General features: G+C 43.0%; 2 protein-coding genes and 3 pseudogenes across 2 annotated transcripts; 1 reads left to right on the top strand and 4 right to left on the bottom strand.

Annotated features, from left to right (window-relative positions):
* The first annotated feature begins 62,688 nt into the window (after positions 1-62,688).
* On the top strand, positions 62,689-69,226 carry LOC109755090 (alcohol-forming fatty acyl-CoA reductase-like). Its single transcript, XM_073505274.1, has 8 exons — positions 62,689-63,631; positions 64,652-64,752; positions 64,883-65,084; positions 65,884-66,045; positions 66,182-66,263; positions 66,374-66,640; positions 66,746-66,873; positions 68,802-69,226. Exons 1-8 carry the CDS (start codon positions 63,417-63,419, stop codon positions 68,956-68,958), a joined length of 1,314 nt encoding a protein of 437 aa, XP_073361375.1. The 5' UTR covers positions 62,689-63,416; the 3' UTR covers positions 68,959-69,226.
* A 4,947-nt stretch (positions 69,227-74,173) lies between these two features.
* On the bottom strand, positions 74,174-98,607 carry LOC109755084 (U-box domain-containing protein 21-like; annotated as a pseudogene).
* Positions 98,608-102,186: 3,579 nt separating this feature from the next.
* Positions 102,187-103,561, bottom strand: LOC109755089 (probable indole-3-pyruvate monooxygenase YUCCA11; annotated as a pseudogene).
* Positions 103,562-112,425: 8,864 nt separating this feature from the next.
* On the bottom strand, positions 112,426-112,886 carry LOC109755088 (uncharacterized; annotated as a pseudogene).
* Positions 112,887-114,540: 1,654 nt separating this feature from the next.
* Positions 114,541-115,137, bottom strand: LOC109755087 (uncharacterized). The gene has a single exon (XM_020313969.2). It carries the CDS (start codon positions 115,057-115,059, stop codon positions 114,790-114,792), a length of 270 nt encoding a protein of 89 aa, XP_020169558.1. The 5' UTR covers positions 115,060-115,137; the 3' UTR covers positions 114,541-114,789.
* Between the last annotated feature and the right edge of the window lie 29,042 nt (positions 115,138-144,179).

The following is a 144,179-nucleotide window of genomic DNA, read 5'->3' as shown; positions in this document are numbered from 1 at the left end:
GCGGCGGTGGAGCGGGGGAGGGTGCGGGGGGTCGGCGGCGGCGCCCGGTGGAATGGGGTAGAGGGTGCAGGGGGTGCTCGGCGGCGAGGGGGACCGGATCTGGCGAGGTGGGATAGCGATCGAGATGGAAGGGGGATCGAGATCAAGTGTCCATGAAATATACACTAATGGCGCACGGGGAGCAGTGCGCCATTACTAGCTTAAACTAGTAATGGCGCACTGCACCAGGTGCGCCATTAGTAGTTTTGCAAAAAAGTAAAAAATAAAAAAATATTTTAGTGGCGCACTATGTTGCTGGTGCGCCATTACTAGTTACAACTAGTAATGGCGCACTATGTCCTGGTGCGCCATTAGTATGTCTGGCAAAATAAAAAAAATTGTTACTAATGGCGCACCGTTTGTCTGGTGCGCCATTGCTATAAAGCAATGGCGCACCACATTTCTGGTGCGCCATTAGTGGCCATTCCATCTATAGCCCTTTTCCTAGTAGTGCATGAAACCCAAACTTCGAAAGTTGGGATAGTTATATGATATTCATGGAACTGGAAATTATTTTCAGATACAAACAAAGCAATGTTTGTTTGCAAGTATTAGTAAAAGTGTTTACTATGCATTTGACTGTTGGGAAAGGGATCCAGAAGAACGCCTGTCATATAATGAAAGGTGAGTAAAACAACAACTTAAAGAGAAAGGAAGTGTCCAAAGGGTGTTAGTATGACTTACATGCCTAGGAAGTCCGGGGCTAATGCCACTCTTAAGTTGGGTGCTTCTTCTGAGAGTAGGAGAAATACTAGAAGTTAAACTGTTAGAAGTATAAAGGCAAAAGGAAAGAAGATTGGAATATCCAGCTCATGTATGAATGTCATACAAGTTTTTGATGTATAGAAGGCTGGTCAAAGATATAGTTCTTGCGAATTCACTAGTTAATCACTAATTCTTGGGTATTGTGAGTTCATCACAAAATGCCCGCTCGATTGCATTCTGTTGCAACTCGATGTAAGAACTACTATGGCCTGAAAGACTAGCAAGAAATAAGGTTAAGGTATACACAGGGAACATAGTAAATGTTACTATACCTTCCATCGGTGTATTGCCGTCTATATTTATTTTCATAATTCATTTAGAGTTTTACAAACTCTATCCCATTGCGTAAGGTATCTTGCAAGAAGGTTGTTCATAAGAGAACTTTTTATGTTCGATGTTATGAATAACACAAGGGCCATACTTTCATTATGAATGAGATGTATGTTATGAATATTGATAATAATACAATACCTCTGGGTTTACTTTCATAATTCATTTTAGAGTTTCATACACTCTACCCATTGCACAATGTTTGTTGCAAAAGAGTTGTTCATAAAAATAACAATTGTTGTTAAGTATTATGAATAACATACGGGCCATACTTCCATCATCGATGGGACGTATGTTATGAATATTGATGGTAATATGATACATCCATAACACTGACGCTAAATGTCGCAAGACTAAAAGAATACCACACAAGTGTGGCACTACATTTGGTCACATTGGAGAAACCCGCATGGAAAATTCCATTATGATGGATTTTGAAGTCTTTTTGATTTTGAATCATCTGACACTTGCAACTTTCCTCCGAAAAGTGAAGTGACTAAAATACCGTTCACAGGCCATAAGGAACGAGCAACAAACTTATTGGTGATCATACATTTTGATGTGTGTAGTTCAATAAATGTTGTTGCAAGTAGTGGATTTATATATCTTCATAAATGACTCAAGTAGATATATGGATATTTGCTTGATGAGACGTAAGTCTGGATCTTTTGAAATCATTCGAAAGGTTTTCAAAAATGAAGTAGAAGTTATTGTAACAAGAAAATTATGTTTCTGCAATTTGATTGCACAAAGGAATATTTGAGTTACATGTTTAGCAAATGTCTGATGAGTTGTGAAAGGGGTTTCATAACTTGCACCTCCCGGAACACCACTGCAAGTGAAAAATCCGTGGAGATGTAATCTAACCATATATGACATGGTAAGGTCAAAGATGACATAAATAAATTTGCCATTATCCTTTTTAAAGTGATGCTTTAGAGACTGCGGCTTTTACACTGAAAAGAGCTACATCGGGTCTGTTGAAATGAAGCCATGGTATGGTACGCCCAACCATGTTATATCTTTTCTTAACATTTGGAATATGGGGCTTGTATAAAAGGTTACAAACCTATTCCAAATCAGATAAGTGCTACTTTGTAGGTTATACCAAAATGTTGGGTATTCCTCCCTCACTATACCGAGGCAAATAGTTTTGCCACGAAACGGTGTGCTTTTAAAGAGAATGGTTCTTTCAAAAATGTGAGTGGGAGAATAGTGCAACTCGACGAGATAAACAGTATCTACGTCATCAGATCAAAGGAAAGAGACCTTGGAAGTAATTCCAGAGTTTCCTACTGCGACTGATACGGAAGTCTCTACAATAAAATGTATGAACTTCGGTCGAACTTGCAGCTGAACCACGTAGGCAAGGCTCGTGCAAACCTCTCAGGTGCGCAAAGGAGATATTGTTGTTAGACAACATTATACCTACGATACACAAGGAAGCGTTGATGGGCCCTGACTCCGGAATTGGCTAAATGCCAATACAACCCGAGTTAGTTTCCATATAAGTGATTCAAGATTTAAACCTTGATACACCTTTCGGAAGACTTAGAGTCTAACGAATATTTATGGAACTTAAAACTGATACGGATAAAAATGTTTTATCCATAAAGCTCGACTTGTTGAAATAACAAGTTCAAGAGTTGACTATGATGAGGTTGTTTTCATCGTAGCGATGCTTAAAGTCGGTTCGGGTTGAACTAGCAATTAATACATATTTCAATCATGAGATATGAAACATGGATGATAAAAGGATTACCATCTGATGGAAATGAAAGCTAGGACTTGTATATGATACAGTCCAAAGTAATTTGTCGATCCAGAGGAAGCTAGTAGGTATGCAAACTTCAGAGTTCCAACAATGGACAAAAGAGAGCAAAATGGAGTTGGAATCTTCGTGTTTTGATGAAATGGTCAAAGGGGTTTTGACTTCATCAATGGGTAACGAAGATGCTTGTAATTCAAGAAAGTAAGTGGGAGCATAATAATATTTCTAAAAACCTTATGTGCTTGGCACATTGGTAATTGGAAATAAATTTCTTGACACAAATTAGGACTTCATTTGAAAATAGTTTTTCGATGAAGTGCTTAGGCTAAATAGCCTCAATATTAGGCATGATGATCTATGGAGATAGATTTACCTAATGGGGCTAAGCAATGAATACATATTGACAAGATGCTCAAACCTTTTAGCATTTAAAACGCCAAGGAGTGATTCTTGCCAAAGTAACATGGAAAGAGTTTTTGCAAGACTCGGTGTCCGAAAACACTGATGAGTAAAATACATGATGCAGATTCGACACACTTTTGTGTTTGGATTAATCATCTATTCCATGGTATGTAAAACAACCAGATATGTCCGATACTCCCAAGGTGTTGCGTGTATGGATACCAAAGTGATCAAATTACTGATCATGGGACAACAGTGAAAGATGTCACAGAGTACTAGAGTAAGTACTGATGACATGGTTTTCTCGCAAGCAGAGATCATGAAGAGTTCGTTGTAAAATGTTACATCGATACAGTCTTCATCTTTTCTCCATGCGATTTTCGATTTAAATTAAGGGTTTTGTGTAACACACAATGTGGTGGCACAGTTAGTTGGAATTTGTTCAAACTAGTTACTGTGGCGAATTCTATAACAAGGGCTAAGTATGTTGACGCTTTAGAAGCGACAAAGAAGATGTTGAATCATATAGTTCATTCATGAACTTAGTATAGTTCCAAGATGGCTTTTGACAATGGGACACTACTGCAGGTAATTGCTCCATAACTCAGTCTGAGGAATCCAGGTTCGACCTGTGATTCACATACATACAAAGCCAAGTCCACACAAAATATGAATTTTGTGAAAACGTGAGGACATGCAAAGATACACATGGAACTGAAGTCGTCAGATCCGTTGGACATCAGGCTATACCACAAGCGAAGCATATTTACACCGGTGTGCCACAGGTGTGAAGTGCATTAGCATAAGCTAGATTATTGTCTCTAGTGCAAGTGGGAGTCTGTAGGAGATATGCCCTAGAGGCAATAATAAATGTTATTGATTATCTCCCTGTTCATAATTATGTTTATTTTCCATGCTATAACTGTTGTGGTTCCCGAGCCCGTATATCCATAAAGGCTCTGGGGAGAACCCATATGCACGTGTGGAATAATAAACGGTAAAATGTATTCCTAGTCGTGCCTCTAAGACTAGCTCAAGTGTTGCATGATGATTATGTTTTCCCAATCATGGGCATGTCTATGTCAAGCAACTTTGAGGGCACAATGTCAGGAAGGACATTTGTGTTGAATCGACCCGAATTGATGTTATGCTATGAGATACATTCGTCACAAGTTAATGGTTTATAACACAGAGATAGTTAATGTTTGCATAATTCCTTAGACCATGAGAGTATCGAGTTTCTTCATGCTTGCTTCATGAACTTTGGGGTTTGTTAAACGTCATCCGTAACTGGATGGCTATTATGGCGGCTTACGGGTTCATGGGAAAGTATGTTAAGTAACTTGATAGCTCGAGATTGGGATTTGCTCCTCCGACGATGGAGAGATATACTCGGGCCCACTCGGTGTTACGGTGTCCATCATCGTCTAGCCAGACACTTTGTGATTTGATCACGGGGATGCCGGAACACGAAACGAGAAAAGAGAACAAAACCGGTAACGAGGTAACTTGCATAGTGGACAAAGTGTTGGCCCACGGGGATGCAATAAATCTCACCTCGGGTGTTTGTGATATATCGTGAAGCAACAGGAATAGCTCACCTCAACTGGAGGTTCACTCGAATATTCATTCGTGTGGGTATAGGGGTCAATATGGGTGTCGACGGCTCCTATGTTGATCATTGATCGGAAGGGGTTCCAGGTCATGTCTATACTTCACCGAACCTATAGGGTCACACGCTTAAGGGTCATCTATCTGCTGAATACTAGACAGGGAGTCTGAGAGAAAATAAAGTTTCGGACACCGAAAAGTTTCGGACAGCGGAATCGTACCGCAGAGAGAGGTCACCGGATGAGTTTCGGTGAAACCGAAAAAGTTGTTTCGGGGTATGCCATTAAGTCAAAATGGTTTCGGCACATGCCTGATAATTCTTGGAGGGTGCCAGAATCATTCTGGAAACATTTTGGAATTTTCAGAAATAAAAACCGAAAATGTTTCGGAGCTGCCGGTACCGCTTTGGCTGTTTTTCACAGATGAAATTCACTAATCTGAAATTGTTTCAGAACGAATCCAAAATCATTTTAGTGGGAACTGGAATTATTCTAAGACCCACAGAAATATTTTCGGATTTAGTGGACGCGAAAAATTGTCGTCATGAATAGTGAAAATGCATTCTTGTTTGCTTTTCGCAGATGAAAATCACTAAACCGAAATTGTTTCGGAACGCGATGAATATTATTTTAGTGGGTACTGGAAATGTTCTGAGCCCACATAAATATTTTCAGTTCGAACGGACGCTGAAAAATGTCGTCATGAATAGTGAAAATGCTTTTTGCTTGGCTTCTTGGAGAAGCCACCTTGAGGGCCTTTTTGGTATTCCCCCCCTTGGCTTCATGGAGAAGCCACCCTTGGGCTTGGCCTATAAATAGGGGTGGAGGGGGTTGCCTAAAGGATCATCCCTTCTCACATACATGCCATTGCAATGATCTGGCTTCTTCTCTCCCTCCCAGCGAAATAGTTTCGTAGAGCCAAAAGGCTGTCTGGGTTCCGGCAGGAACTAGTTCTGGACGGCGAAGCCCTGCCGGATAGCTGACACCGTATGTGTGCAACTCTGTAGAGAGATTGTAGTTTCGGTCTTAGTTCGTGAGTGCCTCCCGAAGGGCTATCCGTGTGACCGTCGGAGTTTCGAAGGTCCTCCCGAAGGGCTGTCCGAGTGACTGTTCGAGTTTCGAAGGTCCTCCCGAAGGGCTGTCCGCGACACCGTCCTGGAGGGCTGTTCGACCGCCTCCCGGAGGGCTGTCTGAGGAGCAGATGAGGGTATACATCCTCGCGGTTAGGAGGTTGTAAATCCTAGCTGCGGGGATCTGCACCGCCGATCGTCATCGACTCTACTTCCCGCTGCGCTACGAGTCGGTAACGAAAAAGATCAAACCATGTATGCAGTCTCCATAGTGGTCCTGGGCTGGTGCGTAGGTCGGAAATTTTTTGTTTTCTGTCGCGTTCCCCTTCACGAAAGACATTGTCCAGTTTGTACACGAACTGCGTCTAGTTTTTGCCGTAACCCTCTCTACTCTTTTGCACATGCTATGTGGGTGAAATGATGATACCATGCCACGTTTCGACATTTTCAGAGTTCATTTTGTAGTGATTTTCAATTTCACGGTCATTTAGCTCTCTAAACAAATCGGTAAATAACTGAAAATTAGCAAATGATGTCAAAAAGTGTTGAAAATTGATGACGTCGCTTTGAATGGTGCGTACGGAACGCAAAAAAAGTCTTAATTAGTAGTTAGTTTAAAAAAATGAAGTGCCCAGTAACAGATGAGTTCTCGTCAGAAACCCTGATACTTCGAAAGAGATTGTCCAGTTTGTACACGAAGTGCGTCTAGTTTTTGCCGTAACCCTCTCTACTATTTTGCACATGCTATGTGGGTGAAATGATGATACCATGCCAAGTTTCGACATTTTCAGAGTTCATTTTGTAGTGATTTTCAATTTCACGGTCATCTAGCTCTCTAAACAAATCGGTAAATGACTGAAAAATAGCAAATGATGTCAGAAAGTGTTGAAAATTGATGACGTCGCTTTGAATGGTGTGTACGGAACGCAAAAAAGCCTGGAGTTGTAATTAGTTTAAAAACATGAAGTGCCCATGTAACAGATGAGTTCTCGTCAGAAACCCTGATACTTCGAAAGAGATTGTCCAGTTTGTACACGAAGTGCGTCCAGTTTTTGCCGTAACCCTCTCTACCATTTTGCACATGCTATGTGGGTGAAATGATGATACCATGCCAAGTTTCGACATTTTCAGAGTTCATTTTGTAGTGATTTTCAATTTCACGGTCATTTAGCTCTCTAAACAAATCGGTAAATGACTGAAAAATAGCAAATGATGTCAGAAAGTGTTGAAAATTGATGACGTCGCTTTGAAGGGTGTGTACGGAATGCAAAAAAGTCTGGAGTTGTAATAAGTTTTAAAAAATGAAGTGCCAGTGTAACAGATGAGTTCTCGTCCGAAACCCTGATACTCCGAAAGAGATTGTCCAGTTTGTACACGAAGTGCGTCTAGTTTTTGCCGTAACCCTCTCTACTATTTTGCACATGCTATGTGGGTGAAATGATGATACCATGCCAAGTTTCGACATTTTCAGAGTTCATTTTGTAGTGATTTTCAATTTCACGGTCATTTAGCTCTCTAAACAAATCGGTAAATGACTGAAAAATAGCAAATGATGTCAGAAAGTGTTGAAAATTGATGACGTCGCTTTGAATGGTGCGTACGGAACGCAAAAAAAGTCTGGAGTTGTAATAAGATAAAAAAATGAAGTGCCAGTGTAACAGATGAGTTCTCATCCGAAACCCTGATACTCCGAAAGAGATTGTCCAGTTTGTACACGAAGTGCGTCCAGTTTTTGCCGTAACCCTCTCTACTCTGTTGCCATACTATGTGGGTGAAATGATGATACCATGCCAAGTTTCGACATTTTCAGAGTTCATTTTGTAGTGATTTTCAATTTCACGGTCATTTAGCTCTCTAAACAAATCGGTAAATGACTGAAAAATAGCAAATGATGTCAGAAAGTGTTGAAAATTGATGACGTCGCTTTGAATGGTGCGTACGGAACGCAAAAAAAGTCTGGAGTTGTAATAAGTTAAAAAAAATGAAGTGCCAGTGTAACAGATGAGTTCTCGTCTGAAACCCTGATACTCCGAAAGAGATTGTCCAGTTTGTACACGAAGTGCGTCCAATTTTTGCCGTAACCCTCTCTACTCTGTTGCCATACTATGTGGGTGAAATGATGATACCATGCCAAGTTTCGACATTTTCAGAGTTCATTTTGTAGTGATTTTCAATTTCACGGTCATTTAGCTCTCTAAACAAATCGGTAAATGACTGAAAAATAGCAAATGATGTCAGAAAGTGTTGAAAATTGATGACGTCGCTTTGAATGGTGCGTACGGAACGCAAAAAAAGTCTGGAGTTGTAATAAGTTAAAAAAATGAAGTGCCAGTGTAACAGATGAGTTCTCGTCCGAAACCCTGATACTCCGAAAGAGATTGTCCAGTTTGTACACGAAGTGCGCCCAGTTTTTGCCGTAACCCTCTCTACTATTTTGCACATGCAATGTGGGTGAAATGATGATACCATGCCAAGTTTCGACATTTTCAGAGTTAATTTTGTAGTAATTTTCAATTTCACGGTCATTTAGCTCTCTAAACAAATCGGTAAATGACTAAAAAATAGCAAATGATGTTAGAAAGTTTTGAAAATTGATGACGTCGCTTTCAATGGTGTGTACGGAACGTAAAAAAGCCTGGAGTTGTAATTAGTTTAAAAAAATGAAGTGCCCCTGTAACAGATGAGTTCTCGTCAGAAACCCTGATACTTCGAAAGAGATTGTCCAGTTTGTACACGAACTGCGTCTAGTTTTTGCCGTAACCCTATCCACTATTTTGCACATGCTATGTGGGTGAAATGATGATACCATGCCAAGTTTCGACATTTTCAGATTTGATTTTGTAGTGATTTTCAATTTCACGGTCATTTAGCTCTCTAAACAAATCGGTAAATGACTGAAAAATAGCAAATGATGTCAGAAAGTTTTGAAAATTGATGACGTCGCTTTGAATGGTGTGTACGGAACGCGAAAAAGTCTGGAGTTGTAATAAGTTTTAAAAAATGAAGTGCCAGTGTAACAGATGAGTTCTCGTCCGAAACCCTGATACTCCGAAAGAGATTGTCCAGTTTGTACACGAAGTGCGTCCAGTTTTTGCCGTAACCCTATCTACTCTGTTGCCATACTATGTGGGTGAAATGATGATACCAGGCCAAGTTTCGACATTTTCAGAGTTCATTTTGTAGTGATTTTCAATTTCACGGTCATTTAGCTCTCTAAACAAATCGGTAAATGATTAAAAAATAGCAAATGATGTCAGAAAGTTTTAAAAATTGATGACGTCGCTTTGAATGGTGTGTACGGAACGCAAAAAAGCCTGGAGTTGTAATTAGTTTAAAAACATGAAGTGCCCATGTAACAGATGAGTTCTCGTCAGAAACCCTGATACTTCGAAAGAGATTGTCCAGTTTGTACACGAAGTGCGTCTAGTTTTTGTCGTAACCCTCTCTACCATTTTGCACATGCTATGTGGGTGAAATGATGATACCATGCCAAGTTTCGACATTTTCAGAGTTCATTTTGTAGTGATTTTCAATTTCACGGTCATTTAGCTCTCTAAACAAATCGGTAAATGACTGAAAAATAGCAAATGATGTCAGAAAGTGTTGAAAATTGATGACGTCGCTTTGAATGGTGTGTACGGAATGCAAAAAAGTCTGGAGTTGTAATAAGTTTTAAAAAATGAAGTGCCAGTGTAACAGATGAGTTCTCGTCCGAAACCCTGATACTCCGAAAGAGATTGTCCAGTTTGTACACGAAGTGCGTCTACTTTTTGCCGTAACCCTCTCTACTATTTTGCACATGCTATGTGGGTGAAATGATGATACCATGCCAAGTTTCGACATTTTCAGAGTTCATTTTGTAGTGATTTTCAATTTCACGGTCATTTAGCTCTCTAAACAAATCGGTAAATGACTGAAAAATAGCAAATGATGTCAGAAAGTGTTGAAAATTGATGACGTCGCTTTGAATGGTGCGTACGGAACGCAAAAAAAGTCTGGAGTTGTAATAAGATAAAAAAAATGAAGTGCCAGTGTAACAGATGAGTTCTCATTCGAAACCCTGATACTCCGAAAGAGATTGTCCAGTTTGTACACGAAGTGCGTCCAGTTTTTGCCGTAACCCTCTCTACTCTGTTGCCATACTATGTGGGTGAAATGATGATACCATGCCAAGTTTTGACATTTTTAGAGTTCATTTTGTAGTGATTTTCAATTTCACGGTCATTTAGCTCTCTAAACAAATCGGTAAATGACTGAAAAATAGCAAATGATGTCAGAAAGTGTTGAAAATTGATGACGTCGCTTTGAATGGTGCGTACGGAACGCAAAAAAAGTCTGGAGTTGTAATAAGTTAAAAAAAATGAAGTGCCAGTGTAACAGATGAGTTCTCGTCCGAAACCCTGATACTCCGAAAGAGATTGTCCAGTTTGTACACGAAGTGCGTCCAATTTTTGCCGTAACCCTCTCTACTCTGTTGCCATACTATGTGGGTGAAATGATGATACCATGCCAAGTTTCGACATTTTCAGAGTTCATTTTGTAGTGATTTTCAATTTCACGGTCATTTAGCTCTCTAAACAAATCGGTAAATGACTGAAAAATAACAAATGATGTCAGAAAGTGTTGAAAATTGATGACGTCGCTTTGAATGGTGCGTACGGAACGCAAAAAAAGTCTGGAGTTGTAATAAGTTAAAAAAAATGAAGTGCCAGTGTAACAGATGAGTTCTCGTCCGAAACCCTGATACTCCGAAAGAGATTGTCCAGTTTGTACACGAAGTGCGTCCAGTTTTTGCCGTAACCCTCTCTACTATTTTGCACATGCTATGTGGGTGAAATAATGATACCATGCCAAGTTTCGACATTTTCAGAGTTCATTTTGTAGTGATTTTCAATTTCACGGTCATTTAGCTCTCTAAACAAATCGGTAAATGACTTAAAAAATAGCAAATGATGTCAGAAAGTTTTGAAAATTGATGACATCGCTTTCAATGGTGTGTACGGAACGTAAAAAAGCCTGGAGTTGTAATTAGTTTGAAAAAATGAAGTGCCCCTGTAACAGATGAGTTCTCGTCAGAAACCCTGATACTTCGAAAGAGATTGTCCAGTTTGTACACGAACTGCGTCTAGTTTTTGCCGTAACCCTATCCACTATTTTGCACATGCTATGTGGGTGAAATGATGATACCATGCCAAGTTTCGACATTTTCAGATTTGATTTTGTAGTGATTTTCAATTTCACGGTCATTTAGCTCTCTAAACAAATCGGTAAATGACTGAAAAATAGCAAATGATGTCAGAAAGTGTTGAAAATTGATGACGTCGCTTTGAATGGTGTGTACGGAATGCGAAAAAGTCTGGAGTTGTAATAAGTTTTAAAAAATGAAGTGCCAGTGTAACAGATGAGTTCTCGTCCGAAACCCTGATACTCCGAAAGAGATTGTCCAGTTTGTACACGAAGTGCGTCTAGTTTTTGCCGTAACCCTCTCTACTATTTTGCACATGCTATGTGGGTGAAATGATGATACCATGCCAAGTTTCGACATTTTCAGAGTTCATTTTGTAGTGATTTTCAACTTCACGGTCATTTAGCTCTCTAAACAAATCGGTAAATGACTGAAAAATAGCAAATGATGTCAGAAAGTTTTGAAAATTGATGACGTCGCTTTGAATGGTGTGTACGGAACGCAAAAAAGTCTGGAGTTATAATAAGTTTAAAAACAATGAAGTGCCCATGTAACAAATGAGTTCCCGTCAGAAACCTTGATACTTCGAAAGAGATTGTCCAGTTTGTACACGAAATGCATCCAGTTTTTGCCGTAACCCTCTCTACTATTTTGCACATGCTATGTGGGTGAAATGATGATACCATGCCAAGTTTCGACATTTTCAGAGTTCATTTTGTAGTGATTTTCAATTTCACGGTCATTTAGCTCTCTAAACAAATCGGTAAGTGACTAAAAAATAGCAAATGATGTCAGAAAGTTTTGAAAATTGATGACGTCGCTTTGAATGGTGTGTACGGAACGCAAAAAAGCCTGGAGTAGTAATTAGGTTAAAAAAATGAAGTGCCCATGTAACAGATGAGTTCTCGTCAGAAACCCTGATACTTCGAAAGAGATTGTCCAGTTTGTACACGAAGTGCATCCAGTTTTTGCCGTAACCCTCTCTACTATTTTGCACATGCTATGTGGGTGAAATGATGATACCATGCCAAGTTTCGACATTTTCAGAGTTCATTTTGTAGTGATTTTCAATTTCACGGTCATTTAGCTCTCTAAACAAATCGGTAAATGACTAAAAAATAGCAAATGATATCAGAAAGTTTTGAAAATTGATGACGTCGCTTTGAATGGTGTGTACGGAACGCAAAAAAGTCTGGAGTTGTAATAAGTTTTAAAAAATGAAGTGCCCATGTAACAGATGAGTTCTCGTCCGAAACCTTGATACTTCGAAAGAGATTGTCCAGTTTGTACACGAAGTGCATCCAGTTTTTGCCGTAACCCTCTCTACTATTTTGCACATGCTATGTGGGTGAAATGATGATACCATGCCAAGTTTCGACATTTTCAGAGTTCATTTTGTAGTGATTTTCAATTTCACGGTCATTTAGCTCTCTAAACAAATCGGTAAGTGACTAAAAAATAGCAAATGATGTCAGAAAGTTTTGAAAATTGATGACGTCGCTTTGAATGGTGTGTACGGAACGCAAAAAAGCCTGGAGTAGTAATTAGGTTAAAAAAATGAAGTGCCCATGTAACAGATGAGTTCTCGTCAGAAACCCTGATACTTCGAAAGAGATTGTCCAGTTTGTACACGAAGTGCATCCAGTTTTTGCCGTAACCCTCTCTACTATTTTGCACATGCTATGTGGGTGAAATGATGATACCATGACAAGTTTCGACATTTTCAGAGTTCATTTTGTAGTGATTTTCAATTTCACGGTCATTTAGCTCTCTAAACAAATCGGTAAATGACTGAAAAATAGCAAATGATGTCAGAAAGTGTTGAAAATTGATGACGTCGCTTTGAATGGTGCGTACGGAACGCAAAAAAGTCTGGAGTTGTAATAAGTTTTAAAAAATGAAGTGCCAGTGTAACATATGAGTTCTCGTCCGAAACCCTGATACTCCTTAAGAGATTGTCCAGTTTGTACACGAAGTGCGTCCAGTTTTTGCCGTAACCCTCTCTACTCTTTTGCACATGCTATGTGAGTGAAATGATGATACCATGCCAAGTTTCTACATTTTTAGAGTTCATTTTGTAGTGATTTTCAATTTCACGGTCATTTAGCTCTCTAAACAAATCGGTAAATGACTAAAAAATAGCAAATGATGTCAGAAAGTTTTGAAAATTGATGACGTCGCTTTGAATGGTGTGTACGGAACGCATAAAAGCCTGGAGTTGTAATTAGTTTAAAAAAATGAAGTGCCCATGTAACAGATGAGTTCTCGTCAGAAACCCTGATACTTCGAAAGAGATTGTCCAGTTTGTACACGAAGTGCGTCTAGTTTTTGCCGTAACCCTCTGTACTATTTTGCACATGCTATGTGGGTGAACTGATGATACCATGCCATGTTTAGACATTTTCAGAGTTAATTTTGTAGTGATTTTCAATTTCACGGTCATTTAGCTCTCTAAACAAATCAGTAAATGACTGAAAATAGCAAATGATGTCAGAAAGTGTTGAAAATTGATGACGTCGCTTTGAATGGTGTGTACGGAACGCGAAAAAGTCTGGAGTTGTAATAAGTTTTAAAAAATGAAGTGCCAGTGTAACCGATGAGTTCTCGTCCGAAACCCTGATACTCCGAAAGAGATTGTCCAGTTTGTACACGAAGTGCGTCTAGTTTTTGCCGTAACCCTCTCTACTATTTTGCACATGCTATCTGGGTGAACTGATGATACCATGCCATGTTTCGACATTTTCAGAGTTCATTTTGTAGTGATTTTCAATTTCACGGTCATTTAGCTCTCTAAACAAATCAGTAAATAACTGAAAATAGCAAATGATGTCAGAAAGTGTTGAAAATTGATGACGTCGCTTTGAATGGTGTGTACGGAACGCAAAAAAGTCTGGAGTTGTAATAAGTTTAAAAAAATGAAGTGCCAGTGTAACAGATGAGTTCTCGTACGAAACCCTGATACTCCGAAAGAGATTGTCCAGTTTGTACACGAAGTGCGTCCAGTTTTTGCCGTAACCCTCTCTACTCTTTTGCACATGCTATGTGGGTGAAATGATGATACCATGCCAAGTTTCGACATTTTCAGAGTTCATTTTGTAGTGATTTTCAATTTCACGGTCATTTAGCTCTCTAAACAAATCGGTAAATGACTAAAAAATAGCAAATGATGTCAGAAAGTTTTGAAAATTGATGACGTCGCTTTGAATGGTGTGTACGGAACGCAAAAAAGCCTGGAGTTGTAATTAGTTTAAAAAAATGAAGTGCCCATGTAACAGATGAGTTCTCGTCAGAAACCCTGATACTTCGAAAGAGATTGTCCAGTTTGTACACGAAGTGCGTCCAGTTTTTGCCTAACCCTCTCTACTATTTTGCACACGCTATGTGGGTGAAATGATGATACCATGAGAAGTTTCGACATTTTCAGAGTTCATTTTGTAGTGATTTTCAATTTCACGGTTATTTAGCTCTCTAAACAAATCGGTAAATGACTGAAAAATAGCAAATGATGTCAGAAAGTGTTGAAAATTGATGACGTCACATTGAATGGTGCGTACGGAACGCAAAAAAAGTCTGGAGTTGTAATTAGTTTTAAAAAATGAAGTGCCCATGTAACAGATGAGTTCTCGTCAGAAACCCTGATACTTCGAAAGAGATTGTCCAGTTTGTACACGAAGTGCGTCTAGTTTTTGCCGTAACCCTCTGTACTATTTTGCACATGCTATGTGGGTGAAATGATGATACCATGCCAAGTTTCGACATTTTCAGAGTTCATTTTGTAGTGATTTTCAATTTCACGGTCATTTAGCTCTCTAAACAAATCGGTAAATGACCAAAAAATAGAAAATGATGTCAGAAAGTTTTGAAATTTGATGACGTCGCTTTGAATGGTGTGGACGGAACGGAAAAAAGTCTGGAGTTGTAATAAGTTAAAAAAAATGAAGTGCCCATGTAACAGATGAGTTCTCGTCAGAAACCTTCATACTTCGAAAGAGATTGTCCAGTTTGTACACGAAATGCGTCCAGTTTTTGCCGTAACCCTCTCTACTCTTTTGCACATGCTATGTGGGTGAAATGATGATACGATGCCAAGTTTCGACATTTTCAGAGTTCATTTTGTAGTGATTTTCAATTTCATGGTCATTAGCTCTCTAAACAAATCGGTAAATGAATGAAAAATAGCAAATGATGTCAGATAGTGTTCAAAATTGACGACATCGCTTTGAATGGTGCGTACAGAACGCAAAAAAAGTCTGGAGTTGAAATAAGTTTAAAAAATGAAGTGCCAGTGTAACAGAAGAGTTCTCGTCCGAAACCCTGATACTCCGAAAGAGATTGTCCAGTTTGTACACTAAATGCATCCAGTTTTTGCCGTAACCTTCTCTACTCTTTTGCACATGGTATGTGCGTGAAATGATGATACCATGCCAAGTTTCGACATTGTCAGAGTTCATTTTGTAGTGATTTTCAATTTCACGGTCATTTAGCTCTCTAAACAAATTGGTAAATGACTAAAAAATAGCAAACGATGTCAGAAAGTTTTGAAAATTGATGACGTCGCTTTGAATGGTGTGTACGGAACGCAAAAAAGTCTGGAGTTGTAATAAGTTTTAAAAAATAAAGTGCCCATGTAACAGATGAGTTCTCGTTTGAAACCCTGATACTTCGAAAGAGATTGTCCAGTTTGTACACGAAGTGCGTCCAGTTTTTGCCGTAACCCTCTCAACTCTTTTGCACATGCTATGTGGGTGAAATGATGATACTATGCCAAGTTTCGACATTTTCAGAGTTCATTTTGTAGTGATTTTCAATTTCACGGTCATTTAGCTCTCTAAACAAATCGGTAAATGACCAAAAATAGAAAATGATGTCAGAAAGTTTTGAAATTTGATGACGTCGCTTTGAATGGTGTGGACGGAACGCAAAAAAGTCTGGAGTTGTAATAAGTTAAAAAAAATGAAGTGCCCATGTAACAGATGAGTTCTCGTCAGAAACCTTGATACTTCGAAAGAGATTGTCCAGTTTGTACACGAAATGCGTCCAGTTTTTGCCGTAACCCTCTCTACTCTTTTGCACATGCTATGTGGGTGAAATGATGATACGATGCCAAGTTTCGACATTTTCAGAGTTCATTTTGTAGTGATTTTCAATTTCATGGTCATTAGCTCTCTAGGTAAATGAATGAAAAATAGCAAATGATGTCAGATAGTGTTGAAAATTGATGACGTCGCTTTGAATGGTGCGTACGGAACGCAAAAAAAGTCTGGAGTTGTAATAAGTTTAAAAAATGAAGTGCCAGTGTAACAGATGAGTTCTCGTCCGAAACCCTGATACTCCGAAAGAGATTGTCCAGTTTGTACACTAAGTGCATCCAGTTTTTGCCGTAACCTTCTCTACTCTTTTGCACATGATATGTGGGTGAAATGATGATACCATGCCAAGTTTCGACATTGTCAGAGTTCATTTTGTAGTGATTTTCAATTTGACGGTCATTTAGCTCTCTAAACAAATTGGTAAATGACTAAAAAATAGCAAACGATGTCAGAAAGTTTTGAAAATTGATGACGTCGCTTTGAATGGTGTGTACGGAACGCAAAAAAGTCTGGAGTTATAATAAGTTTAAAAACAATGAAGTGCCCATGTAACAAATGAGTTCCCGTCAGAAACCTTGATACTTCGAAAGAGATTGTCCAGTTTGTACACGAAATGCATCCAGTTTTTGCCGTAACCCTCTCTACTATTTTGCACATGCTATGTGGGTGAAATGATGATACCATGCCAAGTTTCGACATTTTCAGAGTTCATTTTGTAGTGATTTTCAATTTCACGGTCATTTAGCTCTCTAAACAAATCGGTAAGTGACTAAAAAATAGCAAATGATGTCAGAAAGTTTTGAAAATTGATGACGTCGCTTTGAATGGTGTGTACGGAACGCAAAAAAGCCTGGAGTAGTAATTAGGTTAAAAAAATGAAGTGCCCATGTAACAGATGAGTTCTCGTCAGAAACCCTGATACTTCGAAAGAGATTGTCCAGTTTGTACACGAAGTGCATCCAGTTTTTGCCGTAACCCTCTCTACTATTTTGCACATGCTATGTGGGTGAAATGATGATACCATGCCAAGTTTCGACATTTTCAGAGTTCATTTTGTAGTGATTTTCAATTTCACGGTCATTTAGCTCTCTAAACAAATCGGTAAATGACTAAAAAATAGCAAATGATATCAGAAAGTTTTGAAAATTGATGACGTCGCTTTGAATGGTGTGTACGGAACGCAAAAAAGTCTGGAGTTGTAATAAGTTTTAAAAAATGAAGTGCCCATGTAACAGATGAGTTCTCGTCCGAAACCTTGATACTTCGAAAGAGATTGTCCAGTTTGTACACGAAGTGCATCCAGTTTTTGCCGTAACCCTCTCTACTATTTTGCACATGCTATGTGGGTGAAATGATGATACCATGCCAAGTTTCGACATTTTCAGAGTTCATTTTGTAGTGATTTTCAATTTCACGGTCATTTAGCTCTCTAAACAAATCGGTAAGTGACTAAAAAATAGCAAATGATGTCAGAAAGTTTTGAAAATTGATGACGTCGCTTTGAATGGTGTGTACGGAACGCAAAAAAGCCTGGAGTAGTAATTAGGTTAAAAAAATGAAGTGCCCATGTAACAGATGAGTTCTCGTCAGAAACCCTGATACTTCGAAAGAGATTGTCCAGTTTGTACACGAAGTGCATCCAGTTTTTGCCGTAACCCTCTCTACTATTTTGCACATGCTATGTGGGTGAAATGATGATACCATGACAAGTTTCGACATTTTCAGAGTTCATTTTGTAGTGATTTTCAATTTCACGGTCATTTAGCTCTCTAAACAAATCGGTAAATGACTGAAAAATAGCAAATGATGTCAGAAAGTGTTGAAAATTGATGACGTCGCTTTGAATGGTGCGTACGGAACGCAAAAAAGTCTGGAGTTGTAATAAGTTTTAAAAAATGAAGTGCCAGTGTAACATATGAGTTCTCGTCCGAAACCCTGATACTCCTTAAGAGATTGTCCAGTTTGTACACGAAGTGCGTCCAGTTTTTGCCGTAACCCTCTCTACTCTTTTGCACATGCTATGTGAGTGAAATGATGATACCATGCCAAGTTTCTACATTTTTAGAGTTCATTTTGTAGTGATTTTCAATTTCACGGTCATTTAGCTCTCTAAACAAATCGGTAAATGACTAAAAAATAGCAAATGATGTCAGAAAGTTTTGAAAATTGATGACGTCGCTTTGAATGGTGTGTACGGAACGCATAAAAGCCTGGAGTTGTAATTAGTTTAAAAAAATGAAGTGCCCATGTAACAGATGAGGTCTCGTCAGAAACCCTGATACTTCGAAAGAGATTGTCCAGTTTGTACACGAAGTGCGTCTAGTTTTTGCCGTAACCCTCTGTACTATTTTGCACATGCTATGTGGGTGAACTGATGATACCATGCCATGTTTAGACATTTTCAGAGTTAATTTTGTAGTGATTTTCAATTTCACGGTCATTTAGCTCTCTAAACAAATCAGTAAATGACTGAAAATAGCAAATGATGTCAGAAAGTGTTGAAAATTGATGACGTCGCTTTGAATGGTGTGTACGGAACGCGAAAAAGTCTGGAGTTGTAATAAGTTTTAAAAAATGAAGTGCCAGTGTAACCGATGAGTTCTCGTCCGAAACCCTGATACTCCGAAAGAGATTGTCCAGTTTGTACACGAAGTGCGTCTAGTTTTTGCCGTAACCCTCTCTACTATTTTGCACATGCTATCTGGGTGAACTGATGATACCATGCCATGTTTCGACATTTTCAGAGTTCATTTTGTAGTGATTTTCAATTTCACGGTCATTTAGCTCTCTAAACAAATCAGTAAATAACTGAAAATAGCAAATGATGTCAGAAAGTGTTGAAAATTGATGACGTCGCTTTGAATGGTGTGTACGGAACGCAAAAAAGTCTGGAGTTGTAATAAGTTTAAAAAAATGAAGTGCCAGTGTAACAGATGAGTTCTCGTACGAAACCCTGATACTCCGAAAGAGATTGTCCAGTTTGTACACGAAGTGCGTCCAGTTTTTGCCGTAACCCTCTCTACTCTTTTGCACATGCTATGTGGGTGAAATGATGATACCATGCCAAGTTTCGACATTTTCAGAGTTCATTTTGTAGTGATTTTCAATTTCACGGTCATTTAGCTCTCTAAACAAATCGGTAAATGACTAAAAAATAGCAAATGATGTCAGAAAGTTTTGAAAATTGATGACGTCGCTTTGAATGGTGTGTACGGAACGCAAAAAAGCCTGGAGTTGTAATTAGTTTAAAAAAATGAAGTGCCCATGTAACAGATGAGTTCTCGTCAGAAACCCTGATACTTCGAAAGAGATTGTCCAGTTTGTACACGAAGTGCGTCCAGTTTTTGCCTAACCCTCTCTACTATTTTGCACACGCTATGTGGGTGAAATGATGATACCATGAGAAGTTTCGACATTTTCAGAGTTCATTTTGTAGTGATTTTCAATTTCACGGTTATTTAGCTCTCTAAACAAATCGGTAAATGACTGAAAAATAGCAAATGATGTCAGAAAGTGTTGAAAATTGATGACGTCACATTGAATGGTGCGTACGGAACGCAAAAAAAGTCTGGAGTTGTAATTAGTTTTAAAAAATGAAGTGCCCATGTAACAGATGAGTTCTCGTCAGAAACCCTGATACTTCGAAAGAGATTGTCCAGTTTGTACACGAAGTGCGTCTAGTTTTTGCCGTAACCCTCTGTACTATTTTGCACATGCTATGTGGGTGAAATGATGATACCATGCCAAGTTTCGACATTTTCAGAGTTCATTTTGTAGTGATTTTCAATTTCACGGTCATTTAGCTCTCTAAACAAATCGGTAAATGACCAAAAAATAGAAAATGATGTCAGAAAGTTTTGAAATTTGATGACGTCGCTTTGAATGGTGTGGACGGAACGGAAAAAAGTCTGGAGTTGTAATAAGTTAAAAAAAATGAAGTGCCCATGTAACAGATGAGTTCTCGTCAGAAACCTTCATACTTCGAAAGAGATTGTCCAGTTTGTACACGAAATGCGTCCAGTTTTTGCCGTAACCCTCTCTACTCTTTTGCACATGCTATGTGGGTGAAATGATGATACGATGCCAAGTTTCGACATTTTCAGAGTTCATTTTGTAGTGATTTTCAATTTCATGGTCATTAGCTCTCTAAACAAATCGGTAAATGAATGAAAAATAGCAAATGATGTCAGATAGTGTTCAAAATTGACGACATCGCTTTGAATGGTGCGTACAGAACGCAAAAAAAGTCTGGAGTTGAAATAAGTTTAAAAAATGAAGTGCCAGTGTAACAGAAGAGTTCTCGTCCGAAACCCTGATACTCCGAAAGAGATTGTCCAGTTTGTACACTAAATGCATCCAGTTTTTGCCGTAACCTTCTCTACTCTTTTGCACATGGTATGTGCGTGAAATGATGATACCATGCCAAGTTTCGACATTGTCAGAGTTCATTTTGTAGTGATTTTCAATTTCACGGTCATTTAGCTCTCTAAACAAATTGGTAAATGACTAAAAAATAGCAAACGATGTCAGAAAGTTTTGAAAATTGATGACGTCGCTTTGAATGGTGTGTACGGAACGCAAAAAAGTCTGGAGTTGTAATAAGTTTTAAAAAATAAAGTGCCCATGTAACAGATGAGTTCTCGTTTGAAACCCTGATACTTCGAAAGAGATTGTCCAGTTTGTACACGAAGTGCGTCCAGTTTTTGCCGTAACCCTCTCAACTCTTTTGCACATGCTATGTGGGTGAAATGATGATACTATGCCAAGTTTCGACATTTTCAGAGTTCATTTTGTAGTGATTTTCAATTTCACGGTCATTTAGCTCTCTAAACAAATCGGTAAATGACCAAAAATAGAAAATGATGTCAGAAAGTTTTGAAATTTGATGACGTCGCTTTGAATGGTGTGGACGGAACGCAAAAAAGTCTGGAGTTGTAATAAGTTAAAAAAAATGAAGTGCCCATGTAACAGATGAGTTCTCGTCAGAAACCTTGATACTTCGAAAGAGATTGTCCAGTTTGTACACGAAATGCGTCCAGTTTTTGCCGTAACCCTCTCTACTCTTTTGCACATGCTATGTGGGTGAAATGATGATACGATGCCAAGTTTCGACATTTTCAGAGTTCATTTTGTAGTGATTTTCAATTTCATGGTCATTAGCTCTCTAGGTAAATGAATGAAAAATAGCAAATGATGTCAGATAGTGTTGAAAATTGATGACGTCGCTTTGAATGGTGCGTACGGAACGCAAAAAAAGTCTGGAGTTGTAATAAGTTTAAAAAATGAAGTGCCAGTGTAACAGATGAGTTCTCGTCCGAAACCCTGATACTCCGAAAGAGATTGTCCAGTTTGTACACTAAGTGCATCCAGTTTTTGCCGTAACCTTCTCTACTCTTTTGCACATGATATGTGGGTGAAATGATGATACCATGCCAAGTTTCGACATTGTCAGAGTTCATTTTGTAGTGATTTTCAATTTGACGGTCATTTAGCTCTCTAAACAAATTGGTAAATGACTAAAAAATAGCAAACGATGTCAGAAAGTTTTGAAAATTGATGACGTCGCTTTGAATGGTGTGTACGGAACGCAAAAAAGTCTGGAGTTGTAATAAGTTTAAAAAATAAAGTGCCCATGTAACAGATGAGTTCTCGTCAGAAACCCTGATACTTCGAAACAGATTGTCCAGTTTGTACACGAAGTGCGTCCAGTTTTTGCCGTAACCCTCTCAACTCTTTTGCACATGCTATGTGGGTGAAATGATGATACCATGCCAAGTTTCGACATTTTCAGAGTTCATTTTGTAGTGATTTTCAATTTCACGGTCATTTAGCTCTCTAAACAAATCGGTAAATGACTGAAAAATAGCAAATGATGTCAGAAAGTGTTGAAAATTGATGACGTCGGTTTGAATGGTGCGTACGGAACGCAAAAAAAGTCTGGAGTTGTAATAAGTTTAAAAAAATGAAGTGCCAGTGTAACAGATGAGTTCTCGTCCGAAACCCTGATACTCCGAAAGAGATTGTCCAGTTTGTACACGAAGTGCGTCCAGTTTTTGCCATAACCCTCTCTACTATTTTCCACATGCTATGTGGGTGAAATGATGATACCATGCCAAGTTTCGACATTTTCAGAGTTCATTTTGTAGTGATTTTCAATTTCACGGTCATTTAGCTCTCTAAACAAATCGGTAAATGACTGAAAATTAGCAAATGATGTCAGAAAATGTTGAAAATTGATGACGTCGCTTTGAATGGTGCGTACGGAACGCAAAAAAGTCTGGAGTTGTAATAAGTTTAAAAAAATGAAGTGCCAGTGTAACAGATGAGTTCTCGTCCGAAACCCTGATACTCCGAAAGAGATTGTCCAGTTTGTACACGAAGTGCGTCCAGTTTTTGCCGTAACCCTCTCTACTCTGTTGCACATGCTATGTGGGTGAAATGATGATACCATGCCAAGTTTCTACATTTTTAGAGTTCATTTTGTAGTGATTTTCAATTTCACAGTCATTTAGCTCTCTAAACAAATCGGTAAATGACTAAAAAATAGCAATGATGTCAGAAAGTTTTTAAAATTGATGACGTCGCTTTGAATGGTGTGTACGGAACGCAAAAAGCCTGGAGTTGTAATTAGTTTAAAAAAATGAAGTGCCCATGTAACAGATGAGTTCTCGTCAGAGATCCTGATACTTCGAAAGAGATTGTCCAGTTTGTACACGAAGTGCGTCCAGTTTTTGCCGTAACCCTCTCTACTATTTTGCACATGCTATGTGGGTGAAATGATGATACCATGACAAGTTTCGACATTTTCAGAGTTCATTTTGTAGTGATTTTCAATTTCACGGTCATTTAGCTCTCTAAACAAATCGGTAAATGACTGAAAAATAGCAAATGATGTCAGAAAGTGTTGAAAATTGATGACGTCACTTTGAATGGTTCGTATGGAACGCAAAAAAAGTCTGGAGCTGTAATTAGTTTAAAAAGATGAAGTGCCCATGTAACAGATGAGTTCTCGTCAGAAACCCTGATACTTCGAAAGAGATTGTCCACTTTGTACACGAAGTGCGTCTAGTTTTTGCCGTAACCCTCTCTACTATTTTGCACATGCTATGTGGGTGAAATGATGATACCATGCCATGTTTCGACATTTTCAGAGTTCATTTTGTAGTGATTTTCAATTTCACGGTCATTTAGCTCTCTAAACAAATCGGTAAATGACTGAAAATAGCAAATGATGTCAGAAAGTGTTGAAAATTGATGACGTCGCTTTGAATGGTGTGTATGGAACGCAAAAAAGTCTGGAGTTGTAATAAGTTTAAAAAAATGAAGTGCCAGTGTAACAGATGAGTTCTCGTACGAAACCCTGATACTCCGAAAGAGATTGTCCAGTTTGTACACGAAGTGGGTCCAGTTTTTGCCGTAACCCTCTCTACTCTTTTGCACATGCTATGTGGGTGAAATGAGGATACCATGCCAAGTTTCGACATTTTCAGAGTTCATTTTGTAGTGATTTTCAGTTTCACGGTCATTTAGCTCTCTAAACAAATCGGTAAATGACCAAAAAATAGAAAATGATGTCAGAAAGTTTTGAAATTTGATGACGTCGCTTTGATTGGTGTGGACGGAACGCAAAAAAGTCTGGAGTTGTAATAAGTTAAAAAAAATGAAGTGCCCATGTAACAGATGAGTTCTCGTCAGAAACCTTGATACTTCGAAAGAGATTGTCCAGTTTGTACACGAAATGCGTCCAGTTTTTGCCGTAACCCTCTCTACTCTTTTGCACATGCTATGTGGGTGAAATGATGATACGATGCCAAGTTTCGACATTTTCAGAGTTCATTTTGTAGTGATTTTCAATTTCATGGTCATTTAGCTCTCTAAACAAATCGGTAAATGACTGAAAAATAGCAAATGATGTCAGATAGTGTTGAAAATTGATGACGTCGCTTTGAATGGTGCGTACGGAACGCAAAAAAAGTCTGGAGTTGTAATAAGTTTAAAAAATGAAGTGCCAGTGTAACAGATGAGTTCTCGTCCGAAACCCTGATACTCCGAAAGAGATTGTTCCAGTTTGTACACTAAGTGCATCCAGTTTTTGCCGTAACCTTCTCTACTCTTTTGCACATGGTATGTAGGTGAAATGATGATACCATGCCAAGTTTCGACATTGTGAGAGTTCATTTTGTAGTGATTTTCAATTTCACGGTCATTTAGCTCTCTAAACAAATCGGTAAATGACTAAAAAATAGCAAATGATGTCAGAAAGTTTTGAAAATTGATGACGTCGCTTTCAATGGTGTGTACGGAACGCAAAAAAGCCTGGAGTTGTAATTAGTTTAAAAAAATGAAGTGCCCATGTAACAGATGAGTTCTCGTCAGAAACCCTGATACTTCGAAAGAGATTGTCCAGTTTGTACACGAAGTGCGTCTAGTTTTTGCCGTAACCCTCTCTACTATTTTGCACATGCTATGTGGGTGAAATGATGATACCATGACAAGTTTCGACATTTTCAGAGTTCATTTTGTAGTGATTTTCAATTTCACGGTCATTTAGCTCTCTAAACAAATCGGTAAATGACTGAAAAATAGCAAATGATGTCAGAAAGTGTTGAAAATTGATGACGTCGCTTTGAATGGTGCGTACGGAACACAAAAAAGTCTCGAGTTGTAATAAGTTTAAAAAAATGAAGTGCCAGTGTAACAGATGAGTTCTCGTCCGGAACCCTGATACTCCGAAAGACATTGTCAAGTTTGTACACGAAGTGCGTCCAGTTTTTGCCGTAACCCTCTCTACTCTTTTGCACATGCTATGTGGGTGAAATTATGATACCATGCCAAGTTTCGACATTTTTAGAGTTCATTTTGTAGTGATTTTCAATTTCACGGTCATTTAGCTCTCTAAACAAATCGGTAAATGACTAAAAAATAGCAAATGATGTCAGAAAGTTTTGAAAATTCATGACGTCGCTTTGAATGGTGTGTATGGAACGCAAAAAAGTCTGGAGTTGTAATAAGTAAAAAAATAAAGTGCCCATGTAACAGATAAGTTCTCGTCAGAACACTACTTGGAAAAGGGCTATAGATGGAATGGCCACTAATGGCCACTAGTGGCGCCCCATGTGCTGGTGCGCCATTAGTGTGAAAGACACTAATGGCGCACCAGACACACAGTGCGCCACTAGTAACAATTTTTTTATTTTTATTTTTTCCAAACATACTAATGGCGCACCGGCCTCATAGTGCGCCACTACTATATTTTGTTAATTTTTTTTGCAAAACTACTAGTGGCGCACCAGTGTATAGTGCGCCATTACTAGTGTAAACTAGTAATGGCGCACTGTTCCATGGTGCGCCATTAGTGTATATTTCATGGACACTTGATCTCGATCCCCCTCCATCTCGATCGCTATCCCACCTCGCCAGATCCGGTCCCCCTCGCCGCCGAGCACCCCCCGCACCCTCTACCCCGCTCCACCGGCCGCCGCCGCCGACCCCCCCGCACCCTCCCCCGCTCCACCGCAGCCGACGACCCACCTCACCCTCCTCCGCTCCACCACCGCCGACGACCCACCGCACCCTCGCTCCCCTGCTCCACCGCCGCCGACGACCCACCGCACCCTCGCTCCCCTGCTCCACCGCCGCCGACGACCCACCGCACCCTCCCCGGCCCGCTCCACCGTCACAAATGAATGCAACTAAAATTGCAAAAAAAGCAAATTTGATTATATTTTCAAATAACAAATTTGATGATATTTTCAAATAATAAATTTGATGATATTTTTTCATATTCATAAATATTTTCAAATAACAAATTTGGTGATATTTTTAAAAAAATTATTACTGTTTTTGTAAAAAATTATTACTGTTTCATATTCATATTCATTCCTAAAAAATTATTAGATGCAGCAAAAAATAATAATAATAAATTACTTATGGCGCACCTCTGGCTGGTGCGCCATTGCTATATAATAAAATTCTAATGGCGCACCCATCGTGGGTGCGCCATTGCTATGTAAAAAAACATTCTAATGGCGCACCGCTTCGGGGTGCGCCATTAGTAAGTTTCCCCCTTAGCTAATTCCTCCCTCTCCCTCGCCAGTCCACCCGCGCTCACCGGCCTGACCCACGACGCCGCCGCCCCTACCCCCGCCGCCCCCGCGCCCCCCACCACTACAGCTCCCCCGCGCTGCCGCCCCCGCGCCCCCTACCACTGCAGCTCCCCCGCGCTGCCGCCCCCGCGCCCCCCACCACTGCAGCTCCCCCGCGCCGCCGCCCCCGCGTCTACCCACCGCCCCACCTCGTCTTCCACGCGCCAAATCGAGCGGCGGCCAGGTAAATCCCTCCTGACCCGCCGGCGTCCACCTCGACCTCCCTCCTCCCCTTCATTCCCTCATGACTCCTCCACCATCCCTTCTCTCGGCAGGATCAGCCGAACTACATCAGCGAGCAGAACCGGGGCGAGCTCCAGCCCTACCCACCTGCGTCCAGCGCAGGTATGCTCATCCCCTTCCCGCCCCTCCGGCTGCCGGCGTCCGCCCTCCCTCTCCCCTGTCCCCCATCTCTGATTGGCTGTGGTTATGTTGATGAATATAAGTGGTGGTTATTTCAGTGTTTATTTCAGTGAATATAAGTGGTTATGTTGCAAAACCTTCTACTTTGTAATAAAGCTCAAGTGTTTCCAACACATATTTTATATGAGGTTGCATCTGTGTTAACTGTCAAGTTCAGCACTTTCATATGGTATCTCCAGTTCTGAAAAGTAGATTCATATTGTATCTCAAGCAAGTCTCATTTCTCATTATCATAAGGAGTATAGGCAATATTTACTGTCCGAATCAGAACCTATAATGCCCACATCAATTTTCTAGTTTATGTTCCAGCTTGACAGATTGTTTGTTGAAAACAGTGATGTTGTTAGTTTAAAGGGAGCAAGCTTTGCTGCCCATGAAATCTGTTACTCTTTAGGTCCTGGCCATGTTTGGCATGAATAACCTCTAGATAATTAATTATTGTACGAGTAATAATAAAAAGTAGAAGTGTGATTTAGAGACGAAACCTTCGAGGAGTGACATACCTTCGAGGTCCCTGCCAAGACCTGCCAAGACATTCAGCAACATAGCATTTAACACCAGACAAAACCTTCGAGGAGTGACAAACATGGCTTGCACTGTTGCACAAGGTGGCAAACACCACTTACTAAACATATATCAAGCAGAAAATAGTACATAGTAAAATTCATGTAGTTCCATTCAAACAAGACCCTCACTCAAAAAAGTTTCAAATGCAGCCTCTCAGATTTGCTGCATTTGTGGCATCGGTTTGGGACACTTCATGGAGTGTGCTGCACAATTAACTTCATGGAGAACATTAGAATTTGTGTTTAGTGAAGTAGTTAGTGTACTGTACTTGCAATAGTTTGCTTGGTCTTTCTTTGAGTTAAGTTATTGTCAGATTTTCCTCTCCATTGCTCTGAGTGGTGCTTGTGTTTCTACTTGCAAAAATGTACCATGAGTGGTACAATCTAATTTACTACTGCTGCTATCTACATCAATGCTTTACTACTAGCCCATGAGTGGTGCTTGTGTTTCTACTTGCAGAAATGTACTACTTGGGAATTTTGTCAACTTGTGATGCTGCTGCTGTACCCCGAGAGGCCCTTGAGTTTGCCGAAATGTCGATTAACTTCCGTTCCGGCAAATTCGGGTACTCCATATGTCCTATTTTCAGCAAAGGTCATGCTGAAATTTTCCATGAATTTTAGCATGACTTTGCTAAAAATAGGACATATGGGGCACTTGCGACTAATGCATGGGCCTGGGTATCTTAGTACTTAATTAAGTAGGATCAACTACCCCTTTATTCTTCCTGCATTAAACCATAGGTGGCAATAGAGCCAAGTGATTAGGCCCAACTTGGAATTCTCCTTCCCTTTTCTTGATAGGGTATATTATTAGAAGATACCCATATATATCAGTCAACCTAGGGTCCCTCGGCATCGATAAACCCTAAATGATGAAAACTTAACTTAGCATTTAGGGTGCCTCAGCGTCGACAAACCCTAAATGATAAAACCTTGGCTGTTAGGGTGCCTCGGTGTCGATAAAAACCTAAATGATGAAAGCTTAGGCTTTTAGGGTGCCTCGGCGTCGACAAACCCCAACATATTCTATTTGGATGGCCCTGCTAACCCTTGACCATAAATACTTGAGATGGATGTGGCAGGCTTAAAGAAAGAAATGTTTTTAGGCCAACTCCACTGGGCCTGGCTGAAAATGCACAAGTGTGCATGACTAACAATATTCTATTGTAAAGCTAAACAGGAAAGAGGAACCACTCATCCTAACCATTAGCTCTCAAAATTACCACATCACTTCTTACTACTGAAAATCTTAGACCATCTCCATTCACCAATTGCTCAAACCAGTTCGAAGGGCGTGTTTTCACCACACTGTGGATTATCTTATTGGACCCAACAGAGATGATGTAGTTTTGAATTATGAACATAGGAAATGTCGTCATCGGACGACGAAAGTCTCCCGGGGGAGTGCGACTGGTGCCACGACGGTCGAGGTCTGTGCGACAGGCCTCACCTGGACGATGGTCGGTGCTTCAGCATTAAGCTCGAGGAGACCTTCGAAGTTGAAACGGTACGCAACGACGACAAGTGTTTTTTCATAATTAAGCATGACTTCAACTATTTCAACGTGTAATTTCATCTTTTACAATTCGAGTATAGTTTATCCCATGCCATGCAAGACGCTATGTCTTGGAGAGGATGGATTTTGAAGATCATGAAAATTTTGAAACGAAGAAAATTCACCTAAGGACACATCATGATGTGGATTTTGAAGTAAATCTGTATAATGCTGAGAGCGTAACCCATTTTGGTTGCAAAAATTGGGAAGCATTTTGCAAGATGTATGGTTTTGATGAGGGTATGCTTGTCACCATGGATCTTGGTGATCCTGACATCGACCAAGACAATATGGACATTTGGGTCCTTGTTGATACGCCTCCAGTTCTACCGCTATGTGAGTTTCTCAAACATAGTTAATTATTAACTAATTTATATTGTTTATTTCAAAATAGTTGACAACTTATTTCCATTGACAGCTTATTTTGATTGTTCAAAAAATGTGCGGAACATGGTAGACAAAACCCACTACACCGATGGCTCCGAGTTAACTTATCAGGAGAAAAATCATCTGGTCGGATTTTGTACTGATCTTGAGAATTACAATATCTACAATCAAACTCCTCAACATTATGGTCAATACGTGCCAGTAGTGCACGTGTTGAACTACGGTGACTACCATGGAGATACCCTGGTAAGATTTTTTACTATTACGACATCCGTGCATCTTTTGCATACTTCGAAAACTAGTACATCATTGCTAACTATGAAGTCAATACTATGTTTTTCAACAGAGAATCCCAGAGGATTGTGTGCCTCATTTGATGTATCAGAATGGCAGCCTTCATGTTTTGAACTTATATCCAGGTCATCCTACGAATCTCAACTATCCATACCGGATTTCTAGAAGAAGTGGAGACATGCTAATCAGAGAATGGAAAAAATGTATGGACAGTTGTAAGGAGGTTCTTGGAAGCAAAAGGAAGCGCCGCACAAGAATTGGAGACAGGATGATCTCCATTCTCCATAATAGAGAGTCAGGGTCTATATTGTTTTATGCTATTTTACCTTAAATAGGGTATTTAGGTCCTGCCTAATACTGATGATCATGTGCTAAGAACAATTAAGTAGGGTTGGTTCGATGACTATCAGGATGATGATCGTATGACTTGCTATTAATAACGAGTAGAAGTTGTATGATGATGATTAGTAGGACTTGTTAGGATTAGTATTACTTTCGACAAACTCGCTACTCGCGGTCTCGAGACTTGTAATGTTCTATCTTTGTTCGGTCTTTTGAATTCGGAGACTAATATGATGAATTGTATTCGGAGACTAATCTTCTATTGTATTCGCTGAATCTGCTGTTGCTGTGTGGTGCTGTTTATATTCTGTCCAATAATATATTTTGTAATCTATGCAAATATCAGAAAAGAAAAAAAATCCCTAATATACATGCGCATCACCCCAACGTGCGCCATTAGTATGCCAAAGGATACTAATGGCGCATCACCCAGTAGTGCGCCATTAGTATGGCAAAGCACATGGGTAAATATGGCCCCCTGGGAGGCATACTAATGGCGCACCGTGGCCTATTCTAATGGCGCACTGCCTGGTGCGCCATTAATATACCAGATACTAATGGCGCACTGCCTGGTGCGCCATTAGTAAAAAATACTAGTGGCGTGGTACTAGTGGCGCACCAGTAGTGCGCCATTAGTAGGCAAAACCGGTGCGCCACTAGTAGGCCTTTTCCTAGTAGTTGAAACCCTGATACTTCGAAAGAGATTGTCCAGTTTGTACATGAAGTGCGTCCAGTTTTTGCCGTAACCCTCTCTACTCTTTTGCACATGCTATGTGGGTGAAATGATGATACCATGCCAAGTTTCGACATTTTCAGAGTTCATTTTGTAGTGATTTTCAATTTCATGGTCATTTAGCTCTCTAAACAAATCGGTAAATGACTGAAAAATAGCAAATCATGTCAGAAAGTGTTGAAAATTGATGAAGTCGCTTTGAATGGTGCGTACAGAACACAAAAAAATTCTGGAGTTGTAATAAGTTAAAAAAATGAAGTGCCAGTGTAACAGATGAGTTCTCGACCGAAACCCTGATATTCCGAAAGAGATTGTCCAGTTTGTACACGAAGTGCGTCCAGTTTTTGCCGTAACCCTCTCTACTCTTTTGCACATGCTATGTGGGTGAAATGATGATACCATGCCAAGTTTCGACATTTTCAGAGTTCATTTTGTAGTGATTTTCAATTTCATGGTCATTTAGCTCTCTAAACAAATCAGTAAATGACTAAAAAATAGCAAATGATGTCAGAAAGTTTTGAAAATTGATGACATCTCTTTGAATAGTGTGTACGGAACGCAAAAAAGTCTAGAGTTGTAATAAGTTTAAAAAATTGAAGTGCCCATGTAACAGATGAGTTCTTGTCAGAATCCCTGATACTTCGAAAGAGATTGTCTAGTTTGTACACGAAGTGCGTCCAGTTTTTGCCGTAACCCTCTCTACTCTTTTGCACATGCTATGTGGGTGAAATGATGATGCCATGCCAAGTTTCGACATTTTCAGAGTTCATTTTGTAGTGATTTTCAATTTCACGGTCATTTAGCTCTCTAAACAAATCGGTAAATGACTAAAAATAAGCAAATGATGTCAGAAAGTTTTGAAAATTGATGAAGTCGCTTTGAATGGTGTGTACGGGACGCAAAAAAGTCTGGAGTTGTAATAAGTTTAAAAAATTGAAGTGCCCATGTAACAAATGAGTTATCGTCAGAAACCTTGATACTTCGAAAGAGATTGTCCAGTTTGTACACGAAGTGCGTGCAGTTTTTGCCGTAACACAAGAAGTCCGGAGTTGTAATAAGTTATTAAAGATAAAAAAGAGGCACAATGCTCATTAATTAGCTTCAAGCCTTTCGGAATAGTGCAAACTGCACTGCACATAGCTCCGTGCAGTCTACACTATTCCTCAAGGCTTAAAGCTAAGCCACGTGCAAATGAGCATTGAGCCTCTCCTTCATCGTCTCTGTACTCAGGGCTTATAAACCGCTCCTAGTGCCTCTCTCTTCGCGAGGTTGGACTAAAAAACAGCTTACTAAGAAACTATAGTACCGGTTCATGGCACAAACCAGTACTAAAGGTGCCCGTTATATCTAGGGGGAGGTCAAGGAAGAAGAAGAAGGAGGAGGGCTCTCATAGCAACTTTATATCGTTTTTTGGGACTAACCTATTGACATAGTGCCTAGTGCATTTTGCTGTTTTTTGCTTCTATTTTACTTTGCAGAAAATCAATACCAAACGGAGTCCAAACGCAGCGAAACTTTTAGGTGATTTTTCTGGACCAGAAGACACCTGTTGGGCCAAATAAGTACCAAAGGGGGGCTCCGAGGGGATCACAACCCACCTGGGCGCGCCTGGGGGCCAGGCGCGCCCTGGTAGGTTGTCCCACCTCGGCCGCCTCCCGCACCGTCTCTTCACTCTATAAATACCCCAATATTCCAGAAACCCTAGGGGAGTCGACGAATAACAATTCCAGCCGCCGCAAGTTCTAGACAACACAGATCCAATCTGGACACCATCACGGAGGGGTTCCTCACCCTCATTGGTCCTCTCCGATGATGCGTGAGTAGTTCATTGTACACCTACGGGTCCGTAGTTAGTAGCTAGATGGCTTCCTCTCTCTCTTTCTCTCTCTTTTGATTCTCAATACAATGGTCTCTTGGAGATATATTTGATATAACTCTTTTTGCGGTGTGTTTGTTGTGATCCGATGAACTTTGAGTTTATGATCAGATCTATGTTTTTATCCATGAAAGTTATTTGAGTCTTTTGATCTCTTATATTCATGATTACTTATAGCCTCGTACTTCTTCTTCGAATCTATGGTTTAGTTAGGCCGACTAAATCGATTTTTTGACATGGGAAGATGTGCTTTGTGATGGGTTCGATCTTACGGTGCTCAATCCCAGTGACAGAAGGGGAAATGACACATATGTATCATTGCTATTAAGGATAACAAGATGGGTTCTATTACTACATAAATAGATCTTGTCAACATCGTGTCATCGTTCTTATTGCATTACTCCGTTTCTCCATGAACTTAATACACTAAATGCATGCAAGATAGCGGTCGATGTGTGGAGTAATTGTAGTAGATGTAGGCAGGAGTCATCTACTAATCTTGGACGTGATGCCTATATAACGATCATTGCCCGGATATCGTCATAATTATTTAAAGTTCTATCAATTGCCCAACAGTAATTTGTTTACCCACCGTATGCTATTTTTCTCGAGAGAAGCCACTAGTGAAATCTACAGCCCCCGGGTCTATTTTCTCATCATATATTTTCATATCTAGTTTGCTATTTCCCTTTTTATTTATTTGCAACTTCTATTTTCAGATCTATATTATCTAAAACCCAAAAATACCTCACTGAATTGTAGTTGCTTTTATTTGCATCTATCAATCTACTAAAACTTTATCTCGTCAACTTGACAATTTCTGGCACCGTTACCTGAAAGGGATTGACAACCCATTTAACACGTCGGGTTGCAAGTATTTGTTCTTTGTATGCAGGTACCGTTTACGTAGTGTTGCGTGGTTCTCCTACTGGTTCAATAAACTTGGCCTCATCACTTAGGGAAATACCCACCATTGCTGTGTTGCATCATCCATTCCTCTTTGGGGAAATACCGACGTAGTTCAAGCCGCATAAAAAGGAATTTCTGGCACCGTTGCCGGGTAGACATCATCAACATCTACCAGGTTCCTAATCACAAATCTCATCTCCTTGCAATTTACATTAGTTTCCATTTGCCTCTCGTTTTCCTCTCCCCAACTTCACAAAAGTTTGCCGTTTTATTCGCCCTCTTTGTCGTTCGCCGTTTTCTCATCAGATCTGTTTTGAGTGCAATCTTGTTGCGTAGTCACAATGACTCAAGAGAACACCAAGTTGTGTGATTTCTCCAATACCAACAACAACATGTTCATATCCAATGATATGAACATGTTGCGCAATCTTGGGAAAGTATGAAATTGATGCTAAGAAATTGCCCTACTCATGGTTTGAATCTTTGGATGGTCATACAAAATCCGTATGCGGGATTGAATTTTGTTTCTAAAAATCTTTCAGATTCCACCGGGGGTGGTACTTTTATGGAAATTACTTTGGGTGAAGCTACTAAATTGATTGATAATATTATGGCAAATTATTCACAATGGCATACCGAAAGAGCTCCTACTAGTAAAAAAATTAATTCGCTTGAAGAAATTTCTTCTTTGAGTGAAAAAGTTGATGCTCTTATGAAATTGCTTGCTAATAAAAGTGCTCCTATTGATTTAATGATGTGCCTTTGTCTACTTTGATTGAGCAAAATAGTGATGCCGTAGATGTGAATTTTATCTCGCGAAACAATTTCAATAACAATGCTTATAGAGGTAATTTTAATCCTAGGCCTTTCCCTAGTCATAATTATTTGAAGTTCTATCAATTGCCCAAAAGTAACTTGTTTACGCACTATCACTACTGGAATCAGCTAATTTGCCATCTGCCAGCTCTTTGCCGTCTGCTAGCTGACGGCAAAGAAGCTCTTTGCCATCTGCGGGCTCTTTGCCGTCCGCCAGCGGACGGCAAAGATTCTTTGCCGTCAGCTGGCGAACGGCAAAGAGAGAGGTGGCCCCCACCCCCCGCCCGTTTGGGGAAAACTTAACGCCCCACCTCTTTGCCGTCTGCCAGTGGACGGCAAAGAGGCAAAAGGGCGGACGGCAAATAGTGGCGGACGGCAAAGAGGAGACTACCTAACGGCCCGTACCCCCCCGCCCGTTACTCTCTGTTCTCTCCCTCTCCCTCCTCGCCGACGCGCACTACATCCCACCACACATCCCACCCCACATCCCACCCCACCGCCGCCGCCCGCCGCGCGCCGCCGCCCCCAGCACTCGCCGCCGCCCGGCGCCCCGGCCCCACCGCCCCGGGTCCCCGCCGCCCCGTCGCCCTCCTCCACCGCCCCGGCCCCCCGCCGCCCCGTCGCCCTGGCCCCCACCGGTCACCTCCTCCACCGCCCCGCCCCCCTCCTCCACCAGCGACCTCCTCCACCGGCCCTGCCTCAGGTGAGCTCTACCCCTTTTTTCCTTTTTTTCTGTTTTTTTAGTTTTAGGTTTAGTTTTAGTTTAGTTTTAGGGCCGCAAACAACACACTAAAAAAAGTTCGTACATAAAATAGTTCGTACATAATAAATAGTAAAAAAACTACTCGGCGTCGCTATCTAGGTCAATCACGGCCGGGCCGTTGCCGCCGTCATCGTCGCTGCTGGAGCGGTTCGCGACGTCGTCCCAGTCCACCGGGACGTCGTCCGAATCCTCTTCCTCCTCCGCCGCCGGCGCCTGCTGCCACTGCTGCAGCCACTCCGGCGGCGCCATCGCCGCCTGCTGCGCCGCCATCGCCGCCTGCAGCGCCGCCTCCTCCTGGGCCTCCAGCGCCGCCTGCTGTGCCGCCTCCTCCTGGGCCTCCAGCGCCGCCGCCGCGGCGGCCTCCTCCGCTGACTGCGCCAGGATCGCGAGGAGCCCGGGCGTGTCCTCCGGGTCGCCGTCCTGCTGGAGCGCCGCCTGCTCCGGCGGGATCACAACCTCGGCCGGGGCTAGTGGGGCGGGGCCAGGAGGCGGGTCGCGCCCGCGCCCGCGCAGGCCGGAGGGCCCGGCTTCGCCTGTGATGTCGCCGACGGGGAGCCCACGGGCGGCGCGCTTGAAGGCGCCGATGACGTCATCGAACCGCTTGCCCTTCCAAAAAATGGCGGCGGCCCTTCCGGTTGTAGCGTCCCCAGGGGTGCGCGCGAAGCTCTGCCGGCGTCGCCGGTGCACCCTGCGTGGGGAATCCGTCCGCGGAGATCCTCCGCGGCCGCGGCAGCTTCGCCGCCGGCGGCACGTAGAGGCCGAACCGAGCGAGGTCCTCCGTCTGCCCCAACGTGAGGCTCGACGGCCAGTGGCCGCCCGGTGCCGCGCCGTCGGAGTCCGAGTCGCTGGACGCCATCCCGCGAAGAGAACGCCGGTGTGAAGAGGGAGAGGAGGGGGGCGGGGCGGTGGAGGAGGTGGCCGGTGTGACCAAACGCGCCGCGCAGGGCGGGTTTTATAGCGCCGGGCGGATTTAATGCGGCACGGAGGCGCCGGGCCACGAAAGACGAGAGGGCGGCGGGCGGAAGACGAGAGGGCGGCGGGCGGAAGACGAGATGGCCGCGCGGAAGACGAGACGGCGGCGCGCGGAAGACGAGAGGGCGGCGTTGACCGCGAGGCATCGGGGCACGCGGGGCAGGCGAGGCGGCTGCCGGCAGCGCGGCAGGCGTGCAGCGCGGCAACGGGAAGCGGGGGGCAGGAGGCGTCGGGGCACGCGTGGCAGGCGAGGCGGCAGCGGGCAGGGGGGGCAGGCGGCAGCGCCTCAGCGGGGGCGGCCGACGCGACGCGACGCGGCGGCCGAGGCGGAAGTGGCGCCGCAGGCCGAGGCGGAAACGGGGGCGGCCGATGCGGCGGGCGAGGCGGAAGCGAGCGAGGCGGAAGCGGACGGCAAAGGCACTAGAAAGTTTGCCGTCAGCGGCGGACGGCAAAGGCCTACAGTTAGCCACTTAACGGACTGACAGCACAATTATTGCCGTCCGCTCTCTTTGCCGTCAGCCGCCAGGAAGCAGACGGCAAAGCAGCTGTTTACCGTAGCCTTCTTTGCCGGAGCCTTTTGCCGTCCGCGGCTGACGGCAAAGGTCTTTGCTGTCCGCCGTTCGAGCCTTTGCCGTCCGCCGTGGCAGACGGCAAAATAGTTGTTTCCTGTAGTGAAATCTATGGCCCCCGGGTCTATTTTCTCATCATATATTTTCGGATCTATTCTGCTATTTGCCTTTTTATTTATTTGAAACTTTTATTTTCAGATCTATATTGTCAAAAACCCAATACCTCGCTGGATTTTATTTTCTTTTTTTGCATCTATCAATCTACTACAATTTTATCTCGTCAACTTGACAATTTCTGGCACTGTTGCCCGAAAGGGATTGACAACCCCTTTAACACGTCGGGTTGCAGGTATTTGTTTTTTGTGTGCAGGTACTGTTTACGTAGTGTTGCATGGCTCTCCTACTGGTTTGATAACCTTGGTCTCATCACTGAGGGAAATACGTACCGTTGCTGTGCTGCATCACCCCTTCCTCTTTGAGGAAATACCGACGTAGTTCAAGCCGCGTCACTAGCACTACTGCAGGATGGTCCAAACGCGACACTACGATCAGAGACCCTTCGACGAAACTGTGTGCTATGCCATAATCGCAAACGGTAGTGTAAAAAAAACGTCAAAAATGGTGCAAAACGTTTGCGATGACAGATGCATCAAACACTGTTCAGAATTTAGTTGTGTGTGCGATGCAGGGCATACTGTTCAGCTCAATTAACTGTTTGGGATGAGGAGGAACAAAAGAAACGGGCAGCCTGATGAAGGCGTGTGCGATATACAGCATACGGTTCACTGGGATGAACTGTGTGTGATTAGGCAACACAATGGAAACGGTTCAACTAAACAAGATGTTTGTGATACGCGGCAAACAGGTCCGTAATCAGAAATGTGTGCGAAGACCAATAATAACACAGATGATTGCTGCTAATAAGCCGTGAATTGCTCTGTCTACAGTAGAATAACACGTATATATATCACTAAAATAAACGTCCAATTACATAAGTGACTTACAGATCATTCGCACACACCTCAATAAACAATTGCATGCATTCTAAAGTAGGAGAAACGATCGTCTACTAATCTACTTCTTGTGACGCTCCAGCCACTGCTATGTGGCTCGATCCCTCGTCTAGGTCAGGAAGAAGACAGTTCCTCATGTCAACGATCTGCCTGTACATCTCGTAGCTTGTGTATGCGTCCATGGCCGCATACTTGACATGTTGTTCATCCAATCTCTCATGCCACACACTATGCCATGCGTTCTTGTCCTTATTGCTCTCTTCCTTCATATTCGCGTAGTAGGGGTCGATGATGGCCAAGGTGAGGTCAACCAGGGAGTTCAATTTGTTTTTGTCGCTGCCCCGGACCTTGTACTTGTGCTAGATGTTGACAAGATTCACGTATTTCAAGTCCGAAACCTTGAGCGCTTTTATATCGTTGGTGGTGTCCACCGTAGCGAAACTCTAGTCCGAGCTATTTATAAACCTGGACAAACGCTCGCAAGGCCTTGTGGCAAGGTGGTAGTGGTAGACGAGGACGTCATGTCACACGCACAACTGGGCGATGGTAACCTTCTGATCGTGCCCAGCACAACCGACGGTGTACTCGAGGTCGAAGCCGACCACTTGGTACTTGTCCTCGGCAAGGAACTGCTCAATAGTTTGGATGGAGCTCTGAACCGAGACCAGATCGTTCGTGTACACCACCGAGAGGGCCTCCCCCCTTACGTCGGTGTCCACTACGTGATGCGTGGTGAACTGCCCCGCCGATGTCGTCGTCGGCCGCTGGGAGCGCCATTGGAGCCACGGGGAGCGCCATTCGAACCGCAGGATGTCCACTCTGTATGTGTCCTCGTGGGCGTGCTTCTTGTGTTGTGTGAGACGAGAGATGAAGGTAAATGGCCGCAGGAATAAAAGGGGGTCGGGCGGCCTGGATTCTCGGCGCGTCCGCATGGCAATTTTTGCAGCGAGCAACTGCATCGTCGCGCCGCGCCCGGCGCAACCGCTCGCACACGACCGTGCGTGATCGTGGCCGGCCCCAAACACTGGCAGCGCGCGTGGAGGGACGAGGGCAGAGCACCCGGAGGGACGCGAAAGCAGAGTGCGCCGCGGCCGCCTGAACCGCAAGCATCCACACGCATAGAGCAGTTGAACACGCAGGAAATGGTCGCCTACAAGCCGGCCGATAGTTCCTTTATATTCTGTGCCATACTTTGCCCTCGAATTTAACCAACAAAATGTTAATGCATGTTTTAAAAATTATATAATTGGAAACTATGTCCAAATACAAATCCAACTATATAATCTTTGGCGACATGCATACGTATTTTATTAGTTAAATCATACTTATAAAGTAGGACGGTGGTATAGTAGGTAATTAAATCGCAAACGTTTTTTTATTAACCGTATGTGTACGTGGCCTTTCGTCCTCCTCTCGCATGTCTTGTCACCCAGCTGCGGCAGACGGCTTACAACGCAAGCTTGCGCAACGCGCGGGGGCGTTCTTTAGGCCAAACGGTGGCGCCAATGAATCGTCGGTGAGCCCGTTCCCGCACAACCTCGCAGGTTCCCGCGCAAGCTCGCAGAGTCCTGCGTCGCATTTTCCCCTCCCTCTCTGTAGCTTATCTCGCCTGCTTCTCCCACAATCGCCAATGGCACCAGTCCGTCGCCGTCGCTCAGCCACTCCACCGTCATCAGAGGACAGCTCCAGCTGGGAGGCTACACCGCGGCGGCGGCGCAGTCCCCGGCGTAGTGTATTGCGCGTGGTGTCCTAGTTGGGTGTGCGCGGAACACCCACCACACGCTCCGCCGCAGGTGCCCGTCGGCAGCTGTTGCCGGCCGCCGTTGCCGCTACACCATCGTCGAAAGCCAGGGCCATCGCATGTTCCGCCGCCACGGCCCGAACGTGGGAGGCGGCCGTCGTGGCTGCCACCCCACTGCGAGCCAATGTGGCCGTCACCCGCTCCGCCACCGCGGACCGAAGGCGGAAGGTGGTGGTCGTGGCCGCCACCCCGTCGTTGGCCGCTGTGGCCGCCAGCCCACTGTCGACCGCCGGGGTCATCACCCGCTCCGCCACCGTCGCCTGAAGGCGGGAGGCGGAGGTGGATGCCCGCACGTGCGTCAGCGACCTTGCGCGCTACACCGAATTCCTACAGGAGGAGGAGGAGCGCCTCGTCGAGCACGCAAACAGCCTTACCGCCGCCGTGGCCGCCGCACACGCTGCCTCAGAGGCGAGGAATCAGGAGATCTACGAGGAGAACCACCGCTTCGAGAGGGGTCGTCTGGAGCGGCAGAGGGCGTTCGAGGTGAGCGTCGCTGAAGCTGCAACAGCGGCAGGCACCGTATTGCGGTTGCCTAGCTCGTCGGTTGGCTCCTCCTCCTCGGCCTCTTACTGAGCGCGCTCGGCAGAGGAGAGGCAGCCGGAAGTAGTACAAAGCCCCTCCGCAGTAGTAGTAGTAAGAGTAGTATTTAGGGGCTATTTTGTTCAGTTCATCTGACTATAGATGTGGTGGAACTGTACAACGTACTTAAAATTAGCTAGTATATATAGTTGAACTAGCTCTTTCAGTACGTGGTTGGCAACAATTGGGGAAAAGTTTGGTCGGTTCAGCTATCGAGTTGAACTGTTTGTATAAATTAAGAATGACTGCTTAATCTATGAATGAAATCTATGCTTAATTATTGAATTTTAGTTGCAAAAATTAGATACTGCTAGTGATTTTTAGCTTCATATTTTGACAAATCGCAGTGTTACAAGGATTGACAAATCTTACCAAATTGTTTGTACGTGGTTGCACACGGGTCATCCAAAACAACAGTTTGAGTTGAAGGGATGCACAAATCCTGCGCTGCTCTCACTTTGCATACGGGTGTTCTATCTAAAACGTTTGCGATCAAGAGCTGTAGAAATCCTGCTCGGCACATTTTCTCTTGGCTTCCTGGGGAAGCTGTCGGTTTGCATACGGGTGTTCTAACTAAAACGTTAGCGATGAGTGTTTTATATTTAAAACGCGAATTAAACTGCGGCTTGGGTGCCATTAATGAAGAGGATGCAAGCAAGGCGGGCGGCCATGGAAGTCAAAGGTCTCGCTTCCCAGTGAGCCTGCGCACCGTACAGCTCGCACGATTCCCGGCGAGCCTACGCATTCGAGGACAGCTTGCACGCCTCTCGGTCAGCCTGCGCACAGGATGGCGCTCGCATGCCTACCGTTCAGTCAAGGTCAAGAAGCTATCCGTACGACACCTCCTACAGCCATTAAAATCAAGACAAGTGGCATCACGTGAATGGTTAACAGAACGCACACGGTTTGAATTCTACAAACGTTTGAGATATTAAAGTGGCAACTATTTTTCCAAAATGCCTTTGTTGGCTGTCATTATTCAAGTGCGCCTTCTCTCGAAATGGACACGAAAAATACCACAGCATGTCGGGTGCCATTCCAGGATAGAACGCGAAGTTTCATGAATTTCAGAAGAGTTTTGATTTACTAGAATTTAAAAACCAGGCATCTCAATATTTTGCCGGCAATCAACGGTGTCCTGGTGTTTGAAATTCATTCTCATTTCTTGCATGCGACCTAATAATGCACCCAAGGACACAAATTTGATTTTTCAACCATTTTATATGCACTGGACCATGTGCATGTAGTTCAAATTTCAATTATGCACATAAATGCATTGAAAACTCAGTTAATGCATAAAAATGTCCAAACGAACCCCGATAAATCACAAAAAATCACACAACACTCCTGTTGTTCTATGTTGACACGAGAAAAAATTTGAAAGCAATAAGAGGCAATGGGTATCGTTTCGTCCCCAAAGGTGGGACGTTTCCTACCGAAACAATCATTCTTGTTGTGAGAAGCTCTGGTTTGTGAGAAGCATATACCCAAACCTGACCCAAATGGGACAAAAATATTACCATGGCATGCTGATGCCGCTCCATGATAGCATGCCAAGTTTCATGAATTTCAGACGAGTTTTGGATTTACTAGAATTTAAAAACCAGGCATCTCAAAGTTTTGTCGGCAATCAACGGCGCCCTGGTGTTTGAAATTCAATCCCATTTCTTGCATGGGACCTAAGCATGCACCCAAGGACACAGCTTTATGCACTCGAGCATGTGCATGTAGTTCAAATTTGAATTGTGCACATAAATGAATTGAAAACTCAGCTAATGCATAAAAATGTCCAAATGAACACCGAAAAATCACAAAAATTCACACAACACGCCTGTTGTTCTATTTTGACACGAGACAAAATTTGAAGCAATAAGAGCCAATGGATATCGTTCATCCCCAAAGGTGGGATGTTCCCTACCGAAAACCATCATGCTTGTTGTGAGAAGCATATACCCAAACCTGCCCCAAATGGGACAAAAAATTTACCACGGCATGTTGATGCCGATCCATGATTGCATGCCAAGTTTCATGAATTTCAGACGAGTTTTGGATTTACTAGAATTTAAAAACCAGGCATCTCAATGTTTTGCCGGCAATCAACGGTGCCCTGGTGTTTGAAATTCATTCCCATTTCTTGCATGGGACCTAAGCATGAACCCAAGGAAATAGATTTGATTTTTCAACCAATTTGTATGCACTGGAGCATGTGCATGTAGTTCAAATTTGAATTGTGCACATAAATGCATTGAAAACTCAGTTAATGGATAAAAATGTCCAAACGAACCCCGAAAAATCACAAAAATTCACACAACACTCCTGTTGTTCTATGTTGACATGAGAAAAAATTTGAAAGCAATAAGAGGCAATGGATATCGTTTCGTCCCCAAAGGTGGGACGTTCCCTACCGAAACCATCATGCTTGTTGTGAGGAGCTCCGGTTTGTGAGAAGCATATACCCAAACCTTCCCCAAATGGGACAAAAAATTTACCACGGCATGTTGATGCCGCTCATGATAGCATGCCAAGTTTCATGAATTTTAGACGAGTTTTGGATTTACTAGAATTTAAAAACTAGGCATCTCAATGTTTTACCCGCAATCAACGGTGCCCTGGTGTTTGAAATTCTTTCCCATTTCTTGCATGGGACCTAAGCATGCACCCAAGGACACAGATTTGATTTTTCAACCAATTTATATGCACTGGACCATGTGCATGTAGTTCAAATTTGAATTGTGCACCTGAAATGGCTAGAAAACCAATTTAATGTATAAAATGTTCAACCGAACCCTGAATAATTCCATTTCTTTTACGACACACATATAGTTGCATGTTCACTCCAGATAAAAGGTCTAGCAATTCAAACACCGTCCATTGCCGCTGTGACCCCATTATGTAATTCAAATCAAGATGAAAAATCAAGTAGATCGCACACAGTTTATTATCAGCAACCGTGTGAGATGCAGCACAACATATCCTAGAGCACCGTCGGTGTATAGTACGCCTATGGCTTACACGAGAAGGTGCGTCGGCTACAGTCCACAGACGGCGTCTCAAGCACACTAGCTCGCTCCCCAAATATCATTTCACTGTTCAATCATCGCCGGTGAAAGATGGGCACGTGGACCCGCGTCGTGAGGGCAACTTCGGTGGCCCACTCCAGCGTGCATGAGCGCGGCTGCAATCTGCGACCGGGCGGCAAAGGCAGCCAAACGGCCATTGTTGCTTCTCAGGTGGCGGCAGCAACATCTGCCTCGGGGATAGCAACTGGCGAGAGCGGCACAGCAGCTGTCCGTTCCATAGCGACGGCCTTAGCCCTGATGGAGGCCGCCCACGCCTAGCTCTTGGCGGTCACCGCACAAATCGAACGAAGCTTCTCCGACAACGGTCGGCAACCCACGGCCGAAGAGCTGGCAATCGCCGAGAGCGTTCGAGCAGCCGTCCATTCCTCCACCGCATACCTTGCGACGACGGAGCCCGTCCAAGCCCAGATCGCATCCGCCCACACCCAGCTCGTGGCGGCCTTTTCCAAAGAGATAGCGGACGCGGATGGCAAGATGCTTGCCGAGTATGGTGCGATGGATGCCATGGAGCCCCTTCCCCAGGAGACCGTCGGGCGTGAGCTGGACATGGAGACGGCAGCGGAGATCGGCGAGCACTAGCCATAGTAGTACTCTTTGTTTTGTTTAATTAAGAGCGCTGGTCTTTAATTTGTTAGACTAATGTTTAGGTCAGCTAGCTCTGTTTAATTGTTGAACTTGCTCGATTAAGAAGTGTGGGTGTACTGTAGTCTCCATTCTGTACCCATATTATGCAATACCGTACACAGTTCTGAACAAGGGACTGTGTCTGATGACACTTTATGCGCCAGTTTTTTGGCTGAAGCGATTCCAAATTTGCGGCTTCCGCAGAAATATCTACCTCCCCGCCCCCTCTCCCTTACCAAAAGCCACATTACCCCCTCTTTCCGCCTTCCTTTCCAAGTTGAAACCTTCACTCCTTGCTTGCAGCGCCGTCTCCTCGTCGGCGACCCTCCTTCACGCTGCTCGGCCTCGTCTATCCAGGCAGGTAATCCACACTCGACCCCCATCATCCTCCTCCTTCCACATCCCACATGCCCCGACCACCGGCGCGAGCGCGACACCTTCCACCCAAATCACCGACCCCTCCACCAAATAAGCGTCGGCCTAAGCCATGGTGCACGCAGTATAGCCAGGATATCAAGGAGCATTTGACAGCGGAGAAGCAAATCACGACCGCACGCGCGGATGAGGTCGTGATGGCTGCCATTTGTGCCAACCCCCAGATCTTGGAGGAGCACCTTGCCATTTGCTAGCTACGCTGGTTAAGCATGCTCGGTTTACCCGTTGCGTGTGCTGCTCCTGCCTCCCCTTCACAAATTCTAGTGAATTGTGCTATCTAATTTTACCATGCAATCTGTTGCTCTAGTGTGTATGTTCTATATGTCGTGCAGTGTGGTGCTCACTTATTAATTGTTTTGTTAATTAGTTGTCGTCTTAAGTTAACTGTTTGGTTCAATTCTGCAAATGTGATGTTCAATTCTTCAGGCTGCAATTTTGTATTGTCTTCCATGTGAGAAATAAATCGAATTTATCTTTACAAAATACATGAGAAACGAATACATTTGCTATATTTCCAAGTTGTCAAGCATGCTTGGTTTGGTTATACATTGTGCAATGTGGTGCTCAGTTAACGTGTTGTTCATTTGTGTTGTGGTGTTTAGTTAACTGTTTGGTTCAATTCTGCAATGCGATGTTCAATAGTTGTGGGTGCATTCTGTTATTGTATACCATGTGAGGAATAAATCAAATTTGGCTGCACTTAATACATGAGAAACATATACAAGTGCTATATTTCCTAGTTCTCAATCATGCTTGGTTTCGGTAAATGGGTTTTCCGTGTGGCCTGAATTAATCTGATGAATCTGCAATGTGCTTATTTTCCATCAACATATTTTACTGATAGCATGCGAACCCTAACTTAACATGATGACTAACTACCTTATATGTGTTGCAGGGAAACAATGGGAAGCACTGAGGTTTACAATCGAGGTTAGCACGTGCATGGTTCGTTCTCTAATAGCACATTATTGTGCAATTGCAGGAACCATTCTAATATTTTGGTTTTTAACAATTTTCTCTTGCATATGTAGGTCCTGGTGTCAGAGGTTTTGACCCACTGTTCGACCCTTTTTGCGTATGGGGAAATGAGTTGTCCATGAATATCAATCAAATCAAGAAACTCGGAAAGATTGTTAGGATAAAGAAATTAGCGACAAAAAACAACAAGATCTTTGTCTGCACAATGAAGAAGACATCATTTCACTACAAGATGGTACTAACTATTATACCTTGCCTTTTTTTATTCTTTTGCCCCATTTCCAATATAGAGAAGATATTGATGCATATCCTTGTTTTCAGGCCTTTCCAAAGCAGTTCACTAATGATTACCTCTCAAACCAACTCTATGGCCAGGAGGCGAGGAAGGTTTTCATACAACACCCACGGTTCAATATTGAAGTGTTCCTGAAGAGGACGACGAACGGACGGTCAATCATCCACAGGCACTGGCCTAAATTTGCAAAGACCTTCAACATGAATGAAGGCTCAATATTCGCCTTCCTCTTCAGCAGTTTTCCAGATAAGATGCATTTGTCTATATAGCGTCTATGATGCTAATTTCGAAAGGTTCTACATGTTGCATGTGGAACTTGCTGCTGGTGCAGTTGTGTAATGGGGTAGCTGAGTGCTGAAGCTATATCATGTTCTACTCTAATGTATTTCAGTTATGAAATTCTGCTTCCTTAATATGGAAATGAAATATATTGTGTGCCTAATATGAATGTCCATTAGATTAATAAATGGATTATGAATAATCAGATAATTAGCCTGCTAATTGGGTTTTGCTATTGCAAACGGTTATTGAAAAAATACCATGGGCGATGACCTCAGGCAACGCACACAGTTTCTAGGAATAAACCGTGTTGGATCAATGAACAATCACGCACGACTTTCTCTTGAAAACTGTTTTCGTTAGGCCACCTTGCGTAAATGTTTACCACATAAAAACTATGTGTCATGGACAGCCTTTGCCACACAGTTTCTTCTACGGACCGTGTGTTATACATTCAATAACGCAAAGGATTTAACGGGAAAAATTGTGTGTGATCTACCTGTGAAGGGAAACGTTTTCTTTAGAGCGACTGTGTGGGATATACATACAAACGGAAACGTTTAGCAGGGACTGACTGTGTGGGATGTACATGCGACCGAAAACAATTTCGCCGTAAAATTGTATTTTTTTAGCTCTACTGTATGTATTTCCGTATCTGAGCGCTCGCCGGTCGCACACGACCTCATTTTGCCGAGCGTGTGTGCCTGAAGGGCATATCCCCGACGGTTTCTAGGTCGTGTGCGAAGGACCCCCCTATCACCCACACTCACTTGGTGATGGTTCCAAATGCCGTCGTGAAAGGGGTTAAAAACCATTTGTTTAGGACCGACGCGCACTAGTGTAGCCTATTATGTTTGAGTAGATTTGTTTTGTCCTATGATGTTCATGATTCGCTTATGGTGGGTGGCGTGAGTGAAAGAAGCACAGACCCGAGTAAGTGGGTTGTTGCGTATGGGAGTAAAGAGGACTTGATATTTAATGCTATGGTTGGGTTTTACCTTAACGATCTTTAGTAGTTGCGGATTCTTGCGAGTTCCATTCATAAGTGCATATGATCCAAGTAGGGAAAGCATGTTACCTTATGCCTCTCCCTCATATAAAATTGCAATAATGATTACCAGTATAGTTCTTGATTGCCTAGGGACAAATAACTTTCTTGTGATAAAAAGCTCTCTACTAAAACTAACTTAATTGTTTCTTTATCTAAACAACCCCTAGCTTTTATTTACGTGTTCTTTATTATCTCGCAAAACTATCCCTTTACACCTACAAAGTACTTCTAGTTTCATACTTGTTCTAGGTAAAGCGAACAACAAGCGTGCATAGAGTTGTATCGGTGGTCGATAGAACTTGAAGGGAATATAAATTCTACCTGTATCTCCTCGTTGGGTTCGACACTCTTACCTATCGGAAGAGGCAACAATTGATCCCTATACTTGTGGGTTATCAGTCTATTGCCGTTAGTCGCCTGCCCATCCGTAGCCCTCTGTCGCGCGCCCTCCGTCGCCCTTTGCCGCGCGTCCTTTGTCGCCGGCCCGTCCGTCGCCCTCCTCCACCCGCACCCGCCCTCTGTCCCCCCCCCTTAAGCCCCTACCCCTCCTTCTCTCTCCTCTCCTCTCTGTTTGCCCTAGGATTAAGTATGAAACCTAGGATTTAGTATGAACCCTAGGATTTATTATGAACCCTAGGAAGCTAGGATTTAGTATGAACCCTAGGTAGCTAGATTGATTGGTATTTAGCTAGGTTTAAAATTAGTACAGCAATTTTAGGAACCCTAAGTGTATAGAAATTTAATTTTGGAAATTAGCTAGGTATTAAATTAGGACAGAAATTTTATTCTAGGAATTTTCATTGGTATTTGTTAGGTATCAAATTAGGACAAAAAATTTGTTCTAGGAATTTTGCTTCTAGGAACCCTAAGTGTATAGAAATTTTCTTCTAGGACCCCTAAGTGTAAAGAAATTTATTCTAGGAATTTAGCTAGGTATCAAATTAGGACCGAAATTTTATTCTACTAATTGGGCTACGAACCAAATTAGGACAGAATTTTATTCCAGGAATTTTGATTGGTATCAAATTTTCTCTCTTTTATGTTATTCTATTTTGTAAATCCGGTGCCATTGGAATCATGTGTGTATGTCAAACCAAGTGGTTTGATGCGTATGTGGTGATACAGATGTATCTTTCTAGTATATCTTTGCAGGGAAAATGATTCGAGTGGCCTATGTTTTGGCGGAATGTTGATTCATTTTCGTTCAGGCGAACTTCAGGCGCTCGATATGTCCACTTTTTAGCAAAGGTCATGCCAAATTTCCCGTGAATTTCGGCATGACTTGTGCTAGAAAGTAGGTATATTGAGTGCTTGGGATTTGCTAGGACGAAAATGAAACGACATTCCGACAAACCATAGGCCTTTTTTCATGTCATTACTCATTTTATTATAGTTTAAGAATTAAACAAGCAAACTTGGTAGTAGGAAACATGTCAAACAACGACCAAACTGGGGCTTCTGATCATGATGCCGATGGCATACAGTATGACCGTGAACATGATTACCTCAACTTTTTGTCTAGTCAGCAAACACAAGGTTTGCAGGGCACCCTGGTCATAGCGGACGATGGTACTGCCGCCGACATCGATAGGGATGGCGGCGCCAAGACCGGCGCGGAAGGTACCGGCACTGAAGCTGCTAACGAAATGAACTAGCAGAAGAGGAGGACACAACGCCCTAAAAATCTCGACATCGGAAGACTGCTGGTCACAAAGATGCACCCAGACAAATTTGAGCCAATAATACCGGCTGAAGCTCACAAGTGCTACGGCAAGAAAGTCGAATGCATCCTACGAGAAATCGCAAGCATCAACGACTGTGACTTAAGGATTAAACGAAATATGGAGCACTTGCTCCTAACGGAGCGGCCCAACAGATTCCATTTCCCCAGCCAGGATGGCCGCAAACAATTTCCATGGGAATATGATAGCATGGATAAGAAAAACAACCCGCCATGGGCATGTTCAGCAACTTATTGGCTGCTTGGAAAGTGAGGATGAAACGAGCGATTGATGCTAAAGAACCCCTGTCCCAGATTTTGGTGCAAAATCCGACATTTACGGAAGAGGAGTTCAAAAAATTCAAGGACACTTGCGCTACCGAGGAAGCCAAGCTTAAGTCTGAGCTATTCAAGGGGCTTCAGAAAAGGTACAGGGGAACCATCGCCTCGAAGGCCGTGGTTACCTTGGAAAGATGCCCAAATGGGATAAGGATGACGCAGTACATGAAGCCGCGGGGCTCCCAGACCCCTTCGCGGAGTTCACCGACCCGTTGGAGTGTGACTTCATCAGGGCCCGGTACAAGTGGGACAAGGAAAATAAGATTTGATACACGGAACCGATCATGAGGAAATTGATTAGAATACTGGTATTTATTATTTTACCACCTTATATTTAGCTTCTGATCAAATCTAATACACATTGTAGTAATATTTGTAAACGGTTCACATTCATTTTGCAGAAGGAGCAACACAGGCTTGCGGCCGGTAGGGACTCGTCATCTCAGTCATCAACGAGGCCCAAGTGGGACACCCCTCTCAACCGGGCCTTGAACATACTGAAGGGACTCCCTTTGGACCAGCAGCTGCAATATGGACATGTGCACGGCGTCGGAGACGGCGCCAGACGGAAGTACTACTACGATGAGGGCCCGGAGGCCAAAAGGCAGAAAAAGAAGGCCATTTAGGTGAAAATCAACTAGGAGGTGAAGCTTGCGGTCGAGAAAAATGCAGTTGAGGCCGAGAAAAAAAAAGCAGATGAGGCCGTAGAAGCGACCAAAAAAGAGGTGGTCCAGCAGGCAGTCGATGCAACTTTAGCTGCCTGCAGAAATGATTTTGTAGCTTCGGTTAAAACTTGATTCGAGCTGTTATCGACTAGACGAAAGCAAAATCCAGACAAAATGATAAAGGATTTTCCCATTCCTTGCTTCATCGGGAGCAACTCGGTGGACATCGCCCCATCACCTGCTCTCTCAAGTGCACCTGCTCCCACACCTGCAGCCGCTCTTAGCAGCCCGTCCTCTAACTCTGGCATGCTAGGCAGGCCTTCAATTATTGCTAACCTTGACGCCCTCACGTTAATTACATGTCACACCAACATATCAATAATCTTCCATTTTTGTTTCCCTTCGGATATCTTACACTGCAGACATGTATTCGCAGGCCGACGAAACCTCGTGCACCATACTGTACATGATCAATGGCCAGAAGGTGGACGTGGGAAAGGCAATTATAATGAAGCCCTTGGAATGCACGTTCCATGGCCAGGCGATCCCCGTTGGCACCTTCAGGGTTACCTTGTCGAGTGTAGAAACAGGCCACGAGGATCTGGCTCCTCCAGTACTGCTCAGGGGATAGGAGGACGAGACCCCGATGCGGCTTGGAGAATGCAAGTGTTGGATGCTGTTGCGGCCGAAGAATCTTCTTCGTGTGGAGGCGGCCGAGAGCACACCAATGAACCCCACCGCGCCTACGCAATTACCAGCGCCTAATCTTGTGCCAGGTGAGAGCAGCGGACTACGTGAGGAAGGGGGTCCAATAGTGCATGATGTAGTCGCCCAGTGGAACAAGGAGTGGATGATGAGATGGAGGAGGAGGACCCTCTTTGGTTCCTCAATACCGGTGCCTATAACGATGGACAAATGATGTGTCAGCCATATGATCGGGCTATGAGCATGCGGATGACAAGATGGATGATGTGCCCAGGTAGGAATGTCCTTGGTTTGATTGAAAGAAGTCTCTCTTCATGCAATCCTCACAGGACACGCATCCAGATGCCGCCTCAACACAGGGTCAACTAGCCCAGGGTCATACAGTGCTTAGCCCGACAACACTGGTGGCTGGGTTAAGGAAGGGTCTGGAAGGTTAACCCAAGTAAAAGCAGAGGAAGAGACCTCCAAAGAGAGGCTCTGTTGCCGCCAAAGCTGCCAAAGCTTCTAGCAGCCAGTCGGCTCCGTCGACTGATTTTACAGACCATGCACCGGTCAAAGGTGCGGTGAGGTACCATGTCACGGGCGAGCCAATTCTACCGCCAAAACCGATAGAGGGCATAACGGGAGATCTCAGGAGACTACACAACCATGTGATGTCAACAGAGAAAGCCTTCTCGCCTCGAAAGCTCCAGGATACCATCTTTATGTGGTTGGTGTGCCTGAGGCCAAGTGCTATGTCGACACACTCCCCGCGGATGTGTTCTTCCTGCGGTTTGATCACATCGTCCGCCTTTTTGCACCACATATGAACTTCGTCATTGGGAGAGACCAAATCTCGGTTGATGATCCATACTACATGCATGAGTCCTTCTTGAGTCTCGGCAACTTTGAACGTCAAGCTCCTAGGAACTACATCGATAACTTCAAGATAATGAATAAGGACAAGGAAACGGTTCAACTGCCTTATCATCCAATGTAAGTCATTGCCGGAAAACCCTTTCGCATATTTCAATCGTTCCTTCGCTCATATGGAGGCTAATTTTAGGTGTCCTTATTTTCTGCAGCAACAGACGCGTCGTCCTTATCATTCTTTTCGCGCGAGTTTCCTACTCTGTGTATTTTGACTCGTCCAGAAACTTCGAGAAGAAAGACTACATCCACATAATGAATATTCTGGATAGCTCTGTCAATGGCTTCAGCATGATGGGTGGCCACATCGAGATCAGGAAACAAAGGAAGGGCCGCCAGGTTTCTCGCATAAAACTAACTTCATTTCGGTACGTCAACTGGTAGCAAACAACAACGATGGATTCTACATCCTCCATCTCATGATGTAGTTCAGAAGGGATCGGCAACATCTTCGCATGACAACTAGAAACGATGAACATATCCGCAAATGGGCAGAATCCTTAGGAACCGAACCGGATTATAAACTCAGAGGTGACTTCTTTCTCCTCCAAAAGGACATTGCAATGATCATCATGAAAGACGTCCTCAAAGAGAAGGGAATGTTCCACGACGGCCCTATATCGCGAGATGACATCTGAACTCACATAGGCCTACAATGTTTGGACCTGACGTTGTTCATGAAGCTAGGGTGCATCCTCCCGAATATGGATGGATGAAACTTGCAGTGATTGACGATCCAGATGATGATGTGTGGGTTGAACTTGTACTTTCTGTAGCGATGAAACTTTGTGATGTCAACGGTCCTGCTTAACTTGCGTAACGCTAGTTTGTTAGTTTGGGTACTATAACCTACGTACATCTAATTAATTAGTTTGGGTACAATGAACATGCATTGATTAATTATGTTTACTATATGTTGCATCTATTTGCTAACTCTTTCCTCTCATGTTGCTCAAATATATTATGTTGAATTCGCTTGATGAAGATACATCCCTAACAGGTACATAGGTCCTTGATGGCTAAGAAGTTCTATGCCATGTACATAGGGAGGGTTATGTGCGTGTACGGCGAGTGGCCAGAGTGTCAGGCCCAAGTGTCACGATTCTCGGGCGGCAGCCATAAAGGGTTCGATAGTGGACAAGAAGCAGAAGTTAGTTACTTGAGGTTCACGCTAGCGCGAGAGAGGAATCAGAACTACACGTCATGTACTGCATAATTCCATGCTTGCTCATAGTGATAACTCTTCTCTTCTATACCATGGTATAGATGGATGATGTAACATGTGTATAGGATGACGATGTAGTTGCATGTATTCGAGACATATCATAACTTTTATCGCTATTTCGAGATCGATGATGATGAGAGACATCACTTGTGTTGGATGATGATGACATGATTTGATGAGACTATTTATATGCGTGTGGTATGATGAGACTATCGTGTGTATGATATGATAGAGACTATTGTGTAAAACCTATTAAAAAACAGAGTAAATAAGTTGCCGAAAAGATACAGAAAATAATAACTGTAATGTGGGGTATGTGTGTAGCTGCAGCGCTCCCTTAGCAGTAGCGCCTGGTTAACAGGCTTGCTGCAGTTTTTTTCAGTAGCGAGGTTCTTCAAACGCGCTACTGGTAAACTCGAATAGCTGTAGCGATGGGTGAAACGAGCTACTGCTAAACGTTAGCTGTAGCGCCGTAGCTGTAGCGCGGGCCCCTGCGCTACTGCTAGGCGTTAAACCCGCACTACTGCTAGGGATGATTAGATAAAAAATATCAAGGAAAACTTTGACACATTGTGAGGTATTGCCTGGCAATTCACAATTCTGGAATTGTTGAATGAGTGTCAAGGATAATGTTTATACTTGCTGTGAAAGGGTTGTAAAATCAACTATTTGGGACGATGCTTGGTTGAGTGACAAGCCGTTCTCTCAACTATTACCTAGCTTATACAATTGAACTTCTTGTCAGAATGTTACTATTGCAAACGTATTCCAGCAGGATTTTAATTGCAATAGATTTTCGAGATGTCTATATGGGAACACTCTCCATCTGCGGAATAAATTGTTAGATATGTGTAGTCAGGTCACATTGACTGTGGAACCTGTCAAAGTTATGAAGGTTATCTATAGATGTATCATGACTCTTCATTTATGGTCATCTCTGCTAAGAGTGGAGAATCAAGACATGTTAACAAAGGTGTGTACACGATTGAAGGCTACCGCGAGGGATACTTTTATCCAACATGGGTGGGAGCATGATCTTTAGATTGGCCCCCATATGGTGTAGGCGTTCTACAAACTTTACATGGTTCTTTGTATTTTGGCGTTTTTATATTTCGTTTTGCTGTGTGGACCTTGTTTGGCTGTGTTCATCCTACTTATGCAAAGGCCAGGTGTAATGTTTAAATCTTTTAAATAATGAAGCGTGCCTTTTCGAAAAACTAAATCAGGGCTTTCTCTGTTAAATTTTTATACCGGTTTATTTTTACTACAATTGCTGTTTTCGCTTTAAGTTCTAATTGAAGGAGTTAGACGCCACTGAAACTCAAAGCTTTTGTGTGGCTAATGATCCAAATCAAGGATAATCTCTTGTTTTGGGCGGAGGAGAGTACTAGTCATCTCATGTTTACATGCTCTTTTGTTACGTTTTTCTGGAATGTGGCTTGTGGGGTGCTGGGTAACCCCAAAACGCCCAAATCTTTTTTTGATTTGTCTAAAAATTGGTGGCCAGCTTATACCGGTAGAACTATAGACGTAGTATCTATTGGTTCTGCTGCTTTATTATTTACTGTTTGCAAACAAGGAATGTTTTCAACGTGTGCTTCCAGTAAAGCCAAAAAATACGATAGTTATGTTGTGTGCATTCCTAGACCACAAACGTGTGGCCACAATTGGTTGTACTACACCGAGTTCTCATAAAACCGACAAAAAACTTATCAAAGATGATCCAGAAAATATGAATTTTTGTGACATCAAACATGATCAAACCTTTTAGAGACTTGCAGAATATCAGCCACTAATAACATTCGAGATGCTCTCACCAGAAAAAGATAACTAGTGAATGTTTTCTGCATTTTTTAGTACAAAGCTCTCTTAGGTGGAGCAGGATATCTTCAAAATAGCCCATGGTAGGGGATCTAACATTCGAAGATTGTGCAAATGTGGTTCAGATGCCTACGACTATAAGGTTTTTTACCTGTCTTGTAGTGTTATGTTACGCTGTGTTTGTGACTCCATTTTCTCAATGAAAATGGGGCTGTGTGGCCCCTCTGATAAAATAAATCAACTCGGAAGTTTGCATGTCTTTTATTTCACTGTCAGACCATTAATTAAGAATATCTACTGTTTTTCGTCATGCACCATCAGGAAACTGTAATTTTAATTAGGAATATGATATGTACATCGCGGGCATCCTCATAGATGCTGAAGTTGCCGTCCTTGATGCCGTTGCCAATGGCGAGGCTAGACACCACGTAAGCCAGCACATGGATGGTGATGTAGACCAAACTGAGAGTTGTAAATTTCCATTGAAAAGTTTTGATCTATAATTAGGATGTGGGCACAATAAAGATGGTTGATTAACCGATCTTGAATTTATTGGACTAAAGTGGCGGGTGCGGGATGTATTCAGTTGGAGAACAAGAAGAAATAAATGCAGGGAGAGGAAAAGAGAGAAAAATATATGATAAATCTGTATGCAAGATTCAAGTAAATGAGAGAAAGCTTGCCACGAAGACAAGAATGGAACAATATTCATTTGGTGAAGATGCCACCATATTCACTTGGTGAAGATGGCGTTGAATAGTAGCACCAGTAATTTTCTTTTAATCTAACCCTCTGTTCTTAAATATATGTATTTTAGACATTTGAATATGGACTACATACGGATGAATATAGGTGTATTTTAGAGGGTAGATTCACTCATTTCACGCCGTATGTAGTCCATATTAGAATCTTCAAAAAGACATATATTTAGAAACGGAAGGGGTACATAGATAGATGATGGGCAAAGCTTATTCTAGGAAAATAAATAGTAAGGAAACCAAAATAATGAAAGCATTAAGAAAAATAAATATAATATGTTTGTTGAGTGCTTTAAAACAGTCGGCAAAGCTAAAGTAATGACCCAGACTGCTCAAAATATTATTACCTCCATCCTGGTTTATTGGTTTTCTTAGTATTTCGTGCCAAATTTTGACCAGGAATTTAGTTAACAAAATATTAATGCCTATCTAAAAAACAGTATCGTTTGAAACTATGCTGAAATACGAATCAATGATATAATTTTTTGATGACATGCATTAACAGTTTGTGAGTTAAATCTGTGGTCAAATTTTGGTACAAAATACTAAGAGGACCAATAAACCAGGACAGAGGTAGTACATTCTAATGGGTTGGACCAGAATGTGTGGATCGATGATTGTGGCCCTCCTTTTCTCTGTCCCACACGCCTATCATTTCTTTTAAAAAGGATAATATATTAATAGCAAGTACTCCCTCCGTTCCTAAATATATGTCTTTTTAGATATTTCAATAAGAGACTACATAAGAAGCAAAATGAATGAATCTACACTCTAAAATATGTAGTCTCTTATTTAGATATATGTCTTTTTAGATATTTTGACGTGTACTTTGTATTGAAATATCTAAAAATATTTGTATTTAGAAACGGAGGGAGTACATACCAATTACACCTTGTCTCTGCACCAAAAAGATGCCGAAGAACATTCAGGACGCACACAGCCAAAAAATGAAAAGAGGAAAAAAGCAAATAAAAAAACCTGCCACGGTGATCAATCATCCGTAGTAGCTGCAGTCTAACCACCATCAAAGACAACACTCGGACTAGAAACAAGATTCTCTAAAAACAACTCCCCCTGAAAGGAAACAATGCAAAATGTCGTAGCTATTCATCCTCGAGAAAGACTGCATTCCAAAAAACAATGCTTTCAACAAGGCCACTACCAGACACAACCAATAAAGGTTAGACCTTAGATTTTCATCCTGGAAATCATGACTCATACTCGAACGAGAACCACCAACAAAGATGGCATCCAATGCTTCCGCCCCACTTGCGGAGGCTACTACTACAAGTCACATACTCCCTCCATTCCTCAATACTCTGCGCATTAGGCATCCCTGGCTAGACTTTCCATCTATGCACCTAGCCTTCCGGTTAAGTCCATTTATTAGCGCCTTGCTTCCTGTACCTCATCGTCTCTTCCCGAGTACAACGGCCAATCAAGACGCTGCAGTTATGACTGTGCCAGAAATTCGCCCATGCAGAGCACGCTTGTTGCGTGGTTAAAAAGTCCATCTTTTTGCATGGCTAGCTCTCCTTGGTATGCGAGCTTTGAGTTATGCAAAGAGAAAAGAACTGGGAGTACCACCAGGCTCAAAGAAACTCTCGTCTGGTCTGGACGTGAATATATTCCGAAAGCCAAGTCTAAACAAGTGCCTGTGAAGCAAATTCTTCATGGCATCCAAGACCCCGCCTTCGCCACTTGCAGGTCCTCTAATCACACCATGGCATTCTCTGCATGTGTTGATCCCTTGAAAATCCTGGTGCAGACATCATGTCCCAAGGTGTCAATAAAAAAAAGAGCTTTGCGATGGCCTGGTGAAGCTGGTTATGCTGATGTGGTGGGTGCACACGATCGGCCCCTGTCCAATCATGTGTCCAAAAAGCGCCATATACACCATTCCTTGTTTTCTTTCGAAGGAGAAGTCCGGAACTCACATGTCCAATCAAAGAGGATTGATCACAGGGGACAGTGACTTCACACGAAGACTACTAGGGACACAGCCTAGCTGATTATTTTGCGAGACATGAGATCCCAAGATAAACCATGTCTCGATGCCCACCTACGGCGAAAGGAGGAGGCCACCGCCGTCATGTCCGGGGCCGTCTCCTGGCAACAAAGGGATGCGGGCAGACCCGCAGACCGTCGATGCCATAGACAGAAAGCAACGGGTTGTGAGATTGGGGCCCACCAGGCCCATGCCGGAGTATCGAGCCCGCCAGTCGCCGATGCCAGCCACCTGCCGCCGTCGCGCCTCTGGCCACCACCATTACGCATGACTGCAGTACAAGGAGTGGGAGCGGGCGCCGACGCTGCCACGCCCGGTCACGGCCAGCAGGACCCCCCCCCCCCCCCCCGCCACGTTTCGCGGGCTTTGCCAGGCAGTGGCAGAGGGAGGGAAGGGGGTGAGGAGAGAGGGCTTCGGGCGCGGGCAGGGAAAGCCCCCGTGCAGCGCTGTCCCGCCGCACTGAGGGTCGCCACACCACTTTCCTATTTCTCCTCACCCTTTTTGAACAATGTGCTTCGCGCAGGCGCCTGACCAGTCGCGCACCTCTAAGGCCCCTATGGCATGGTCGCCGCGGCTACTCGCTCGCCTTGGTTATTGCTGCTATATGTTCTCTTTTCAATTCAGCTATATAGATTTCTCGAGTGTTGCACTCGGCAAAGCTTGTCCCTTTACCAAGGGCAACACTAGTGGTGACCCATTACTTACCGCATTTTTAGAAAGAAAAATGATAATTGTTAGCTGAGTTTCCGTTAAAGGGAACTCAGCTACACGCGGTAAATATCAGCTTCACCTATAGTATTTCTATTTTTACTATGCTCCCCTCTCCCTTCGCAATCGTACTACCTCAAGGACCTTTTACTATGCTCCCCTCTCCCTTCACCATCGTACATAACTCGGCAAACACGCAAAACTCGGCGATGAGAACCGTTCGCCCAATGCAATGGAAAAACAACTCGCCGAACATATGAAACTCAGGAAATATGAACATTGCCGAGTTCCACATTAAACGAACTCTCGGCAAAGAACTGACTGAGTAGCCCACAAGGCTGGTGGTAGTGGGGAGTATAATATACTAATATATATCATGCATATGATACTAGTGTCTCATATTTTGGTATGAGGTAAATACATCAGTGGTGTTTGAACTTGCCATGGATGTGTACTTTAGTGCCTGAACTTGCAAAATACATTAAACTGGTTTCATAACTTGGTATGGACGTGCATATACGGTTCAAATGACGTTTGTATACATCCGCGAAGCTGAGGAGGCACGCCAGCATGCCATGGGGCCCGCTGTCAGTGACAAGGATGTGTGGCCTGGTTTTTTTGGAAAAAACTCCTGGAATTATTTTCTTACAATAAGGCCCTTGGGAAGAAACTGACAAATTATAAAATAAAAATTGGGAGTATAACTAAAATATAAAGATTAAAACTGGTGTGCTGGATCGAACCAGCGATGTACCAGTCAAGTGCATGCAGCTAGCCACTCAACAACTTCATATTTACTGATATTTAATGATTCATAACCTTTATAAATATTTGGCTGAACAAAATAAATAAATAAAATTTAATAATCGAGCAAAAACAGCACCAGATATGTGACCCAAACATCAGAACAAAGCTTGTAGACCAGGCACGGATGCCACTCCAACAAATCAGTTGTCATGTATCGAAAGTACAAGAACAGTATAACAAACATAATTTTAAAATAATGCAAAAATCTTCATATCATTTTAAAAATAATTCATGTGTTATTTTAAAACATATTCGTAAAATTGAAAATCCTTATGAATGATTAAAATGTTTATATGATTCAAGTATTATTCATGTGAGGATCCGGAGTCTAATGGCGCACTAGGCTTGTTAGAAAACACACAAACTTATATATATTATAAACTTTTTAAAACAACACAACCTTTTGTTAAAGCATGAACACATTGATATACTACATAAATAGTTTACTAAAAATGTGAAATTTTAAGTTTATATGAGAATTTATTTAAATATATGAACATTTCTAAAATTACTTTAATATTTTATTACAATGCAAACATTTTTTCAAATTGTAAATTATATTCTTAATTCGTAATTTATTATGGGTATTTCTGTTAAATTACTGCATAGGTATTTTATTAACTTAAATGAACTTTTTAACGCAATTTGTTTTAAATATATGTATATTGTTTGTAACGTGATAATAATATACATATTTAAAAAAATGAAATGAAAAAGAACAAACTTGTTGAAAACTGATCCACACGGGCTGGTTATGTTATAAACCTAAATTTATCACCATTCGATGTCGTCGGTTCTAGTGATATGTGCGGCTGCTATATAGCCCCCGGTTGCACGTTCAAAGCAATGACACTTGCTTTAATAATTTTTTAAATTTATGTTGTTGAGATTTATGTTTATAAGGTGTACACCTGCACGTGTGGTTCAAACCCTGGACCAGTTTTTATCGTTAATAGATTAATAGATTTTTTTTCAATTTATCAGTTTCTCCCTGAGGGCCTTTTTGTAAGAAAAAATATTCTAGGGGATTTTCCTCAAAAAACCAGGCCACACGCCTTGTCCCTTGCATCCTGGAGTGCCTTATCAGCGTCATGGACGTATAAAAACGAGATTTGAACCGTATATGCACGTCCATGCCAAGTTATGGAACCAGTTCAATGTATTTTGCAAGTTCAGGCACCAAAGCGCACATTCATGGCAGGTTCAAGCACCAGTGATGTATTTACCTCTTTTGGTATCATAGAGGACTTCATTTATTGTCATGCATGAAAAATAGTACCACATAATTTAATATGATACGGTATCTTAATATGATACTCAACTCTCTCTTCCTGCATTTAATTACACTATTGATACATAAACTTGCAGCGAGGGTACTATTTCATACAAAAACTTGCAGATTGACTCAAGTTAGCCCCTAAACTTACTTTGTGGGAACAAACTGATACAAATTAGTCCGAAACCTGCCCGTCGGATGAGAGGCACACATCGGTCACTTCGGTTTTCGTTTCTCATCAGCCCTTTCGCCTTTCTGTTTCTCGTCGGCGACGGTGCGATGGTCGCCGCGGACGAAATCGACGCTGGATGGAGCCGCGTCCTCGCGGCATTGGTGAGTTTCCGCTTGACTACGGTATGAAATCACTTTCCTTCTTCTATGTCGGATTGTCCCACCTGTAACGGCGTCTCTTATCGCTAGGGTTTTCATCCGGTCTGATCAGTGGTATATTCACTCGCATATGGTTTTTCTGTGGTGCGTATGGTTGATAATTAGGCGTCAGTAGATGAAAGGTGTTGTTTTGTGGTATTTCCGCTCGCTTGTCATAGTTTACTGAAACCCGTGTTGGGTGTGATGTTGAGAGTTGCAGAAAGTAGTGTTCTGCTATAGTGGAGTTGCTGTTGTTTGATCATAATCTTGTGACGTGATTACTTTCATAGTTTTGTGACTGAAACAAGTGTCGTTTAAATCTTTTCACTACCACTATTTACATAACTCAGATGAAAGTCTAGAAACCTACGCCCTGCGTCGAATCCTTCTGTACACACTCTAAGAACAGGGCTACGAAAATGCCCGCAATTCTCCTTCTCAATGTCATAAAATTCAGGGCAATACTCAGATGGTGGAATAAACCCATCAAAATGATACTCAGTGGCCATTTGCATTTGATTGTGCAAAAATTGTTGAGTTCTACTCACAAAGTCACATACTGTAGGACACGAGAAATTACGAATAGAAAAGCACCTCCGGATTTTTTTGGGCCGAAATGAAGCTTAGATGTCACCCGCCATTCTTCAGTACAACCGTCGCCCAGGCCGCCGTCGGGACCGACATTGCCACCGCCGTCGGGACCGACATTGCCACCGCCGTCGCCCATGGGCCATGCGCCCACGAGGAGACTATCCGCCGACGACGACGCCCCGTCACGGCGAGCCACCTTCTTCCGTCCTTGCCGCGGCCGTTGCCACTGTCAAGGGTTAGGGATTTGGCTTGAGAGGAAGGCTGCCTCGGTCGAGTGTGAATTTGTGGGAAGAACAGAGAAGAACTGCTAGGGATTTGGCTGGTGCGTGGTGAACAGAGAGGCTGGCTAGGCTACTCGGGGATCTATTTACATCATACAGCGGGGGGTTCCTGTAAATTAACCTGGATGCGGGCCAAGTTCCTAGAGCCGACGTGGCAGGTTTCAACTAATTTGTATCAATTTGCTCCCGTAAAGCAAGTTTATGGGCTAATTTGAGTCATTTTATAAGTTTTTGTATGAGATTGTACCCGCGCTGCAAGTTTATGTACCAATAGTGTAATTAACTCAAAATTAGTTGGTGTGTATGATACTACTACGGGCAGCCTAAGGAACAGACGATATCTCTATGACGGAGGGGCTTCTTATTGGATAATTACTACTGGTAAACGGCCAAGTGCCTTGACAAACAGCCGTGCCACGCAATTATTGAACACCCATACTTGACAAAGACCAGCAGCACAGTTATTAGGCACCTCTCCAACCGTGCACCCAAGCAAAATATGCCAGACAGCCTAGAACTATGACATTCACCGGTCCAGAGGACGCATTCATTCACTCACTCATTTCAATTGTGACATGTACTTGTCTCATGTGTGAGTACAGCTGAAAGCCCATCCAATCCAGCTTGCCTCTCGATCCGCTATAAGTAGCAACCATGCGTCCACATGACCCAAACTACCCACAGCGCAAGTGAAGTCCATGACCCGCTTGACTCCACTGATCTAGCTTGCATGATAGACCACTCTCTTCCGCATATATTCAGATTCATTGATCTACAACCACATAGAAATTTCATCCATATAATACAGTAGCTCACAATGGACGCCACAGCGGTTGTTGGGTGCTTCCGGGACAGGACCATACTCGTCACTGGCTCAACTGGTTTCCTCGGGAAATGTATGCAAATACCACATATTCTCGTGTACATATATCCATATACATTTTACAATTACAATATATACATCTACACAGTGTTGGTGGAGAAGATATTGAGGGTTCAGCCGAACGTGAAGAAGCTCTACCTGGTGGTGCGCGCGTCGGATGCCGCCTCTGCGGAGCAGCGTATCCTGTCCCAGGTAAAGTATAAACGTCCCATAGCTTTTTATTTCCACAGCTTCACATGTCGTGCTACGAATAGGTCTAAACTTAATAGGAGGCACTAGCCAGCAACCACTGCACCGGGCGGCTAGAGTATTGATAATCAGAAATACATGAGAAAATCAAAGGTATTTTACGTGATGATTAAATTTCTGATGAAACGTGTAATTTATTATCTTGTATAGTCTTAGGTCAATGAGAATATGCTTTAAAAAGGCTTCTGTTTAGGCAGAATTGGAACGCTATGTACTACTGAATCATATCTGATTGAAAAGCTATATGATAAGCCACAAACAGGAATTTTCCCACGACAGAAAACATAATTAAATTGTAGCAACATTATTAAGTTGATGAGTTTTCTCTCTCTAAAATAGACTGCAAAAGCAACCATCGGGAGAACTTGTAAGAATTCTAATTTTCTAAAATCCTACAAAAAAAGAAGAAGTCTTTGTATTGGTTAGCAACAAAGTTGCATCAGCGTATTTTCTTGCATTTGTCAGTAACAATAAGTGTACGAAAATTCTTTTTAAAATTGTAGGGTAATAAATATATGTTCCCTATGAATATCTAAATGTTGAATGCACGTAAAATCTTGCTAAAATGATGAAAATTTTAGATATTTTATTCTGGATGAATTTGATTTCCAGCTACTTGCACTTTGTGAACTGTACACTCACCAACATATATGGGCTCTTGGTATACAGACTGCCTGCATAAGTAAGTTTTTTTTGGCGAATAAGTGAGATCCTTATTGACACACATGATCTATACATATGACATATTTTTCATTTAATTGTTAGCATGAGAGTTATGGATTTTGTTATGTTTTTTAATGGTCTTATACTAGTACATTTTTCATTCTGTATATGTATGCACACAGGTAGGGGCAATCCCACAAGCAAATAAGAGCTCATTTACCAATGCATTCTGCAAAAAACCTCCCTACGTGGAACAAATGCATGTGACTATAAATCAATTTTGACAAGTTTCCCAATAATAGATATATGGACCATAATTCTTAGTGATTCAGTTGACGTTGCGTACTCAATATATAATTCCAGAAGCAGCAGACCAGGGGCATAGTCGGTTCGGTTTATAGTATGCTCGTTCTTTCGTCCTATCTCCACAACGCACCTCCATTTCTTGTTTTGTTTTTTTGTTTTATCGGTTTTTGTTAAAAACCATCTCAACCAACACACGTCTTAAAAAACATATTTTATTTGAATAGTCAATTTTTACATGTTTAATTGACAGTGAAAGTCCATTTTTGATATATAATAACATTAGCAATCAAATAACAAATAACTCACAGTTACTGTGCAAAATGTTCCTCACACTCTTTAAATCCTTGTAGCGCTGCAAGTTCATATTTTTGTCTTGTTATCTGATGTGCTGGCAGGTTCTGGGGAAGGATCTGTTCAACACCATGCGAGAAAAGCATGGGCTAGCTGGCTTCGAGGAGCTCATCCAAGAGAAGATAGTTCCTCTCGCAGGAGACATTGGGATTCAAAACTTTGGGCTCGATAGGTCGACAGTTGACGACCTTTGTGAGGAGATCGATGTTATCATCCATGGGGCAGCAACAACGAGCTTCTATGAACGGTACAATAATTATTATATCCATTCTCTGCAAAGTGCACGTGAAATTGTTTTTATAGTAAAAAATATTTGCCTGACAAATGGAGATTCCTTTTGAACACTGAACTATAGAACAATCGTTCTACGGTATTTAACTGTAGAATTTTCATCACAAGCACTTCTCAATTTTTATATTTGTTACTTATTAATAATTTTAGTTAGGACCATGTCATTGTCCAGTACTGGTTAGTAAGAAGAGTAAATGGAATCTAGTAAGTACACCCATCATTTCTATCTGCATCTGTCCAGCCATTATTAATTAACAGGTCGCTTATTTTTCTCACAAAGATCAATAACGTTTTGCACAATCGAATAAGAATCTTCTCATATCAAAGATCCATTCTGAGAATATCTACATGTTCATGTGGTTCCTGTGTTTTTTTTATTATTGTTTTATGAATTGGTTTGCGATATTAACTACTCCCTCTGTCCCATAATGTAAGACGTTTTTTGACACTAGTGTAGTGTCAAAAAACGTCTTACATTATGGGACCAAGCGAGTAGAAAAATATTAAAAAATAAAATATTACATACCCAGACACAAAAAAGTGGATGGATGACCTACAAAAGACATACCACAGAATGAAGTCTAACCAACAAGCAATGTGAATCTACAGACTAATACACTCAGAACTTCCGAATGGAATAAGAAGCACAGAAATCCCAGAGATAATAGTGCATGGACATATTTTTACTAGCGTATATGAATATCGAGAGTCCAGATACTTGGCAGAGGTTTAATCATCCGACATGCAGCGCTGAACTTATCTTTGGGAGAACGTGCTCTACACTTTGCAAATCTTCAAATATATTCTACAGATATTCATTTCAAACTATAATGTATCTTGCTAGTAGATACTGCTTGACTCTGTAAAAAAAGACATATCAGGTTGAGGTTCTAGGAGGACAGAAGTCAAACTGTTATACTATTTAACTTTTAGTATTAATTGTTTAACATGTTCTTGAATTTTATTGCCTGTACAGGTACGATGTGGCATTAGCATCAAATGCATTAGGAGCCAAATATATATGCGAATTTGCAAAGAAGTGCAGCAATATGAAATTGTTGCTTCATCTTTCCACTGGTACGTGTATTTATTTATATATACCCAGTTTACATATGCTAGAAAATGAATATGATTGTAGATTATGGTGAGAATATATATCTTCAGCCAAGTGCAATAGCCATTTCTCTCCATTTTTTTTGTCTGTTAGCTTTTGTAGCGGGTACCCGAAAAGGACTTTTACTAGAGGAAGCACTGCAGATGGGTGAAACACTAAGGCCCGGTTACTGTTTAGACATTAAAGCTGAGTTGCGGTTAGTTGAGAAGATCAAGACTGAACTCAGAGTAGCCAATAGTGGTGGGCCAGACCAGTCATTGGAGAAAACAGCCATGAAAGAACTTGGCTTAAAGAGGTCTGGCCATCTAAATGTGTCATTTCCTTTATTTTATAAATATAAATTATGTTTTCGACATCTGTTAACCAACTTGCAACTTTGAGTGTTATTTGGCTTTAAAATTTATAACTGATGTATTCGAAAATACTTTCAACAAAAAATTGAACATATGCATTCACATGACCAATCCAAATAATATTTCTTTGTGTTAGTAATAAAATTTAGATTCATTTAACAACACTTCTCTTAAAAATCTTAGTTTCCTGATGGGTTAGTATATTACTACATCTAGTGACAAGAGATAGTAAAATATAAATCGTACCTCTTTGATAGTAATGTCGTTTCTAAGGTATTTATCATATCAAACACTGCGACCTTGAGAACACTAGTTCTGACAATTTAGATGATGAAAAACTGATATTTAAATAGTTGGTTGATTTATTATGCCACATATCATAAGAATAAAATGGTTGAAGGGGCGTCACAGGATTTCCCCAAGATTTATGGGAAAAGTTAGCTATATAATATTCTTAACCTTTCATAGCTAAGCCAGAACATTCACCAAAATTTACATGACACAAGATGAGCTCTGTCCATTTACTTACCTTGATGACATAGTTTGTTTTAGAACATATTGATGAAAAGCTATAAGAATGTAATTGTAATCAAAGGGAATATTTGATTAACAAATATCCTGATTATGATTGTAAGGTTGAGTAGACACGCTTTAACAACATTTACTCATGTGTAAGTGGAGAGAGTACATGCTATATGAAATAGCAGCTTGACACTACATATAATTTTCGCACTGCTGAAGGGCCTGCCATTTTGGATGGCCAAACGTATATACATTTACCAAAGCTATGGGCGAGATGCTACTTGCGCAGGAGAGGGGAGACCTTCCTCTCATCATTATGCGACCCGCCATGGTAACCAGCACTTTTCAAGATCCATTTCCTGGCTGGATAGAAGGGGCGAGGTATGCTCAAGATCTATATATATAACTATATATCAATGGTGTATACATAAATATTTTCCACAATAGTACTATACTACATATAAATATAGCTGGACATCCCACAATAACAACTGATTTGTTACCATTTTATATTCAGGACAATTGATGCTTTGATTGTCGCCTACACTGAGCAAGCATTCCCATGTTTCGTAGGTGATCGAAAAAACATAATGGATGCTGTGAGTAAGACATAACATCATGCATATGTACTAGTAGCAATTAACAACGTAGACATGTTAATAGACTAACCTTACTAAACTTGGAAGATAATAATAATTGGTGTTTTTAGGTTCCTGCGGACATGGTGGTAAATGCAACCCTTGTAGCCATGGCTGTTCACTGGAATGAAAAAGGATATGTCATTTACCACGTGTGCTCGGCACTCCAAAATCCATTGTCTGGTTATGTCTTAGAGGACGCATGCTGGGATTACTTCTCCAAGCATCCTCGTATACGAGAAGATGGGAAACCGCTGAAAAACAAAAGGCCATACGTGTTTAAGAGGTTCACTCTCTTCCGTGCATATCTGATAATGGTTTATAAGCTACCACTTGAGGTACATAGTCATAAGTTCTATAATTCATATTCACATGTAAATATATTTGTTTGTATTGTGAAGTGACTCATATATTTTCGCATATCTTTAATTTCGGCTAAACAGATCTTGCATGCGGTGAGCCTTTTATTCTGTGGGTTGTTTTCGCAATCTTACAATAAGTACAACCGAAGATACAATTTCTTAATCCTCTTGGTGAAGCTCTATGCACCATATGCCTTCTTCAAAGGATGGTGAGGTCCATTTTGTGCTTGTGTTTCGTAAATTATATTACTTTCAAACTTGTCATTTTGCACACTGGATGTCTCCCATCACCCTGCTTTACTATGACTAGTCTAGCTAGTTCCTATTTTACAGCTCGACCATATGCACACATAGCAAATTACTGAAGTACTTGTAGGTATGGTTCTTATTATGGTTTATGTTGCCTCTCGAGCTCGATAATCAACTCACGGAGCCATAGAAATTTTGGCGCAGCGCAATATGTTGCTGCTTTTCTATCTTTCTCTTATTTATTCATGAACAGAAAGGAAACATGATGTGGCGTCTGCACTCCTACCATCACGTGTCATCCCACAACCAAGCACACACACCCAAGACATCCTAGAAACTCGCCACAGACCACATAAACCGTGTCTCGAGGCATTAGCTAACAAAAAACCAGATAGATCGCCAACTAACCAGAAACCACTACCATGGCGTGCTAAAGCAACTAAACGACTCGTGTTCTTATTAAGCAGAGAGAGACTAGATTAAACGAACTGTTACAAAATAATTAAAGAGTATTATGATCTCATATTACACATTTATGCTAACCTCTTTATTTGATTTCCAACTCAACTTTTTTTCCGTGATAAATGACGCTTTTTATCGACTCATGGTGTTGCACCAAGTGGATACAAACACAACGAGTACAACCCTGGCATGTGCATGCATAACGATGCACATGATCATTAAGAACAAAAAATGAAATAAATTGACTTATAGGGTCACGACGAGGAGCACGAGCCACTGAAACCAAACAACAACCATTACCAACACCATTGACAACACCCGTACGATGCCTTCAGAAATGAGATTGTGCATGAAGTCTGTCATCTCCAAATACCACATGCTACGCGGGGTGGGGTGGGGGGCTATACCAATGCCAAAAGTTGACCGCCAGAATGATGCTAATGCTCAAAGCTGAACAGACCAAAAATGTGCAGTCATCCTTCCCGGTCACATCAGCCGGGGACGCCGAAGGGGAGTCAGCCATCATCGGATCAAGACGGACAAGATCAACATCTGATCAAAACAAGTGATGAGTCATCAGGCAAACAACCACAAATGGTTGCGTGCCTATTAAAAGCCACTGAGCTGGTCCGAGAAGCCTTCAACAATCGTTAAGCTTTGCGCGCGGGGGGGGGGGGGGGGGGGGGGGCTATACCAATGCCAAAAGATGACCACCAGAAGGATGCTAATGCTCAAAGCTAAACATGCTAAAAATGTGCATTCCTCCTTCCGAGTCACATCAGCTAGGAACGCGAAGGGGAGTCGGCCATTATCGGATCAAGACGGCCGAGATCAGAATCGTAACAAGACAAGCGAGGAGTCATCACCCAAACGACCACAAACAGTTGCGTGCCTCTTAAAAGCCATCAAGCGGGTCGGAGAAGCCTTCAACGATCACTAGGCTTTTTTGGATTCCATTGGAGTTCTATCAAGACGCCACTTTGCCACCAAAGCTACTAGGCATGGGGAGGCTAGATTCAGTTTCTCCCCACATGCACATATCATATCAGAGCCACGCCTCCACTAGCTGACACACCATCACGCGAGCGACAGGAGCACGCATCCTGCAGCTAGCCAACTTCATATGCTCCACGATCAAAGCACCACCACTGGCCCAATCATGCTACCGATGTAACCAGGGGGCCTGCTGGCGGTCTGAATGTGGATGCCTCACATCGCGCATAGGGTTCGGTAAGATGCGGGGCTTTAGTGTGTTTTTTCTGTGAACTATCCTGTGTTTATGAGTCAGAATGATTGTATATATCTGTGGAGATATGACGTTATTGGCTATTCATGTACATAAGATCATATGTGCATTGCAGTCTCACTTTTCTTATAGTAATGTATGTATGTTGACCGAATTTTCTTTATGTTTTCATATCTGAAGCTTTGATGACACGAACATTACAAGGTTGCTTACGGAAGTAAAGATGGATTGCAATGGTGGTAGCATATTTAATTTTGATCCCAGATCTATGGACTGGCACTCATATCTCTTGAATGTACACGTCCCAGCTGTGATAAAGTATGGCCGCAAAAATTAGGGAAATGTATAGCAAAGAATAAAATCTTTCTATCATTGAGCTAAAGGGCAACCATCTTCTGCAGCAAAAATGTATTCCCTGTTGCTAAACATTAGAGTTTGTATGAAGTGAAGCACATTTTGTATATGCCATTATATGAAGAAATATCCTAAAGACCCAAGCTTCTTATTAATGTGATATGTTGATAATGTCTGCTAGCCAGATCACTATTGTGGAAATAATGCGTGTATCCTATAGAAGAATAGATGGCAGGATTTGGCACCCTAAATTTCACCAGTAGAAAGGGTGCTAAAGTGTATCGTGTCAATATTTGGGGTGTGGAATAAACTATGTATATTTTGTTCATTTCAGTTGAACTATACCACCCTGCTAGATCAAGTTGCCTCACTAATGGAGTCGACGTCTTTACCTAATGCTGGAACATTTGCCAACTGTATTTTGTTGGGCACTCGGTATAGTCACCAGCCTAATTCGAGTGATAGGAAAAAACACATGGTAAAGGGAGAACACTAAGCATAGCTGTCGCTTTGCCGAGTACTCGACGATCTACACTGGTAATGATTCTAGTACTCGGGAAAACCATAGACATGTGCCCATGCTTCTCGCAGTTGACACGTTCACCTATGTCGAGTGTTTCTCGGCAGACACTATGCAAAGTTGTGAAGCCAAGTGTTTATCCCTAGCACTCACAACAAAAAAGGTCCTTCCTTTGTTTTGAAAATTGCAAAATATTTTAATGATAAAGAAGTATTTCAACTTTTCAGGATGTTGTATAAATTTTTATGTAAGTCTTTTTCAGTTGGACATGTAGTTAAATTTGAAGGATCTTTTGTACAAATGTTATTAAAAAAAATTCAGACATGCTTTTTATTGTTTTACAGACAGAACATAAGAATAATTCCAACATAATTCCCTTCAACCTTTCCCGCCATTTTTTTACCCCGGCTAACAGCCTCTGGGAGCTTGACTGGCTTCGTCTTCTTGAATCCGTCTCTGGCGGTGTGTCAATAGACTTCCACTCGAACCAATGGGGATTATGCATGGGCAAACATCCAATTAGACTGTCCAGTGTCACGCATGGGAAGACGTCCCATGGGTGCCACCTTGTCTGTCGCGAATTGCCCACACCCTGTGAATGTTGCCCGTGCATTGGGAGAGTGGCCCGATTTTCCTCCACCGGGTACAACGTGTTGTCTACATGCTCCTGGGCCGGGTCGGCATGTGTGATCTTTGGTTCTCATGTGCTAGTTACGCAATGCGGTCGGCCACCCATTTTACCCATGCTGCAAAACCCAAATGCAACCAAGAAGTGATCTATTTGATAAACATATTATTTGGATGCATTATCTTGTAAATAATCGTAAAAATATGAACATTGGTAGGAGAGAGGCGTTTTGGCTCCCGTGTATAAAAAAATCATTAAAATACTAAATAAATTCAAAAAGCTCCAAATTGTTTTGAGGAGAAAGATGACGGAGTGTGTGATGTCCGTGCCAAAAATTTCAGAGCATTTGAATATCTGAGTAGCCTCCAGTAAAAAGATAAATTTGGGGTCTGTGAAAAAGTTTACTGTTCATACACTGTTTGGACCTGATTTTTTTTTGCTGAGACCTACTCAGATGTCCAAATGCTTTGAAATGTGGCACGCACCTCATGCACTAAAATATCTTCTTCGCGAAAAAATTTGGAATTTTTTGAATATTTCTAGTATTTGTTTTGAATTTACTGTTCACCGGGTGCAGATGAGCCCGGGCTTATAATCGGATATTTGGATTCGCTAGGATTACTCCTAATTACATCACAAACCACACTCAGACATTAAGAGTCACTGGTGAGGTTCAGGCACAAAGACGGCCTCTACCCAGGGCTGGAAAGACCAGAACAAACCAACTATGTGATGGGACCCACAAAGAAGGTAGCCCACCTTTCATCGAACGAGCAGATGGGGACCCACGAAGACGGTAGCCCAAATTGTAGGTACCTTCTTTGATGTATTTTGGAGTTGTGTGAGTTTTTCCTGTAAAGTGTTTAGCTATCTATAAAGTTATCCACCCACACTGATGAAATTTCTGTATACCCCTTGTAACTGTGAAAAAACAAACAGTATACAATATTGGCTATTCTAATAAGGTGATGATTATTACCGGCGTGCTCGCTGAAAGCGAGCAGCACGGACAGTCGCTGCACCCACCACAGTAATGATTATTAGGACAGCGAGGGGTGGCCATGGCAAGCTAATCACCAACGTTGCCATGCCCATACTGGTTCCAGATTTGCTTACCAATAACAACAATTCACTGCCTCAGATACGGGTGGATGTGTTAGCAACACACTAGTACAGAGGTCAATTGCTCACTGATTTCAACTACAAGCCATTGATTCAGAAGATCAGGCCATGACAGGGAAGGAGAGGAGAACCAGAGGAAGAAGATACCGAAGGAGAGGAAGCCGAAGCCGTCCAGTTCCTAGCCGACTTCTCTGTGACCAATCCCTCGTATATACTCCCTCCGTTCCAAAATAGATGACTCAACTTTGTACTCCCTCCGTTTTTATTTACTCCGCATATTAGAGTTGACAGAAGTCAAACTTCGTAAAATTTGACCAAATTTATAGAAAAGAATATAAATATTTATCATAACAAATATATATGATGTGAAAGTACATTTGATAATGAATCTAATGGTGTTGATTTGTTATTGTATATTTTAATATTTTTGTCTATAAACTTTGTCAAAGTTTACAAAGTTTGATTTTGACATCCCTTGTATATATGTAGCTGCTGCCCTCGGTTGCTGAAGGGAGTACTAACTTTAGTTTTAGCATCATCCCATGTATATATGTAGCTGCTGCCCTCGGTTGCTGAAGCCCAAGCCCAGTCGATGCAGCCCATGGCCCAGCCCACGGTGATGATAGGGGCGGTTGCTGACAGGATGCCTTGGGTTCTGTTGTAAAACGCCAGTGCAAAAAGTTCAACAGTGTCTTTAGCTCCTGGTTCACTTTCAACAGCACGCTGATGTTGACTTTAGTCCTCTTTTGGTTTAATCAAATATTTAACCTGCGGGGATGATGAATATCTGCCTCATTGTCCAGCATCATGTTTCATGCTGAGTTGGCATGCTATTGGCTCGCACCGGTTTTAGCGCCTGGTTCTCTTTTGGTTTTATTTTTTGTCCAGCTTCATGTTTCATGTATGACTAGCTGCATCGTTGGAAGTCCAACATGTGCTAGAAATGAACAAAGCAAACTCATGACCCCAACTCCGATGCCCTTCTTGATTTTTGGTCTTGGTTTTGTTTGCAAGTAGTAGCAGTAGCCTGCTCTGCTCCTTCTATATGTCTCTAGCCTTGCGTGGTTGCCTTGTGCAGTTGTGCTATCGTAAATGTTGTGCTAATATTTCAGCAATGTCTACATCACTGTTTATGTCCCTTGACTTTCATTCCATATAAACAATTGTCCTGTCCTGGTCACTTGGCAATGACTACATCTCAAACCACAGATTTTTCCAAAACTGTCGACCATCGGTTAGTGTTAGAAGGGAGAGAGGAATTTGATGGAATAGTTTGTTGTATTGCTTGAGCCTCGTGGGCATATATATAGGAGTACATGATCTACCTGGAGTACAAGACAAGACAGAACAAAACCTAGGCTATCTCGTCTTTTCTAATAATCAATATACTCAACAGTCAGCAATGGCTGCTAAATAGGAGAGTGTAGATTGGCACGGCAAATATGGTTCTAGTCCCTCAAGTGTAATCATGTACAATTATGGTAAGGCGGTAAGTTGGCGTGCCTAAGTGAGCGTTGTCCCGCGTGGAGTTCTCTTGACGGAACCACCTATATATATATTTTATACTAGTTAAATGCCCGTGCGTTGTCACGGGACTTAAAAAATGTATAAACCGGTCATTGTTGTAATTCAGAAGTGCATGTCAAACATGATCGGTATTGATCGATATAACAACAACTACCAATTCTTTCTCCCGTTGCTTTCTCTATCATGTCTTTTTTTTAACGTGAAATAGTAAGAGAGACCCCTAATGTATATTCTACAAGTTAGAGGTGTGTCCTTAACTTCCTATGCCATCGTGTCTTTCACTACCTTCCTTGCATCTAGAAAAAGCGGCTTTCTCCCGGTCATTCCTCCTCTCCACATCCAGAATTCATCCATCTTTGCTCTATCATTGTCGTCAATTCAAATGTTGGTCCTTTTTCCCTAACTATCGCTTGTCCACTTCTTCAAAACATTATAAGATATATGAAATGGTGCATATGTGTCGAGAGAAATAGTGAGTTGCGACGACGACATACCAACAAAGGGACATACAATCACCAACTCCCCTTGTATATCTCGAATGGGGTAGCCACGTGTATAACCAATGTAACTTGGAACATGCATTGAACTAATATGTCTCCATCAAATATGAAGATATTTTCATGATTACGAATGCTCCAACACCCTAGTATGATCACTTTGTTGAAGCAGGGTGAGTGTTGCCTTTGTATGCATGAACAAGTATGTCCATGAGTGACAAGCCCAGGTGCTTCTCCTGGTTGACCCTCTATGGAAAAAGAGTTAGCGCAACACTGGATGAATACGTGCACACAAAATAGATTCTAAGCTCTCCACCATCATACCTGTATCCTTTCTTTAATAAAAAAAATAGTAAGGATACACAAATATGATAAGAGCACGTTGTTGGTCTACTAAATACTAAATATGGTGTTCGAGATTGACCTAATTCACAAAGGGCATCATTTCTTCAGGGAGAAGGCAAGGGCACATATCTTGCTCCGTTATTCAAATATTCACAACTAAATGTTTTTTATGGCCATCTTAATTAAAAATAGATTTTCTATCTTGCTACGCATGATCGATTTCCAAACGTGTAGAGAGAGGAACTGAACATGATTCAAGCCGCAATACACATGATGGCCCCAAAATTGGAGCATACTACTCAGAGAAAGAGGCATATAGGAGTTTATCAACATCATGATGACCACAAAAATAGACTTATGTTTCTCAACTCTTCATGGAATTCTGTAATGTGTGGATCACTTCAAAATCGTAAATAACACGAAATAACTTTCAAACTATGAAGATAAATAAACATGACAATGTTCAGTTGTCTTTTGTGTTGATCATTTTGTGTACGAGCATTCAGTTATGGGGTAAAAAAAATCTAGTTATCCTGGAGTATGTTTTATCCACACATCCAATCTAGCTCCCAATACAATCGAAACAAGGGTGAAAGCAGACGCTAAAAATTCAGCATTCACACCGATCAAAATGGCCTCTTGAGCCCCTTTAAGTCCACCGTCTCGATGCACTCTACGCTGCCCTTGAAACCATTGAGCAGCTTGAGAGCTCGTTGGCCTGATCTTTGGTCACGCCGCCGCAGCCCACCTGGAGCAGCTTCTCGAAGGTGCCCACACGCAGCGCCTCGTTGCAGCACGCGCCGGGCCAGTGTCCGCGGCACGGCAGAGGCACCAGAGCGCAGAGACGGCGAACCACGTGGCCATGTCGGACATGCGCAACATCTTCTTGACCAGCACCGGCACGACCAGCGCGTGCCCACGCACGGACTCGAGGCCGGTGTTGGCACAGGACGCCGTCCAGCACGGCCAGTGCCTTCTCGCTCGTCCTCTTGTCAGCGTCCAGGACGAGCTCCACAACGACGAGCACTGCCCCTAGCTCGGCGAAGCGGGCGGCCGCGCGGTTGCTGCAGGAGACGATGTAGTAGGCCGTGACTAGCGCGGCCTTGGTGGCCTGCGGGGACATGGGTTTCCCGACGAGGCCGACGAGCGCGCTGCACACGCCGGGCGTCCTCGAGATGACATCGACAGTATGCCAGTCGGGGGACGAGGCGAGCTCGCGGAGGATGATGGCGGCGCTGGCCCATGCGGCAAGGTCACCAGCACCGAGATGAGGGTTTTGAGAGATGTCGGGGAGGCAATGTAGCGCCGGGCCTCCTCGTCGAGCGGGAAGACATTAGTAGAAAAAGGGTCAAATGTCAAGCACATTAGTGCCGGTTTGCTTTTGAGCCGGCACTACCGTGTGCATTAGTGCCGGTTTCAACGGCTAGCCGGCCGCTTTCATTAGTACCGGTTCGTGGCCGACCTTTAGCATCGGTTCGTGCAACGGACTGGTACTAAAGTGAGTGGTGGCAGGATGTTATCAGTCCGGGCCCCTCCAGCACCTTTAGTACCGGTTCGTGGCACGAACCGGTGCTAAAGGTCGTCCTACATAAACCCTTCGTCCACCCGAGCTCGCTTTGTTCTTCCCCTTTCCCCTATCCTCTCTGTTCTTCCCCTCTTCCTCTCGAGCTCATCACACATTTTGCCTAAAATTTGTCAAGATTTGAAGGCCCCCATCCATTCAAATGATCACAAAGGTTAGCAACTTTGTCCTTTCATCTCTCATTGCTAGATTAGCTCTTGCAATGCTTTGTATAGTGATTAATTTATGAGTTTAGTAATTTGGGAGGAAATATATGTGCTAGTATTTGATTTATATGCAATTTGAGGTCAAAAATAACACTTAGTTTGCATATGTAGGTGTGGTTTACTTAGTGCCTTCTAAATCTTCGTCGTAACCACAGTCGATCGCCCGCACCGTTCCGTCGCCGGCACCACCTTGTGGTGAGCCTCTTGTTCATGAATGTTTTAAATTACCAAATTGATTATCTTACCCGTACGTTGTTTGTTATACATAGTGCCATGGTTTTGATATCCGTCCCCGTCGGCCCTCGTCCTTGTTATGATTTGGATGTGGTATATTCTCTTTTAAAACTAGTTGTTGCATTTCGTGTTTATGACAAATTATGCCCATCAAGTTGACATAGATATTTTTGTCTAGGAGGTTTGTGAACCGGAAATTCCAACCGACCCTATTGTCGAGAGGTTAAATTTAGTTGAAAGAGAAAACGAGTATTTGAAAGAAAAATTGAAAAGAATTGAGGGGGAGAAGATGGAATTGGAGTTGCATGTTGCCGATGTCGTCGATGATCACAAGATCAAGATGGAGAAAATGCGCTTGAAGATTAGAAAGATTAGAAAATATGCCATTGATAGTGAGGCTTGGTATCATTATGTTGTTGGATGAATTGTTACCTTAGTTGCCATCTTGATCGCATTTGTTGTTGCATTTAAATTCTTTAGTTAGAGAGTTATTTGTTTGTTGCATTTAAGTCATGTATGAACTTTATGTATGAACTTGTATTAATTTGGTCTTTTCGGTGTTGTGTAATGAAGATGAGCCGACAATGGATGTACGATGACCGATGCTCTCCCGAGTTCATTAATGGCGTGCAAACTTTTCTGCTTGCGGCTAAGGCAAACAAGCGGGCGGATGGTTTTATGCCTTGTCCATGTTTAGTCTGTAAAAATGATCACAATTACTCTACGTCAAGAACCATTCACGTCCATCTGTTTAAGTCCGGTTTCATGCCCCACTATAATGTTTGGACCAAGCACGGAGAAAGAGAGGTTATGATGGAAGACAGTGAAGAAGAAGAGGACGACGACAACTATCCTGGCCATGGGTTCCCTGAATACGATGATACAACAATGGGGGAAGAAGCTGAGTCAGCAATGCGGGAAGAAGCTGAAGAAGAGGCATCAGATGAGCCCGCTGATGATCTAGGTCGGGCCATTGCCGATGCAAAGAGAAACTGCGCAAGTGATTTGGAGAAAAAGAAGTTGCAGCGCATGTTAGAGGATCACAAGAAATTGTTGTACCCGAATTGCGAAGCTGACAAGAAAAAGTTGGGCACCACACTGGAATTGCTGCAATGGAAGGCAGGGAATGGTGTATCTGACAAGGGATTTGGAAAGTTGCTGGTAATGATAAAGAATATGCTTCCAAAGGACAACGAATTGCCCGAGAGTACGTATGAAGCAAAGAAGGCTGTCTGCCCTCTTGGGTTAGAGGTGCAGAAGATACATGCATGCCCTAATGACTGCATCCTCTACCGCGGTGAGTACGAGGATTTGAACGCTTGCCCGGTATGCGGTGCATTGCGCTATAAGATCAGGCACGATGACCCTAGTGATGTCGAGGGCGAGCGCCCCAGGAAGAAGATTCCTGCCAAGGTGATGTGGTATGCTCCTATAATACCACGGTTGAAACGTTTGTTCCAAAACAAAGAGCATGCCAAGGCGATGCGATGGCACAGAGAAGACCGTAAGAAAGACGGAAAGTTGAGAGTACCCGCTGACGGGTCACAGTGGAGAAAAATCAAGAGAAAGTACGGGAAGGAGTTTGCAGATGACGCAAGGAACGTATGGTTTGGTCTAAGCGCAGATGGCATTAATCCTTTTGGGGAGCAGAGCAGCAACCATAGCACCTGGCCTGTGACTCTATGTTTGTATAACCTTCCTCCTTGGTTGTGCATGAAGCAGAAGTTCATTATGATGCCAGTGCTCATCCAAGGCCCAAAGCAACCCGACAACGACATTGATGTGTACCTAAGGCCATTAGTTGAAGAACTCTTACAGCTATGGAATGGAACAGGTGTACGTGCGTGTGATGAGCACATGGGGAAGAATTTGACCTAAAGGTCTTGCTGTTCGTGACCATCAATGATTGGCCTGCTCTCAGTAACCTTTCAGGACAGACAAACAAGGGATACCGCGCATGCACGCACTGTTTGGATGATACCGACAGTATATATTTGGACAATTGTAAGTGTACCTGGGACATCGTCGATTTCTTCCAAGCAGGCATCCCGTAAGAAAGAAAGGCAAGCATTTCTAAGGTGAGGCGGATCACCGGACGAAGCCTCACCACCGTACTGGTGCTGATGTACATGATATGGTCAAGGATTTGAAGGTAGTCTTTGGAAAGGGTCCTGGCGGACAACCTGTTCCGAATGACGCTGACGGACGCGCACCCATGTGGAAGAACAAATCTATATTTTGGGACCTGCCTTATTGGAAAGACCTAGAGGTCCGCTCTGCAATCGACGTGATGCACGTGACGAAGAATCTTTGTGTGACCCTGCTTGGCTTCTTGGGCGTGTATGGGAAGACAAAAGATACACCTGAGGCACGGGAGGACCAGCAACGTATGCATGGAAAAGACGGCATACATCAGGGTCATGCCAGCTACGCTCTTACCAAAGAAGAGAAGGAAATCTTCTTTGAATGCCTGCTCAGTATTAAGGTACCGTCTGGCTTCTCGTCGAATATAAAGGGAATAATAAACATGGCAGAGAAAATGTTCCAGAACCTAAAGTCTCATGACTGCCACGTGATTATGACGCAACTGCTTCCAGTTGCATTGAGGGGGCTTCTACCGGATAACGTTCGATTAGCCATTGTGAAGCTATGTGCATTCCTCAATGCAATCTCTCAGAAGGTAATCGATCTAGAAATCATACCAAGGTTAGAGAATGATTTGGTGCAATGTCTTGTCAGTTTCGAGTTGGTGTTCCCACCATCCTTCTTCAACATCATGACACACTTCCTGTAGGAGATATGCCCTAGAGGCAATAATAAATGATATTATTTATCTCTGAGTTCATAATTATGTTTATGTTCCATGCTATAACTGCAATGATTCTCGAGTCTGCAATATCCACGAGGATCGGAGGAAGACTCATATGCACGTGTGGAATAATAAATGGTAAGAAGTATTCCTAGTCTGGCCTCTAAGACTAGTTCAAGTGTTGCATGATGGTTCTGTTTTCCTGATCATGGGCATGTATATGCCAGCAATTTTGAGGGCACAATGTTAAGAGAACATTTGTGTTGAATCGACCCGGATTGATGTTATGCTAAGAGATTCATTTGTCACAAGTTTATTGGTACATAACACAGAGATGGTTAATGTTTGCATGATTCCTTAGACCATGAGAGTATCGAGTTTCTTCATGCTTGCTTCATGAACTTTGGGGTTTGTTAAACGTCATCCGTAAATGGGTGGCTATTACGGCGGCTTACGGGTTCATGGAAAAGTGTGTCAAGTAACTTGATAGCTCAAGATTGGGATTTGCTCCTCCGACGATGGAGAGATATACTCGGGCCCTCTCGGTGTTACGGTGTCCATCATCGTCTGGCCAGATACTTTGTGATTTGATCACGGGGATGCCGGAACACGAAACAAGAAAAGAGAACAAAACCGGTAACGAGGTAACTTGCATAGTGGACAAAGTGTTGGCCCACGGGGATGCAATAAGTCTCACCTCAGGTGTTTGTGATATATCGTGAAGCAACAGGAATAGCTCACCTCAACTGGAGGTTCACTCGAATATTCATTCGTGTGGGTATAGGGATCAATATGGGTGTCCACGGCTCCGATGTTGATCATTGATCGGAAGGGGTTCCAGGTCATGTCTATACTTCACCGAACCTATAGGGTCACACGCTTAAGGGTCATCTATCTGCTGAATACTAGACAGGGAGTCTGAGAGAAAATCACCGAAAAAGTTTCGGACAGCGGAATCGTACCGCAGAGAGAGGTCACCGGATGAGTTTCGGTGGAACCGAAAAAGTTGTTTCGGGGTATGCCATTAAGTCAAAATGGTTTCGGCACACGCCTGATAATTCTTGGAGGGTGCCAGAATCATTCTGGAAACTTTTTGGAATTTTCAGAAATAAAAACCGAAAATGTTTCGGAGCTGCCGGTACCGCTTTCGCTGTTTTTCGCAGATGAAATTCACTAATCTGAAATTGTTTCAGAACGAATCCAAAATCATTTTAGTGGGTACTGGAATTATTCTAAGACCCATAGAAATATTTTCGGATTTAGTGGACGCGAAAAATTGTCTTCATGAATAGTGAAAACGCATTCTTGTTTGCTTTTCGCAGATGAAAATCACTAAACCGAAATTGTTTCGGAACGCGTTGAATATTATTTTAGTGGGTACTGGAAATGTTCTGAGCCCACATAAATATTTTCAGTTCGAACGGACACTGAAAAATGTCGTCATGAATAGTGAAAGTGCTTTTTGCTTGGCTTCTTGGAGAAGCCACCTTGAGGGCCTTTTTGGTATTTCCCCCCTTGGCTTCTTGGAGAAGCCACCCTTGGGCTTGGCCTATAAATAGGGGTGGAGGGGGCTGCCTAAAGGATCATCCCTTCTCACATACAAGTGCCATGCATGATCTGGCTTCTCTCTCCCTCCCAGCGAAATAATTTCGTAGAGCCGAAAGGCTGTCTGGGTTCCGGTGGGAACTAGTTCTGGACGGCGAAGCCCTGCCGGATAGGTGACACCGTATGTGTGCAACTCTGTAGAGAGATCGTAGTTTCAGACTTAGTTCGTGAGTGCCTCCCGAAGGGCTGTCCGTGTGACCGTCCGAGTTTCGAAGGTCCTCCCGAAGGGCTGTCCGAGTGACGTTCGAGTTTCGAAGGTCCTCCCAAAGGGCTGTCCGCGACACCGTCCGGAGGGCTGTTCGACCGCCTCCCGGAGGGCTGTCTGAGGAGCAGATGAGGGTATACATCCTCGCGGTTGGGAGGTTGTAAATCCTAGCTGCGGGGATCTGCACCGCCGATCGTCATCGACTCTACTTCCCGCTGCGCTACGAGTCGGTAACGAAAAAGATCAAACCTTGTATGCAGTCTCCATAGTGGTCCTGGGCTGGTGCGTAGGTCGGAAATTTTTTGTTTTCTATTGCGTTCCCCTACAGTGGCATCAAGAGCCGTGCTATGCGTAGATGCAGGTTTCGATCTAGAATACATGGAGATGTATGGGTATTGCATAATATAATTAGGTAGTAGATGAGATCTATTGCTGAAAATTATTTATGCGGGTGACAGATGAAATCTGTTACCCGAGGTTCTTGTTGCTTCCCTAGAATTTGCGTTTGCTCAATCTCGAGACAGCATGGTGGAATTTGACAAAGTTCTGGCAATCCGTGATCCTGATTGATCATGGAAGTGCTATGAGTTCTTTGGGTTCTGCCGTAGTCAAAAGAAAGATGAAATTCGCAGATGAAAGGGCATTGCAGATATGATCTGCACGGGGGGTCATGCGTATGACGAAGTTTAGTATGGGGCTCGAGATTTAATTATCCCGTGTTTCATACACCCCGAGATGTTAATCTAGTAACCTGAATAATCATACTTGATAATAAAATGTTGGTAGCTGCGGTTTAAGTCAAAACCTTAGAAGCCACTAAAATAAATTTTGCATAAACCGATTAGAGGCGTCTAACTTGGTTTTGCGGGATGTGCATGTGATGTGGTATAGCAGTGCTCATACTAATTCGATTATGTATGAGATGACTATATGATGTAATTTGATTAACATGACCTGCGTGTCATGATTCGGCATGATGGCTGGAGCCATATGATTGCACTTTAATGACCTGCGTGTCAACCTTGTTGTAATGCATTATTTTGTTAGCTATAGAGATATCAATATTATCTGGTGCATCGACAAGGTGGTGGCAATCTTCGCGAAGGTGAACACCGACGCGAATGCCGAAGACGAAGAAATGAAATACTTCTCCGTCAGAAAGGGCTATACCATATCATGCTATTATGAATTGCCTGAGGTGTTTATCCCTTATGATGCACCCTTCTTGATTGCGCGGTAGTCGCTTTTTATTAGGGTGATCTCTCACTTAAAATATCAAAGTAGTTAGTGTTCACCCAAGTGTAGCACCGTCTGAAATTCGTATCTTTTCGGGGTGCGCCATGTACACATGAGCACGAACGAATCGAGAGGAATGAGGCGGGTGAGGTCAGACCTCGCAGCAAGATCACTTGGTTGTCTTTGACGTTCAGGCAGGAGAGTCCTGAGCTCGGAACACGCCCATCGAAAGATGAACAAGAATCACATAGAGATGTGATCGGCAAGTTGGCCTACCGATTGAAATTCGTGTCATAAGTGATGGACCCGTCAATGGCATCGAATAGAAATATGGATCTTGAATCACTCTAAATCAATTATGAGAGATATTGATTTGAGTGGGAGCGCACTGTTGAATTAACATGTTTAATTCTCAGTGCAATTAATTATGAACACTGTCTAAGTGTTTCTTGCATAATAGTTGTAGAATAATGGCTCGCATTTCCACCTTCCCTATTAAAATTGAATAGCTATTAAATATCTGGTTAAAACTTTACGATTGGTAATGTAATATGAGGATTGTCCTCAAAAGTGCCGAGAAGGACTTTGTCCTATCGCATGCTTTCCGTATCCTCCCGCTAATGCTATGGATCATGTGACTCTCGTCCTTCGATCCAAAAGCTAGAATTCTATTACGGTCAAGTGGAATATGTTTGCTTCCACGAAACCCAAACTTCGAAAGTTGGGATAGTTGTATGATATTCATGGAACTGAAAATTATTTTCAGATACAAACAACGCAATGTTTGTTTGCAAGTATTAGTAAAAGTGTTTACTATGCATTTGACTGTTGGGAAAGGGATCCAGAAGAACGCCTGTCATATAATGAAAGGTGAATAAAACAACAACTTAAAGAGAAAGGAAGTGTCCAAAGGGTGTTAGTATGACTTACACGCCTAGGAAGTCCGGGGCTAATGCCACTTTTAAGTTGGGTGCTTCTTCTGAGAGTAGGAGAATACTAAAAGTTAAACTGCTAGAAGTATAAAGGCAAAAGGAAAGAAGACTGGAATATCCAGCTCATGTATGAATGTCATACAAGTTTTTGATGTATAGTTCTTGCGAATTATGGTTAAACATGTTAATCACTAATTCTTGGGTATTGTGAGTTCATCACAAAAATGCCCGCTCGATTGCATTCTGTTGCAACTCGATGTAAGAACTACTATGGCCTGAAAGACTAGCTAGAAATGAGGTTAAGGTATACACAGGGAACATAGTAAATGTTACTATACCTTCCATCGGTGTATTGCCGTCTGTATTTATTTTCATAATTCATTTAGAGTTTTACAAACTCTATCCCATTGCATAAGGTATCTTGCAAGAAGGTTGTTCATAAGAGAACTTTTATGTTCGATGTTATAAATAACACAAGGGCCATACTTTCATTATGAATGAGATGTATGTTATGAATATTGATAATAATACAATACCTCTGGGTTTACTTTCATAATTCATTTTAGAGTTTCATACACTCTAGCCCATTGCACAATGTTTGTTGCAAAAGAGTTGTTCATAAAAACAACAATTGTTGTTAAGTATTATGAATAACATAAGGGCCATACTTCCATCATCAATGGGACGTATGTTATGAATATTGAGGGTAATATGATACATCCATAACACTGACACTAAATGTCGCAAGACTAAAAGAATACCACACAAGTGTGGCACTACATTTGGTCACATTGGAGAAACCCGCATGGAAAATTCCATTATGATGGATTTTGAAGTCTTTTTTATTTTGAATCATCTGACACTTGCAACTTTCCTCCGAAAAGTGAAGTGACTAAAATACCGTTCACAGGCCATAAGGAACGAACAACAAACTTATTAGTGATCATACATTTGATGTGTGTAGTCCGATAAGTGTTGTTAGTGGTGGATTTATTTATCTTCAGAAATGACTCAAGTAGAGATATGGATATTTACTTGATGAGACGTAAGTCTGGATCTTTTGAAATCATTCAAAAGGTCCTCAAAAATGAAGTAGAAGTTATTGTAACAAGAAAATTATGTTTCTGCAATTTAATTGCACAAAGGAATATTTAAGTTACATGTTTAGCGAATGTCTGATGAGTTGTGAAAGGGGTTTCATAACTTGCACCTCCCGGAACACCACTGCAAGTGGAAAGTCCGTGGAGATGTAATCAAACCATTTATGACATGGTAAGGTCAAAGATGACATAAATAAATTTGCCATTATCCCTTTTAAAGTGATGCTTTAGAGACTGCGGCTTTTACACTGAAAAGAGCTACATCGGGTCTGTTGAAATGAAGCCATGGTATGGTACGCCCAACCATCTTATATCTTTTCTTAACATTTGGAATATGGGGCTTGTGTAAAAGGTTACAAACCTATTCCAAATCAGACAAGTGCTACTTTGTAGGTTATACCAAAATGTTGGGTATTCCTCCCTCACTATACCGAGGCAAATAGTTTTGCCACGAAACGGTGTGCTTTTAAAGAGAATGGTTCTTTCAAAAAGGTGAGTGGGAGAATAGTGCAACTCGACGAGATAAACAGTATCTACGTCATCAGATCAAAGGAAAGAGACCTTGGAAGTAATTCCAGAGTTTCCTACTGCGACTGATACGGAAGTCTCTACAATAAAATGTATGAACTTCGGTCGAACTTGCAGCTGAACCACGTAGGCAAGGCTCGTGCAAACCTCTCAGGTGCGCAAACGAGATATTGTTGTTAGACAACATTATACCTACGATACACAAGGAAGCGTTGATGGGCCCTGACTCCGGAATTGGCTAAATGCCAATACAACCCGAGTTAGTTTCCATATAAGTGATTCAAGATTAAAACCTTGATACACCTTTCGGAAGACTAAGAGTCTAACGAATATTTATGGAACTTAAAACTGATACGGATAAAATGGTTTATCCATAAAGCTCGACCTGTTGAAATAACAAGTTCAAGAGTTGACTACGATGAGGTTGTTTTCATCATAGCGATGCTTAAAGTCGGTTCGGGTTGAACTAGCAATTAATACATATTTCAATCATGAGCTATGAAACATGGATGATAAAAGGATTTCCATCTGATGGAAATGAAAGCTAGGACTTGTATATGATACAGTCCAAAGTAATTTGTCGATCCAGAGGATGCTAGTAGGTATGCAAACTTCAGAGTTCCAGCAATGGATAGAAGAGAGCAAAATGGAGTTGGAATCTTCGTGTTTTGATGAAATGGTCAAAGGGGTTTTGACTTCATCAATGGGTAACGAAGATGCTTGTAATTCAAGAAAGTAAGTGGGAGCGTAATAATATTTCTAAAAACCTTATGTGCTTGGCACATTGGTAATTGGAAATAAATTTCTTGACACGAATTAGGACTTCATTTGAAAATAGTTTTTCGATGAAGTGCTTAGGCTAAATAGCCTCAATATTAGGCATGATGATCTATGGAGATAGATTTACCTAATGGGGCTAAGCAATGAATACATATTGACAAGATGCTAAAACCTTTTAGCATTTAAAACGCCAAGGAGTGATTCTTGCCAAAGTCACATGGAAAGAGTTTTTGCAAGACTCGGTGTCCCAAAACACTGATGAGTAAAATACATGATGCAGATTCCACACACTTTTGTGTTTGGATTAATCATGTATTCCATGGTATGTAAAACAACCAGATATGTCCGATACTCCCAAGGTGTTGCGAGTATGGATACCAAAGTGATCAAATTACTGATCATGGGACAACAGTGAAAGATGTCACGGAGTACTAGAGTACTGATGACATTGTTTTCTCGCAAGCAGAGATCATGAAGAGTTCGTTGTAAAATGTTACATCGATAGAGTCTTCATTTTTTCTCCATGCGATTTTCGATTTAAATTAACGGTTTTGTGTAACACACAATGTGGTGGCACAGTTAGTTGGAATTTGTTCAAACTAGTTACTGTGGCGAACTCTATAACAAGGGCTAAGTATGTTGACGCTTTAGAAGCGACAAAGAAGATGTTGAATCATATAGTTCATTCATGAACTTAGTATAGTTCCAAGATGGCTTTTGACAATGGGACACTACTGTAGGTAGTTGCTCCATAACTCAGTCTGACGAATCCAGGTTCGACCTGTGATTCACATACATACAAAGCCAAGTCCACACAAAATATGAATTTTGTGAAAACGTGAAAATGCGAGGACATGCAAAGATACACACGGAACTGAAGTCGTCAGATCCATTGGACATCAGGCTATACCACAAGCGAAGCATATTTACACCGGTGTGCCACAAGTGTGAGGTGCATGAGCATAAGCTAGATTATTGACTCTAGCGCAAGTGGGAGTCTGTAGGAGATATGCCCTAGAGGCAATAATAAATGATATTATTTATCTCTGAGTTCATAATTATGTCTATGTTCCATGCTATAACTGCAATGATTCTCGAGTCTGCAATATCCACGAGGCTCGGAGGAAGACTCATATGCACGTGTGGAATAATAAACGGTAAGAAGTATTCCTAGTCTGGCCTCTAAGACTAGTTCAAGTGTTGCATGACGGTTCTGTTTTCCTGATCATGGGCATGTCTATGCCAGCAATTTTGAGGGCACAATGTTAAGAGAACATTTGTGTTGAATCGACCCGGATTGATGTTATGCTAAGAGATTCATTCGTCACAAGTTTATTAGTACATAACACAAAGATGGTTAACGTTTGCATGATTCCTTAGACCATGAGAGTTTCGAGTTTCTTCATGCTTGCTTCATGAACTTTGGGTTTTGTTAAACGTCATCCGTAAATGGGTGGCTATTACGGCGGCTTACGGGTTCATGGAAAAGTGTGTCAAGTAACTTGATAGCTCAAGATTGGGATTTGCTCCTCCGACGATGGAGAGATATACTCGGGCCCTCTCGGTGTTACGGTGTCCATCATCGTCTGGCCAGATACTTTGTGATTTGATCACGGGGATGCCGCAACACGAAACGAGAAAAGAGAACAAAACCGGTAACGAGGTAACTTGCATAGTGGACAAAGTGTTGGCCCACGGGGATGCAATAAGTCTCACATCAGGTGTTTGTGATATATCGTGAAGCAACAGGAATAGCTCACATCAACTGGAGGTTCACTCGAATATTCATTCGTGTGGGTATAGGGATCAATATGGGTGTCCACGGCTCCGATGTTGATCATTGATCGGAAGGGGTTCCAGGTCATGTCTATACTTCACCGAACCTATAGGGTCACACGCTTAAGGGTCATCTATCTGCTGAATACTAGACAGGGAGTCTGAGAGAAAATCACCGAAAAAGTTTCGGACAGCGGAATCGTACCGCAGAGAGAGGTCACCGGATGAGTTTCGGTGAAACCGAAAAAGTTGTTTCGGGGTATGCCATTAAGTCAAAATGGTTTCGGCACATGCCTGATAATTCTTGGAGGGTGCCCGAATCATTCTGGAAACTTTTTGGAATTTTCAGAAATAAAAACCGAAAATGTTTCGGAGCTGCCGGTACCGCTTTGGCTGTTTTTCGCAGATGAAATTCACTAATCTAAAATTGTTTCAGAACGAATCCAAAATCATTTTAGTGGGTACTGGAATTATTCTAAGACCCATAGAAATATTTTCGGATTTAGTGGACGCGAAAAATTGTCTTCGTGAATAGTGAAAACGCATTCTTGTTTGCTTTTCGCAGATGAAAATCACTAAACCGAAATTGTTTCGGAACGCGTTGAAAATTATTTTAGTGGGTACTGGAAATGTTCTGAGCCCACATAAATATTTTCAGTTCGAACGGACGCTGAAAAATGTCATCATGAATAGTGAAAGTGCTTTTTGCTTGGCTTCTTGGAGAAGCCACCTTGAGGGCCTTTTTGGTATTTCCCCCCTTGGCTTCTTGGAGAAGCCACCCTTGTGCTTGGCCTATAAATAGGGGTGGAGGGTGCTGCCTAAAGGATCATCCCTTCTCACATACAAGTGCCATGCATGATCTGGCTTCTCTCTCCCTCCCAGCGAAATAATTTCGTAGAGCCGAAAGGCTGTCTGGGTTCCGGTGGGAACTAGTTCTGGACGGCGAAGCCCTGCCGGATAGATGACACCGTATGTGTGCAACTCTATAGAGAGATCGTAGTTTCGGTCTTAGTTCGTGAGTGCCTCCCGAAGGGCTGTCCGTGTGACCGTCCGAGTTTCGAAGGTCCTCCCGAAGGGCTGTCCGAGTGACGTTCGAGTTTCGAAGGTCCTCCCGAAGGGCTGTCCGCGACACCGTCCGGGGGGCTGTTCGACCGCCTCCCGGAGGGCTGTCTGAGGAGCAGATGAGGGTATACATCCTCGCGGTTGGGAGGTTGTAAATCCTAGCTGCGGGGATCTGCACCGCCGATCGTCATCGACTCTACTTCCCGCTGCGCTACGAGTCGGTAACGAAAAAGATCAAACCTTGTATGCAGTCTCCATAGTGGTCCTGGGCTGGTGCGTAGGTCGGAAATTTTTTGTTTTCTGCTGCGTTCCCCTACACTTCCTAGTTCACCTATGCGAAGAGATTAATGTTTTTGGTCCTGTATTTCTACACAATATGTTCCCCTTTGAGAGGTTCATGGGAGTCTTAAAGAAATATGTTCATAACCGTGCTAGGCCAGAAGTAAGCATCTCCAAGGGCCATGAAAATGAGGAGGCCATTGAGTTTTCTATTGACTTTATTCCTGAACTTAAGCCGATTGGTGTTCCTGAATCGCGGCATAAGGGCAGACTGGATGGAAAAGGCACGCTAGGAGGGAATCAAATAATATGTATGGATGGACATTCTCTCACTGAAGCACACTACACAGTTCTACAGAATTCCGCCTTGGTGGCTCCGTATATGGACGAGCACAAGAATTTTCTACGCTCCAAACACCCGGAGCGGTCTGATGACTGGATTACACGTGCACAAACCAGGAGTTTCGCCGGCTGGTTGCAGACACGTACCATGCATGATGCCTCTATTGAAGATGACATGTACTCGCTGTCCCAGTTACCATCTTCGAATATAATGAATTTCAAAGGGTACGAGATAAATGGTAATACATTTTACACGATCGCCCAAGATAAGAAGAGCACCAACCAAAACAGTGGTGTCCGCTTTGATGCAACAACCAAGATGGGAAAGGAAACATATTATGTTTACATAGAGGAGATATGGGAACTTGACTATGGACGTGGTTTGAAGGTCCCTTTGTTTCGGTGCAAATGGGTCAATATGACACGAGGCGGGGTAACGGAAGACCCGCAGTATGGAATGACAACAGTGGATCTCAACAATCTTGTGTATGCAGACGAACCATTCGTCTAGCTAATGATGTGGCACAGGTTTTCTATGTGAAGGATATGTCTACCAAGCCGAGAAAAAGAAAAGATAAGGAAGCGAATGCATCATATGATGAGCCAAAGCTCCACATAGTTCTTTCTGGGAAGAGAAACATCGTGGGAGTGGATGACAAGACAGACATGTCCGAAGATTATGAAAAGTTTGATGAAATTGCTCCATTCACAGTGAATATTGACCCGAGCATCCAGTTAAATGATGAAGATTTTCCATGGCTACGCCGCAAAGGGACACAGGCGAAGAAAAAGTTTCACACCCAAGGATCTGGGATGTGATCGGCTTCACTATCATCACTTTCTTCTGTGTTTCACACCCAGGAGGGAATCTCTGTAATAGTTAGGGTAGTTATGTGTTTTGGCATTTGAAACGTGAAGAAATTTTATGTGCAAACAAATTCTTTTATGCATTTACTGATTTTTTTCAGCTAAATGACCCTGAAATTGAAAAGCATTTCAAATGAACTCAGAAAAGGTTGAAAGTTGCCATGGTATCATAATTTCACCCACATAGCATGTGCAAAAAAGTAGAGAGGGTTACCGCAAAAACTGGATGCACTTCGTGTACAAAATGGACTATCTCGTTCGAAGTATCAGGGTTTCGGACGAAAACTCATCCGTTACAAAGGCATTTCATTTTTTAAATAACCTAAGCATTACCAAATTGAATATAATGATAAACACACTAATATTAAACATAAGAAAAAAGAATCACTGAAAAATCTATTTTCAAAGTTAAGTTATTCACAAACTAGTGATTCACACAAATTTCAAATAATTCAAAATGTAAACTATTCAGATTTGTAAACTACCGGCACTAATAGAAAGTTTGTAATTTTTTGTACCTAAAGCAAAAATATTCACAAAGAAACTCTAAATACAGCAAAAAACAACTCAAAAATAAATAAAACAAAAATAAATAAAGCAAAAAATAAGAAAATAAAAAAGCCCGCGTACTGGGACAATGCGGCCTGCATACGACTAGAAACCCAACCTGTTGTTGGGCCAGGATGCAGGCCCGCAAAGGCCCAATAGGCCCACAGGACAGCACAGAACAGGTAGGCCCAGAAGGCCTGCAATAGAGAGGAGCTCGAGACAGCTGCCGCGGCGTGGCTTATAAGCAGGTGCGGGCGCCCTTCGGCTAGAGAGGTGGGACTAAACTTGCCCGCACCGCACCTGCGCCACCGGACCCCTTTAGTACTGGGTCGTGGCTCCAACCGGTACTAAAGGGGGGGTCTTTAGTACCGGTTAGTGCCACCACCCGGTACTAAAGGTGTGCGCTTCCCGCCGCTTGGACTGGCCAAATTTGACCTTTAGTATCGGTTGGTGGCTCCAACCGGTACTAAAGGCCCATCCTATATAAGCAGCACTTACAAATTTCGTCAGTTTTCATCTGCTTCTTCTCCTCTGCCCCGTCGCCCGCCGCCCCCCGTCGCTGCCCCCTTCGCCGCCCCGTCCCCGTCGTCACCGCCCCGGTCGTCCCCGTCCCCGTCGTCGCCGTCCCCGTCCCCGTCGTCGCCGCCCCGTCCCCGTCCCCATCGTCGCCATCCGCGTCATCGCCGCCCGTCGCCGTCCCCGTCGCCTCGCCTCGCCAGTCAGCACCTGCCCCGGCCGCCTTGTCCACACACACACACACACACACACACATTGTTAATTAGTTGTAAAATTGTTAGTAATTTTTATGTTTTTAGTTATAGAAATATTTATAGAAATGTTAGAAATTTTTCTGTTTTTTAGTTATAGAAATATTAGAAATGTTAAAGAAATGTTAGTTATATAGAAATGTTATAAATTTTTCTATTTTTAAGTTATAGAAATATTTATAGAAATGTTAGCCATTTTTCTGTTTTTTAGTTATAGAAATGTTAGTTATATATATAGAAATGTTAGAAATTTTAGAATTTGTTTTAGTTAGATGAATTAGATTAATGTTAAATTGGTAGAATTTGCATATAGAATTTTAGTTATCACAATTCAATAATTTAAAAAATGTTACTTTTTGCGGGCATATAGTATTTGTTCTCGACGATGCCCGGCCCGCATCCTCGCCGTCGACCCGTTCGCGACGACGTCCGGCTGACCCATGTCCGGGATTGGGCTCCGCCGGGCTGGCACTGGGAGGTGCTACCTGGAGGGGCGCGCCGCTTGGTGAGGAACCCGGCCTCGGGTCCCGTCGTCGACCCTGATCTCCTTTGGTGGCGTTCGCGTGGGCCACATTCGGTGCAGAGGGAGCCGGCCCCGCCGGAGGTGGTGCGTCGTCGTGTCAGGGAGGAGGACGAGCACGTCCATCGCTACATGGCTGCTATGGACGTCAGGTTCTCCAATACCTGGCAGGTTCTTTGGGCAGATGACCGGAGATATGATCCTGTGATGGTTCCTTGTCTTTGGGTGTCCACCGCCCGCGCCCCAGGAACCGCGAGTGGCCTAGATTCTTCTATAGTATTCGAGCTTTATTAGCTACCTAGCCAGTGATGTATTCGAGATTATATATTATTCGAGACGATGTATTCGAGATTATATATTATTCGAGACGATGCATATTATGTACTATATGATTCAGTTTTTCCTTATTGATTGCATCCATGCATTGTAATTTGAATACTAAATTGTTTTATATTTCTTCTGTATTAGTTAAATAAAAAATATGGCGGACAATACCGGCAGAGAGGGAGAAGAGGCCCTGTTCAAGATCATACGCAGCCCTAACAGGCCAGCTGATCTGAATGAAGCAAATGACGGCTCCCAATATCTGAACTATGATTATGATTATGATGACGCAGACAATGATTGTGATGACGGATACAATGTTGATCTTGAAAGAACAAAGACTACCGGCGAGGTATATTTATATAAGCAGGCATCTAGTGATCATCACATGTTTTTTTTATTTGAAGATATATTAACGAATCGATCTTTCTTCTTTCAGCCCTTCGGATCGAGCAAATCTGCTTCTACAGACAGCAGGACAAAGCGCGGCCCGAGCAAAAAGTTGAAGGAGGGTGTAAACTACAACATCAATTCCATCAAAGCTAGTGGCGAACCCCTCACGCCTAAGAACATTGCGAACAAGTTCGTTCGTCAGTGCGGGGTTCTTGTGAAGGACCAACTCCCGATCTCCATTCAAGAATTGAAAGAGCCAAAAACTAAACGCCCAAATGTTACTTGGGTCGACGACAGAGCAAAACAAAAGCTTTGGGAATCTCTGATGGAACATTTCACCCTATCAGATTATTTCACTGATGCAGATGTGCAGAAAGTCAAGGACGTTGCTCTTAAGAAGATGCCAATTGCATTCAACACCCACAAGAAAATTGTATGGGCCAACTACCTCGCTGCAGAAAGGAAGACTCCAGAATTCAAGGGAACACTGGAGAAGCAAAGAGAACACTGGCCCGCTTTCATGAAATTCAAGGAATCAGAATTATCTAAGGAACGGTCGAGAAAAAACAAGGCCAATGCCGCAAAAAAGACGTAGTTCCATAGGCTGGGTCCAGGTGGCTACACGGTGGCAATGCCTAAGTGGGATAAGTATGAGCAACCGATGGAGGATGCAGGGGTCACTCCGGTTACTAGGAGATGGCCCCCCCGGTGCAGAACTTGGTTCTATGCGCATGGGGGGGCGTTGGACCCGAAGACAGGCGACGTTTCGAAGAAGGCAAGTCTAAAAGGAGCAGAACAAAAGTTACTTGACGCAATAGAAGCTGCTCGAAAGGGGGTGTTCACGCCCAACAGAGAGAACGACGAGCTTACGCGTGCCCTGGGAAATCCTGAACACCCGGGAAGAACACGAGGCAAGGGCGTTATTCCCTGCTATGAGGGCTTTTCGGAATGGAACACCGACTACAGGACCAGCAAGAAAGAAGATGGAGGAGGAGAAGAAGAGGAAGCTGGAGGAGGAGCAAAGGAAGCAGGACGCGGAACGCCTTCAAGGCCTAGAAGCAAGGCACGCGGGCTTGGCACTCAAATTCTAGCAGCAGCAGCTGCAGCAGATCGACTCACTTAGCTAGGAAAGAGGGTCTCAGCAGCTGCAGCAACAAGCGGATGATCATCCAGCATTGGATAGCACCGTCCCATCCATGCCGAGAAGCAGCGTTGGTTCCGCCCCGGGCGACGCACTGCTGGATACATACCCTATGCATGACATCATAGAGAACACTAACTGTGAGCTACACTTCAAAATGAAGAACATATCCATGAAGGTGGCGGACGCCGTTGCTTTTACAATTACCCCCGAAGCAACCTTCCATTGCACCCCGATTCCAGCGGGCTATGCTCGTGTCTTGGTTGATGAGGTGGTGGACCCATATTCGGGGCTAGAGCATGACATTCCTGGAGGTGACGACGAGCACACACCGGGAGAGGCCATACATCGTATCATCCTATGGAGAAAGGATTGCATCATCTTTCGAAGTCCACCGACACTGCGTCTGCCGACTCCTCCTCGAAGTCCGCCGCCGTGTCAGCAGACTCCCGCTCCTCCAAGTCCACGAACGCGTGAGCAGACTCCTGCTTGAAGTCCGGCACAGCGTCAGGCCACTCCTCCTATTTCAAGTCCGACACCGTGTCAGGCCACACCTCCTGCTTCAAGTCCGGCACAGCGTCAGGCCACACCTCCCGCTTCAAGTCCGACACCGTGTCAGGCCACACCTCCTGCTTCAAGTCCGGCACAGCGTCAGGCCACTCCTCCTGCTCCAACTAAGCCACGTCAGCCGTCTCCGCCGCCTAAGCAATCGCAGAAGAGACACGCCGTAGCTATGGTGCATAGCGGTACGAGTTGAGGTAGTAGAGGAAGTACAGGCGGAGACAAGCAATATAAATATGGTCCAAGCCTCGCTCCTCTTCCTCAGAGGACTTACGACATGACCGAGGAGCTAAACGATGCCATGGTGAAGGCCCAAGTGGACGCCCATTTTGGACCAAAACCGGCACCGCCGCCGAGGGAGGAAGTGTCTGAGGAAAAGATTGACCACTTCATTCGTATGGCTAGACCACCAGCTCCCAAGCCTGTTGACTCAGACTATGAGCACCAAATCAGGAAGGCACATCGAGCACGACTACAGAAAGAAGCGAGCTCGAGCTCGAGCCAACAAGCAGCTGTCAAAAAATGCGGGAAAACCGTTCCCCAGCTGGGAGAACAGGCGGCGCAATCGACCCCCCCCCCCCCCCGCTTGTTGTGCCAACAACACATGAGAGTACGCACGCCCAATATTATTGTGGGCAAACCGTTTACGTTCCCGAGCTGGGCGATGTGGTAATAACCGAGGAGCATATAATGCAGGCTGAAATGCTCAAGATCACTGTTGGACAACTCCTCGATATCGAGCCCATGTCTCCGCTTAGAGAGGAGGAAATAAAACGGAAATATGTCCGGGGCCAACCTTTGGTCGAGCCCGAGGAGGTCAAGAACCTCCCAACGAGAATGTATGAATTGCATGATTGGTACATGAAAATTACCAAGATTTCCAATCGAGAGTCCCTCATGGTGCAAGTCGAAGAAGATCATTACTTCAATAAGAAAGCTCTGTCCGTTGAGTATTCAGAACTATTTCAGTTATTCAATCAAGATGCACTCGACAAATTTATCGTCAGTTGCTATTGTCTGTAAGTGATTTCTTTCTATAATTTAAGTCTCAAGCTAGCTCTAGTGCTCATTGATTGATCATTAATTACCTGTAATTATATATCCTCACTATATATTCTTTTCTGTGGTATTATGCAGGATGAAGATGTATGAAATGAAAAAAACTGGACGCTATGGCATTGGGTTCATTGGCCCAAATACCGTTAATGAATACACATGGAAATTGGAATGATGTAGACAAGATGTAGAGAAATGCATGGTAGAGTTCTTGAAGCGCCTCAATAGCAATGAAGATATACTACTTCCTTACAACTTCGAGTGAGTCACACTGTCTTGTACTATAAATTCTTTTTTGCTTACTAGCTAGATGTTAATAAGTGTATAGGGTTTAGGGTTATAGTTGATTAGTATTATGCACATGCCCGCTTAATTTATACATGCAAACGTATGCGCATGCAGCTTCCACTGGATCTTGTTAGACATTAAAGTAGACGAAGGAAAAGTTGAAGTACTGGACTCACTACTTAAAAAAGATAGTGACTACAACATCGTGAATTGGATAGTCGACAGGTTGTTTCAATCATTATTAACTATATCTCGGCCTATTTAGTTCGTCATTTCCTGATATGAACTACTTTTAATAACCCCTTTATTAATTTTCTTTGCCGGCGGGCAGGGCTTGGGCAAAGTACATCAAGGTGACTCCAGGAAAATGGTGACAAAAGCTATGTTGGTATCGACCCAAGGTAAGTAATTAAGTAGTACTAGCTAGCTAGCTACCATCTCTTTAATTCTTGTTTAAATACCATTAATTAATTAACATGCTTGATTAATTATTATCTGATTAAATTCTATTCTCGTAAAGGCCCTGAAGCAAGCGTCGGGGACTGAAGTGTGTGCATACTACGTTTGCGAGAACATTCGCGTGATGGCGTCCGAAAGGAGCAGATCTGATAGACAGGACTGGGTATGTTTGCCAGAACACTATTCACAAATCTTACATGATTGTCGATATCTAGTCACACAACTAATACACATGCATATTGATCTCCTTCTTGACAGTTCAAAGAGGTGCGGGACCACCTCCTACCAGAGGAGCGCATACGAGCACTTCAAGAGAAATAGCGGGATTTTTGCTCGACCAGGTCATAGATCTCAAAGGAGAACACTATTACCCGCTACCGCCCCATGAACCACTTGTCATCGTGCTCCGAAGGCACCAAGGCAACATGTAGGAGAAATTGTATATATATACATGTGTATATGTGAATAATTAATGGTGGTTGTGGGACATTCGATTATATATATATATATATGATCGGTTCTACGAAAAAATCTATTTATATATATGCATAACGTGTATAATATGTAATATCGTAAAATACCAGCAAACAAAAAAGAATTAAATGGAAAACAAAAAATTAATGAAAAAATAAAAATTAAAACCAAAAACCCCCAAACATTTAGTATCGGTTGGTAGTCTACCAGTCACCCAGGCCTGGCTCGTGCCACGTGGTGCCACTTTAGCGCTGGTTCGTGCCGAACCGGTAGTGGGGGAGGCTTTAGTCTCCACTCTTTAATGCCGGTTGCAGAACCGGCACTAAAGGCCCTTACGAACCGGCCGCTAAAGCCCGGTTCTGCACTAGTGAGAACACGGTAAGGGCCGCCAAGATCTTCCCAACGCGCCCAATACTGCGGCGCTGGTGCCATACACGGGCTCACCGGTGAGGCTCTGGAAAGCCGAGGGGAGCAGCTGCGAGGAACCGGCGGTTGCTGTCGCTCTCCTACCCGATAGCCCTGGCCCTGGCAGCCCCCTGCCAGCAGGCCGCCGCATTCCCGCGCCTCGCGGCGGCGGACACGGCAGCGAGCGCCTCGACGGCGTCGGCCTCCCGCCAGCTTCCCCACAGGGGTCAACCTCCTAAGTCGTCGGCGGTGTAGTCCATGGAACCGACGGCTGTTGCGGTGGCAAGAGGCAAGCAGGTCGTACAAGGGCGGCGTGCATTGGTTGCGCGACGATGACCGAGACGAGCGTCGGACGGCGATGCAGATGGGTAGTTGCACACGAGTGTGGGGGCGGCGGTGGCGGTTTTTCTCTGGAGAACGAGAGAGGGGATGGATCAGGAGCGAGAGGTGGAGGAAACTGGGAGAGGATACATGGGACGTGGGACGGTAGTGGGTCGTGGTTGTTTATTTTTTTTCTGTTAATTTCGCGAAGGAAGGCTTGCTTCGAGGGAACGTGGGCTGGTCCTGCGATCTTTTTGCGCGCGGGGTCATACCGATGGGGAGTCGAACCATCACAACGACTGCAGATCCCCTTTAATAGTAGAGATGTATATATATAATTATATATATGTATATATATAATTTTTATATGTATATATAATTTAATGCTTGATTAACAATTTTAAAATACATGATCAGCTTTTTATACACATATTTTTGAATAGATGAGAACCATTTTACATATACATATTTAACAATTTTCAAATGTTTGGTTAACATTTTTTAAATGTTTTATGTAATGTAATTTTTGTAATATATATATATATACATATACAAGCATTTAATTATATATATATGTATATATGTATAGATCTATATCTATCTATCTATCTATATCTATCTATCTATCAATCTATCTATACCTCTATATATACCTATACCTATACCTACCTATACTAATTAGGGACTCCCAAACAATTACCACGTTAATTAGAAATTAGGAGCCGTTTATTTTGGTGGGACCGAATTATTACGGTGTAGATTGTTTGATAACTCCCTATATTCCCATGTTGATAAAAAAATTCCCTAGAATTTAAGAGCCGTCGGATGTAGCATATCTGAAGAACGGAACGTGTCCTCAGCCTCTTTGCAATCTCCCAGGACTCTCCTTCCCCTCGATCAGCCAAACAGAAAAAGATCCAGTTCCCAAAAACGATATGCAGCCACCCCTTCCCAAGTTATCTCACGACTCTCCCCTTCCTCTAGGCCAGCAAAAGAAAATCTGATCTCACAACCCATGGGCATGCATAGTGCTGTATAACAATCAGGGAACCTAACAGATTGTTGTCGCCTGCTGAATGAGTTGACATGTTGATGAGCGAGGTGTTGCCTCCCAAAGCTGCACTGATGAGGATTAGAGCCTAATCATGCGAGGACGTTTGATCTTCTGGCCGGAGAGTACTCACCGATGGAAGATCCAAGAGTACTTGCCCGAGTATACCTATACCTACCTGGCTCCACGTGCAGGAAAATTAAGGTAATTGAATCAGGTTGATTTGATCTGCTATTTGTGCTACGCTTTCTTAAGCACGCATATGGCTGATGCATGGCCATGAATTAGTATTTAAGAATCTTATCACGTGTACGTTGCGCAATCACCTAACTGCAATATGCTGACCGGCTGTCTGATGGATCGAGTCGTCGGATTGGGCTGTGCGCAGCTCTGCATGCTGGATGATGGGATGGGAAGATTGCGTAACCCGTCCGCTTTGGCGGGCGAACGAGTTCAGGTGGATCCTTCCACCATCGCCTTCTTTTGCCGAATCCTTTTACTGCACGATATCCGCCGCTTCAATCCAGCCACGATTCGCCTTCCACGTGATACTCAGGCCACACCCAGCAGTCAATCCCACGCTGTCAGCCGTCCTCGCGCTCTTATTGCCGGTTGATTGCTTTCCAAGTTAGCACTAGATTGATCTCCTAGCTACATGTGCAGACGCACAAAGCTTGCATGATGGATCCTCTCAAAGCGATGGAACGACATATGTTGGTCCAGGCAGACTACATGTCACATGCAAGTATCGCACACACATAACGACATGGGCATACACGCTGCCTTCTGTCGATTACTTCTGGCGAGATGCAGGTATGTGAGCTAAACACTTAATTGATCTTTCCCAAGATGTGCAATTGCATTAAGCTAGCTTTATCGATCCTCCTCGGCTGTAGGCGCACACAAGTGAGAGGTATGTTATCAATTGGTATACAAAGTGGTACATGCATGTTGAGGCATCTGATCAATTCGTCTCCATGGTCATATTACAGTAACTGTACTCTATACTGTATGCGTAACTTGATACATAACCACTGCTCTTAATCTCTACACTCTATGCGTAGATTGATACATACCCACTGCTCTTAATATTAAGCCTGTATTCATGTGTGCGTACATGCAGCAGGTGCAAATTCGCCATGTTGTGCCAAAGAGGATTCTGCCATCCGCAACAAGATAAATGGAACAGCAATATTCTCAATCGACAACCTTCGGAGGGAGAACCGGTACTATTAACAAATTGCACTTGATCTTTATGGCCCGAAAAAAGACTTTTCTAACTTTTTATTTTTTTTCAACACATGACTATAATATAACTTATGCTTTGAATATTTCACTTGAGCAAATTTTATCGGATTGGTTTTTTTCTTAATTAGTTTTACTTGAGCATGTATTTTTTTCTTAATTGGTTTTGAAAGATAGAGAAATATATAACGGCACTATTTCTGAAACATTGTATATTTTACAACGGTCGTGCTCATATCTAGCTGTAATACTTAGAGTTGTACATAGCACAAGGAGTTAAATGTCAAAGCATGGTTAGGTAAAAATTCTGTAAAAGCTAATTTTGGCATTCAAGGCACAGGTTTGTAAGATGATCCATGCCCAACCGAGGCATATATGTAGGTTGAATGTTGAGGTAAGTATAGCCACCCCTGTAAGTTAGTGTGTGAGCAACAGCTCAATATTTATATTAACCATTCTATTTTGAACTTTCCATTTTTTGAAGATGCACATATTAAATGATCGAACTACACAAGCTGATTATCCTTCATTTGTATACAGCAGTAGTTGCAAGTAGCATCCAAGAAGGATCATACAGTGGAGTATCTTAGCTCTGAGCTCAAATGAGCTTGCGTAAACAGTAAAATCTGGTATTCGAGAAAAAACAGTAAAATCCAACAAAAAATTCAAAAAATGATGACAGTTTTTTGGTTGCAAATATTGATGAATGCTCTGAGTGCTTGCAAAGTTTCATGATATAATAACAATCGTGGAAGTTATGAAAAAAAAATTGGTGATCCAAAAATTCTATCTTTGAAAGCATTTTGGACCAATGGTTGTCTTTTTTGGGGACAACTTCCACGAATGTTATTCTGTAATAAAACTTTGCAGGCACTCAAAACTTCAACCAACTTTAAAAACCCAAAACTTTGCAAGCACTCAAAACTGAAACCAATTTGATTTTGTTTTACAATTGTTTTCTAATTTACTGTTCATGGCAAGTGCATATGATCTGAAGCTAAGTGGACTTCTGCATGCAGTGTTTTCTATCTTTTTCTATACGTGAGAGTTTTGTATGCTATCTAACACAAACTAATAACATCAATAGGTCCACGTACTGACAAGTACAGTGGTATAAAATATACGCAAAATATTCTAAAACTGTATCCAATATTTACACTTTTTACTATCGATTCCCAAAGAATGTGCCGATACAAATTATACAAAGAATAAATTTGGATTAAGATGGATCGTCGATCAGTAATCTTCCCATTCCTCATGGTAATAATATTCCATTGTGTTGGTTATATTAAAGCTATGGCGCATTGTGCTACTTACCTAATGTGGTCTCTAATCATGTAGGTTTAATTAAGTTATTATTTGTAAGTCTCTGTCGTTATTTTTATATTATTCTAAATGAATATTCAATATTTCCCCTTATTGTCATCTGTTTCTAAAAAGAATACGCTGACATAGATTATGCAAAGATAAGCTTTGGGTTCATATGGGTCATCAATCAGTAACCTGACAATGATTAAAGCCACTAAAATTCCATCGAGTTCGTTGTATATATGGAGTAATGTTTTATATACCTTCCCTAATGTGATCTTCATTCATTTAAGCTTAAGTTATTTTTTGTAATTCTCAGTCTTTACTATTTTCTGTTCCAATGAACTAAAACCATTACACTTATTTTCAATCGGAGGGAGTAATATATTTCACGTGGGATCTAGATTCTTACTAGAATTATAATATCTATAGCCCGTGCGGATGCACGGGTTGACGACTAGTATATATAATGTTTGTCATGTATATGAAAATATATACAGCGTGCATGAGAAAAATGTTGATAATGTATTTAAAAAATGTTAAACGTGTATAGAAAAGTGTTTGTAGTGTATACAAAAATGTACAATGTACATTAAATAAAATTCAAGAAAACAACATATACTTTAAAATTTTAATTCTGTATTTGTAAAAATGTAAACATGTATATAAAAATGTTTTTGATGTATATGAAAATGTACATTATGGGTGAAGAAATGTTTATTGCCATTACAAAAATTCACCGTGTATTAAAAAATGTTGACCATGTATTCAAAAAATGATAATATTGTTTTAAAAATGTATTTGATATATACCAAAAATTTAAAATATGTATGGAAAAAATAGTGATCATATAATAAGTTTTCAAAACATGTTAATCATGTATTTAAAATATTTAAATGTGTATAAAATACGTTTTTATGTATATGAAAAATGCTGAATGTGCTAAAAAAAGTTGACATTTGTTCAACAATACGTTTTAAATGTTTCTCATGATAAGCAGGAGGACGACGCTGTCTGGCATTGTGGTGTCATTGACGAAAGGCCTGTCAAAGGTCGATGCGTCAGTTCCTATTCTGAATGGATCGGTGGAAGATGGCGGCGGCCGCCTCTGAGGGTGCGCCGGACCGGTGTGTGCCGAGACCCGGCATTGTGGCTTGGTTGGGGTCTTCGGATTTAGATGTTAGACTTTGGTGCAAAGTTGATAGGAGTAGTGACAGATATTGCTGAGATGGTGGCTTTAGACTGATCAATATATTACTTTGTAAGGTCTTCATCAATAATTAATAAAATGGTTGTATGCATGTCCAGATGCAAAGGCACGGGTTCATACTCGTTTTCTAAAAGAACATGTTTGAGCGACGTAGCCATGCTTAGTAAACAAACGATATGAATCGATGAGGAGCGGATATAGCCGATAGCCACACCCAACACATGTCCTATACAATCAACAAACAATGGAAACATGCATCACCGCTCGTTCGCCCATATGCATTCTTCTGTACGTGTAAACATTCTTACTCGTGAGTCAAGATGGTAACGGGGACGAAACCCATCAGATTTTGCCTGCCCAAACCTATCCCCACGAGAAAATCGCAAACCCGTCCCGTTCTTGTCACCGTGCGTGGGGCTAGTTATTTGCACTTCCCTTAAACCCATCGGGTTTTCTAAACCCACGGGGAAATCGGCATATTTAAGCAAACATAGTAGAAACAAAAAATAGCATTTCAAAAACAAAAAGAGCATATTTCAATAGCATAACTTGAGCAAATTTTAGCAGAATACAATAGTACATGGTTTAGGAGCTACAAGGGGCATATTTTAAGAGCATAACTTAAGCAAAAAGAGCAATAACAATAGCTACAAGTAGCATTTTTCAGCACAATACAATACCCCATTTCAATAACAAAAATAAGCATATTTCAGCAACAAACAGGGACGTATTTCAGCCATACATGGTTCAACAACGAGGAAGATGGTTGTCCATTATCATCATCACTCTCAAGATTGTATTCCTCTAACAATGAGCATATCTTGGCCGGGTATTGTCGGGTTTCTTGTTCAGGGATTACCGAAACGGGTGTAAACCGACGAAACATACCGGGTTGTATAATGTGACCAGCAACAGCCCTGCGGGGATGAAAAGACGCCCATCTCCATCCCCTAATAGGGTAAAAACCCACGTGGACGCGGGTTTCGGGGCCCCATTGCCATCTTTGACTCGTGAGTCGTGACCAATGGGGCCTGGTTGTGTGATAGCTTCTACCTAGTTCTAGATCCCATCGTCGTCGTCGCCGCCGGAGCCCTGCCGCAGCTGCCTGCTTATATCCTCTGCAATGAACTCGTTCGTGCCGCTGCCGTAGATCCCTCTCCCACGCGGTACAGCCCGTTCTCCCCCTTGGGAGATCTTCCGGATGCCATCCCATCATCGCCGATCAGCCTGCCATCGTCGCTCTGAAACAAAGGAAAAAGCATTCCGATTCAGCCTCGGTTCAAGTTCTCGAGCTAGCATTAGCAAGCTGAGAAGTTGGCAACACTATTAATATATGGGTTGATTGGTTCTTGGCATCAGTGGTCGAACCTTGAGCCACTTCTTTGCCGTGCTGCGGTACCCGGTGGCGAAGACGATGGTGTCGAAACGTTCCCGCTCGCCGCCGGCGAACTCCATCGCGTCCCCTTCGATGCTTGTCATCGCCGGCAGCACCTGGGTCTGGTCGCTCTTGATCTTGTTGTAGGACCCGACGTCGATGACTGGGTAGACGTTGCTCTGGATCTTTCTGGTGAAGGACCCGACGTCCGGCCTAGCGGTGTTGCCGAACACGACGCGGCATGCGAACACCGCCAGCCTGTCGATCATCCAGACAAGCAGTTATACGAACAGCGCCATGGACGTGTTCATGATCTCCCTCGTCATGAGGTGGAGCTCGGCGTGGACGATGATGGAGGCGGCGGCGCCGGCCTGGGCCATGTCAAGGGTGATCTCCATTCCGGAGTTGCCGCACCCGACGACGAGCACTTCCTTTCCCCGCATACCCTCGACGGACCGGTACTCACTGGCGTGGATGGCCCCGTCAGGGAACGTGTCCAGCGCGCCCGGGCACCTCGGGCACCACCTTCTCGTCGAACTACCTCGTGGCCACCACGAGGTACCTCGCCACGTACCGCTCCGCGTCGCCGGTGCAGAGGTGGACGACCTCCACTTCCCACTAGCCGTCCACGAAGCGCGCGGAGCAGACCTCACGGCGGAGGCGGAGGCGCGCGTGCACGGCGAAGCGGTCAGCGTAGGCGTCGAGGTAGCGGACGAAGTGGTCGCGGGGGAGGTAGGTCGGCGCGTCGTCGGCGTGCGGCAGGTGGGGGAGCGCGCTTGCCTGCTTGGGGAGGTGCAGGTGGAGGCGGTCGTAGGCGCGCTTCTGCCCCAGCGAGCCGACGCACTCGTCCCGCTCTAGGACGATGCTATCCACCCCGCGCGGCGCCAGGCATGCCGATGCCGCCAGCCCCGACGGCCCCGCCCCGATGATGATCACCGGCGGCGCGCTGTTCTCCATTGCCGTTTGTTGGTGCAAAGTGCGAACAAGGTGCCTCAGCCTGGATGTACGTACGTACAGGAAGTCCCTCTCCACTTTCAGTGCTGGGCCCTGTCGAGTAATGCTACATCTACAAAGGCTTACTTAAAGATTTTACATATAAACTGATGTGAAGGATTGTGATTGGTAAAAGGGGATGAGGGGATCCACCCCACTTAAAATCAGGTGGAAGAGAGAGAATTAGAAGGTTAAGTAAACCTTTGTAAATCTTTGGTGTAACATGATTGGACCCTGTCTTCCTCCAAAAGCAATGCTACATCTACATCTACGTAATCGATCATTTGGTTGGACAGAATTAGTGGAGGAGCCCCACCAATTGAAATCAGGGGGGCGTGGAGAGTTTAAGAAGGAAGTTTACGTAAAAGATTACGTATGTTTACGTGGATGTACAAAGTTGGACACACAATCCGGTAGGAAAAAAATCTGTTCGCATCACAGGTACAAATGAAGTGGACATCGACGGATCGTTCGAGTGATTCACGGATGGAAAATGTTCCCCGGCCGGCCGACCAGCTATGCCGGTCTTGCCATGGGCCGACCGCATATCATCACCCCCTCTTACCTCTTCAACCCTTGACCAAAACCACTCGTTATACTTCTTTCTCCTCCCGTCCCACACTCGTTTACGCGTAGCCGGTCTCTGCGGATTAGAGCATGATTCGTCTATATAAAGTTGACATGTTACATATAGCCAATTTTTTTTAAAATATGATGAATTTTATAATAAATTCGAAAACTATACGCTCTAATGCATAAAAATCGAAATTATGATCCCGTCGGCCTCTTGTTAGCCGAAGAGTGCCTTTTCAGCCTACTGTTGGCCGAACCCATCTCCTCGCTGCAGCTGCACGTACGCTGGCTGGCTGACTCGATCTCACATGCATGCAGCTACACGTACCTGTCGTTCCATTCATCGATCTCACATGGCATTTATCTAATCACGCGCAGCTGGCCGTTGGTGGCTTGATGCTACTGTATTATCTAATCATCTGCAGCTGGCTGGCTGGCTTGCTGCCATATGCATGCAGCAGCCTTTACTCGTGGATATGGACTCGATCTCACATGCATGCAGCTACACGTACCTGTCGTTCCATCCATCGATCTCACATGGCATTTATCTAATCACGCGCAGCTGGCCGTTGGTGGCTTGGTACTAATGCATGTGATGTCCCAGACGCTCGCCTAGCTGCAGTTACAGACTCGATGGAATTGACCTGTCGTTCCATCCACCCATCCATCGATCTCACATGGCATGCAAAGTTTGTACGTCCAACACGTGCCCGCTCATCTGGTGATGGAGACGGTACCGCATGTGCATGTACTATCTACGTAGACTAGTAATAGTGCTTTGCATGTGGATGTACTATCTACGTATAATAGTACCAGTGCAGGATTATTTTGCTAATCACGTGCAAGTGCATGGTCGGTAGTAGTAGCGTGTGTTAGAGCAACTCCAACCGGCGATCCAAACGGACAAAAAGCGGACGTTTGAATCGGCCGAGCAGACACATGTGTTCGGTTTTTCGTTTGGGTTGACGCATGCACCCAACGCTAGCAGGACGTTTGGGTCAACGCATGCACCCAACGCTGGCCGTCCTCCTCCTCCTCCGGCTTCACCTTTGGGGTTGGCGGGGGGTACACGGGGTTGGCCTGCACACCGCGGCGGCGGTCTTCATCGTGCTCCAACGCAGACCAGACCTCCCAGTTGGGAGAGTCGGCCGTGTATGCCGCCATCCGCCGCTGCTCCGCCGTGAGCAGCTCGCGTCGCCTCGATCACCCAGATCAATCTAGGAGATGCACATCTACGAGAGGAGAGTGATGTCTACATATCCTTGTAGATCGAAAACGTTAACGATCTAGAGATTGTGGTTAGTGTAGTCGTACTCGTGTCAGGATCGCGGTTTGAGTTTAGGTCCATGCGTTGGGCCGGTGCTTTGGTCCGTTTCGACCCAACTGGACACGCACGGACGATTTGGATCGACCGATTGGAGTTGCTCTTATAGCCGCGTACTAGTGCACATGCACTAGTACATGCTGCAGGTGATTAGATAATAGCTGCGCGTGATTAGATAAATGCCATGTGAGATCGATGGATGGAACAACAGGTACGTGCAGCTGCATGCATGTGAGATCGAGTCCGTATCCATGAGTAAAGGCTGCTGCATGCATATGAGCCAGCGTACGTACGTGCAGCTGCAGCGAGGCAAAGTGGCTGGATGGGTCGGCACTCTTCAGCCTTCACGAAGCCAAAGACCACTCTTCGGCCAACAGTAAGCCGAAGCTACTATCTTCGTCCCAGCTGGCCACTCTTCGGTCAACGGGAGGCTGGAGAGCTTACTTCGGCCAACGGTAGGCCTAAAAGATCTTTTTTGGTCAACAGAAAGCCGATGGGGTCATAGTTTTGATTTTTATGCATTAGGGCGTATATTCGAATTTGCTATAAAATTCATCATACTTTCAAAAAAAATCTCATATAGCCAACCTAATAGTCAACACGTATAGCTAGTTGTTGCTAAGAAGTACTATTTTATGAATGCATGGTCCACCTTATACTTTCACAATGTTTTTTAGAGCCCGTGTTACAACTGGCTCAAAATCTACGGCCCCCACTCTTCTCTCTCATCCAAATCAGCAGAAATATAATTATTTAATTCTTACAGCTGCTCACTGTACCTTATTAGACTTGCTCTTAACCAAATCGAGTGCATGCATAGTGGAGGGGGACCGTGGAAAAACAGACATGGAGGCCCAGTAAATTCAGGCGGAAAGAGTATATATATGTTAGGCAACAACATATGCATGAAATATGTATTTGGATATAACTTTTTGAATGGATTATGTCTTATTGTTATATCCAAAGATATCCCATTTAATGTGTTTGGTGAGAGAAAAGGTATTGAGTAATCCTATGTAAATTAAGAAATGATCACTCTCTCTTTTCTCATTAAATAGTGAGCCACATCTTTGCTTAGGTGCTATAATGGGTGAAGCACCCGGACCTGGAGTTTTTGGGCGCGAGCTCATATGAGCTCTTTATCGTGGGCGTTGATATGTGCGTGAGGATCTGTGCCATTTGTTTATACATCAGGTGATGGGCTGCTAGAAAATAGGCACTGTACGGAAATACGGAGGAGCTACAGGTGTGTGTTGGGCCGTGGTTTAACCATTGCGTGGACGGACATTTGGGTTGGAATAAGTGAGCCGTGGCCCAGAAATGTGCGCGCACCTCTGATCCGTGGTCCAGGACGTTGCCTTTTTCCAATCGGTGGGGCTCAGACGTCAGAATGAATGTTTCTTCTTAAAAAAAATGCTAAATGAATACACCGTTCTAGTGTCTTCTCCATTTTGTGGGTTGGAGACTGAGCGGTGGAGGCGACGAGCGGCGGTGGCCAGAAGCCATGGAGTTCCTGATGCAGCCGATACGCGGGTTCGTGAAATTTCCCCTTATCTCAAGCCTGACCTGCTTCACTAACTGCCTCGTATTAGTTGATTGAAAACGGATTTGGTTCACTATGGATCAGATCTACTTTCCTCGAGGAGGTTGGCGAGAGTACGCTGCCGCCTCCCGCGGCAGCAGTTGGTGTGGTGGAGCGGGCACGGTCGCCATTTCATAAGGAGGCGGCGGATAAACAAGTTCTGCAAGCGGGTGTGCTGGAGCAGGCACCGCCATTGGGCAAACCCATCGCAGCAGGTGGAGCGCGGAAGGTCAACTCTAGGCTGCAAGCGGAGCGGTGGCAGAAAGGAGAGAGAGCTCCCCCGCGGGCTCGGAGCTGTCAACTGGGAAGATGAACCCTCGGGCTCCTGGATGGAACAAAAGGTTAGTGCCTGTCCCGATCGTCTAGATTTTTGTCCAGCAACACCTAAAAATATGATGTACACCTGCGAAAATGGAATTTGCATTGTGGAATTACATAAACCAGTATGCTTAGTTATGAAATGATTTCTTGTACCCATCAATAATCTGCTGGGACATGAAGCATGAACAATGCTAAAGCATTTTGAATTAGGAAAGTCACTGATTAATAAGAGATTGATAAACAATGATAAAGCATTTTGCAAGGGGAAATGATGTCTCTAAAAACATGAGATTGCACGTGCCTTGTTAGACAGGCATGAAACTTGCTGAATCCTTGTAAGCTAAAATCGTAGTTCTGATATTTTCTAAAGGCTAAGGATTGGAGCTGCAGCACCTAGCAGAACACCTTGTCCCAATCGCATTAGTGCATTTAAGAAGGCTGTTAGGGGTTTTGCTGACCACCCAACTAAGATTGTGATCGTCCTGGTTATTGGAACTACATTTGACTCAGTTGGCGAGGCATACGATTTCTACAACTTGTACTCGTGGGAGAAGGGCTTTGGTATTCGATACTGCAAGAGTCGCCGGAATGTGGAGAGGATAAAGTGCATGCAAGAAATAGTTTGTGAGTGCTCGGTGACTTCAAGCTCTTGGTTGCTGGTACTCCTTAAAGATTTCTGTCATGCTTGATCAGGGTGTGACGCCGTTGCTTTTATTAATATACATGTTTGTCTCCTCTATAGCAAACTTATCATATGGTGTTCAGACTCAATGAGTGAAGGTAAAATGGTTGGAGTTTACAAAGAAGCACATCCTGAACTAGAAGGAAATTTTTATCCCACAACCCCAAAAGAGAAGACAGCGAAAGCAACAAAACAAGAGAAGCATCTCCAATTCCTCGTGTTTGACAGAGGAGAACAAGAGGCACATTCGACAGAAGAGAAAAAGAAAGAAATGGCTATCATTTTATCAACCCAGATTCTCAATAATAGAGTTGAAGAAGATACAACCAACACCCGACAATCAACAAAGAAATGGCTTTGCAAAGAGCATAGCTCGTAGAAGCAACTCTAGACATGTTTTTTTGAAAGGACTCTAGTCATGTTAGTACCACTACCACTAGATAGTTTTATTTGAGGTAGTCATTATTTTCCATATAACTTCATGAGACTCTTGATTACGATCAAAATTACAACACCTCCCTGGTTAAGTGCAACAAGGTAAATGCAATATCTATCTATCTATCTATCTATCTATCTGTCTGTCTGTCTGTATGTCTGTCTGTCTGTCTGTCTGTCTGTCTGTCTGTCTGTCTGTCTATCTATGAGGCTAATAACAGGAAAGGTGGGAATATCTATCTATCATCATAACTAGTAAGGTGGCCCTCGGAAATAAGAACATTGTATTATTGTGCTGAAATTATTTGAAAATAAACTTTATCAATCTACTATATTAGCTAGTAAAGTGGACCTCAAAAATATAATAGCATCGTATTTATTGTTCTGAAAATATTCGGAAATAAATTCTATGTATATCTATATCTACCTATCTATTATACTAACTAGTAAAGTGGCCCTCGCAAATGCGAGAGCATCTTATTTATTGCTCTGAAATGTTTGGAAATAAATTCTATGTATATCTATGTCTATCTATCTATCTATCTATCTTACTTACTACTCCCTCCGTCCCCATGCATAAGGCATGCACGCAATTCTAGATCATCAATTTAACTAGCTAAGTATGTATTATATGTAATAAAAAAATTAGAAACTACGCGCACATATGAATATAATGATATGTTTTGCATGACATATACCACATTTTTAGTTAGTAAAATCGGCGACCTAGAACTACGCGCACGCCTTAAACACCGAGATAAAGGGAGTAGTAAAGTGGACCTCGAAAATACGAGAGCATCTTATATATTGTTGTGAAAATGTCTGAAAACAAATTTTATTGATGTCTCTGTCCATCTATATCTATCTATTGTACTAACTAGTAAAGTGGTCCTTGCAAATGCAAAAGCATTATATTTATTATTCTGAAAATGTTTGAAAATAATTATACTAACTAGAAAATGTGCGAGGGCGACGAATTTACTATTCTTGGAATATTTGAAAATAAATTCTATGTATCTATCTATCTATTTATCCATCCATCTATCTATTATACTATCCAAATGACCCATTGCGCTCTGGGCGCAAAACCAAATGGAACCTAGAAGTGTGGTGAACTATTATAATCTTTTTTTGCCAAACTACATGTAAATTACGATGACCCGTTGTGCCATTGGTGGAAAAAAGAAACACAACCGAGAATCAGGCGAAGTATTTTTTATTCGCTGTCCATAAAGGGGATTGGATTGAATATGGTTGAACGGCGAAATGTTAATCGGCCTACCCATTTTTTGAAGAATGTGCAAGCTGAGTACACTCGACCGGGTCGATAGATGCATCAACCATGGCAGACCAGTTGGCACCGAGTCCATTTCTCTCACAAATTTAAGGTAGCCCTCGCCCCTCGGGCATCAAGACGAATAATGTCTGAGCTGGCTGTTCACTAGGAGTCGGTGCTGAGGGGGCGCAGCATTGCACACGGTTCCACGCGCATGTATTCCTGGGATGCGTCGGACACAATGCTACCACATGCTCACATGACGATATTCTACAATGCTACCACATGCTCACAGAAATACTCCTACCAGATGCTCACATATCTACTCGTACCACATGCTCATAAATCTAAACTCAAACAAGTAAGGAGGAGGGAGAGATCGAACTTACAACCATCGATTAAACGGGAGACGCGGAATAGCTCGGAAAAGAGGTGGAATACAAATCACCGCCGGCTGGAGAACACACACCACTTACCTGCTTTTGGGCGTGAAGAATATGCATGGTACGTAGAGCTCTTGGGGGGGGGGGGGGGGGGGGGGGGGCTTCGTCGGTGAGCTAAAGGTGGCCAAATAGGGCGACCAATTCGGTAGGGGATGCCTAATTCCTCCCCGCTATTTTATGGAATCGTGCGAGCTCACGCCATCTCCCCTCTCCCGCACACTGCAAGTCTGGCTGAGAGAAAACGACCAATTCGGTCGTTCCTAGAGGGTTTGGCATAGAGGTTCTTTAAACAGTGTGTTAGTCAAGATTCGGATGCAGGCCAAGCTACCAAACGGGCTCTTTTTGCATCGTGCGGGCATGGTTTGCTGTGCTGCAAGCTACCAAATGTGTCACTAGTAAGGCGGGCGCGCATATCACCATCCGCGAGATGGTCCGTGATTTTCGCATGCTTCCGAAACATCAAATCGAGATCGACAATGAACGCACGGGGATGCCCTCTAGCAGCGGTGCCAACACGCTCTCGTCGTCCACGCACACCACCTCCTGCACAATGCCCACATGCTGGCTCTACACGAACAACCACGATAGCGCCTCCATGGCACACGGAGGAGGAGTCGAGCGCAGATCAAGAAAGCGGATGAGCCGAGGCGTGGAGTCGCTGATGTACTTTCAGTTGTGCCATGGTCGGCTCATGTGGGCTCTGGCGGGCATGATGTCTCACACTAACAACCATGGAGGATGAGTGGGAGCATACGAGGTCGTGAAATTCCTTGTTGGCGGCAGGATTCTGGCATTAGCGAGGTTCGTCGGAGGTGCGAGGGCGATGGAGGCTTCCATATTCCTGCTGGTCACCAGGGTGGCGTATGGTGCACGGGTTTGGGCGGTGGCAAAGTGTGTGCCTATTTATCGCGAGAGTCACAACGGCTTAACTAAAACCGAGGAAGTGGAGATTGTTTTTAGGGGAAAAATAACATTAGAGGGAATTTAGGTTTTAAGGGATCTGCTATAGAAGACCCTTATCATCTAAATAAAACTCATTCCCCTCAAGTATATCTATATACCTATACCTACTAATAAAGTACGGATTGCATCTGCCAGTTCACCGTCATCATTTTTACAGAAAACCCCCTTACGTCTTGCGGAATAAACCCCCAGTACATCTATAAGTGAAAAAAGAATCGTTTTTCTGTTTTTACAGAAACCCCCCTACAGTTTCAGGTAAGTAACCCGCAGTTCTCTTTTAAGTGACAAATCGAATTGTTTTCTATTTTTGCAGAAAACCTCCTACAACTTCTGGTAATTAACCCACAGTTCACTTTTAAGTACAAAAACATGCTTTTTGATATGTCCATATCTTTTCACCCTAACTCCAATTTTAACATGTTATATATGAAATTTGATTAGAAAAATATGTAGAATTCGAATATGATGTTATTTTACCTATTAACTATTTTAAAATACTATTTAGAGTGAATCTTAATCAATAGCGTGTGATCTATCTTTCCTTCGTACGAGCGTCGATCACGAATTGTCTTCATTTTTAAGGATTAGGAGGACCGCCTATCACCCACTGTCCAAAACCTTTCATAGGGGGTCAGTGCATGAATTGTTTTCTTGCTATACATACACACACTATATGCACAATTTGGCTAACACGAGATGCGTCCATCGCAACACTCAAGCAAATCAGATGACAAGGTGTTTGGAGCAAGCTACTCATTGCCAACTACATAGTTTAGTACAATGCTGTATTAAAGCAGTCTAAATAAATAACTTATATGGCCCGCTTTTGGTATATAGTACCGAACCTTTATATTTAGGTATTTCATGCTACAATATTTAACAAATGCACCAATGGTTTGTAACGAGATTTGATGTTTTGCATATGTTGGATCGTTAAACATCCCAAGATATCTATTGTATATTATCGGATTAGCTAAAATGGGACCGGGTGGGTTGCGGCAGGCCGCAATATTATGCTACTTTTTTATATTTGCAATGTTTCGATGACTGTATTATATATGCTACTTTTTTATATTTGCAATGTTATGACTTGTACCCGGCAGCACCGCGGCAAGCCGCATTTCCTACCTAGTATAGACAAATCTTGTGTCAATCTGCTAGTGTTAATTATTCAAGAAGCTAAAAACACATCACACATACAGTACATATATACATATGCACCTGGGGCAGACAGCTCTCACCTCTCTAAATTAAGCCCAACGTCAATCAACAAAGATTTCGAATGGGAATAAAAAATGAAACAAGAGTACGAAACCAGTATAGGCCGGCCGGCTTGCAAGCATGAACGATGCATGTACAGTAGTACATCTTCATAGCCTTACGGCCGGCCGTCCGGCTCACATCAGTGACCGCCGCCGTGCTTGTGCCCGCGCTTGTGGAGGCGGTGCTCCATGGCCTCCTCGCGGTGGGTCACCTTGGCCTGCGGCGACCTTGGCCTTGCCACGCTCGTGCGCCAGCTCACGCTCGTCGTGTGACCTCGCCGTCGCCGCCTCCGTCTTCTCGGCCACCTTGGCCTGCGTGATCTTGGCCTTGGCCTTCGCCTCGCTCGCCGCGTCCTTCACCTTCTCCTTGGCGAGATTCATCTCGATGTAGTATACTGATTTGGTTAAGAGTAGTTACTAGCTTCTTCTTCTAGTTGCTTCGCTTATGGTGGTGAGCGAGCGGGTTTATATAGCCGCCGGACGATGCTCGCTGTCGGACGGGGACGTGGTGTCGGTGGGATGGATATGGATCAACTGCAGTTGCGCCGTTGCTGAGTGGATGGATTGTTTAGTCTGGGTTTGATTCGATAGGGACTTGGCAGGGAACCGTGGCCACATGCGTCTTGTTGTCGGCCAACTTTTATAACAAACTGAAGTCGGCCCCTGCATGGACCGAGCCGTGTCCACTCATTGTTCCGGACGAGAAATATCAGGATTCAGAACTAGTCAGCCAGATAAAAACGGTGAGGACATCTGCCTCCCCATTCACAAAAAAGCTCCTGGCAAACACAAAATAACAAAAAGCTCCTTGCGCCTACTCGGTCCCACCAGTATTGCAATCCCTTTGGTAATAGCGCCGGTAAGAGCATCTACAACACACGGACTCTTTTGCTAGTAACTTATAAATAACCTATTATAGATGCCCTCAGCTCGTCGGATTTTATTGTCGCTGAGCACTTTCTGCTATTTAGACCATAGCTGTTATCATTGATCAACGAAGCGCAAGTATGAAAAGTAGTATATAGATAAAGGCAGCTGCTACAAATTAGCCGACAGATTTTTTTAGGAAATCAGTCGGGTGGCGGGCCGTCGGATCCTTCCTCTCGCAGCCATTGGATCGATCAAACACATGTTGTGCCACAATGAAAGCAACCATGGGACGCGCCGTGGAAGCAACACCGCCGACTTGCAAGCATCAACGTCATTCCATCGCTGGCAGAGCTGGGCGTTCGGCAGCAACAGCGACGCAGCGATGTGTCATTGCAGCGCCAAAACAGGCGCGACGGTGCTCCAATACAGCACCGGCGATGCTCAATTGCAGCGCCAACACCGGCGCAGCGGTGGTCCAACACAGCACCGGCGGCCTGTCGTAGCTCTAGCGGTGCTCCATTGCAGCGCCACACCAGCACGGCGGTGCTCAGCACCGGCGACCCATCGTAGCTCCGGCGATGCTTCAATGCAGCACGAACACCTGCACGGCGTTGCTCGAACGCAGCACCGACGACCCGTCGCAGCTCCGACGATGCTTCATCGCAGCTGCATCGCAACACCGCCAGCGCAACAAACGACGACTGCTGTGGCGAGGTGGGTTGGAGTACCAGGGCTGTTGCAACCCTGACGGTGCCCCCTTCTCAGCTAAAAGCTTGTCATCACCGCCTTCGTCGCTGCAGCACAGTGGTGCCTCTTTGCAGCAGCAACACTCCACGTCGGATATGGGGGTGAGAGAGGGCAGGAAGAGTGGAGCCGGCACAACCATGGCAGGACACAGAGCGAGGCGCCAACTCCGGTCTCCCTCTTCCTTCTGCGTTGCAGCACCGACACGAGCGGTGGCCGCCATCGTTCCTCTCGGATCGCAGCAGCGGTGCACGGTTGTCGGAGTTCTCCCTCTCCCAGAGGGACGAAGAAAGAGATTTGGAAGGGGAAAAGAGAGCAAGGAGAACGAGTGGAGGAGCACATCTGCCGCGGAAGAGATAAGGTTGGTTGCATGGAGGGGGAAGCGGTGGGTACGTGTGGCGCGGAGGACGCGGCTTACAATGGAGAGAAATTAGTCGGTTGATTTTAATACTTTTTGATAGACAAAACTTATGTCAATCCGTTACTAATTATTATTCAAGAAGCCAAAATACATACATATGCTCCTGGGGCAGGCAGGCTGGCAGCTGTCACCTCTCCAAATTAAGCCCGACGTCAATGAACACACACTTGGTCTGGGAGTAAAATAATAATGGAAAAAGAGTTGGAAACAAGTACAGGCCGGCTTGCTAGCATGAACTATGCGTGCACGGTACATCTTTCTAGCCGGCGGCCGGCCGTCCGGCTCCTTCATGCACATCAGTGGCCAGCGCCGTGCTTGTGCCCGGTGCCGGCGCGCTTGTGGAGGCGGTGCTCCATGGCCTCCTCGCGGTGGGTGACCTTGGCCTGGTGCAGCTCGGCCTCGGCGGCGGCGACCTTGGCCTTGCCCCGCTCGTGCGCCAGCGCACGCTCGTCGTGCGACCTCGCCGTGGCCGCCTCCGTCTTCTCGGCCACCTTGGCCTGCGTGATCTTGGCCTTGGCCTTGGCCGCGCTCGCGGCGTCCTTCACCTTCTCCTTGGCGTGATTCATGTCGACGTGTCTTGATTTGGCTAGAGCTAGCTGCTAGCTTCTTCTTGCTTGGTTATTTTGCTTATCGTTGTGCTCGAGCGAGGTTTATATAGCCGGACTATGTGGTCGCCATCGCGTGGATGGAAACGAGCGGTCGATGAACCAGCTGACTCACATGCCGACAGGGACGTGGTGTCGGTCGGATAGAGATGGATCAACTGCAGGTGCGCCGTTGCTCAGTGGATGGATTGTTTATTAGGCGATGATTCGTCTGGGACTCGACAGAGAACCGTGGCCACATGCGTCTTGAAGTCGGCCGCCTTTTAAAAATGAACTGAAGTCGGCCACCTGCCATCGTCCACTCGTTTTCTGGAAAATATCTAGATTGGTACTACGACTACTTTTCTTCCAGGAAAATGATATGTTCAAATAATTTGAAAACACTTAGGTGCGGTATATTAATTCTTATTTATTTTTTGTTTCTTGATATAAATAAATAAATCAACTAAGGAGAGATGTGTTTCCGTTCAATGATTTGAGACTACCAAACACGACATGCAGTGGTCAGTTTATTGTATACAATAATATTAATTAGTAAATAAACATTAAGTTATATTGGTTTTTTACTTTGCCTTGGTCGCGGTGCACAAGCTAAGATGACTTATACACATGAACAAAGGAAGTATGACCAGTAGTACCAGACAAGCAAACGGTGAGCAAATTCTCAGCAAAAAGAAAAAAGAAAACAGTGGGCAGGACTACTTCTGGACAGGCGGAGCCGGCATTTTTGAGAATATACCGAGAATATGGTAATCAATATCCTTCTAGCTCGCGAACCAAAAATCTGATATATCAGTTTGTAGTTTGTAAAGAAAAAAATGTATTCACGGACACTGATACGATAGCCGGTCATCCAATCCTATTCATCAAACTAAGCACAATTCAAACGGAATTCGAACAAAGCGTATAAATCCATGCAAACCAAACAGTTTTCATTTAAACCGGATCAAATTCATGATATTTTCAACATATTTCATTACACAAAAGTGGACATTTTCGTCATATTTCATTTAACCTAGTCTAAATCTTCGCCAACTATGGACATAGGAAAGTGAAACTGCGGTCACCGGCCGAGGGACATGGATGTCCGTGTCACTACTGAGAAAATGCTTATAAATGGTCTCGAATGAGCGGCAGGCATGGTCAGGTACCCATCACTACTATTTTCAAAAAGTAGCAGTGGCGGATAAACATAAAAGCCCGTAACTGCTAACTTGGAGTGGCGTCCGGCGCCGGCCACAACTAACTCCTATACCGTCGTTCACGCCATCCGCCGGAGCAGCCGTCCATACCGTCTGTCGTTGCTTCCGCCGCCCACACGGTAAGCATGTCCCATCCCGTTCTATTGCATTAGTTAGGGTTAGGGCTAGGGTTCATTTGCTTTAGGGTTAATTTGTTTGCTAGCATTAATTAGTTTGGTAGGGTTAATTGTAGAATTTGTTTGCTATGATTAATTTGATTACTAGGGTTAATTTGTTTGGGAGTGTTAATTTTTGAATTTTAGAATGACTTGTTAATTTTAGAATGATTTGTTATATTAGGAATATGACTTGTTAATTTTAGAATGAATTGTTAATTTCACTATGAATATGCAGTTACCTTCATTTTTTTACAGGGAATCATATACTAAGTGCCAATGTTTTGGCAAAACGGGGATTGATTTCTGTTTTGCCAAATTTCTGGAACTTAATATATCCAATACTAAGCAAAGGTCATGCAAAAATATTCGTGGATCTAAAACTTTATATATCAACATGTTTCAGATCTCACATTGTTAGGTTCATTTGCATTTATTTTCTGTAATTATTTTGCTAGAACACTAACTGAAGTATCTGATTCATATTGTGTTGTAGTACATGTCTTAATTTTTTCTGACATGGAAGCACACTAGTAGAAAACAGGGCATCGGTCCCAGTTTCAGAGGGCCTTTAGTCTCGGTTCTGCAATCGGGACAAAACGATCAGGACTAACGCCCATCAATTTTAGTCCCAGTTGGCTTACGAACGAGACTAAAGGAGCTCCCCGTGGCCGCTGTGGGGCGCCTAGGTAGGAGGACCTTTAGTCCCGGTTGGTATTACCGACCGGGATTAAAAGGCAGCCACGCATCAGCAACTGCCATGCGCTGGAGTTTTTGTTTTTGTTTTTTGAAAGAAGGGGTTTAGGGTTTTCATATTGTGTTTCCCCCTTTTATTTTTGTGTTTACCCTTCAATTCTTTTACATTTAAGGTTTCATTTTTATTTAATGTTTTCCATTCAACTCGACGCTACCTACTACATATAGCAATGAAGGAACCATTACACAAGATCGTCATGAACATATATAGAGAGAAGTGACCTCTCTTTCTCGGTGCTTGGTCGAACAACAAGTTTTCGTATATCTATCCGACGCTACTACATATATACAATATAACATCTCTTACGATCCCTGACATCATCTACCAAAATCGCATTGCAATTCCTGATGGTATTCTCCGTCTTTAGGTATGACATGGTTAACAAAGAATCCCGTCAATTCCTCTTGAATTGCTCGTACGCAATCATGTGGTAGGAGTTCTTGCCGCATCTCCCACATCTAATTAAAAGAAGGGGGTCAATACATATATATGAATGAAACTCAACACAATTGATGGTAATAAAATAAAATTGTGAATATTGTTTACGTACTTCAAATTGTTGGTCAGATAAGCCCCGCTAAGAGGTCGAGTGGCGAATGAAGTCACAAACGTAGTATCCACATAAATTATTCCCGGGTGCCTGCCACAAGTACTTTACGAGAATAGAGTTCAATCAAACTGATAATCAAGCATCATAATGGTATTGATGAAACTAGAATCAATGAGAGATGCGCTGAACTAGCTAGTACTACTTACATTGGGGTGTGTAAATCGCAACTTCTTCAGAACCGGAACCATTCTGATGAACTTTTTCCAAACCCTGTCGGCAAAGAAAATGATTACTTGATATTAGGAAATGAACGAAAGTTGCCGATATGGTGCGATAATGATTGAACTTCCTTCTGGAGCATTTCATCATGTCCGCCCACAGCTTAGGCTCTTTACGTCTCGAGTTTAAGACAGTTACTACTCCCCGTCAAGCTTAATGGATAGCAGAATAAAGTGGAATCTACGTACGCATAACTCATCAATTACACTTAACCTTGAGTAAGCGAAACCGAATATGCACAAGACAATACACTCACTTGAAGTTGTAAGGAAAGAGTATTTCCCTTTAGTTTTGTTGTCGAAGGAACGCGTCTAGAAAGTTTTCCTCAGTAAGTTTGGCTCTGTTTTGTATCGTAAATATTTACGGTATTTGGGCTAATGAACCCAATGTCATAAATTTGTCCTCTTTTCCATTCGACGATCTTCAATCTGCATAATATAATGAGGATAATTATATATACATGCAATGAACGAGCTGAGCTACAAACTTAATTACAGAAATAATACTTACAAACAATAGTTTTGTTGATGGCGTCTTGATTGAATAACTGAAATAATTCCAGAAATTCAACGTAAATCAGGTCGACTACAAGGAAGTCATGCTCATCCTTAATTCCCAGCAAGATACTGTCGGTCCCATCCTTGCTACAGGTTACCAAGTACCAGTCATGCAATCTTCGCATCATCATTGGTAGATGCGGGAGCTGATCAGGTTTGATGAGAGGCTTCCCGTGCTCGTATCTAAAGGGCCCTACTACTTCAGCCATTTCATACTGTACATCATCGCAAACGTAATCACCAAGAGTGGTACTAGTGCTAGCCCAGGATAATTAGCGATATCGGTAAACACCTTGAGCGGGGGGGGGGGGGGGGTGGGGGGTGGGGGGTGGGGGCACGATTGCTTCTCCTATTCGCCGAGCTAGGGAATTGTTTTCCCACTTCGTCTTTGTAGTAGTGCTAGTACTTCCCGACCGCCGCGCTTCATCATATGTCTTTTGAATACAGCGATCATAGTGTGATAGCGGCGGAGAAGGTGGTGGTCATCTAAGGGCATCAAGAGAGCGCTTCGCTTTCACTGGATCTATTTTCTCATTTGGAGGTGGAGGTTTCTGTTCAAAATGGGCCTTCACTTCGGCAGCTACAATGTCCTTGTTTTCCTCATCAGTCCTCTCATATGGTAACTTTGGAGGATCCCTAAGGCTTGGACCAGCTCTGAATTTTTTCCCTGTTGTACTGCTAACCGCCGGAGCGGTGGCGCCTCTCTTCCACCATTGCTGAGGCGACGGAGGAGGAGGAGTCCACTGACGCGGCAGAGACAACTGAGGCGGAGGAGGATTCTGCTGAGGGGCCTCCTTCGTCGGAGTCCACTGACGCCGCAGAGTTCGTTGAGGTAGCGGAGACGGCTGACGCGCCGGAGACGACTGAGGCAGCGGAGATAGCAGAGCTGGACTGTGAGGAGTCTGTTGAGGGGCCTCCTCCAGCTGAGTCTGCTGAGGTGGCGTCCAGTTTGGAAGCAAGATGTTTTCCTTTCTCCATAGACAGGTAGTCCTGAAGGCATTTTGCAGAAGAATCTCCCCTTAACCTGTAGGGTAGTCAAGCTTCAGCCCCTCAAATCCGTCCATTATTTCATCCACCCCGACAATAGCAAAGCCATGTGGAATCGGACTGCAATGGAAAGTTCCCTCAGGTTGAGGAGGTAAGACATAGCCGACCGCCACCTTCAAGGTTAGGTTATGGCATTTCTCCATTAGCACACAATGTTCATTCTCTGTGATACCATCCACGGGGTAGCGAGGAGCCGTGATATCAGGCTGAACGAGCTCCGTGGAAGCCACACTACTTTTCCGCTGAGATGGTGGGGTAGCTTCATGGCCGACAGTATCAAATGAAGGATCTTCGTGCCACTGAGATGGTGGGCCGGTAGCTCGCTGGCTCTCAAGTTCCTCTACTTTCTCTAATTTTTGTTCCATCTTCTGCATTTGGTCTACTTCCTCTTTCTTCTTTCTTCCTCGGCTTCTATAAGTGGCAGTGCTGTCCGGAAACCCATACTTCCAGGGAATGGAGCCTGATGTGCCTCGTGTTCGTCCAGGGTGTTCAGGATTCCCAAGGGCCTTTGACAGCTCGTCCTTCTCTCTCTCTCAGGATGGAAGCTCCCTTCCTGCACATCCTGGATTGCTTCCCGAATATTCTGATGGGTGTTTCAAGTTGAGCTTTCGTGTAAACAGATTTCCCTGTTTCTGGGTCCAAAGTCCCCCCCAACCCCCAAGAACCAAGTCCTTGCCCGATCAGGCCAGTTCAATGCCTCTGGTTGGACCCCTTTAGCAAGCAGGTCGTTCTGAGCTTTGTCCCACGTAGGCCGGGCTTTTCTGTAGCCACCTCACCCCGTAACATGGTGATACTTCTTCTTTGCAACATTTAGCTTATTTGTCTATGACATATTTTTAGCTTTCTCCGATTTCTTATACGCCACAAATGTGGGCCAGTGATCTTTTATCTTCGCATATTGACCGGTGAATTCTGGAGTCTCGTCTTTGTCGACAAACTTGTCCAATTTTTTCTTCCAGTTCTTGAATAGTTCTGCCATCTTCTTAAGAGCCCACAGCTTGACTTGTCGCTGTATAACTAGGTTATTTGGATCGTCCTCTGTCAGTAGGATGAAATTTGTCATCAACGAGTTCCAAAGCTCATCTGTCTATCGTCGACATAAGAAACTTCGGGGTCCTTCTTCATATTCCATTCTTGGATGCTGATCGACCGGGATGCTGACCCTAACAACAACTCCGCACTAATGTACAAATTTGACTTTAGTCCACTTGGGAGCATACGGTTTGCCATCTGGAGTGACTACTTCGACCGTGAACCTTTTATCAATGCCCGACCTTTTCTTCGTGCCTCGTCTCCTTACAAAAGTTTGGCTTGATCCGGAGGGCTAAAAGAAGAAAGAAGCATCAATATATGTACATACCAAACAATTAATGCATCTAGTCAGCAGAGGCTTAATAAATATATATATACCTCGCCGGACTTTGCAATAGTTAAGGCTCCAACACCGGCGGAGCCCTCATGATCTCCCCCCTCCTCCATTCGATCACCGGAGCCGTCATGATCTCCTTCCTCCTCCATTCGATCACCGGAGCCGTCATCCTCTCTTTCCCCGCCATCGGTGTCGTTGAGAAACGACAAGGTGATATCACCTCCATCGCGGATTATATCCCCCAACAACTCTTCTTTTTCTAAGTCTCTGTCCATAGTTTCTGCAAATATTACAACATGGCAATTAATATCCAACCATGAGAGATGGATTAGTGGCAAACATAGACCTAATCACAACAAGGAATTATATGCATATGAGCAATGGATTAGTGGCAAACATCATGCAAAATTGACAAGTTTTATAACAGTCAGTTGCAGACGATCATCGAGGACTCGATCCTCCCCCCTCATGTCTGATGAGTCATCCTATCTTTCGAGAGAGGATACTTTGCGGACCGCCTCAAAATCAAAGTTATCGGGGTTATTGATACATCCATTTTGCATCATGTTTTCTTACTGTCATTTCTAATGTTTTTATCCATAATAATGCTTTTTGGAGTAATTCTAATGCCTTTTCTCTCATAATATGCAAGGTACACACCAAGAGGGAAATTTCGGCAGCTGGAAATCTGGACCTGAAAAAGCTACGTCAGGCTACCTATTCTGCACAACTCCAAACAAGCTGAAACTTCACGAAGATTTTTTGTGGAATATTTGGAGCAAATAACTACTAGAGGGGGCCCACCAGGTGGGCACAACCCACCTGGGCGCGCCAGGGAGCCCAAGCGCGCCCTGGTGGGTTGTGACGTCCTTGGCCAACCTCCGGTGCCCATCTTCTGGTATATAAGTCATTTTTACCTAGAAAACATAATGGGAGGACTTTCGGGACGGAGCGCCGCCATCTCGAGGCGGAACTTGGGCAGGAGCACTTTTGCCCTCCGGCGGAGCGATTCCGCCTGGGGAACTTCCCTCCCGGAGGGGGAAATCATCGTCATCATCATCACCAACAACTCTCCCATCTTGGGGAGGGCAATCTCCATCAACATGTTCAACAACACCGTCTCATCTCAAACCCTAGTTCATCTCTTCTGTTCAATCTTGTTACCGGAACTATAGATTGGTGCTTGTTGGTGACTTGTAGTGTTGATTACATCTTGTAGTTGATTACTATATGGTTTATTTGGTGGAAGATTATATGTTCAGATCCATTATGCTATTTAATACTCCTCTGATCATGAGCATGTTAATCATTTGTGAGTAGTTACTTTTGTTCTTGAGGTCACGGGAGAAATCATGTTGCAAGTAATCATGTGAATTTAATAGGTTTTCGATATTTTGATGGTATGTATGTTGTTATTCCCTTAGTGGTGTCATGTGAATGTCGACTACATGACACTTCACCATATTTGGGCCTAAGGGAATGCATTGTGGAGTAGCAATTAGATGATGGGTTGCGAGAGTGACAGAAGCTTAAACCCCAGTTTATGTGCTATTCCGTAAGGGACCGATTGGATACAAAAGTTTAATGCTATGGTTAGAATTTATTCTTAATACTTTTCTCGTAGTTGCGGATGCTTGCAGGAGGGTTAATCATAAGTAGGAGGTTTGTTCAAGGAAGAACAACACCTAAGCACCGGTCCACCCACATATCAAATTATCAAAGTAGCGAACACGAATTAAACCAACATGATGAAGTGACTAGATGAAATTCCCGTGTACCCTCAAGAACGCTTTGCTTATCATAAGAGACCGTTTTGGCCTGTCATTTGCCTCAAAAGGATTGGGCTACCTTGCTGCATATTTTTTACTACTATCGTTACTTTCTCGTTACAAATTATCTTGCTATCAAACTACTCCGCTACATACAATTTTAGCACTTGCAGACATTACCTTACTGAAAACTACTTGTGATTTCCTTCTGCTCCTCATTGGGTTCGACACTCTTACTTATCGACAAGAGCTACAATTGATCCCCTATACTTGTGGGTCATCATGGCTATTTTCTGGCGCCGTTGCCGGGGAGTGAAGCGCCTTTTGTAAGTGGAATTTGGTAAGGAAACATTTATATAGTGTGCTGAAATTTAGTGTCACTTGTTATTATGGAAAAAAAAATCCTTTGAGGGGTTTGTTCGGGGTATCTTCACCTCATCCGGAACCACAATTAGTTACCCCTCAACCTATTGCACCTACTGAAAATATGGAATATGAAATTCCTTCGGGTATGATAGAACAACTGCTAGCTAATCCTTATGCAGGAGATGGAGCCGAACATCCTGATATGCACTTGATATATGTGGAACAAATTTGGGGATTATTTAAGCTTGCAGGTTTACCCAGAGATGAAGTTATGAAAAAGGTTTTCCCTTTATCTTTGAAGGGAAAAGCATTGGGATGGTATAGGCTATGCAATGATATTGGATCTTGGAATTGGAATCGTTTAAAATTGGAGTTCCACAAATTTTTTTATCCTATGCATCTAGTTCATCGTGATCGGAATTATATATATAATTTTTAGCCTCGTGAAGGAGAAAGTATCGCTCTAGCTTGGGGGAGGCTTAAGTCAATGTTATATTCATGCCCCAATCATGAGCTCTCAAGAGAAATTATTATCCAGAACTTTTATGCTCAACTTTCTCGTAATGGTCAAACCATGCTTGGTACTCACTACTAGGGAAAACCCTAGCAGTAGCGCGGGTATTTTGCCTATCAGTAGCGCGGGACGTCGCGCTACTGATAAGGCGCTACAGCTAACGTATAGCAGTAGCGCCTGTCGCCCCACGCTACTGCTATACATGGATAGCAGTAGGGCGCTTTAAGGAAGAGCGCTGCTGATAATATCTGCAACGCTTTTTACAGGGAACTAGTCTCATCAAATCATGTCATCATCATAATCATCATCCAACACAAAGTGATCTCTCGTCATCATCTCGAAAATAGCGACACAAGTCTCAATTACTTGCAACTACATTGTCATCCATCTAAACAATGACATACGCGAGAAGAGCTATCACTTTGAGTGAGAGCGGAACTATGCAGCACATGAGTTCGTATCCCTCTCTCGCATTAGCGTGAACCTAAACTAACTACTGCCCGTCGCTCGGAAACCGAAAACCGGTACACCTGGGCCTGACACTCCGGCCACTCGTCGAGGCTACTTTGTTTTTGATCAAGCCGAAGGGCATGTATACTCCTGGCGTAGCACTTCTTCGCCATCGATGATCTATGCACCTGCATTGTCACATGAGTCGATGATATGCAACATATATAGTTGAGCAACGGAAAGAGACAGACTTGGCAAAAATAGAAGCAACATATCATAAGCATAAATAACAAAGTTGATCGTACCCAAAATGCCCTAACTAGAGTCTCCCCGAGGCAGCGCCGGTCTCAGTATCAGCGCCGGTCTCGATGCCGGTATGAGTCTCAGCGCCGGTCTTAGTCCCAGCACCGGTCTGTGTGTCGATCTCAGTCCCCGATGCGACCGGTGGGCCTAGCAACAACATCGGTTGATCGTTGGCAAGTCTCAAAAATTCGTCTGCCGCCAGGTAGACGTCGTCGCAATAACCAGAACCCTGTCCTTCATCGTTGCTAGCTATGTTTCCTACGATTAAATCTAGTCAATTAATTCTAGACCTAATAAAATGAATAATGGCATAAAAAGGCCTATGTTTTGCAGGAACGTTGACTCCTTCCCGGTGCGGCAAATCCCGGGCACTCGATATGTCCTACTTTGTAGCACAAGTGATGCCGAAATTCACGAAAAATTTCGGCATGACCTTTGCTAAAAAGTGGACAAATCGAGAACCTGAAATTTGCCGGAACGGAAATGAATCAACATTCCGGCAAAACATAGGCCACTCAACTTCATTCCCTGGAAACAACAAAAGGCCACTTGGGCACAATCGAAACATGGGCAAACACAATTGAGGAATTTGCATATATCCTGACCACTTCAGATTTGCATGTCCTAGCGTTTGACACTTCAAGAAAATCTACACAAATCTCATGCTCTCTCAAACTCAATTCAAAAACCAAATATAGATTATATTTAGTTAACTACTGAACTAAACTTTACTCTAAACTAAACCCTACTGCCCTAATTAACATCTAGTTAAACAAACTCAATTCAAAAACTAAACCCTACTTAACTAATTAACATCTACATTATCTACTACTTAACATCTATTATTACCCTAACTAAAAAACATCTACTACTACTACTACTAAAAATCATTATGTATGAACCCTAGTACTAATTAACATCTACTACTACTGCTAATTAACATGGCAGAGTAAGAAAAAGCAGAGAGAGTAGAGGGGGTGGGGGAGGGGTTGGGGGGCTTACAGAGAGGGGAGAGACGATGGTGGGGAGGTGCTCGGCGACGGAGGTAGGGGCGGCGAGGGCGGGCTCGAGATCGGGAGGCGGCGGTCCTGGGCGGGCTCGGGGGCAGTGAGGTCAAGGGCAGCGACGGTGAGGTCAAGGGCGGCCCGAGAGGCGGCGGCGGTGAGGCTGGGCGGCCTCGGGCGGCGGTGGTGAGGATGAGCGCGGCGTCGACGCCGGCAGGAGATGGCGGCGAAGTGGGGGCGACGGCGAAGTGGGGGAGACGGCGGCGAAGTGGCGGGGCGAGGGATTTGGGAGGGAAGTGGTAGCCGGGGGGAAACCGTTTTCGCGTTAAGTAAAAAATAATGGTAGCGCGTTAGGGAAAACGCGCTATAGCAATGTTAGCTATAGCGCGTTTTAGCAAACGCGCTACTGCTATTCCTTCATCCTTTTTCCCCTTTTCGTTTATTTTTCTTTACATTTTATATTTTTCCTCTCTCCTTTTTCTATTTATTTCATTTTCATTTACTTTTCTATTTATTTTCTTTTAGTTAGCAGTAGCGCTTTACACATAAACGCGCTGCTATAAGAATATTAGCGGTAGCGCTGTTCTCCAAAGATCGCTACTACTATGTGTAGCCCATCGGCTTAGTGGTTGGAATCTTAGTAGTAGCGAGTTTTCACCGACAAGCGCTACTGATATATATGCATCTGCAGTGCGCTTATTCTGCACTCGCTACTGCTATCTAGCAGTAGCGAGCGTTTTTAACAAGCGCTACTGCTATAATTCTGTGTATAACGTTTTCCCTAGTAGTGACTTCTTATGCTGGTTCTTTTATGAAGAAGACTATTGAATTCCGGTGGGATCTTTTGGAAAGAATTAAACGCAACTCTTAAGATTGAGAACTCGATGAAGGTAAAGAGTCAGGTATTAAACTTAAGTATGATTGTGTTAAATCTTTTATGAATACCGATGTTTTTCAAAAGTTTAGCACTAAATATGGACTTGACTCTGAGATAGGAGCCTCCTTTTGTGAATCATTTGCTACTCATGTTGAACTCCCTAAAGAGAAGTGGTTTAAATGTCACCCACCTATTAAAGAAGAAATTAAAGAACCAGTACCAGTTAAAGAAGAAACTATAATTTATAATGTTGATCCAGTTGTTCCTTCTGCTTATATTGAGAAACCACCTTTCCCAGTTAGGATAAAGGAACATGCTAAAGTTTCAACTGTGGTTAACAAAAGCTATATTAGAACACCTAAACCTGATGAACAAATTAAAGTAGAACCTAGCATAGCTATGGTTAAAGATCTCTGAGAGGAAGATTTTGATGGGCATGTTATTTACTTCTGTGAAGAAGCTGCTAGAATTGCCAAACCCGATTAAAGGTGTAAACATAGACCAGTTGTTGGCATGCCTGTCATTTTAGTTAAAATAGGAGATCATCGTTATTATGGTTTATGTGACATGGGTGCTAGTGTGAGTGCTATTCCTTACACTTTATACCAAGAAATTATGAAAGACATAGCACCTGCTGAGTTAGAAGAAATATATGTTACTATTAAACTTGCTAATAGAGACACTATATCACCTTTTGGGATTGTTAGAGATGTTGAAGTCTTGTGTGGGAAAATAAAATACCCTACTGATTTTCTTGTTCTTGGTTCACCACAAGATGACTTTTGTCCCATTATTTTTGGTAGACCTTTCTTGAACACAGTTAATGCTAAGATAGATTGTAAGAAACAAACTGTCGGTGTTAGTTTTGGTGATGAGTCTCATGAGTTTAATTTCTCCAAGTTTAGTAGAAATCATCATGAAAAAGAATTGCCTAGTAAGGATGAATTAATTGGTCTTGCTTCTATTGCTGTGCCTCCTACTGATCCTTTAGAACAGTATTTGCTAGACCATGAAAATGTTTTACATATGCATGAAAGAAATGAAATAGATAAGATTTTCTTTGAACAACGTCCTCTACTTAAACACAACATGCCTATTGAAACTCTGGGAGGTCCTCCTCCACCTAAAGGTGATCTTATGTTTGAATTAAAACAATTGCCAGACACTTTGAAATATGCTTATCTTGATGAAAAGAAGATATATCATGTTATTATCAGTGCTAACCTTTAAGAACATGAAGAAGAATTATTATTGAAAGTTCTAAGGAAGCACCGAGCTGCTATTAGATATACTCTTGATGATTTAAAGGGCATTAGTCCCACTCTTTGTCAGCACAAAATTAATATGGAACCTGATGCTAAACCCGTTGTTGATCACTAACGTCGGTTAAATCTGAAGATGAAAGAGGTGGTAAGAACGGAAATACTAAAACTTCTAGAAGCAGGTATAATCTATCCCATAGCTGATAGTAGATGGGCAAGTCCTCTTTCATTGTGTCCCTAAGAAAGGAGGTATAACTGTTGTTCCTAATGATAGGGATGAGCTTATTCGACAAAGAATTTTTATAGGCTATACAATGGTAATTGACTTCAGAAAATTAAACAAAGCAACTAGAAAAGATCATTACCCTTTGCATTTTATTGAACAAATGCTTGAAAGATTATCTAAGCACACACACTTTTGCTTCCTTGATGGATATTCTGGCTTTTCACAAATACCTGTTTCTCAACTTGATCAAGAAAAGACCACTTTTCCTTGTCCTTTTGGAACCTATGCTTATAGACGTATGCCTTTTGGTTTATGTAATGCACCTACTACCTTTCAAAGATGTATGACTGCTATATTCTCTGATTTTTGTGAAAAGATTGTTGAGGTTTTCATAGATGACTTTTCTGTTTATGGGAAGTCTTTTGATGATTGTTTAAGCAATCTTGATCGAGTTTTGCAGAGATGTGAACAAACAAATCTTGTCTTGAATTGGGAGAAGTGCCACTTTATGGTTCATGAAGGCAATGTCTTGGGTCATAAAATTTCTGAAAAAGTTATTGAAGTGGACCAAGGTAAGGTTGATGCAATTGAGAAAATGCCATGTCCTAAGGACATCAAAGGTATTCGTAGTTTCCTAGGTCATGCTGGTTTCTATAGGAGATTTATCAAAGACTTTTCTAAAATATCTAGGCCTCTCACTAGTCTTTTGCAAAAGGATATTCCTTTTGTTTTTGATGATAATTGTTGAGAAGCCTTTGAAACACTCAAGAAAACCTTAATTTCTGCACCTATTTGTTCAACCACCCGATTGGAACTTGCCTTTTCAAATTATGTGTGATGCCAGCGATTATGCTATTGGTGTTGTTCTAGGACAAAGAGTTGATAAGAAACTGAATATCATTTATTATGCTAGTAAAACTCTAGACAATGCTCAACAAAACTATGCTACTACTGAAAAAGAATTCTTAGCAGTCACTACTAGAATTTGCTTATTTGCCATCTGCCTATTCTTTGCCGTGTGCTGGCGGACGGCAAAGAAGGTCTTTGCCGTCAGCTTGCAAAAAACGGACGGCAAAGAACTGGCTGATGGCAAAGAATGTCTTTGCCATTAGCCAATTCTTTGCCGTCTGCTCGCGGACGGCAAAGAATCTTTGCCGTCAGCTGACGGACGACAAAGAGAGAGGTGGGCCCCACTAACGAGCTACTTAGAAAAAAACCTAACGGCCCCCTCTTTGCCGTCTGCTAGCAGACGACAAAGAGCAAAAAAGCGGACAGCAAAGGGGGGCGGACAGCAAAGAGATAACCTAACTAACGGCCGTCCCCCACCCGCTCCCTCCCTCTCTCTCTATCTTTCTGTCCTTCCCACCCCGACGACCACCGCCACCCGCCGCTGCCCCCGCCACCAGCCACCCGCCGCCACCCCCACCACCTGCCGCCGCCACCCGCCCACCAACCGCCTCTCGCCCCGTCGCCCTGACCACCCGCCGCCCCCTTGCCCTGTCGCCCTACCGCCCGCCGCCGCCCCCTCACCCTGTCGCCCCGCACCCCTCCCCTGCAGCGCCCCTTCCACGCCGGCCAGCCGCCCCCTCCCCTCCCTGCGTGGCCGTCCTCGCCCCGTCCCGCCGCGGCCTCCCCCTCCACCGGGCCGCCACCGCCCCCACCCGCCGCGGCCTCCCCCTCCACCAGGACACTGCTGCCCCCACCCGCCGTGGACTCCCCTTCACCGGGCCGCCGCCGCCCCCACCCGCCGCGGCCTCCCCCTCCACCGGGCCGCCGCCTCCCCCTCCACTGGCGATCCCCTGCGCAGGTGAGTGATCTTCCCCCCTTTTTTTAGTTTAGTTTGTTTTAGTTTAGTTTCTTTTAGTTACTTTTAGTTAATTTAGTTTCTGTTTTAGTTTTAGTTTCATTTTAGTTTTAGTTTTAGTTTCATTTTAGTTTTAGTTTTATTTTTAGTTTAGTTTATTTTAGATTAGTTTTAGTTTTAGTTTAGAAGAATAAGAAGAGTAGAAGGAGGAGGAGGAGGGAGGAAGAGGTGGAGGGAGAAGAAGAAAGAAAAGAAGAAGAAGAAAGAAGAAGAAGAAGAAGAAGAAGAAGAGGAAGAAAGAAGAGGAAGAGGAAGAGGAGGAGGGAGGAAGAGGAGGAGAAGAAGAAGAAGAGGAAAAAGGAGAAGAGGAGGAAGAAGAAGAAGATGAAGAAGAAGAAGAAAAGAAGAAGAAGAGAAGAAGAAGAAAAGGGAAAAACAGGAAAAAAGAAGAAGAAGAAGAAAAAGATACCCTGACACCTCGACCCCGACACCCCGACACCCTGACACCCCGACCCCGACACCCCGACAGCCTGACACCACACCCCGACCCACACCCCGACCCACACCCCGACCTCGAACCCGACACCCTGACACCCCGACCCCGTCACGCCACCCCGACACCCCGGCACGACACCCCGACCCCCGACACGGCACCCCGACCCCGACACGACACCCACGACACCAGAGGCCGACGGGGTCATATATTTGTGAATTATGAGTTAGGTCATATATTTGATGCCACTGAACCCTATGAGCCCGTCATTGATTATAGTGATGATGATGATTATGCATTTATTGATGATAGTGATCGAGATTATTAGTAGTGTCAGGTATTCAATTTTTTTATGTTGTACTTGATGATGATACATAAGTGATATACATATTATTATTCATGTCGTTTTTTTTATGTTGTACTAATTTCGTTTACTCTTTGTCATGGCAGGTGTTGAAAGATGGTGGGCGCTGGTCGAGAGCGCTCCGAGGCCCCTTCTTCGTCGGCGCGTGGTGGGAGGTCTTCCATTCGACACGCACCTCTCCGCCGAGCGTTGCTGGACAGTATGTCGACACCGCCGGGCCCTTCTTCGTCGACAGCGGTGCCCAGCAGGGGACGAGGTAAGGGAGGGAAGAAGAGAGGAGTTGGAGCATGTGGTCGCGGGAGAGGAGGTAGGGTGACTGCTAGGGCGCCTTCCTCGCCGCCACCCCCAGCTGTTTCACCCGAGCACATGACTGCTAGGGTGGACTTGTCCGAGGAGGAGGCTACACGGACTCCGGTCCACGAGGCTTCGGCCCACGAGCCTCGGGTCGACGGGCCTTCGGCCCACGAGCCTTCGTCCCACGAGCCTTGGGTCGACGCGCCTTCGACCCATGAGAACACGGAGGAGCACACGTCTGGATGGGGTACCTGGCCGGATGAGCCTGAGGGGCCGAGTGGCCATGCTGATGATGGCGGGGAGCCGACTGATATTGAGGAGGAGGGGGGCACCGTCTACCAGCGTGGTTGTACACGGCTCCCGTCCGTGCCGGCGACTCGCGAGCAGAGGTGGTTGATTTTCCCTGATGGGGAGAGGTAAGTGCATTTAATCCTTTTGTACCTTCTGCATTCACGTTTCTTCAAATATCTAATGCGTTGGCCTTGTCATGCTGTAGGGGTTGGGACCACCATCATAGTGTCCGCCGGCCCAACTCCGTCCTTGGAGTGCTTTGCCGGCAAAAATTCCCGGGGTTTGTCATGTTGCCTGGTGAGGGTCGGCTTCCAGAGCTTGGATTGAGCTGGGAGCACTACTTGGCTGCCCCGGCCCCGCCGGGTGAGATTATCGACGGTGTCTTGTGCGACACGAGGGCAGATGTGGTGATCAGAAAGTTCTGGGTAATTTCTCCTTTACACATTTAAAAATCTTCAACTAGCTAGTTATTAATTGTACTAATCAATATTGTCTCATTTGATTGCAGACATTCGACAGATGTGAGGAGGGATACGAGGAGGAGGCGGGAAATGTTATCGAGAACGTCTAGAAGCGCCTACTACAGAACTTACGACACGAGGCTCGGGTGCAGGCTGTTCGAGACTACTACGCCTTGCGTGGTATCAAGAAGCCCATGCCGGCGTGCCGCGATAATTTCCTGAGTAAGGAGCAGTACATGAAGGTAATTCTTAAGGCCTTGTACTTACTTCCTTCATTTAGTAATTAATAGCCGTAGCGCTCAAGTTTCTATTTGCTAACTTAGGCGCCTCCGAGAGGTGTGCGGATCGGATGGATTGTTGGGAGGTGTTGGTCAATGAGTGGTGCTCAAAAGAATGGCTAGCTGTCCACAACGCGGCCAAGGACAAACGTGCCCAAATGGAAGGTGTGCCACACCATCAAGGCAGCTCCAACTTATATCAGTTCGGGCGGAACTGGGTATGTGGTTTGCTTCATGATTCATGCAATTCATTCATCATGCTAGCTTGAGCCCTTTAATTACTAATTTACTTTGTTTCTCTCTTTCAGGCACGCTACAATAAGGCGGATAAGGTGCCAGAGGTGTACAACCTATATGCCATGGCCCACACTGCCTCTTTCAAGAAAGTCAAGGCATTCTCTCCGTCTGACCTCGATGATGCAATAAACTTCACCAACATCTCCTCCCATGACAAGCTCGTGAAATATAGAGATGAGGGGAAGGCGAGGAAAGGGGAGGACTTTAACCCGAGCTAGGGTCCCATTGATCCAGAGCTGGTGATGATATCTGGTGGCGGGAGGTCCCATGGCTCCATAGCCATTGGAGATGGACTTATCCGTTGTCCTAGCACTCTCCCGGAGATCAAGGCGCGCCAGTCGAGCTCCGCTCGTGAGATAAGGCCTCGTGCACGGCCAGTCCAACTCGCCATCAAGGTTAGTTATACGTACTCAGTTATCTTTCTCCATTACATTGTCTGTGCTTCCATCAATGATTACAAATGGTAACGAGGAGTGGTGTTGCAGGCTGCTATACAGAGTGAGAGAGATAGAACGGAGAAACTTCTGGCGGAGGCGGCGGAGAGGCAGCGGGAGTTGGAGGACAGGATGACAACGATGTTGGAGGAGGAGAGGGCACGGAATGACATGCAGGAAAGGGCCATGTACGAGCTCCTTGTGGTAAGTTTCTTCTGCAGATTAGCCAAAACCAAATGTGCAGTCTGTGTGCGAGAAGACCGGTCAGACCGCTCCACCGATGCCAGTGATTGCTCCTGGGACCACGGTGAGTTTAATTTGAATGGACATTACTTGCTAGTCTTAACATTTGAGTGTCATCATGCTAACGAGACATTGGAAATGATCTTTGGTGCAGCGTAACTCCAGACAAGCATCGCACGATCCTTCTCCAGCTACCGGCACGAGCCAGCCTGCTCCTACACCTCCATAATCATGGTAAGTTTCTCTAGTGTTTTGCTTAACAAATGCATAAAGACCTAGACCTAGCCTTATTTCCTCCAAAATGGTTACCACAATGACCTAGACTTAGCTTTATTTCCTCCAAAATGACTTAATAAGCTTACTGACCTTTAAAACCATCCATTTTACCTAAGTTAGCTCTAAAACGATCTATACTTAGCTTTGTTTCCTCCAAAATGACCAAAGTTAGCTCTAATATGCTTAGTTAACTAGGTTTGCTCAATAATGACATGTACTTAGCTTACTTATGTCAAAAATGGCATAATTAGCTTAGTTAGCTCATAAACGATCCATTTTACCTAAGTTAGTTCTAAAATGATCCATTTTACCTTAGTTAGCTCATAAACGATCCATTTTACCCAAGTTAGCTCTAAAATGACCCATTTTACCTTACTTAGCTCATAAATGATCCATTTTACCCAAGTTAGCTCTAAAATGACCCATTTTACCTAAGTTAGCTCCAAAATGATCTATCTTACCTAGGTTAGCTCTAAAATGATGCATTTCACCTAAGTTAGCTCATAAGCGATCCATTTCACCTAGGTTAGCTCATAAACGATCCATTTCACCTAAGTTAGCTCACAAACGATCAATTTCACCTAAATTAGCTCATAAATGTCATATATTCTTCTTCTTCTTCATTTCTTCTTCTTCTTCTTCTTCTTCTTCTTCTTCTTCTAATCTTCTTCTTCTAACTTTCTTATTTCCCATTTTGTAGAATTCATTCGCTTCACGGAAGCTAGCATAGATGGAGTGCTTGTTTGGATGAACTATGTTTATTTTGTATCGATGAACTATGCATGTATGGTAGGATGAAACTATTGTAATATGTATGGTTGGATGCATTTATGTGGAACTTGCTATGTATGGTTGATGGAACTATGCATGTATGATGAAATTATATGTGTTGGATATCTCATATTTTTGCTGTGAACTTTCCATGTGAAAAATATATATGTACCATCTATTTGCTGTGAAAATGGTTGGGTATAAGAAAAAATAGAAAAAAGAGGCAATGCAGGCTCTTTGTCGTCTGCCACCGACGGCAACGGGCTCTTTGCCGTCCGCGGCGGACGGCAAAGAAGCCACGTGGCAACCACCTGTGCTTCCTGGCAACTGACCCATTTGGTCAGTTTACCTACAGTGGCAGACGACAAAGGCTTGATCCTCTTTGCCATCAGCCACGGACGGCAAAGACTGCCGTTAGCCACCTAACGGACTAACAGCGAATTTATTGCCGTTGGCTTTCTTTGCCGTCCGCCGCTGATGGCAAAGGCCCCTTTGCCGTCCGCTTCAAAAAGCAGACGGCAAAGAAGCTCTTTACCGATGCCTACTTTGCCGGAGCCTTTTGCCATCCGCGGCAGACGGCAAAGGCCTTTGCCGTCCGCCATCCTTGCCTTTGCCGTCTGCCGTGGCAGACGGCAAAGTAGCTGATTCCTGTAGTGAGTGTTGTTTGCTTGTGATAAATTTAGACCTTATATTGTTGATTCCAAAGTAACTGTTCACACAGACCATGCTGCTATTAAATATCTTATGGAAAAGAAAGATGCTAAACCTAGACTTATTCATTGGGTTCTCTTGTTACAAGAATTTGATTTGCATACCATTGATAGAAAAGGAGCTGAGAACCCTGTAGCTGATAATTTGTCTAAGCTTGAAAATGAGCTTGATGACCCTCTTCTTATTAATGATAGTTTTCCCGATGAGCAGTTAGCTGCAATAAATGTTGCTACTGGTACTCCTTGGTATGCTGACTATGCTAAATACATTGTTGCTAAATATTTTCCACCTAACTTTACATACCAACAAAACAAAAAATTCTTGTATGATTTAAGACATTACTTTTTGGATGACCCACATCTTTATAAAGAAGGAGTAGATGGTATTATTAGACATTGTGTACCCGAGCATGAACAGGGACAAATCCTACGGAAATGTCACTCCGAAGCTTATGGAGCGCATCATGCTGGAGATAGAACTGCTCATAAGGTATTGCAGTCTGGATTTTATTGGCCTACTCTCTTCAAGGATGCCGGTAAGTATGTCTCATCTTGTGATGGATGTCAAAGAATAGGTAATATCGGTAAGTGTCAAGAAATGCCTATGAATTATTCACTTGCTGTTGAACCATTTGTTGTTTGGGGATTTGATTACATGGGACCTTTTCCTTCCTCTAATGGGTATACAAATATTTTGGTTGTTGTTTATTATGTTACTAAATGGGTAGAGGCTATCCCTACTGGTAGTGCTGATCCCAACACCTCTATTAAAATGCTTAAGGAAGTTATTTTCCCAAGGTTTGGAGTCCCTAGATATTTAATGACTGATGGTGGTTCACACTTTATTCATGGTGCTTTCCGTAAAATACGTGCCAAGTATGATGTTAACCATAGAATTGCATCACCCTATCATCCTCAGTCTACTGGTCAAGTTGAACTTAGCAATAGAGAAATAAAATTAATTTTGCAAAAGACTGTCAATAGGTGTAGGAAGAATTGGTCTAAGAAATTAGATGACGCACTTTGGGCTTATAGAACAGCATATAAAAATCCTATCAGTATGTCTCCTTATAAAATGGTTTATGGAAAAGCTTGTCATTTGCCTCTTGAGTAAGAACATAAAGCATATTGGGCAGTCAAAGAACTCAATTATGATTTCGAATTTGTTGGGGAAAAGAGGTTATTTGATATAAGCTCATTAGATGAATGGAGAACCCAAGCTTATGAAAATGCAAATTTATTCAAAGAACAGTTAAAAGATGGCATGAAAAAAGAATCCAAAAGTGTGAGTTTAAAGTCGGAGAGTATGTTCTTTTGTACAACTCTCGTTTTAGATTCTTTGCAGGAAAACTCCTCTCAAAATGGGAAGGCCCTTATGTCATCGAGGAGGTTTACCGGTCTAGAGCCATCAAAATAAATAATTCCGAAGGTACTAACCCGAAGGTTGTCAATGGGCAACGAATAAAGCATTATATTTCAGGTACGCCTATTAATGTTGAAAGTAATATTATCCAAACATTGACACCGGAAGAACACATAAAAGAGTCCTTCCGGAACACTCCAGAATCGTGAAAATAAGGAGGTATGTGATACGTTAAGTAAACGGACTCCGACAAATCGGCAAAAATATTTTTTATCAGTTTTGGAATATTTTAGAATTTAGGAAATAAAGAAACTTCCAGGAAGCGTCGCCTGGTGGGCACAAGACACCAAGGCGCGCCAGGCTTGCCTGGCGTGCCCAGGTGGGTTGTGCCCACCTGAGACACCTTCCGGACTTCGTTTTTCTCCGGTATGCTTGTCCTCCAGGATAAAAAAATCTATATATACTTCCCGAACCTATTAACCACCGTATCACGGAGAAATCCTCCGTTCTCTTTTCTTGCTGTTTTTTGATAGATTTAGCTAGACCAACATCATGTCTTCCTCACCCTTCAACAATTGAGAAGGAGACACTAGGTTGATTCAGGAGGATCTAAGGAGGGATGAAGCTGAAGAGGTTGCTATGGAGGAAGAAGAGGGAAATCCTTTTGGGGTTCACTCTCCGGCCTCCGAGAGGGGCACATTAGCTGGCATCTCTACTCACCCTAATCCTCATCCAGCCATGTGATCATCGAACAATCAAGAAGAACTCCCACCGAGGAGGCCCTTACACATTTTACATCGTAACAATTTTCGCAATTTGATTCACAATTATGGGTTCGAGAATACTCCTTGTAGGCACATACCGTCCAATTAGGACATATCTCGGCGAAGAGAAAATAGTGTAGGAACAAAACCGTGGGCCCCGGAGAATAAACACATAATGGCCGAGGTGAAGAAAAACAGTAAATTAATTGATCAAGCCCTTTGAGAGATTCAAGGTTTGAAGGATCTACTCATGGTTATATTGGAGAATACTTCTTCATCTCCAACATCATCTTCTTCACCACCAAAGGAGAACTGAGTATCGAGTATGGGCACTCCCCTTGGCTTCCGCCATGCTTGGGGGAGGTGCCCCGGTATCGTATCATCCCACTATCTTTTTGGTTTTACTTATCTTAGTTCGATCTTTTTGCTTTAGATGAAATAAAGTTTAGTTCGACCCTTTCTTCTTTGAGAGTTTGCTTAGTGATCTATCATTGTAATCGTGTGCAAGTTATATAATAAAGTTTAGTTTGAGTTTTTGCTTTCTTTACTTTCACGTTGCAAATAAAGAAAAGAAATAACAAAGAAAGAAAAAAGAGAAAGGAAATAAATCAATAAGATCATATACTAATCCTATGGTAGGTGATAGCACCACATAAGGAAAAGTATAAGTAGAAAATTTTATTAGAGATTGACAAACATAGCATTAGTCAATGATGCAACTCATGAAAGAATTAATAAGGGAAGAGAAGATTCACATATAAATATACTATCCTAGAAATCTTTTGTGATTGTGAGCCCTCATAAAAATATTATATGCCAAAATTGTTGACGTTGGACAAGGAAGACAACATAATGCTTTATGTTTGTTTATATTCACATAGAAGTCATATTGTCATAGATCCTTCAACATGTGGTGCTTGCCCCTATCTTTGCTAGCTAAAAATTCAGCACTAAGTAGAGATACTACTTGTGCATCAAAAAACTCTTAAACCCAAATTGTTTTCAAAGTGTCCACCCTACCTACCTAGGGATTGAGCAAGATCCCTCAAGTAAGTTGTCATCGGTGCAAAAAGTTGTCATCAGTGCAAAAAGGCAATAAAAATTTCTTCTAAAAGTGTGATCATTTAGTGTAAGAGAAAATTGAGTGTTGTACGAACTTGGATGACAAAGAATAAAAGCGATAGACTGCATAATAAAGGTTGTCATCTTAAGGGGCAATACAACGGGACATTCTTTTGCACTAAGGGATTGAGCATACAAGCAAATAAGCGCATGGCAAGCTCTGCTTCCCTCTGCGAAGGGCCTATCTTTTACTTTCATGTATTTACTTTTATGCAAAGAGTCAAAGTTTTCCATCTATTCATTTTTATTTTTCTCCTTTGGCAAGCGTCATGTGGTGAGGAAAGATCTAGGCACATATGTCCAGTTGAATATAGATAGCATGAGTTATTATTGTTGACATCACCCTTGAGGTGAATATGTTGGCAGGCGAAACTATAAGCCCCTATCTTTCTATGTGTCCGGTTGAAACGTTTTGCTCATGTGTACGGAGTGAGTGTTAGCAATCATAGAAGACTATATGATAGTTGAGTATGTGGACTTGCCTAAAGGCTCTGACACGTGACTCTTCCTGAAAAGATGATGAATTGTAGTTGCAAAGTTGACCGAAAACATAGTTTGTTGGTTTCTAATAGAGTTTTTTGTTTTATACTTCGGTTATGTGATGAACTGTTACTTATTCATGAGAAGTCTATGATAAAAGTTCTATGATAAAAGTCTGATGTTTAAATTTTTTGCTGTTATAATAATCAACATGATGCTTCTATGTCCGTATTTTGTTTTTATCGACACCTCTCTCTCAAAGCATGTGGACATGTTTTTCGATTTCGGTTTTCGCTTGAGGACAAGCGAGGTCTAAGCTTTGGGGAGTTGATACGTCCATTTTGCATCATGTTTTCTTACTGTTATTTATAATTTTTTATCCATAGTAATGCCTTCTGGAGTAATTCTAATGCCTTTTCTCTCATAATATGCAAGGTACACACCAAGAGGGAGAATTCCGGCAGCTGGAAATCTGGACCTGAAAAAGCTACATCAGGCTACCTATTCTGCACAACTCTAAACAAGGTGAAACTTCACGGAGATTTTTTATGGAATATTTAAGAATTATTGGAGCAAATAGCTACCAGAGGGGGCCCTCCAGGAGGGCACAACCCACCTGGGCGCGCGAGGGAGCCCAGGCGTGCCCTGGTGGGTTATGCCCTCCTTGGCCCACCTTCGGTGCCCATCTTCTGGTATATAAGTCATTTTACCTAGAAAAATAATAACGGGAGGACTTTCGGGATGGAGCGCCGCCATCTCGAGGCGTAACTTGGGCAGGAGCACTTTTGCCCTCCAACGGAGCGATTCCGCCGGGGGAACTTCCATCCCGGAGGGGGAAATCATCGTCATCATCATCGCCAACAACTCTCCCATCTTGGGGAGGGCAATCTCCATCAACATCTTCAACAGCACCATCTTAGCTCAAACCCTAGTTCATCTCTTGCGTTCAATCTTGTAACCGGAACTATAGATTGGTGCTTGTGGGTGACTAGTAGTGTTGATTACATCTTGTAGTTGATTACTATATGGTTTATTTGATGGAAGATTATATGTTCATATCCGTTATGCTATTTAATACTCCTCTGATCATGAGCATGTTTATCATTTGTGATTAGTTACTTTTGTTCTTGAGGTTACGGGAGAAATCATGTTGCATGTAATCATGTGAATTTAATATGTGTTCAATATTTTGATGGTATGTATGTTGTTATTCCCTTTGTGGTGTCACGTGAACGTCGACTACATGACACTTCACCATATTTGGGCCTAAGGGAATGCATTGTGTAGTAGCAATTAGATTATGGGTTGCGAGAGTGACAGAAGCTTAAACCCTAGTTTATGCGCTATTCCGTAAGGGACCGATTGGATCCAAAACTTTAATGCTATGGTTAGAATTTATTTTTAATACTTTTCTCGTAGTTGTGGATGCTTGCAGGAGGGTTAATCATAAGTAGGAGGTTTGTTCAAGTAAGAACAACACCTAAGCACCGGTCCACCCACATATCAAATTATCAAAGTAGCGAACACGAATTAAACCAACATGATGAAGTGACTAGATAAAGTTCCCGTGTACCATCAAGAACGCTTTGCTTATCATAAGAGACCGTTTTGTCCTGTCCTTTGCCTTAAAAGGATTGGTCTACCTTTCTGCATATTTGTTACTACTATCGTTACTTGCTCGTTACAAGTTATCTTGCTATCAAACTACTCCACTACTTACAATTTCAGCACTTGCAGACATTACCTTACTGAAAACTACTTGTCATTTCCTTCTGATCCTCGTTGGATTCGACACTCTTACTTATCGAAAAGAGCTACAATTGATCCCCTATACTTGTGGGTTATCAGTTATGTTTTAACGACCCCCCCCCCTCATGTCGAAGTTATAGGTGTTATGTTTTAACGACCCCCTCATGTCGAAGTTATCGGGGTTATGATTTAACGACCCTCTCTCTCTCATATTTTCATATGCCTCAAAATCCAAGTTATATATCGGGGTTATGTTTGCCACAACTTTGCCATATAAGGTCAAAAGCTCTAAATTTCATAACTTTGCCACAACAAAAATTTCTTCAATGAACATCAAAATGAACTCTAAATAAACTCTAAAGACAAAATGATCATCCATCCATCTGAAAATATCTATCTATCCATCTAACATCTCATAGATATTTGATGCAACAAACATAGCATGGCATGGCAGAAATATAGCAAATACAAAATGAACTCTAATGCAAAAAATGGTTCTTTGATTTGCAAAGGTGCTATATTCTCCCTAATTCTTTTGTACCCACAAAAATTACTCCATCTATTTGACAGTACCCACAACCCATTCCAGCAAAAACATTTGGTTCCATAGTTCTCAAATATCAATCAGTTCAAATTTGGACCAGATTCAAACTCCATGGTCAAAGCCCAATTTAAATTGCTCCAAAAAAATTTGAAACTTTGCCAGACTCTCTTTTGTGCATCAACACCTGACCACAAAAATTATCAAAAGTTCCTAAAATTCCTAGAGCCCTCTAGCATTTCATCATACACTTGATGAGCACTGTTTACCACTGTAATATTTTTTATTAAATTCAAAATAGTTTTTATCCGGATGACCACTTTAGAGCATGCTTTAGATATGCTATAGGAGTCCTACATGGCAACAAAAGGTATGGAAAGAATATACTAGTTACCCTTAACAAAATCTCCTTACTAAACATGTTCATTTGAGCTACAGATTTGAGGCTAGCATCAAGGAAAAAATGCAAAGTTACATAACAACAGTTTTCAGACTTGGTGAAATTTAGCATAAGCATGATGGTAAGCACCGGCAGCAGCTTGGAGGAGGAGAGGCTCACCAGAGGGATGTCTCGTCGGGGTGGTCCGGCGGGATGGTGCGTGGGGGCACTAGTAGAAAAAAGGGCTTTGGTTCGGGCATGGCAAGCCCATTAGTCCCGGTTCAGTCACGAACCGGGACCCATCAGGGCATTCGTCCCGGTTCGTGAGCCCAGGGGGCCGGCCGGGGCCTCGTGGGCATTGGTCCCGGTTCGTATGGACCCATTTGTCCCGGTTCGAGGCATGAACCGGGACCAATGGGCCTCGCTCCTGGCCCACAACCATTGGTCCCTGTTCTTGGCTTGAACCGGGACAGAAGGCTGGGATTTAGTCCCGGTTCCAGCCACGAACCGGGACAAATGAGTTGCCTATATATACCCCATCGCCACGGCAGAGCACTCCACAATGCTCTGTTTTTTCTGGCCGACGAGGGGAGGGCATTTGGGTGCTCTAGCTCACCTCCTATGAACACGAGGTGTTCGATGAAATGTCTGAGCCACACTAGTTAATCTTTCTCCTCTCGAAACTCGACCTCCGAGCTCCATTTTCCCTGAGATTTGTCTAGGTTTAGCGGTCCGTCACGTCTCGTCCCCGTCTTCACCGCCGTCGATCGCCCGCGCCGATCTCGTCGCCAGCACCACCGTGGTGAGCCTCTTCTTCTTATCTTCTTTCTGAAAGAAAAAAATTCTTACTTCAGATAGATACTTGTCTAATTTTGTTACTTTTATTATTCCTTGTTATTATATAGTGCGATGGTTTTGGTATCCGCCCCCGTCGGCGCTCGTCCTATCTATGATTCGGATGTGGTATATATTATCTTTTTATAACTATTTGGTTCATTTATTGTTTATGACAATTAAGCCGACCAACGTGACATAGATTTTATTTATCTAGGAGGTGGTTGAACCAGAAATTCCAACCGACCCTATTGTCGAGAGGTTAAATTTAGCTGAAGAACAAAACAATTACTTCAAGGAAAAAATAAAAAAATTGAGGAGGAGAAGATGATATTGGAGTTGCATGTTGCGGATGTCGTCGATGATCACAAGATCAAGATGGATGCAATGCGGTTGAAGATTAGAAAGATTAGAAAATATGCCATTCATACCGAGGCTTGGTATCATTATGCAGTTGGATCAATTGTTACCTTGGTTGCGATTATGATCGCATTTGTTGTTGCATTGAAATGTTTTACATAATTTCAATGTATGGTTTAATTATATGCTTTGGAGAGCTATATGTTGTTCAATGAGAACTATGTATGTACTTTGGTTTTAATGTGATGATGAACTTCTATTAATTTGGTCACTTATCTATTCATGAGAGCTATATGTTGCCTTCAATTTCTTGGTCTTATAGCTCAAAACAATCAGTAAATGCATGAAAAATAACAAATGAAGTCAGAAAGGGTTGAAAATTGATGATGTGGCTTTGAATGGTGCATTTTGAACACAGAAAAAGTCTGGAGTTCAAATAAGTTAAAAAAAATGAAATCCCTTTCTAACAGACGAGTTTCTGTATGAGACCCTAATACTTCGAAAGAGATTGTCAGTTTTGTACACGAAGTGCCTCCAATTTTTGCCGTAACCCTCTCTACTTTCTTGCACATGCTATGTGGATGAAATGATGATACCATGCCAACTTTCAACCTTTTCAGAGTTCATTTGAAATGCTTTTCAATTTCAGGGTCTTATAGCTCAAAATAATCAGTAAATGCATGAAAAATAACAAATGAAGTCAGAAAGGGTTGAAAATTGATGATGTGGCTTCGAATGGTGCATTTTGAACACAGAAAAACTATGGACTTCAAATAAGTTCAAAAAAATGAAATCCCTTTGTAACAGACGAGTTTCCGTATGAAACCCCGATACTTCGAAAGAGATTGTCCGTTTTGTACACGAAGTGCATCCAGCTTTTGCCGTAACCCTCTCTACTTTCTTGGACATGCTATGTGGATGAAATGATGATACCATGCCAAATTTCAACATTTTCAGAGTTCATTTGAAATGCTTTTCAATTTCAGGGTCTTATAGCTCAAAATAATCAGTAATGCATGAAAAATGAAAAATGAAGTCAGAAAGGGTTGAAAATTGATGATGTGGCTTTGAATGGTGCATTTTGAACACACAAAAACTATGGAGTTCAAATAAGTTCAAAAAAATGAAATCCCTTTGTAACAGACGAGTTTCTGTATGAAACCCTGATACTTTGAAAGAGATTGTCCGTTTTGTACACGAAGTGCATCCAGTTTTTGCCGTAACCCTCTCTACTTTCTTGCACATGCTATGTGGATGAAATGATGATACCATGCCAACTTTCAACCTTTTTAGAGTTCATTTGAAATGCTTTTCAATTTCAGGGTCTTATAGCTCAAAATAATGAGTAAATGCATGAAAAATAACAAATGAAGTCAAAAAGGGTTGAAAATTGATGATGTGGCTTTGAATGGTGCATTTTGAACACAGAAAAACTATGGAGTTCAAATAAGTTCAAAAAATGAAATCCCTTTATAACAGACGAGTTTCCGTATGAAACCCTGATACTTCGAAAGAGATTGTCCGTTTTTGCCGTAACCCTCTCTACTTTCTTGCACATGCTATGTGGGTGAAATGATGAATTATCAAAGTATTTTCTGTTCAAAATCATTAAAAGCAAAAAGAATTTTCATAAAGAACTTTTTTGTTACAAACTTTAATAGAAAAATAATTCTCATAAAATAAAATAAATAAGTAATTAGAAACAGAATAATATAAACTTCAATAAAAAATATAAGTAGAAACAAAATAAAATAAAATAAAATAAACTTTAATAACATCAATGAAATTTATGAAACTAAAATTATCAAAGTAATTTTTGTTCAAAACATTATAAGCAACCTCTAGTATTATTGAAACTAAAATTATATAAAATTGATGTAACTAAAATTATCAAAGTATTTTCTATTCAAAATCATTAAAAGCAAAAAGAATGTTCATAAAGAACTTTTTTGTTAGAAACTTTAATAGCAAAAAGAACTATCATAAAATAAAATAAATAAGTAATTAGAAACAAAATAAAATAAAATAAATAAGTATTTTGTTGTAAGTAGAAACAAAACAAAATAAATAAAGCAAAAAAGAAAAC

This window comes from Aegilops tauschii, chromosome 7, assembly GCF_002575655.3.
Source record: "Aegilops tauschii subsp. strangulata cultivar AL8/78 chromosome 7, Aet v6.0, whole genome shotgun sequence".
Lineage (NCBI taxonomy): Eukaryota > Viridiplantae > Streptophyta > Magnoliopsida > Poales > Poaceae > Aegilops > Aegilops tauschii.
Note: the sequence above shows the minus strand (reverse complement) of the source record. Positions and strands in the feature narration are given on the sequence as shown.

What these genes read in the sequence shown, in the direction of transcription:
- LOC109755090 (XM_073505274.1), top strand. Translation starts at nt 63,417, where the DNA reads ATGTGCTGGCAGGTTCTGGGGAAGGATCTGTTCAACACCATGCGAGAA. An exon ending in TTTATAAGCTACCACTTGAG is followed by an intron (nt 66,641 to 66,745) that starts GTACATAGTCAT and finishes TCGGCTAAACAG; the next exon opens with ATCTTGCATGCGGTGAGCCT. An exon ending in TATGCCTTCTTCAAAGGATG is followed by an intron (nt 66,874 to 68,801) that starts GTGAGGTCCATT and finishes TCATATCTGAAG; the next exon opens with CTTTGATGACACGAACATTA.
- LOC109755087 (XM_020313969.2), bottom strand. Translation starts at nt 115,059, where the DNA reads ATGAATCACGCCAAGGAGAAGGTGAAGGACGCCGCGAGCGCGGCCAAG.